Genomic DNA, 144179 nt, shown 5'->3' with positions numbered 1-144179 from the left:
ACTATGCTTTGAAATTCCAAAACAAATTTTTTTTTGAAAAAAATGGTTGTGTATGGAATGTCATAATAATCCACAAATCTTCACACTAAAACAAAGGGAAACAGGAACAGTCACAGGAAACTTCATATGATCGTGTTTTTCTGAGTAAAGCTTTTGCAGGTGCTTATGTGTCTATTTCAAAGACTGTTGAATATAGTCAAATACACAAATAGTCAAATACATAATTAAGTCCTCTGTGGTCTCCTGCAGTTTTATGTATCTGACCTCTGTGCCGTTTGACCTCAACATGAATCACTTCGACAGGACAGTTTGTTTTCCATTCATCATTTTTGCTTTTGTTTTTGTCACATTGGTGGGTGATTCATGTTAATAATTTTGTATAAACAGGAAACAAGCGCTCCCATATTAATTATAGCCTACTGTGGTGACATATGCTTAAAGTTGTGACAGAATTCACATATAGTGCTTAGGTTTCCCCTTTACTGTAATAATTTTAGTTCCCTTTCAAGGCGGTCACTTCGACATTTACGTCGATGACTAGTATGGGAACTCCTCCCCTTCTTCACTTCTGCTGAAATCTTATGGGCTAACGCCAGCTGGAGACAGCTGGCCAATTGATGCAAAATATGCAAAATATGCAAATACTGACACGCCTGCTGGCAGTATAAATTGCATATGCTCGTCAATTGCATCAGAATCCTTTTCTTCACGCTCAAATTGACGTGTGCTATTCGAATTGGAAAAATACTCTACTAAAAACTCGCCATCGTCGAAGGTGCATCTAAAGATACCTCACTGTCTTTAGCATCCGATGGCATCCATCTGCAACTTGTGCTCGGGGCCTATTATGGCGCCCGACACCCACTTGTTCTGCGTCGCCTGCATGGGCCTGCATGGGGATCCGAGCAGGCCGCACCTCCCGAGCAAGGGAGTCCTGACCTCCAGGAGGAGCTCTTTAGGGTCCTTACTAAGGCCGTCGCCAAGTTGGACCTTTCGTGGGACGCACCGGATGAGCCAGCTAAGAGCAAGTTGGACACGTGGTTCCTTCAGTCGAGCCGCCGTCACGCCGCGTCGAAGAGGGGAACCCCGTTTTTCCCGGACGTCCACGAACACGTGGTTAAGTCGTGGGCTGCGCCCCATTCGGCGCGCACCGCACCCACTCTGCCAGTCAGTCCTTGTTCGCACATGTCGACGAGGCTGTAGCCCACGGTTATGTGCGCATGCCCCCCGTCGAGGAGAATGTCGCCACTCACCTGTGCCCATCGACGTCTGCACTGGGCGCGGACCGCAGCCTGCCGTCCAAGCCCTGCAGGTTCACGGCCCACCAAGCGGATAAAGCGTATGGAGCGGCAGGAGAGGCAGTATCAGCTCTCCATGCCATGGCTATACTACAGGTGTTCCAGGCGAAGCTGCTTAAGTCCCTGGATGGCGTCGCCTCTGTTGACGCTGACGTCATCCGGGATCTCCGTTCGGCTACGGACCATGCGCTGATGACCACCAAACGCTCAGCGCAAGCCATCGGTCGCTCCATGGGTTTTCTGGTCGTCCTCCACAGACACCTGTGGCTGACACTGTCAGATGTCAAGGATTCCGACCGGAAAACCTTGCTTAATGCTCCCATCACCCCAGCCGGTCTCTTTGGGAACGCGGTGGAGGCTGTCACGGAGCGTTTCTCTGAGACCCAGAAACGCGCTAAAGCCATAAGCCACGTGATCCCGCGTCGAGCGCCCTCGGCTCGTCAGCGTTCGTGCTCGTCATCGGCTACTCGGAACCAGCCCCAGAGCTCGGTGAGACAATCAGCGGCGCCTCGCACCGAGCCGGATGCTCGCGCTTCCCGGGGCAGACAGTGGCCGGGACCCGGGAGAAAGAGCCAGGGCCAGAGAAGGAGCCCGCGCCCCCCTCCGCGTCAAAGCCTTCTTCCTGACGGAGCGGCCAAGAGGAAGAAAGAGCGCGAAGGAGGACCGGCCTCCAAGCGCCGTGTTCTTATGCATCGTGTCCCTCATGTTCAGTTGAGCGACGATCGCATATGTGTGAATGTTGTTTGTTCTTTAATAAAAGCATGTATCCCTTCACAAAAAGAGCTTTTTTTTCCTCTTACACCTCACATTGTGTCACCCGCCCTTTCACGAGACAGCGCAGGGTCACACTCGATGACTATAATGGCATCTCATGGGCACGAGATCGCCAGCACGACTCTCAGCCCACTGCGAGTCGCACTCCCGCCAGAGTTATCAGCCTCGCGGGAGTGCGGCTCCAGTCTAAACACTACACTGGTGGCGGCTATGACCGCAGTTCGAGCACGCACTCTGAGTCATTTTCTGGGTGCGTGGGAATCAATTCCGGGCATTTCACCATGGGTGTTGGGCTTAATTCGACACGGGTATTCGCTTCAGTTCAGACGCAGACAACCCCGCTTCAACGGCGTGATCCTGTCATTAACTTTGCCCCAAAACGTTCCCGTTCTGAGACAGGAAGTTCTCAGTCTGCTCGAGAAAGGAGCGATAGAACCGGTTCCTGCGAACGAGAGGGAGAGCGGTTTCTACAGCCAGTACTTTGTGGTACCCAAGAGAGGGAGGGGGGGGGGGGGGGTCTCCGTCCGATCCTGGACCTGAGACCCGAGACCCATAAACCGAGCACTTCACAAGCGTGCGTTCAAAATGACAACTCTAAAGCCGATTCTGGCACAAGTTCGTCCCGGGGATTGGTTCGCTTAAGTGGATTTAAAGGACGCGTACTTTCATATCCAGATAGCACCGCGCCACAGGCGCTTTCTGAGGTTTGCGTTCGAGGGCACAGCTTATCAGTACTCAGTACTCCCGTTCGGATTGGCTCTTGCCCCCCGCACCTTTTCGAAGTGTGTGGACGCGGCGCTTTCTCCCCTCAGGTCGAGCGGAATGCGCATCCTAAATTATCTGGACGATTGGCTGATTCTAGCCCACTCGCGAGAGGTGCTAATCGGTCATGTGGAAATACTACTTCGTCACCTGGACTCGCTGGGGATGCGTGTAAACGAACAGAAAAGCGTGTTCACACCGAGTCAGACCACAACATTTCTGGGAGTGTGCTTGAACTCAATAACGATTTTTATTTATTGTTTTATTTTTTTATTTTACCTTTATTTTACCAGGTAGGCCGATTGAGAACAAATTCTCATTTACAACGGCGACCTGGCCAAGATAAGGCGAATAAATGTGCAAGACAACATAGAATTACATAATAAGTACACATAACACAGAAGTGCAGTTACAAATTAACACAATCATGTGAACACAATACAGCAGTACAGGGTCAAGAAAACAGAATAAGGTGTATATGAATCCTGTTGAGCAGCATAGTTAAGGCACTAGAAATATATTTAAAAAATATTTTTAAAATACAAAGTACAAAAAAATATATAACATTTTACTGGATATACAAGAATTACAGTGGGTCTAGCAGGTAGGTCATTTGAGTGCATGATTTATGTGACCACGATTATGGGAAAGAGCATTTGAAAAAAGTAGTACAAGAAAGTCAGCAGGTATGACAGTAGTGCAGGTGAAAGAGGTCCACTGTGCAATACGGGCACAGGATAAAGTAGAAAAGTTGAAGATAATTAGCAGGTACATAAATCGGACAATTGTTCAGAGAGGAGTAATTTAAAAGCAGCTGGTGATATGAGTATTTCAAGTTTTAGGGTTTTTTGTAATGCATTCCAATCATTGGCGGCTGCAAACTGGAAGGATTGGCGGCCGAATGTTGTGCAGGCTTTCGTAGTGACTATGGCGATATACCTACTAGATCGTAAACTGCGAGTGGGTAGAGCAATGGTAACTAGACAGCTTAAGTACAGGGGAACTTTGCCAAGCAAAGACTTATATATAAGTTGTTATAAGTTGAGTTAAACGCCGAGTAGTTAAAGACGGCCAACCGACTAATTCATAGAGCTTGCAATGGTGGGTGTTGTATGGGGCATTTGTGACAAAACGTATGACGCTATGATAAATCACGTCCAGTTTTTTCAGCAGAAAATTTGAGGCAGTTCTATAAATGACATCACCAAAGTCAAACATTGGAATGATAGTCATTTTCGCCAATGCAAGTTTGGCAGCATAAGTGAAGGAGGCCCTATTGCGGAAGAGAAAGTAGATTCTAGATTTAATTTTAGATCTAGCCCATCTCTCTCAAGAGCGATGCGAGCCCATCTCTCTCAAGAGCGGATAAAGTCTCTGGCATTGTCTCTGGACCGTTTCAGACCAGGCAGGTCTGTGCCACTAAAGGAATTTCAGAGGCTGTTAGGTCTGTTGGCGGCAGCCTCCCCAGTGTGTCATCTGGGGCTGCTGCATATGCGCCCGCTTCAAATCTGGTTGAAGCTCCAAGTCCCTCAGGGGGCGTGGTCGTCCGGACTCAGGCGCATCACGGTCACCCACAGCTGCATTCGCACTTTGGTACCGTGGAAAAACCCGGCGTTATTCAGTTCAGGGGTTCCGATAGGCACCGTGGCGCATCGCACCGCAGTCTTGACGGATGCATCAACCTCAGGCTGGGGAGCGGTGTGCATGGGCGCGACTGCCTCAGGCTTGTGGACGGAGTCGCAGAGGAAGTGGCATTTAAACCGCTTGGAATTGAAGGCGGTATCCTTAGCCCTCAAAGCCTTCCGGTCACAGTTAGAGCGTCAGCATGTACTGATTCGGGCCGACAAAATGTCGGTGGTCTCATACATAAATCGCAAGGGAGGCGTGCGCTCCAGACTCCTATTCGAGCAGACGGCGAGTCTCCTGCTGTGGGCAGACCGGCACTTTCTATCCGTGAGAGCAGCGCATATTCGCGGTGTTTTGAATCGCGGAGCGGATATGCTCTCGAGGAATGGGATTCCTCAGGGAGAGTGGAGGCTTCACCCGGGATCGGTGCAGATGATCTGGGATCGATTCGGGAGGGCGGAAGTCGATCTGTTCGCCTCGAGCGAGAACACGCACTGCCAGGCGTTCTTCTCGCTGTCTCGTTCCCCCTTGGGACGGACGACCGACGCCTTGACATCGCGCTGGCCGAGAGCCAGGCTTTACAACTTTCCTCCGGTGAAGATTCTGCCTACAGTGTTATGCAAAATCAGGGAGGAGAAAGCGTCTGTGATTCTCGTAGCCCCGAACTGGCCAAATCAGCCCTGGTTCGCGGACATGATGGAATTACTATCGGTATGGCACCCCAACCCCGGGCTGTGGAACCTTCATGTATGGCCGCTGCGGCGACTCTGAATAAGCGGGACGCTCTGCACTCTCAAGCGATGAGCACTATCTCTGAGGCGCACGCCCCATCCACTAGGCGTTTATACAAATTGAAATGGGAAGTTTTCTCTAAATGGTGCCAGGATATCAGTATTGACCCGGGTAACTGCACCGTGTCGGATATTCTACACTTCCTTCAGCACAGGATGGATAATGGGAGTTTACCGTCCACTCTGAAGGTGTATGTGGCTGCTATTTCTGCGTTTCACCCCCCGATCGAAGGACAGTCGATCGGTAAACATGCGTTGGTGATCAGTTTTCTCAGGGGAGCTAGGAGATTATGTCCGTCACGGCCGCCTTCTGTGCCGCCGTGGGATTTAGCCCTAGTGTTGAGGGCTCTGTCTCTTCCACCGTTTGAGCCACTGGCTTCGATTGCGATCAAGGAGCTTTCCCTGAAAACTGCTTTGCTTCTCACTCTCGCTTCAGCGAAACGTGTGGGGGACCTACAAGCGTTCTCGGTTCACGAGGACTGCATTCGTTTTGGACCGGGAGATTGTAATGTCACTCTTCGGCCAAGACAGGGTTACGTTCCGAAGTCACTCAATACTCCGTTCAAAGCGCAGGTTGTTTTACTGCCTGCTTTGTCTTCTGAGTCGTCAGTCTCGCGTGATACTGATGCTCAGAGCGCTGTTTGCCCAGTCAGGGCTTTACGGATGTATATGACTCGCTCAGCTGCTTTTCGTCAATCGGATCAGCTATTTGTGTGCTTTGGCGGTTGTAACAAGGGACGTGGAGTTTCGAAACAGAGGCTTGCTCACTGGATTGTGGATGCTATTGCTTTGGCTTATGATTGCCAGGGGGTGGTCTGTCCCCTCAACATTAAGGCTCATTTGACGAGGGCGATCGCCTCTTCGTGGGCCTGGTCCAGAGGTATGTCTATAAGGGACTTGTGTCTTGCTGCTGGCTGGTCTTCTCAGAATACATTCGCCAGATTTTATAAGTTGGATGTACCTTCTGTTGCGTCTCAAGTGCTTTCGGTGAGCTGAGCCTTCAGGTTGTGCATGAATTCTTGATTTATGTATTGTGCTTATGCAATTGTCGCCGCCTCGCTGCTGACTTGTATTACACTTGCTATTAAATTGTGTTGTTCTGCCCTGAATGATTCAGTGCAAGACTTCCCTCTATTTCATTTGCTTGGGATATGAAAATTTTGATGAGGTTTAGAAAGCGCGCTATTTGCTCGGTTCGCCCTATCAGGAGCTCGTATTTCTAGTAGCACAGCTATTGGGTGAGGGTTCTGTCATTCTCGAGTGGGTAGCTTCACTGCTCCACGGCAGGATTTGACACAGTTCCCATACTACGTCATCGACGTAAATGTCGAAGTGACCGCCTTGAAAGGGAACGTCTCTGGTTACTTTCGTAACCTCGTTCCCTGAAAGGCAGGGAACGAGACATTTACGTCGAACGCAGAGATGCTCACAAGTCTCTGAGCTAGAGTCCAAGTCAAGTCTCAAGTCTCTGAGCTAGAGTCCAAGTCAAGTCTCAAGTCTCTGAGCTAGAGTCCAAGTCAAGTCTCAAGTCTCTGAGCTAGAGTCCAAGTCAAGTCTCAAGTCTTTGAGCTAGAGTCCAAGTCAAGTCTCAAGTCTCTTGTGGTTATAAGCGTTGCATCACGTACAGCGACCCATCCAGGTTGCTTAGAACACTGCATAACTTTATATAAGGAATTCAAAGCATGTAATATGTTAGGTTACACTTTATTTCGATAGTCCACTTTAGACATTCTACTAACCATGTACATTTTCAACTACATGTCAACTAACTCTCATTAGAGTATTCGTAGACTGTAGTAGACTGTCAGGTTATGATGTGGGTTTGGAGAACAAGTTGACTTGTAGTTGCCAAGTTACTTATAGTCAGTAGAATATCTGTTGGGGAACCAACAAAATAAGATATTATAATACATAATTAGCAGATATTAAGCCTACTAATACTCTAATGAGAGTTAGTTGACATGCAGCTGCAAAGTTACTTATAGTTAGTCGAATGTATAAAGTGGACTATCAAAATAAAGTGGTACCATATGTTATTATGACTCCTTTATCTATTAGTATACAGTATCAGCTTTGATTTTGGTATATAATCAGTGTAAACAGGCTATTGCAACATGACAAAAACACCAAGAATGCTTTACTTTTAGTTAATTTCTTTATTTTGCCTTGTAGCTTGAACATACCAAGACATAAGACCAAATATATAAAATGATATAACTCACAACACTAAAATTGACACTCCTATTTAGTGCAAAACATCAGTGTAGCTAAATGCAAATAAACTATTGCGTCCAAATGAAATTAACACTACAGTGCACTTCCAAAACATTCAAATGCTCAAAATCTTTAGTGTAAATGTGAAGCAACTGACCAACTTATGGCATGTAACTTGTTAAGAACAAAATGTTTAGAAATAAAAAAAATCCAAAGGGTGAGATCAGACTGGTTAACCTTCTCTTCTCTTAACACACTAGGTATGGGCCACAAAACATTTCTGGCTTCTTCTGGCTGCACTGCCTATGCAACTAATCATAGCTTATATACTGTAAGTCAACACATCCCAGACTCTCAAACCAGTGTAACGTTATAACTAAATGAAACTAACGTTACATAAACAACAATAATCCTGTAACCTGTTTGTAGACAACGGGCAGCCAGCGGCACGTAAATGATTAACATTACGTTAACTTAATCGACCACCACAAGTTTGGCAATTAAACAAACGCTCATTGATATTTCATAAGGAAGACAATCGGAGTTAACCTCCCGTAACGTTAGGTAGCTAAAGCAATAAGCAAGCTAACGGTAGATGGTCAATGCTGAGCTAAACATGTTTACTCACCTATCAGGGTGCGTTTTCAGACGCCTGATAAAATTAGATGTGGTTGAGCCAGAATCTTTTATCGTGATCCTGCATATTTTGCATTGAGCGCTTCTTTTTAGCGCGTCTTGTTTGAAGTTTTTGAACCCAAAGCTAACGATGAATGGCACAGCAGCGGCCGGTGCAGTCGAACTTTTTTGTTTGTTATCCTCTCATGTGTGGTCGCGCGCGCGCTGCCAGCAATAGGCCACGTAGTACGTGGTTACGTAGGCAGGTTATAGGTAACGGAGGGAGGGGGGTAACAGCGAGCTAATCAGACGTTTCCTAAAAATGAACATTGTTCACGAGTCCCGCAGCTCGAGTCCGAGTCGAGTCTGAAGTCTTTCGAGGACGAGTCTCAAGTCGAGTCTGAAGTCACTGTGTGTGGGACTTAAGTCGCACTCGAGTCCGAGTCTCAAACTCGAGTCCCCATCTCTGGTCGAACGCCTTGTCGCTTGTTCATTCGAGCGTTCAGTCGTATTCTGATGCAATTGACGAGCGTATGCAATTTATACTGCCAGCAGGCGTGTCAGTATTTGCATATTTTGCGTCAATTGGCCAGCTGTCTCCAGCTGGCGTTAGCCCATAAGATTTCAGCAGAAGTGAAGAAGGGGAGGAGTTCCCATACTACGTCATCGACGTAAATGTCTCGTTCCCTGCCTTTCAGGGAACCGAGGTTACGAAAGTAACCGGAGACGTTTTTTGTGGTGTGTTTCCCCTTTAAGGGAGTGACGTTTTTCTGAGGTGTTTTGGTATGATTAAAAGCATAGGATTTTTGGGAGCAGCAAGCCGTGGCATGGTTTGCCCGGGCGGAGGCACAGTTTGCGCTGTGAGACATCACTGTGGATGGCACAAAGTACTACTACATCGTAGCTTCACTCAGCGGCTCTACTGCATCGCGAGGGGTAAGCCTGTTTGTTAATAACCCTTTCACACATACGATCACGCCGGTGTGATTAGAACGGTCAGTGCATTGGCTGGCGCTGAGCCAGAGACAGACACAACTATTCAGTGTTTTCAACCACATAATAATTATTTTAGGTTTCAGACATTTAAATACACATAAATAGCAAAAAAAAAGATTTTGAGTTTGTAAAATACACACTGATGTCTATGGAAGCGGCAATAATAATCCTTTCCATTTTAATAAGACGACACGTTTTATTCATATCAGATACACATTGTGTAATACCCTATTCTTCTCCCAGTTCACCGGCCACTTACTTTCATGTATTTCGTGAGAAGTTGAGGAATTGACGTGTTGTAAACTAACATGGCGCCGCTCATCGCACATAGGCCTACAGCTCAACTAACGCGATCGTTATAAAGGTGTTTAAACAACAAAACACATCCACTTGCACATTTTTGACAATCGAAATATCAGTTTTTCATGTTATAGCTAATACATTTGTGAATATTTTTAATAAAAAAGGAAAAATGACAAAAGCAGATCATCATTCATTCAGCGTTGTGTTGTGGTTGCGCTGTGCAAGGCACCTTCTTTCGTTACCAGGACTGGGTGATGCAAAGCCCTCTGAGCTTATGGACCACATGCTGACAGGTGAAAATAACCCCTGCTTTATATTCAAGGAACTGCTCCTTCAGAAAATGACAGAGCTTATGGAATTACTAAAACATTTAATTTTATTACAGGTTTATCAGACCACAATGCATTCTTTTTTTCAAGAAAGCTTACAAAAAGACGTTTTAAAGTTTCACACAGCCATACTGTGTATAATGCTATTCCAAAAAACCAAATGTCAAATTTTGCGGCGGCTTTGCAAGAAACCGATTGGAGTGAATTAAATCAAAGTGAGGACATAGAGAATTGTAGTAATCTTTTTCAGTTTAAAATCAATTAAGTAGTGTTAAATTTTAACAAAAGAGGGAGCCATAATAAGAGAAAAGGAAAGTTGTTACCTTGGTTAAATGATGAGTGTAGGAAATGAATGAGGGAGAGGGATGTGCAACTTAAATAGTCTCACAATAGATAGGCAAAAATTCACATCCTTACGAAATGAAATCACTAATTATATGCGAAAGGCAAAAGCTAAATTATTTATGGATATTATCATTGATGCCAAAGGAAATGGTAAATCTGGCAAAATCTTAGTAAATTACTTGGTAGACAAAAAAAAGAATCAATTGAAGCCTTTGAACTCAAAAGTAATAACACTGTAGTAAAAAACCCAAATTCTCTATCAAATGAATTTAACCAATACTTTTCTAAATCTGTTAGGGAGATAACCGAACTGTTTGAGCCACCTGAGAAAATGACTAGACCCATTGATTCTTCCAAGCCTGTGTTCAAATTATGTGAAATAACAGCTGGAGGTAGATAACATCATTAGATCACTTAAGAGTTCCAAAGCAAAGGATGCCTATGGGCTAGATTCATATTCTCTAAAATTATGTAAAGACTCCTTAATTGCTCCAATAACATACCGGTATATGATCAATTTATCATTCAAGCAGAGAATTGTTCCATCCTTCTGGAAAATGGCCTTAGTCACCCCAATTTTTAAATCTGGTGATAAATTAAATGCAGCCAACTATCGACCAATCAGTATCCTTCCAGTGGTCTCTAAGGTTGCTGAGAGATGGGTTGCAAAAATTTTAAAAGAACATCTAAATCAGGGGTCTCAAACTCGCGGCCCGCGGGCCATTTGCGGCCCGCGGGGTGATATTTTGTGGCCCCCTACTTGACATTAAAGTGTAATGTTAGTGTGGCCCGTCGTTGCGTGTGCCGCGTTTTAAATGGGCTACGGTGGGTTTGTTGTCAATAGTTGCCATAGACAACCGCTAAGTACAAACATACTGCGCGCCTGGAAAAAATGAGCGCGTCGCTTCAATTATGAGCGCGCTTGCCGCGCACGCGCACCTACATTTGAAATAACGAACTTGAGCGCGCAAAATATGTGAGCGCGATATGTGAACGGCCCCTTGTCGAGCTACCACCAACCAGGCCGCGAGCTACTGGTAGCTCGCGAGCGACGTGTTGGAGAGAGACCCTGCTTTAAAACAATGTGAGAATAATCATTTTGAGCTTGTAATATGTGTCTAACAGGTTGATAAGAAGGTTTGCTTTGATTTGTGCACTCAGTAATTTGCCTGAGACACTATACATGTGTAGAAAGAATTCAATAAGACGGGCAGACATGACTGCAAATATTTGTATTTCAAAAGCAATAATTGTTTTTCTAAGTATATAATAAAAGGAAATGTGCCTTCCAAAAAAAACATTCAATATCATTAATGTTGTATAAAGAAAATAAAAAGGACATTAGCAAATATAAATATTACAAATATGTGTTATAGACAAAGAAAGTTTGTAAAATGAACTTCAACTGTCAGAAGGACAGCTCATGAAGAACCAATCATGTACAGAAAGGAATGTTCAAATTCAGAGGAACAGTTCAGAAGAAACGTTAATAATAAAGATTGAGAAGATTGGATCAGTTGTGCTCCTTTTTTGGAATACTTGAATACTCTTTTTTGTGGAATACTTGATGCGGCCCCGCCTGACCCCGACTCTACCTCCAGCGGCCCCCAGTTAAGTTGAGTTTGAGACCCCTGATCTAAATAAAGACCATTTACCATTGCACTCTATGCAATTTGGGTTCCGTACTAATCACTCGACTGAATTTGCCAACAGTTTGTTTGTAGAAAAAGTAAAAAGTAAATTGGACAATAATGCCTGTGTCGGTGCTGTGTTTTTAGATCTAAAAAAAGCATTTGACACTGTGAATCATGACATTTTATTATCTAAACTGACATATTTTAACTTCTCTTTAAATGCCATTTAATGGATTAAATCTTACTTGGACTCAAGAAAACAGTGTGTTAATATTAACAGTGTTAAATCGTCGTTTTTAGATGTCCCCGTTGGTGTGCCTCAAGGGTCAATACTTGGTCCCCTATTATTTTCTCTATATATAAATGACCTTCCAAACACTTGTGTTGATGTTGAATTTCAAATGTATGCTGATGACGCAGTCATCTACACAAGTGCAAAAAGTGTTAAAGAGGCTTCTGACATGCTGACCTCCGCTCTGGTCCCTGTAAATGAATGGCTTTTTAAATCCTGTCTGTTACTCAATACTAAAAAAAGTTTGTATGATGTTCACCAAACAGTCACGCGATATAAAACAATCGGGTGTATTTTTGAGAGGAGAAGAATTAGAAATCGTCCCGGAATTTAAGTACCTTGGTGTGACCCTTGATTCCACATTAAGTTTTAAAAAACATGTAAAGAGAATATCCAGTACAGTAAAATTTAATTTACGAAATTTTAAACAAATTCGACAATTTATAGCATTTGGGGCTGCCAAAGTGTATTTACATTCCATGATTTTATCACATATTGAATATTGTTGTACAAGTTGGACATTGACCAGTATGAAAACATTCAAATCAATAGAACTACTCTATAAAAATGCCTTAAAAGTTTTTGATATAAAGCCAATGTCCTTCCATATTTGTAATATTTTACAAAAGCATAATCTATTAAGTATAGAGAATTTTAAACATTTTAAATATGCCTGTTTTGTATACAAAGTGCTAAATGGATTAGCCCCACTTCCTATGTCGGACTTTTTTAAACCGATGACTCACAGTGGTGCCAGGACAAGGGCCTCAGTTAGAGGTGACTGTAAGGTTCCTCTTAGAAGACCAGCCTTTGGACAGAATTCTCTGTCCGTGAAGGCCAGCAAGTTATGGAACAGTATCCACATCACTGTCAGGGAATGTCCCACATTTTCTATATTTAAAACTAAACTTAAAGGTGGACTTAAAGCAAACCAGTTTTGTGGCTATTAAGTGATTCATCTTTTATTTGTATAAACTTTTTGTATGTTATTTCTCTGTATGTCTGTAATTTGTCTGGGGACTACGGATGTAAATTAGCCCTGTGGCTATATTCCGGCATGTTTACATCTGTTCTTGTTCTTCAATGCAGATGTTCATTAATGTGCATTGTCCCTATCAAATAAATAAATAAATAAAATAAATAGCAAGTTCCACACGGCTTTGGCCAGCACGACAATTACGGACTTACGAGAGCTGGCTAAAATGGTGGACAGTCTACACATACTGCTGCACAGAGTTGTGCTATACCTACATCTTTCACCGCCTCCCATCGACCGGCTGGTGGGAGCGGCTAATCGTACTGCACAAGCACCACCACAGCAAACCGACTCCAGATTATGTTTTAATCATGCTCGTTTTGGGGACAGGGCCAAGAAGTGTCTCTTGGCATGTAATTTCCATGGTAGGAGTACCACACAGTCTGTGAATGCTGTGGACAATGGCCATACTGGTTGCCTTCACTTCATTACGGATGATATATCAGGGCGAAATTTTCTCTGTGACACTGGGGCTCAGGTGAGCGTACTGCCAGTGACTCCACTCGATGTGCGGTCTGAGCTTAAGAACCCCTTACTGGAAAGCGGTAAGCGCCAGGTTAAGTTGTGTTTTAATGGACACCGTTTCACTTAGGATTTTGCTGTGGCTAAGGTAGCTCTTGTTTTGCTGGGTGCTTATTTCCTTTGCGCAAACGGTTTGTTTGTGGATGTGCAGAACCGTGTCCGATTTCCAGAAGAGTGTATGATGATGACGGGAGACCAAGACACGACGAGAATCCAGCATGAACGGAGATCACGGGAGAACACCTAACAGGACAGGAACCAACACAGGAAACACCACAACGATCTGACAAAGACGAAAACTGTGAACATAAATAGGCGCCGCTGATCAGCGGTAGTGATCAATGACCACGAGACAAGAAAGAGACAGCGAATTCAGGAACCGTGACAGAAACATGGCGTGGAACATCACATTTCTACTACAGGTTCGCCTGTGTATGCTCGTGCTCGCCGTCTCGACTTGTTGAAAGTAGCTGCTGCTAAAGCTGAGTTTGCATTCCTGGAAGAGTTAGGCATTGGACAACGTTCAAATAGTCCTTGTGCTTCTCCCTAGCACATGGTGCCTAAGTCAGATGGCATTTACCGACCGTGTGGAGATTATTGCAGACTCAATGATGTCACAATTCCCGATCGCTACCCTGTTCCGAATATTCAAGATTTTTCGAAACGGCTAGCTGGCAAAACAATTTTCTCAGAAAACTGCCATTGTCACCCCTTTTGGGTTATTTGAGTTCATGTGAATGCCGTTCGGCTTGAAAAATGTCGCTCAGGCTGTTCAGAGGCTCATTGACTCTGTAAAGGGTCTGGACATCCTTTTTGCCTACCTGAATGACATTTTGGTCTCAAGCACATCCAAGGAAGAACATTTGTCGCATCTCCATTCTCTGTTCGAACGATGATATCTGATGATTTAGTAATGAGTTAGCCAATGTCCTAATTGTTCACACAGCTGTCTTAATTGCAACAACTAAAAAAGGGGAAGAGAAAAACAACAAAGACGACGAATGAAGAGAAAAGACAATAAAAAGAAGAAGAATGAGCAGTGGAAAAGAAAGAGGTGTAAGAGTGAGAGGTGGTGGACAGGGTAAGAGCAAAAAGAGCTGAAGATGTAGGAGAAAGAGAAAGAAGAGCTGAAGATGTAGGAGAAAGAGAAAGAAGAGCTGAAGATGTAGGACAAAGAGAAAGAAGAGCTGAAGATGTAGGACAAAGAGAAAGAAGAGCTGAAGATGTAGGAGAAAGAGAAAGAAGAGCTGAAGATGTAGGAGAAAGAGAAAGAAGAGCTGAGGATGTAGATGAAAGAGAAAGAAGAGCTGAGGATGTAGGAGAAAGAGAAAGAAGAGCTGAGGATGTAGGAGAAAGAGAAAGAAGAGCTGAGGATGTAGGAGAAAGAGAAAGGAGAAAGAAGAGCTGAGGATGTAGGAGAAAGAGAAAGAAGAACTGAGGATGTAGGAAGAGGAGAAGATAGAGGAGTAGAGGGAGAAGAGATGGATAGATTGGATGGCAATGGTATAGTGGAAAGAGAAAGCGTAGAAAATATAAGAAGAGATGGATTGAGAGGAAGAGGAGGGCAAGGTGAAGAGGAGGGCTATGGAGTTTGGAGCAGTTGGATTAAGATGAGGTTCGGCATGACGGGAAGCCACTGTCTCTGGTTCGGACGGAGGTTGTACGACAGGAGCCGCGGGAGGAATAATCTGAAATCGATCAAACCGTTCTGTGAGCTGGGTCAGTTGAAGTGACAGCTTTGAAAAAGCGTGATAAGAAGCAGTGATCTCCTGCTGTCGACCAAGCAGCGTGCCTTGTTGCCTGAGGATTCGGTGAACGTCGCCCTCCTCTGCTGAGTCCATTGTGGTCAGTAGATTCTGTCAGCTACATGAAGAGAGAACTCAAACGCAGAGGATTCGTGCAACAGTTTCTTAGGCACAACAGAAATTCCAATAAACATCCAACGTGTGAAGTGACATACACACGAACAGAAAGCTGGTGTAACAACTCCAGAGCCGTCCGTACAGGACCCTGCGGACACAGGCTGTGGAGACCACCTCAGGTGCAATGCCCAAACGGGACTTGGAACGAGACCGAGGATAACACACACACGGCCAGTGAAAGACTCCTCGTGACAGAAGTGGACTGTCTTTATAAAATATCTTCTTATTAAACTGTCTGGACACTGACAAAGTTCTCAATGCTTCGGTTTGCATGCAGGGACCCTCATTATGCTACCATGCTAGTGTGGGGCTATTTTGAGCCTTGTTAGTGGTATTAACTAGCGATTTTTATTTTTCATTACTCTATGCCCTATATACTAGTGTTATACGCTAAACAGTTTTTAGAGATAAAACTCTTTACATTCGATTATCATGAAAACAAATCTCAGAGAACGGTTGACTATAGGAACCGATGTGTTATTAGACCAAAGGTTCATTTTGCGCCAGAGTTGTCCTTTAAGGGATGGAAGTAGGGTGACCAGACGTCCCAAAAAATTGGGGACAGTCCCGAAATCTAAGCTGTTGTCCCGAATCCCGAATCCGGCCCTAATTGTCCCGAAAATTATACTCAAGCAAAATCTTGAGTATACTGTCCTTGGAGGTTGAGTCGTCCTGCAGCCAGCCCCCGCAAGTTGCAGCAGCCGCGCGAGGACAGTGAATGTGCCGGCAGCCAGTCGTAAAGGAGTAATTGATTGGTCGCGGCACTGTGTGCTAAAAAATACTTAGGCCGGGCCTAATGTCTGATGCCGTGTTACACAAAGCAAGTCATCTACACAATGATTTAGTTTTTCTATTTAATGGCCGACAATTTAGTTGTAATAATACTTTTGGCATAAGGCTTATTAGCGTTAGGCTATAGCCTGAAAGGTCTGATTTACCAACACGATCTCATGAAAGTGCATATCAGCACGAATTTTATTTCTCGTTCCATTTATACGCCAAAAATAGTTTTTGCGTGTGAAAATGATACGCACTGTAAACCCCTTGGGTAGGATTAGGGGTGTGGAGTGCGTGCGTATTACACGCCATAAAATGCGTATCATGCACGCGTAAACTGCGTATCATATGCACGCAAAAGCTACCGGTATTTTTGGCGTATAAATGGTAGAAATTAAATTTGTGCTATAGATACGCACTTTCATGAGATCGGTTAGAACAGTATTATTTTTTCTTTTTCACAATGACATTTGAGTTCATGATTTTCATGATTGTCATGTTGGCCTACATCCCCCAAACCAAAACCACACCCCCCGAATTTCAGCCAATCTCATCTCACCCTAGAATGGAAGAGGGCTGTGGAGATATTGGGGCACAAGCATGTCAAGGATGGATACAGTATTCAAGGCGTTTTTTCCCACGATGCATGACTCGTGAAAATACTTTCTGTGATGTTGATGAAATTCTCTGGCCAGATGTAATTGAGAGGCATGATCAATAAATTAATTGATTCAATGAATGCAGTACATTTTTTTTTATTTTTTTTATTTACCTATAGGCTATGTACTTATTAGCATAATATATTTTTTTTGTTGGGTGACAACTCATTGTTATACACCTGAACTCCTCATTAAAGAACTTAATGAAAAACATGTATTTTCATTTATTTATTTGTGTATCTTCAGCTGAATTTGTTATCAAATCAACAGAGAACACACTTTTAGTTTTGATGTTAAAATGGAATTTTAATAAATGCATTACTAGAATAAAATGCTGTGTTTCATTGTGCAGTGAATATGCTTAACTGTTTTAAAATCACAAGGGGGCGCTAATGTCTCTATATATGCATAGCTGGCCTTGTCATCAATAGTATATTTAGTTTAAAATGTATCATCAAATTATATCAGTATATATCAGCATAACCTTGTCCACAAATGGGTGTGCAGATGTGTAGCACTATACATGGCAGCATTTCTCGTTTATTCTTTCACAATCTCAGGCTGTTTAAAAAGGCTGAAATCTGTAAGGTTTTTGAGCAGATTACATTTTAAATGTTGCAGCTGAGAGTTTTTCCCAATCTATCAAGGAGGAAGATAAACATGTACTGAACTGTGTTTGTGTAGTAGTGGAGAGTAGCCTAGAGTACCTTGTTGCAATACGCACAAGTACAGTGAAATTCTTAATCCTTAGTAGCACACACACATCACCAGACCCCACAACCATAGGCTACTGCATACCAGCATATGGCAGACAACACGAAGCAGGTAAAAAGTATTAAGTGGTGATGTAACAGAAGTAGTGACAGATCCTTCACTTCATTTTGTGACGTACATCCAAGTGAAACTTAAAAAGAAAAAAATGTAGGGCAAGGACTTGGTTCTATCCATCAGTTGTTGATTGGATGGAGGCAGATCTGAATGCGAGTTTATAGTCAATTGGGCTGGTGTTTATGCAGACTAGATGACTGGAGAAGTCTGGCATATGTCACCAGAGAGAAGTCCATTGTTTCATCAGAAGATCAGTTATGTTATTTTGATTAAGAATTACGAGGTCAAAACTAATTTTTAAAACAAATTTTTTTTTTTTTTGGATGGATCACTTACAATAAGACCAATAACATGAATTTATAAAAGTTTTCATTTCATGTTGACTTTGCCGAATAAATGAAATGGGATTCAATTTGGGAAACAAACATTGTCCCAGTACCTATAATATTAGTATAATATTATAATAAGTGTGAAAAATTTTGAATCGTTGTGTGTAAACAATGACAACTTGTTGTGTTTAACTGTTGCCTCTTGTGTTTAGTGTTCCCTTTCGAACGGTCACTTCGTATTGCTTAGCTATACGCAGTGGGGAAACTCATTTTCCTCGATTTACTGAAGCCTATATGTAAAACGCATTTGCAGCTGCACAGCTAGCACACTGAGCGTCTGACACGCTCATAGGCTGTGCTGCAGCAACTGCACATCCAATGGCATGGGCGACTCTGACGCGCGACCAATGAGCTAGCCCAACGTCAGAGCCCGCCGAGGGGGCGTGGCCCAGCCTATATAGACCCCCGAATTCGCCATTATAGCAGATTTTACTCCTTCAGCGACAGTACACATGTCCCTGAGCTTTTTACTGTGTATTCGCCGTCGAACAAGCCTTTCAGCCTGAGCGAGCTTCTCTTCAGCAGACTTCGCCTGCACGTCGATTGTCTCCTGACGCCGTCTCACCTGTGGCTATCCGGCGACATCCTATATCCTTTGCATTATATTGTGTTCTTTTCAGAATGCCTCGTTCATCCTGCGCCACGTGCGGAGGCCGTCTGCACGAGGCAGACCAGCACACGAGCTGCATTTCCTGCCTGGGTGTCGACCACGCAGAGAATGCTCTCTCTGCCGGCGGATGTGAGGCCTGCGACTGCATGCCTATCTCCGTGCTGCGCAATCGGCTAGCTCTCTCTCGGGACGGCGATGCCGCTTCAACCACGCTTTCCATTCCGAGGAAGAAGAAGCGTCGCAGCCAACGGCAACCGGAGGGTATGGAGATTTGTGAACGCACGCCGGCCGCGTCCCCGCGTGCTTCACTTTCTCCGACTCAAACGCCATCACCGGTCCTGTTCGCAGGAGACCAGCGCCCCCCCCCCCCCCCCACACACACACACGTGGCGGGCCTCGTCTCCTTCGGCGGATCTCTCGAGCGCGACGACAGCCTATCCATCGCCGCTTCTGAGGACAAGTGGCCGGGCTCTCTCGACCCCGTCACCGCTTCTCAATCGGTGGCCAGTGGATTAGCGACCAGGACGAACTCCGACGCCGAAATGCTTCGGATCCTGACGAAGGCCATCGCGGACCTCGAGCTCGAGTGGGCCTCGCCCGAGGAGCCGCCTCGTAGTCGGCTGGATGGATGGTTTCTGGAGGGGCGCCAGCAGGCCCCGCGTCACAAACCGGCGCCATTTTTCCCCGAGGTCCACGAGGAGCTAACCAAGGCCTGGCGCGCTCCATACTCAGCACGTGTGGGATCTGCAGTTTCCGCGACGCTCTCCTCCGTGGATAGACAGCGGAAAAGGGTAATGAGTCTTTGCCGCCCCTTGAAGAGGCCGTGGCAGCTCATCTTTGCCCAAACACTGCAGCTACCTGGCGAGCTAGAGCCGCTCATCCCAACAAACCCTGCTGTAACACCTCAGCCCTCGCTGGACGCGCGTACTCCGCCTCCGGTCAGGCTGCATCGGCCCTGCACACGATGGCCGTGTTGCAGGTCTACCAGGCCAAACTCCTCCGGTCCATGGACGAGGCTGGTCCGGACCCGGAGACCTTTCGGGACCTGAGGAGTGCTACAGACTTAGCGCTGCGTGCTACTAAGGCTACAGCACAGGCCATCGGAAGAAACATGGCGAGCTTGGTCGTGCTCGAGCGCCATCTTTGGCTTAACCTCACCGAGATCAAGGATGCCGACAGAACGAGGTTTCTCGACGCCCCGGTGTCCAGCTCCGGTCTCTTCGGCCCGGCGGTGAAGGGATTCTCGGAAAGGTACACAGAGGCACAGAAAGCGTCCCAGGCCATGCGACACTTCTTGCCGAAACGTTCGAGCTCCGCGGCCAGCAAGCCCAAGCCGCCGCCTTCGCCTCATCCAGCCAAGCCGGTGAAACAGGACTCTCAGCCCCGCCCTGCGGCTGATAGCCAACACCAGTCAAGGCCCGCGAAGCGCTACCCGCTTTCCAGGCGTCAAGGCCCTCGACCCAGCGCCGTGGGCGACCAGGTGCCTCCGAAGTCGTCCTAGCACGGAAGGGAAAGAGAGAGAAAAAAACAGCAAAACTTCCCACAGCTCCCTGTTCAGTTCAGGCGGCTGGGGATTTTATTATTGTAAACAGGCCCGCAGCAGTGGGCGCGTCTTTGCAAACAAACGCCGTTTTCACGGTGACCCAAATAAAGCACAAAAAGAGCATGTTTCACAATCACAACACACGGGTTCACGGTCCCCCTTCACTAGGCGGCCCCCGCCCTGTTGTAACACTGACTCCCCCCCGGGCAAAAGCCTATATAGTCAGTCAAACACTCAGTATGTGCACAAATCACATTATAAGGGTATCAGGTCCCCCTATGTTAGGCGGTCCCCCCCATTCAGTGTGTCACGCCCTAGCCACACGGGTGATGGCCTGGCAAGCCATCCCTGGTGTGTCGAGTTGGGTCATAAACACTATAAAGCGAGCTACTCGCTCCAATTCGCTCGCAGACCCCCGAAATTCCAGGCAGTTATCGAGACATCGGTGAGAAGCGGCGTGGGTCACGTGCTTCGCACCGAAGTTCAGGAATTATTAGCAAAAGGAGCGATAGAGTCAGTCCCTCCTGCGCTAATGTATTCGGGGTTTTACAGCCGCTATTTTCTAATTCCAAAGAAAGACGGCGGGCTCAGACCCATTCTAGATCTGAGGCGTTTGAACAGGGCTCTCATGAGACGGCCTTTCAGAATGTTGACACTCAAACAAATTCTCGCGCAAGTTCGCCCGGGGGATTGGTTTGTTTCAATGGATCTGAAAGATGCATACTTTCATATTTAGATCGACCCTCGTCACAGGCCATTCTTGAGATTCGCCTTCGAGGGGAGGGCATATCAATACACCGTTCTGCCGTTCGGCCTGTCTCTGGCACCCCGTACATTCACGAAATGTATGGATGCAGCGCTCTCCCCGCTGAAAAGCCAGGGAGTGCGTGTGCTGAATTATCTCGACGACTGGCTGGTGCTAGCGCAGTCGAGAGACGAACTAATAGTTCACAGGGATTTGATTCTCGGCCATTTAAAATGCCTGGGTCTCACAATCAATGTTGCCAAAAGTGAACTGAACCCCAGCCAGACTGTGGTCTTTCTGGGCACGGTTTTAGACTCGGTGACAATGAAAGCGCGGCTCACTCAAGAGCGCGCGCTCTCTGTGCAGACACTGGCAGCCGCATTCAGGGCACGCGACCGCGCGCCTCTGAAGAGGTTTCAGAAACTACTTGGTCTAATGGCAGCCGCATCATCAGTACTCCACATGGGATTCCTGCGCATGCGCCCGCTGCAGCACTGGCTGAAACGCCGTGTGCCAACCCATGCATGGCAGTCAGGCAGCCTGCGCATTATGGTGAATCACGGGTGTTTAAGAACACTGATTCCCTGGCGGGCTCAGGACTGGTACCGCAAGGGGGTGACCATGGGGAAAGTTTCCAGGAGGAAGGTGGTTTTTACAGACGCATCCAACATGGGTTGGGGAGCGCTGCACGAGGGCAAGCCTACCTCCGGCCTCTGGTCGAGCACGGAGCAGAGCTTACACATCAACTGTCTGGAAATGAAAGCAGTTGGTTTGGCCCTGGAAGCTTTTCTGTCAAACCTCAGGGGTCACCACGTCCTGGTCCGTACAGACAATGTGTCTGTGGTGGTCTACATAAATCGCCAGGGCGGCATCAGGTCAGGCAACCTGTATGCTATGGCGAGGGACCTCCTCATGTGGGCACAGGCCAATCTGAGCTCTCTGAGAGCAGCGCATGTCCCGGGCGTCCAGAATGTGGGCGCGGATATGCTCTCCAGGGGCAACACTCCCTTAGGCGTGTCCCTGAACCCTCAGACGGTCAGTCTAATATGGGAGATGTTCGGCGAGGCCGAAGTCGACCTTTTCGCCTCGAGAGCCAACACCCACTGCAGGGTGTTCTTCTCGAAAAACAGGGACGCGCTGGCTCATCTCTGGCCCAGCCGCCCCCTTTACGCTTTTCCCCCCGTCTCGATGATCCCACAAGTTATCGAGCGGGTTAGGGAGAGCGGATGCCCAGTCCTTCTGGTGGGTCCTCTCTGGAAATCCAGACCATGGTTTCCGGAACTGGTTCAGTTGTCAGACACGACCCCCTGGGCTGTTCCGATGAGGAAGGATCTCCTCACACAGGCCAACGGAACGATATGGCATCCCCGACCCGATTTATGGGCCCTCCATGTGTGGCCCCTAAACGGGTACCCGGGGACCTTCCTGACAGGGTCTTAAGCACTATCTCTGAAGCAAGGGCCCCGTCTACTCGGCGCCTTATGCTTTAAAGTGGTCGGGTTTTTCCAGCTGGTGCTCGAGAAATCGTATTGACCCAGAGTCATGTGAGGTTTCGGTAGTGCTCTCCTTCCTGCAGGAGCTACTGGACGCGGGCCGCACCCCGTCCACGCTCAAAGTGTACGTGGCAGCCATCGCAGCGCAGCATGCTCTGGTGGCTGGCCAATCACTAGGAAGGAATGACCTGGTGGTAAAGTTTCTGAAAGGTGCTAGGAGGATTAACCCCTCCAGGCCCCCTTCGGTGCTGCCTTGGGACCTCTCCACGGTCCTTAGGGCCCTGAGGGGACCACCTTTTGAGCCGCTCCAGTCGTTTGATCTAAAACCACTTTCGCTAAAGACTGCTCTCCTGTTGGCATTGGCATCAATCAAGCGAGTGGGATATCTGCAGGCCCTCTCTGTGAGTCCTGCATGTTTGGAGTTTGGATCGGATGCCATTCTCAAACCCAGGCATGGTTACGTACCCGAGGTGCTCTCAACGCCGTTTAGAGCACAAGTTATTACGCTGTTAGCCCTTCCCCCTTCTGCCGAGGATGGGGAGGTTAATCTTCTCTGCCCTGTCAGGGCGTTGAGAATCTATCTGGAGCGTTCTGCGTCTTTTAGACAATCAGAACAGCTGTTTGTCTGCTTTGGTGGCCGATCTAAGGGTGATCCAGTCACTAAGCAAAGACTGTCTAGATGGATAGTGGATGCCATTTCTTTGGCCTACACCTCAGTGGGCCAGGTTTGCCCCATAGGTGTCAAGGCCCATTCGACCAGAGGTGTAGCCTCGTCGTGGGCTTGGTCATCTGGCTTTCCCATTCAAGATATTTGTGATGCGGCCGGCTGGTCCTCGCCTTCCACATTTATGAAGTTCTATAATATGGAGGTACCTTCCCTGCAGGCGAAGGTGCTTTCGTTATGATTGAGACCTGACAGTGGCTGGTCTTGTCTACAAAAATTACTGTGCATAATCACATACATATTTATATAAACCCGCTTCGGCCGGTAATAAAGTTATACTAATAATCCCGACGGTGTCTGGTTTTGTTAGTATATTCTGTTAGTTGTTACTGACTTTATATATATTATTCAGACCCGACTGTGTCTGGTCTGTTATATATACGTATATGCATATGTTATTGGGTTCTGGCTTGTTCTGTTAACTCAGGGGTCCTGAGTGCAACCAGTTACTCAGGGTGCGGCGTTTTGCATGGCGTCCCCACTGCGTATAGCTATCCCCACTGCGCATAGCTATGAGGTTACTATCGTAACCTCAGTTCCCTGAGAGAGGGGACGAGTATTGCGTAGCAGGCCGCACTGTAGTAACTGGTGAATTGTCGCTTCAGTCGTATAAACCTGCTATAATGGCGAATTCGGGGGTCTATATAGGCTGGGCCACGCCCCCTCGGCGGGCTCTGACGTCGGGCTAGCTCATTAGTCGCGCGTCAGAGTCGCCCACGCCATTGGATGTGCAGTTGCTGCAGCACAGCCTATGAGCGTGTCAGACGCTCAGTGTGGTAGCTGTGCAGCTGCAAATGCGTTTTACATATAGGCTTCAGTAAATCGAGGAAAAGGAGTTTCCCCACTGCGTATCTACGCAATACTCGTTCCCTCTCTCAGGGAACTGAGGTTACGATAGTAACCGAGTAGTTTTGTGACACAAATGTATCACAGTGCGATATGTTTTAGTGAGTGAGATGTGCACTGTTCAACATGATGGGTTTGAATTGCTTGAAATATGATTAGAATCACTTCAAAAAAGAAAATTACTCAATGCGAATGTGTTTAGAGTATTGCAAAAAGAGTGTAGGAGATTTGCAAACAGTGTCCAAAGGCCAGAACTTGTTTAAGGTTTTGCAGAAATAGTGATTTATTCAACAAATTGGTTTAGGCGATTTGAGTTTAGTGTTTTAGCAATTCAGAAAAACTGTATGTAGCCTACAGTTGGTTTGGTCACATCATTAGAAAATAAGTGTGTAGGCTACTATTTTGAGTCGTTGTGTGTAAATGATGACACTGTGTTGTTGTAGTTGTGTGTTTAACTTTTGCCTGCCTGTGTTAATGTGTTTCGTGTTTGAAAACATAAGTGCATCAAAGTGCGAAATGTGTTTTAGTGAGTGAGAATATGTTTAGAGTTTTGCACAAAAAAAAAATGCATGAGATTGCAAACAGTTTATTTACCTAAACTTGTTTAATGTTTTACAGAAAAAGTGATTTAATCGACAAATTTGTTTAGGCTCTTGATAATTTGGTTCAGAGAATGGGGTTTAGTTGTTTTAGCAATTCAGAAAAACTGCAACATTATGTAGGCCTATATTTGTCCAAATAAATAAATTTTACAGAATTGTTGTGGGCCCATCGATCGATCCTTTTACCCAACTAGTTAGGCTAGCTAGCCAACAAATATATCACATACATTTGTAATGCGTACAAGAGAATTAAAATAAATATAAACTGCAGAATGTGTATAAAAATTTCATTTATTTAGGATATATACAAAAAGGTTTCCATTATCAATATCGCCATTCAACCTGCATTCAACACCTCGCGCGCGCTCCCGCACAGAGCCAGCGCGCAGCTCGTGCAGCTCTAAAGCTCGTGCACTGTGAATCACGTCCTGCTACGTCAGTCAGAGTCACACTTCCGACGCGCATCAGAGTAGGCTATGGTTAATGGGTGCACTCGGTTGGGTCGACGCCGACGGGTTGTTTGTAGCTGAGCGCAAGCTTTTTCAATACATCAGCTCAAGGCAGAGGAATATTGCTTTCTTTAGCGTTATAAACAAACTGTTCTTTGATATCGTTCGCGACGCGTTTATTTGGAAGCTCAATTGAATCGCTGTGAGCAAGGTGCAGATGAAGAGGATGCTGTGACGAAACATCGCAAACATCACGAGAGTCTCACTTCAGTACAGCATCACTGATATTTCGTTATTTGGCGCTTTAAAACGCGCGAAAGACTATTTATAATCCTGGATCGATCCTAAAATAGTATTTGTTTTCGGACTGATTATAACGCGTTAATTGTTTTTATAGTAGTAAACGTTTTTAACCGATAGTCTGGATAAGTGTTCTGGTTAAGGGAAAGCTTTTTCTAATTTCTTTGGATTATTTTAGTAACATATTTGCTTTGCAGGAGTATAACTTTGCTGTTTTATTGTGTAATATGATGCAATGTCAGCTGAATACCCACTGCATGAGCTGTGAAGTTAACCGGGAACTCTTGAGCATTGACATCATGGATAGACGCGGATGATTTTCATCGAACAGGTGAGTCACATCTCGAATATAAAATTTATGTGCACACATACATGATGGGAGCCGTAAGGGAATTGACTCTCATTCCTATTCGTTTACGATTCATTTTGAGTAAGAAATATATATAATAATAAAAAAATGCATTTACTACTCTCAGTAGGCTAACATCACTATAACATATTAACTATTAAAACTAAAAAAAGTATCACTCATTATAATTAATTAATTAATTAATTCATTCATTCATTCATTCATTCGTTCAAAATGTCACCGAGTCAGTGACTGCTCACAATTGTGACTAAAAAGTCACACAAAAAAACTTTATGAGGCATTTGGTTTGGAATCGGGCCATACTTGATGTGTATTTACAAAATGAAACAAACTGTAGGCTACTATCAACAAGTAACTAATTATACTACAACAACAGCAACAAACATTAAAGCACAAAAGCCAATTAAGTTAAAAATTGTGAATATCGGCAAAAAAGTATCGTCAATCTGGTTATGGTGTTCTGTTCACACATGCGAAAGAAAGCATGTTTATGGAACTGTAAGTCATAAAAGTCCGATATTGTTTAAGAATTAGAACTGGTTCTGAATAACCCTCACACAAATGTTCTTAATGATCCCTTAAGTTGATATGATTGAAAAGCCTAGCTCAGTTTGCATGGTTTTCCACGCTCACTCATCTCAGTTCAGACGTTGTTCATGCTAATGTTGAACTGGACTGCTATTTTGAGAACAGATGACCTTTGCCCCCCAGACTGTAACTGCTCTTTCCAGTCCATCCAAGCAGCAAACAGAATAAAGATCACATGCTTTACGTAACGCAGCCTTTAGGATAGTGTAACCTAACAGATTTTCACATATGTTCACTGAACCACATCAAATATGTGTATTCAGAGCAACTTATGTAATTCAAAAATGTATCGAGTTATGTAGTACATCACAAACACATGTTGCATTCATGTTAACTGAACAGTGCATTTAATAGGACTGTTTGGATCTAGGCTTAAGGGTATTTTCACTCCTTGAAAGGCAATCGTGTGTGTTTTGGTTTCATTTTCTAGAAGTGTCATTTATCGATTTCAGTGAACACGTGACCCTGTCACCTACGTATTTTTAGTTCCATGTGATTATACACAGTGCATCATGGGAAAATGTACTGTGTGGAGGCCTAGAAAGACTTTGATCTCTGACATAATGACTTCAGCTATGATCTTGTCTTTCAGTAACCAGCCCTGGAAATAACCAGAGATTATAGTAATGCTTTCAGAAGTAACATCACCCTTCTTAATACATGCCTAGATGTCGACTTGGGATAAGCCTTTATTAAAAATGCTTTACTGTATATTTCAATGCATGCCAACATACTACTGTATATCTAGAAACAATACAGTGAATTAATTTGCACATCTGAATCATGTTAGTACAAAACATTTATCTGTCATCTTGTCATTTGGCACCAGGTGGGGACACACCACCCACTACACTTGTCATTCTTTCTGTGTATAAAGATTACATAGCTGTCAGTCTGTACTGATGGTAATGGCCATGAACTGTCGGAGATGCAGACGAGACGGTGTTAACCCAAAGCATCAACACGCCCCCCTGTCAGTATTAAAACTCTTCACTTGCCACTTGTGTTGACAGGCTATGTGTGTGTCCTTGACAGGTGCAAGGATCTTTTGTTTATTGCTCTAGTTAGCATGCGTGTTGAATGTTCCAGCAGCTGTCAGCCATGTCTGTGTGTGTGTGTGTGTCTGTTTGTGTGTTTGTCTGTTCACCAGCTGAACACCTCTATCCAACTAGTACCTGATAAAATTCTTCTCATAGCTGCTTTGCCCACGTGACTGTCCTAGTGTCAGATATCTCTGAGGGGTGTTTATTAACAGCAATGGCTGTTAGGTGATCATCCTGAGGCTTGAGCTCCGTTCCATGATCTAGGTTCCCATATTGCATTACAGTCAGTGTAATGTAGTGTAATTTAAATCCAGGCAGCTAAATGTCTGTCCTCAGTGCCAGACAGCTGTTCTACATGGTAACTTTAGTTGTTGAGTTCTACTTGTATTACTGTACACTTACATCATTGATATGGAATAGTAATTTTCAGACCTGATAAGCCGATAATTATTTTCATGTTATGGCTTATAACTCATAGATGGCTGATATTAAAATTCTATTTTATTTTGTCAAAATAAACAAAAAAGAAAACGCTAAAACTAGAACCTGTTATTTGAAAAAAGACATCGATTAAAAGTGAATTTGAGTATCACAGCATTATAATGTGCAGTATGAAAAATAAATATTCATTTTGAGATTGGCTAAAGATCTAGATTTAATGCTGTTATTCAATAATTTGTGTTTTTAAAGATTAACTTTAGTGAGTGATGAGAGCAAAGGAAGTCTAAATTTAAAATAGGGAAATTATTTAACAATCGAATTATATCATATTATAAATTATATTGTTATATTACATTATAACAATTAAGTGTCAAATATTGACCAGTACAATAAATTAAGACAATCTTTAACACAACGGTGTATGCATGTATGTATGTGTATACCTGTGTGTATACTGTATACCTGTGTATATAAAAATATATTTGGATGTTTTTTTTTAAACCCTGATACAATACTTTTATTCAGCAAGGATGCATTCAATTGATAAAAAGACATTTCTAATATTACAAAAGTATCTTTTTATAATAAATGCTATTCTTTTTAACTTTTTATCCATCAAAGAACCCTAAAAAGTTCCACTAAAATATATTACATTGATAATAAGAAGAAATGTTTCTTAAACACCAAATCAGCATATTACAATGATTTCTGAAGGATCACGAAGAGAAATTGCTGTCAAAAATTCAGCTTTGCCATCACAGGAATAAAATACATTTTTCAAATTCAACATTCAATATTTTTTATCTTCTTTCAAAAAACTTTTTTTTTTTAAAAAGTTCCGACCCCAAACCTTTAACGATTGTGTAGGCTATTAGTACAGTTGTTCATTGGTGGCTGTTATGACAGCAGTTTTCACCCATAGTCTTATTGCTCGCATTACATAGACACTCTTATCAATATCAGCTTTCTTCTGTGTAGTCTGTGTATGTGTCCGGCCTTCCTATGAAGCTCATTCATATTTTTCACTTTTTGATTGTTTTGGGTGTCTGTGGAGTGTCAGCCCATCCTCATGTTTTATTTTGTGTCTTACTGCCCCCCATTCTGTACATAATTTTGTGTTTAATTTGCATACCTTTTTGTGGCGGTGTTTATAAACGCGTCTCACTGCAGTGCATCTAGCACACACCTCTCTGTATGATTAAGACTATGGGCTAGATTTACTTAACAGGGCAAATTATCAGGAAAGCGCAATTACAAAAAAGCGCAGATGGGAGTGAAAAGTTCTGCGTGTGATCTACTGACAACGCACAAATTAAAGAACACAGACGCAGCCGGATCATTTCCATAATGACCAATGCAATCTACCAAGAGCAGCGCAAATTAGCATCTAGTTTAAGACGTGCTTTTTTTTGGGCGATAAATAATGGCGCAAATACCAATAAATTGACTAGCGCAGACTTTTGTAAATCAGCTTCCATGATGAAATTCTCTCTTCCCATAAATTTTGGGTCTGAAAGGGAAACTCCTACAAATGCATATGCAATAAGGTCAGCCGCAGAACCCTCTCCACACTTTTTCAGCCCGAATTTTTCACTGCATGTCTTTAGTAAATCCTGACATTCATTCATTTTCATTTCATTTTCATTTATTTTATTTATAAAGCCCAATTAAAACAACATAATGTTGACCAATGTGCTGTACAGTCACACAATAAAATTACATAAATAAAATGTACTTTCAGACAAAATAATGACCAACCAACATCTGTTAAGAGCCACTTGCCAATTAACCTACTGTTGTTGTTGTTGTTGTTTTTTAATACCAAAAGAGAGTTTGCACTTGCTTAAGCTGTTAGTACCGTAAAACTTCAAATAATAGCCCGGGCTTTTATTTTCCCAAATCATCGAACTGCACCGGCTTGTATTTGAGGCAGGCGTCTATATGAGACCGGCCTTTATAATTTAGTGTTGAGATGTTGTTCATTGAGTGTAAGCCTAGAGTCTCGAATCTCTAAAAAATCTCCAAATGCTCCACGTGAAACTGCTGTCTTTCCGACCTTTTACTATCGTGTCAATTGATTTTGATTAATATGCGCGAGGGAGAGAGAGCAAGACAGCGCTCGTTTTGTTTGAAGACGTGAGAGTGCGCGCGCGCGGCCGGGGCGCGCTCTCTGCTCGTTATGCGCCCTGTCAAGCGCTACATCACTCACCGATCAAAAAAGGCTTTGGCTTGGCGGGACACAAATTTGCTTTTTCGGCCGCCAAAAAGCGGACGATCTGACGGGTTTTAGAAGGTTAAATACAACCCGAAACTAAAAAAAAACAGACCCGGCCTCTATTTGAGACCGGCCTTTATTTACCCAAACCTGCAGCCACACCAGGCGTGTAAAAGAGACAGGCGTCTATTTGGGACTCGGCTATTATTTGAAGTTTTACGGTAAATCTGGCCCTACTGTATATCTGTGAACAAACATCATCATTTGGTCCTGTGTCCTGGATCCTCTAAAGGTCAGATCCCTGTTTGTGAGTATAATAATCACTCACAATATAATAATCTGATAACCGAGAACTTCAGTGCCTTGCATGACTCATTATAGAGTTCCTGTTCAAAAAGAAATGAGTCTGTGATTATTCAGCTTGTTTGGATGTCCTCAGTATTTGCTATACTTGCTTGTATGACATCATGGTTGGAGAGTCATATTAAAATTTAATTTATGATGGAGCCAAAGGCAACATAGACAGGAAGTCACAGAAGCTCTGAACAGCTTTATCCCCCCCCCCCCCCCCCCCCCATTACTATCAAAAGTGGCAGAAAGCTCTCTACAGATTTTGAGAAAGATGCTTGGTGTCAAAGTGAACGTTAGCAGGATAACGGCTAATCACAGCAGCTTTACATTACTGTGTGGATGTGTGTTTGGATTTTTTTTAAGCTGTGGATGAGTAGTAATGTTTATTTGGGCTCTCTGTTATGCAATAACTACATCAGCGCAGCATCTGTTCTTCTGTTTAGTCAACGGTGATGTCATGTTCACCCTGACTGAAATTCAAATGGACTTGTTTGCATATTAGGTTTGGCCCGTCGGGTGTTTTCACACAAAACAAACTGAAAGACCTTCACAGAACTTCACAGAGGAGAAATTACTATCGTTTGAAACAATACTGCCCTACAAAGGCTAAGAGCAGTATCAGCAAAAACTCCAAACTGAGAAAAACAGCTTTTTGTGTTTTTCTTACACCAAATATAAGCATCCAATTAAATTTAACAACAAAGGGTACAATTAGATAGATCAAAGGGAGGTGAATATTAAACGTTTCGTTTTTTGACAGTCAGGCAAAATTTGGTAGTTTTATAGGCTATACTGCGCTTTGCCTTTGCATTACTGCGTATACTTACATGGCCATACAATAACATATAGCAGTAAGTGTAGCAAGTGATCATAATCACTTGCTTATATCATAAATCATAAATCACCAAAACCTTTGCACACAGCTGCAGCAGCTGCTTATAGTCGTCAAAAGTACAGTATATGTTAATTATAACCAAACTATTAAAATTATGTGGCATATTATGTAAACCCCCGTTTTCTTTTTTTTTTTTTTATTGACCGTTTTCTCCATCTTCATTCTTTCTGCTAAGCTGTGACTTTCCATCCCCTTTGGCATTATAATCATATTTTTCAAAAAACAAACAAACAAAAAACACGCGTTATTAGATTAATATATTTTAATTGTATCACAAAAGTGCTGTTTTTTTATGGCAATCATTAACGTATTGGTTTTATTTCAGTTTGGGATAGGTCTTCACATGTAATTACAAACAGTTTAAGTTTAATCATTCAGGGAATCAATATATCAATAAATGAAATATGAGCTATATACATATACAGTATGCTATAAAACCTGACTCATGCCACACAAAGGCAAACTGCAGTATCACCAAGGCAGACTGCAAGGCAGACTGCAGTACGGGCCTTGGTTTCACTCTACTTTTCTATACAATACCGCAACTAAAAATGTAAATTTATATAAGAAATTTATTAGGTAGCCATATGAAATTTTAACAGATTGTAGAGCAGATCCTGCACTTTTTATTTGTGCAAAAAAACATTTTGTGAAAAATTGAAGATACTGCTCTCAGCCTTTGTAGGGCAGAATATTGTTTACTTACTGAACCTAGACACCATCTGACATGATTTAGTTATCATAATCTTAAAATCTTAAATTATTATTTGGTGAATATTGTCCTCTGTCACATTAAGTTTGATCGCACAGCCATAAGTTGTCACTAAAACTCATTAATTTATAGAAAATTACAACCATTATTATCCCAGTCATTATGGTATCATATTTTGTATGAATTATAGTATAGTTGTTTTTGTGCAGAGCTGAGTCATTGAACATGGCCGCCATAAATAATGCATCTCTCCCTGTCATTATGTCTTTTTAAGCAACTCCGTGTCCTTATGGACCAGGTCATGGGGAATAAAACGCAGAACATCCTGTGAATGGCTTGGAAAGAAAAAGACCTGCCAAGTTATATGACTGAAAACTCTCTTGCAATAACGGAAAGGACATTTTGCATTATCGTAAGTGGATTAGGTTTGTTAGGCTGAAAGATGAGATTGAGAAACAAGAAAAGGAGATTCAAGGTTTTAGATCAGTTTTCACAAAGCCTTTTATTTAGTCTCTTTTGTCTCTTATGCTCCTCCTAATATTTTCTGTGTGCATTAAAGTGCAGTATAAATGTTGTAGGTTCATGCTGATCAAATGACTTTACTAAGCAGGATAAGGTTTTTCTGCTGAAAGGTTTTTTCCCTCTAGTAATCACTGTTAATTACAATGTGCTCATTGTAATGGCTCACGTTACTGTGATTGCTTTTAAGGATCAACAGCTCTGATCCTCTTCTTTGTTGTGTTTGTTTAATAAGAAGGTTAAACTATAGTATAGTTTTGTCTGCTTATTTCTGAACTAATACTATGACGTGACGTCAGATTTAGAGTGTAAATCTTGTAGGATGAAGGTTATTTGAGTTTGGATGATTTGAGGAGCCATATGTTTTGGAAAACTCAGACTTGCATATTTTCCAATATACCTTCAAAATCCATCTTCATTAAAGCAATTTCTCAAGTTTAATAAGAATTTGCCAGTATTCTTATAATTCTGGCCAGTATATTGGTGAGAATGAGCTCTGTGTACTTTTATGTACAATCAGGCTTCTGATCACTGTCAATCAATGTTCTATATGTGGAGTGTTAGCGCTGCTAACCCCAGGGTTCGTGCAGCTGTAGTCTGTTGGATTTCTCATTAGCTGCCTGTGCAAAACAACATTGATTTTAAATGAGGAACATTGCTGAAGGCTACTGTAACTAGCATCACTACCTTCTTTAACAAGAGAGTCTGGCTAAAGAGTTGCTAGCTCACAGTAAACTAGCAGATGCGAGGCCCAAGTCCAAATCTTTGGAGTGCTTGTAAACAAATCTTTTACTGTATGGGGAAGACCATTTTTCATGTAATTCAGGGCAGTCAAAGATTAACCCCTTTTGCACTTAAGTAAACTATCCTGGTCTTATTGTGAATGATTTATCAGTCACACAGTTACTAAAGAAAAAATCGTTGGTCTTCCTGATCTTTAATCAATTGTAGCTCTTCTTTAGAAACAACTTTCTTTTTCTGTTAATGTCACTTAGGAATAATGTTAACCAAAAGCCATATGCATCTATAAGTTGCTTTAGCAAACTCTAATTTGGTCTGGATAAATTCCTGAATCTATTGCCTACATTTCACAATGAATAGAATCAATTAATGAACTACATTTTTTTTTTTGTCAATTAAAATACAGCTTAAATATAAAATATATAAATATTAAAGAATATATGATAATTTATTTTGCCAACTTTTAGGAGTACATTAACTTTACCCTCATAGCTAACAGACATGGACTTGAAATTACAAAACTCCAATTCTGTTTTCATGTTGTCTAATGTCGGCAGATCCTGTTTGATGTGGTAGAAATGCATTTCGTATTTACATTTGTTTTGTGAGTGTATGGCAGATGGTGGTTTTCTTAATTAGTTTCTTAGTGCCATATAAATGAGAAACAAGCTTCTGTTTTACTAGTGCCAACTGAAATAAAACAGTCTTTTTTTGTAGATCACTGTGGCTTGAACAATAAACACATTCCTGCCAAAATTTGAGAAATCCTCTTTTCAACATGCAAGACGTGGTTATATGAAGATATGACTGCAATTCTGTTTTGGATTTCCACCTTCATTTTGCATCAATCAAATATTAACAGACTCTGAGTGCCCACTGCTCTCCTCCAGACATATAACTGTGCATTTTTCTAGGTGTCTGACCTGAATATGTCTTGGTCTGGAATAAATGCTTGGTGCGTAGGAGAAAATTGTCCTTAGTCTGTTCTGATGTTACAATAGAAAGAAATGATGTTGAGAAATAATGTCAAATGGAGAATGCACTTGGAAACACCGGAAATACTGTTATCTGTGTTAAGGTGGACTGTAATGCATTTAATTCAGCTCTCAAGCAGATCTGCCTTATTTCAATAAGCTGCTCTCTGTGACAAATCCCAACCTGTGTACACCTGAGGCCAGCTCAGCTGAAGATAGAAACAAACCAGTGTCAGACTCAAACACCAGCTTACCTCATACAATGTGCTCTGGAGGACTTTGTGCATTACCGCCCCATCAGTAAGGGCAAGCGGATTCAGTACAGAGGTGCAGTCAGACAGAAAGATTAATCTGTCTAATTGATTTTAATATCGGTCCGTCACATGTTGTGCACACATTATGTTAGCTCTCTAGCCGATTGGGATATATCAGAAAAGTGGTCAGCTTGGTAAAAGGTATCATTCTGTTCTTCACCCTGCTCTCAACATTTTACTTTTGCCGAAGTGTAGAAATAAGCTATACTCCGAAATTGCAAATAAGTTTCACAATTAATTAAAAAGAAACTGCAAATTACACATTGAATTAAACATGTTTTTTTTTTTAAGTATAAGGATGGAATTAGTTTTTTTTAAACATACTCCAGTAATCTTTATTTACGACTTTGAAAGATATTTTTTAGTGTGTAGGTTGGACTGTTAGAGAGACAAACAATACCCTCTTGTTTTTGCTGGCATTGGTGGTGGAAATGTGATTACAGGCAATAGTTTATCTGAAGACATTGGTAGAGGTTTCTGCTGTGGCCTGAGGTCCATTTAAAATCACATTTAGACATCTCATCAAATTCTACTTTGTTTGATCTGAAGTGACTCGCCTTGTTTCCTTGGTTCTAGTTACCCATAATAATTCTCATCTTTTGGAGTCAGAAAGATGTTTGCTGGTGTGTGTGTATATATGCGTGGGTGGGTTTGCGTGTGTCTTGAGATGCAGGTATCCTCACTTTCATTTACAAGGATTGTTTTAGTGTCTTATTTGCTCTAGTTGAGTGAGTTTTGTGTGGGAAGGAGCCAGTTGACAGATGGTCTGAAGTGTTCCCATAGTAACCCCATCTATGACATCATCTGACCCCAGGCTTCAGTTATTACCCTCCTTTGCCCTCTAAATGGGTGCTGTATGTTTATGTAGATTTATGCAGTAGTTTATTCAGTACAGTAACTGATCTTTTTAAAAAGATCTTTCAGTAAAGAGTTCAGAGCTTAAAAACAAAACAATCTCTGAAATGCTTCACAACGTTGCAATATTCATTTTAAAACAAGAAAATGTTTAAAAATCAGATACAAAGTACTAGACTGTACTGACATGAAGCATTGCAAATTATATTATTTAGAAAAAACAACAACATAACACTATACACATTGAAGTTAATTCATTGATTTTAAGTAAAAAATATCAATATTTTTACATTCTATAATATTCAGATAGACTGCCATTCAAAAGTCTGGGTCAATACGAGTTTTTTGATGTTTTTGAAAGTTGTTGAAAGTCTCTTTCAATTAAATACAGTAAATTACTGTAAATAAATGATTACAATTTATATACAATTTATTACAATGTTTTAATATATTTTAAAATGTAAAATATTCCTGTTATGATGACAGCAACATTTTCAGCATTATTATTTCAGTCTTCACTGTGTCACATGATCCTTCAGAAATCATTCATTTTCTGATCTGGTGCTCAAGAAACACTTCTTATGATCAATGTTGAAAACAGTTCTGCTTAATATTTTCGGGGAAACCATACTTCATGATGAATGGTATTTCACTTCTGAACAAGGAAGATCTGGTGATAGAATCTGCTTGTGTTTTGACTGTTGAAAACATGAAATATAATGGCGTCACTAGTGGTGTTATTATTGGGTAAAGAGGCTTTGGCAGGGTGTGTTTTGGCTGACCTGATTTGGCAGAATGAAGAGGATTATAAAGCATGGCAGTCTCTCTCTCTGTCCATTCATTTGTGTCGTGTGACTGCTAGTATAATCTCTCGTCACAGAATGTGGGTCAGTGTGTGAATAAAGGTTGCTCTATTCACCCCCTTTTCATCCCTTGTTTTAAAACACACTTCCCATTATGTCATAAACTCGTAAACCAAAAACTTGATCCACAGATACTCAAAACTGGTGCTCTAATATGGACCAAAATATGTTGTTGTTGTGTATGGATTACTGTTTATCTATATACTTAATACCTTATCTTTTATCTTTGTACTTTTGTGAAAGAATGAACGAGGCTGATTTTTGTGAATAAAACTGGATTAGAACAAAATTAAGTTAGACATTATAGACTAGAGGCACTATTCATTTGGCTATAGGATTTGGCTTTTAGCCCGCAACCTCTCTCTCTCACACTCTTGAATTTAGCCAAAGTCCTATATAAATAGTCTCTGATTTAGCCTACTTGTTTTGGTTTCCTTTGAGCCTTTGACATAATTCACTGAAAAAGAAATCAGTATGGAAGAGAGCGAAATGAAAACTCTGCTCCTTTTTTCCTCTGAAACTCTCAGCTGCCTCTCCTGGACTTGCAACCTTAAAGTACACTTTTACAGTTCAATTTTTAATAAATAAGTTTTTTAACTAGTCATTAAAGTGTATTTCACAGCATATTTATTTAAAAAAAAAAAGACAACATTTAGATGATGCACAATTTTCTTGAGTAGATAATTTTTTTAGGTTGTCTTTGATTTGAATTTATTTAAACTATACATTATTGTTGCAGTTCTTAAAGTCAGCAGCCAACTGCGAGTAACAATATGACACTTAATAAGGGTTTATTTTGTTCCCTGCAGAGCAGACTTATTCATTTGTTAATTATGAACTTCAATCTCCAAACATGCTTTAATACATCCTTTATGTGAGTTTTAGTTCTGCTCATCCCTTTAAACAGATCCTGTATCCTCACCCTGATTTAGCTTGCTGTCACGTGCTGTGAAACTTTCCAACCAGATCACCACAAAAACTGTAGACGAGGGTTATTCCATTCAAAAATAAAAAAAACCTGCCACCTTTTTTTATACTAAGTAAGTGTTGTAAAACAGGAAGTGTTTTTTTAAAGTACATTTGAAAGCTGTTTTATGCGTGTTTGCCTATTATACAGGAAATACCGGTATGTGACCCTAGACCACAAAACCAGTCACATGGGTCAATTTTTTTAAATTAAGATTTATAAAGCTGAATAAATAAGCTTTCCATTGATGTATGGTTTGTTAGGATAGGACGTTATTTGGCTGAGATACAACTATTTGAAAATCTGGAATCTGAGGGGGCAAAAAAAATCGAAACTTTGAGAAAATCGCCTTTAAAGTTGTCCATTTATGTTCGCGATTGTGTTGCATTCACTCACAGAAATAAATGTTTTATACATTTACGGTAGGAAATGTACAAAATATCTTCATGTAACATGATCTTTACTTAATATCCTAATAATATCCCCGATAATTTTGACCCATACAATGTATTGTTGGCTATTGCCACAAATATACCCGTGCGACTTGTGACTGGTTTTGTGATCCAGGGCCACATACAGTATAACACTGTAAGACAATAATTCGGAAGAAAAACAGAAAACTTACTGGTATTTCTTTTGCCAGGACATTATCCGTTAAGTTTACAGACATTTCCTTTAACCCTAAAACAGAAGCCCAAATGCAATATGTAATTCAAAATTAGGGTAAGGAAGGGAAGGAAAATTCCTTTATTTAAACATTGGGCCCTATTTTGACAGACTTTTCTTTGAGTGAATTACTAAGCTACTATGATGCTCGACTAGAAAAAAAATCATGGACAAAGCTGGACGTCAACATAAATACCGGTATGATAATTTACGAGATATGAGCAACTGATTTCTTCTGTTGGTATACTACATTATTTTTGTCTGTTCTGTTCTCTACAAATAAAATGCTTTCAATCCAGTTCTATGTATTGTCACATTTACTCATTATCATTCATGTTTGTGATTTTTATCAAAAAAATTGTTTTGTCTCTCAAGCAGAAAAACTTTGATTGTTATAATGGAAGTTGATGCATAATGTGTTTCTGTATCTTTCTAAATCTTAGGTATAATTCTTCTTATAGATTTGTTAAACACATTTTCCCCTTTGACCAGTTCATTTTAAATTATCCTGTGGTGTCACAAATGTTACAAAAATCTTGATGCATAATACTTATTGAAATAAATATCAAATGCTGCTTGAAATAAGATTTAAGTATTGTATAGCATGTCACACCACAGGACAAACGGATTTATTAATTTGTGTTAATGGATTTTTTCTTTTCTTTGTCCCTCTCTTTTCTCTTTAGGTGTTCCTTTCATGTTTATCCATGACTCTGCTGTTTGCTGATGGAACAGAAGGTCCTCAGTAAGTCCTCAATGGTTTCCAGACTGCCAAAATTTGGTGCGCGTCCTGTCAATGGTACCCCCTCACCCCTTCCCAATGGTACAACCCAGACTGCGCTCACCCAAGAGAGCAAAAATCCCCCGGCTAGGCCAAAAGGAGTGGTCAGAGCCTCCTCCTTTTCCATGAAATGGAGGAAGTACAGTGATGGGTCAGTGGACCCTTCAAGCCCAGTCACGGGCAGTATACCAGAAGAAAAAAAAGAAGTTCGCTCCCTGCATTCACCAGGAAGTAGGGAGTTAAAAAGCCCTTCTACTCCTGCAACCAAAGTGCGCAGGTCTGCCTCCTCATTGTCCACCGGAAGCCCCAAACCTGTAGCCAAATCCCCTAAATCCATCCCGAGCCCTAAACCAACGCCCAAAAACACTCAGATCACCTCCAAAAGTCAGGAAATATCCCAAAAAAACTCAAGCTCCAAGCTGACTCAAAATGGGACATCATCTCTGGGGTCTTCACCAGGCCAAGCAGCCTCTTCGGGGCTCCAGCGACCAAGGGCGAACTCTAGCTCTACTCGAAGCACCTCTAGAGACAGCTTGTCCCAGTCCAACGACAGCCTCTCACGCCAGCCTGCCGTGCCTGACTACATGGTGCGTTCTCAGAGCTTCACCCACTTCAAGCAACTGCCCTCACCAACATCCGCACCCATGACTCGATCCTTTTCTTTCAACAGGGCTGTGGAGCTAGCCAAACCGCTAGCTAATACCCAGCTGCGTCCTCCGCGAACACTTGGACTTAAATCTTCCCTGAGCCTCAGCAAGGGCCGGCTAGTGCTCGGTTTAGGGGGCCTGGGTTTTGGAAAGGGGTTAACAGATAGACTATCTACTGGGACTCCTTCTTTAGAGAGCTTAACGCCTTCTAATTCCATAAAAAGGCCACTTCTGCCTAACTCTGCACTGACAAAGCACTCGTTACAGGCCTACAGGCTAAATCGACCAATTGCTGCCAAACCGCAGTGCCCTCTAGTGGTTGGGAGGTACCCTGTGGAGAGTGACGTTATAACCCTGCCTCTCACTCCAGAGCTGCTCCATTGTGCCAAAAAGAGTGTGAGTGTCTGACTCTATCATTTTTATTAACATGCATAATTTCTTGCATCTTGATATATTATTTTGGATGGTTCAAGAAATAGTTCCCTTATGACTTTTTCTACTGTGGAACGTCAGAGTTCATGAGAGAATTACCAATGTCAGATTGAAATTGTGAACAAATCAATCTTTTCTAATCTTTTAGTCTTTCTTTAACCCGTATTTTTTTATAGAGATTCACATTTTTTTTTTATGTGTTATCAGTTCTTTAATTTTGGGACCAACTGTGCATAAAAATAATAGCAATATTAGCTATATAATAAAATATATAATTAGCAATATAGTACAACAATATTAACAAATTAATAATAATAATTATTATAATCTTTATTATGTGCATGGTTTTTATTATCTAATGATTTATTAGTTATTATTGTGTCTCAAATGATTATGCCAAATATGAAACGTATAGTTTTGTATTCAGTTAATGTTTCTTTTCCAATTTTAAAAATATTTACATAGCTATTAGTAGCTCTACTGGAGCTAACACAGAGAAATCAAACATTGAAACAAGACTGAATTTTCCCATTTTGTGGCTGTGAAAAGGCATCAGCTTCTACAGTTTCCTCAGAGGAGCATGTGACAGAGCCGGGGTTGGATGGGAACCTCCGCTACTCTGGGGATGGAACGGAGGACATGTCTCTCTCCTCTGCATCTTCTCTTGAGAGGAATGACACCAGTGAGGAGTTCCTAGATGACTTTGACAACACAGGGGACCAATCGCAGAATGGAATCCTGCATAACAAAATTCCTTTAGCCACACCCACCCAGACACGCCTGCAGAGCTTCTTAAATGAGACCATGGACTGGACTGGGATTGGGCTGGAAGGTACAGTATAGCTACGTGTTGTGCCTGCCTTTCTTGCATTTATGTGTCAAACAGTACGGAGCTGATAATATTGTCCTATTTGTGGCAAGCATGCACTGTTTATGCTGTTATATCATGTCTGCTCTCAGGTGGAAAGGCAGATTTAAGGGCTGGTGTGCTCCGTGGGCGGCCGCCGCCGCTCATGTCCCCTGATGTGGATCGTCATGCGGCCTCCTCTCTGGAGCTCTCCCCCTCTAACAGCTCTGGAGGAACATACATGTGGGATGAGGAGGGCATGGAGCCACTGGGACACAACACGCATATACACCGTTGCAGCAGTTATGAGTCAGACCTCAACAGCATAGTGAGTACACAGTTATCCTCCAAAAATTAGTTGGCGGTCCCCTTAGAGTGTATTTTAAAATCTCAAAGATTTATTTGTCAAATATACAACAACATGTGTATTACTGATATAAAAATAAACAATATAAAGTATTAGTATATAAAGACTAAGTAGCGAATTAAGAATAAGTACTCCTAACAAGTAGTAACAGTTGTTAAAGGGATACTCCACCAGTTTTTCTTATTAAACTATGTTATTCCCTTAACTAAGACGAGTTGATACATACCTCTCTCGTCTCAGTGCGTGCACTATATCGCTCTGTTTTGCCGCAAAACTATGTTAGCACTTAGCTTAGCCCATGCATTAAATATGGGCCAAGCAGAGAAGCGACCAAACACTTCCACGTTTTCCCTATGTAAACACAGTTACTCGAGTAGTGTAACTTGACCTGGGCTGGTGACACAAAATAAACCGTTGCGCTTTTCTAAGCGTTTAAAATTGATGACTATATTGGATGGCGGAATACCATAACAAGTGCTTTTGAGCAGTTCGACTTGGCGCAATAATATCTTCACTAGTGAAAAGTCCTCTTACCGGCTCCTGCTTCCTCTCCCCCTCCCTCTGACATTTCCGTCAATACAACCAACGTGGCTTTTACTACCTGTGCTATTAGCAAACTGCAGATCATTTGCAATGGCGGACTTTGTAGATGATTATGACTTCTTTGTAGAAGACCCAGAGCCATATCTGTTTGAACCCGAGTACACGGAGGAGGAATTAGCTCTTATGGACCGTGAGAGGAAAGAAAGATATGATCCAGAACAGACCGGAGCTGGCGAAAGACCACGGGCAAACAGCAATTGGTGGTGCAAGTGTGACTGTTGCGAACAGATGCCGACCGAAATTGAGAGCCTGTGCTGTTTAGAATGCTAACTAGCTTCCAACAACCTGTTACTTCGTCAACTCCGCTCGAACTACTACTACCGGCGCATGTCACGTTGGTTGTATTGACGGAAATGTCAGAGGGAGGGGGAGAGGAAGCGGGAGCCGGTAAGAGGACTTTTCACTAGTGAAGATATTATTGCGCCAAGTCGAACTGCTCAAAAGCACTTGTTATGGTATTCCGCCATACAATATAGTCATCAATTTTAAACGCTTAGAAAAGCGCAACGGTTTATTTTGTGTCACCAGCCCAGGTCAAGTTACACTACTCGAGTAACTGTGTTTACATAGGGAAAACGTGGAAGTGTTTGGTCGCTTCTCTGCTTGGCCCATATTTAATGCATGGGCTAAGCTAAGTGCTAACATAGTTTTGCGGCAATACAGAGCGATATAGTGCACGCACTGAGACGAGAGAGGTATGTATCAACTCGTCTTAGTTAAGGGAATAACATAGTTTAATAAGAAAAACTGGTGGAGTATCCCTTTAATAATAAAATAAAAAATTGTGTTGTTGCTGATAACATCAATAATAATGCTGCTGATAATAATAATAATAATTTGTAATAAACTTTTTTGATGTTTCTGATAATACATTTATTTTTTGTTGCTTATAATAAAATAATAATAAATAATTAATTGTTGCTGATCATTTTTGTTGTTTCTTATAATTGTATTATTATTATTATTATATTAAAAATAATATTTGTAGTACCGTGTTGTTGGGCTTTTATTTGTTAGTTTTTTACATAGATCGCCCTTTTTTGGGATTTGGACCTACAACTTTTGCTTTACCAGCCCATATATTTAACCACACCCATTCTCACGACTGTATAAAAACCTTTTTCTGAGATTGTGGCTTCTGCAAGTCCCACAGAATGCTGTTCAATTCTTTGTGGGTGTTCGTAATCTTTCCTCTGCTGTGTGTGTATCGTTCCTGTACTGCTTATTGCTGGTTTCTATATGTGTGCTTGTGCGTGTGACAGGATCTCTCCATCCCTTTCCTGCTAATTATTTCCTTGCTAATAAGGGATTAGCCCCTGTGGCTCTTACTCGTGACTCTGCAGGAGTGTGACTCCGAGTCCCGCCGTTCTGAACAGAGGTCCTGTTCTGTCTCGGCTGTTTTTCAAAGCCCCTGATCGAGTGGGAATGCGGAACGGTGCCGCTTAACATTCCAGCTTTTGAACCCAGTGAAGCAGGCTGTGACATTGTCCTTTAATTTTATTTTTTGTTTGTTTGTTCTGATTCACAATGTCAGATTGGCTCTGCTGAATACAAAACGAGTTAGGCTGGATTTGAAACAGTAATTAATCAGATGTAAAATACCAGCGTTCTCTTGTAGTATATACACAAATGCACCCCCACACACAGACATGCTGACTTGACTGTGACTTCAGATATTTTGTAATAGCAGCAAGTATACATTAGAGTACGGCTAAGTCATTGTTCTTCATACTTGCGTTGGTTGTTCCTCTGATGCCGTTGTATAGAGAGGAGCAGGCGTTCAGTTTACGTAATTGACTGCGCTTTAGGTTGAGCTGGGCTTTGAGTGACATCTAGTGGTCTACTGTAGGTACTAAATAAATTCCAACATTTCGCCTGTGGGGTGGTTCCTAAATCATAGTTATCGCTCATACTTTGGGTTAGGGATTTTATCAAACCCCTTCTGAAGTATTCAAGTTCAATGCTTTTCCTGGATCTTTATGGAAGTGTCTTTGCTAAAGCCAGTTTTATCCTGTTACATGTAATCAGTGGCTTGCCTCACATGCACAGTAATCGAATGATTAACTCTCCCTCCTGACGGCAGTTGATCTCCTCTAGATCCCTGCGTTGTCTATCTTTAGTTTAAGACTCCTGTGCTCTCACGGATAATGAAATAGAGGTTTGGCTTTATTTAGATATCATCTGATCTTGCACTTAGCGAGTGATGTAACAAGTTATCTTTAGTTTATTAAATACTACTACCGGTACTTCAAAGTTGTGCTGTCCGCTTTATTACAGCCACACAGAACTGTTACATTTACTGATATAAAAATAAATTATATAAAGAACAAGTAGTATATAAAGAATAAAGAAGTACTAATAACAAGTAGTAGTAACAGTTGTTAATAATAATAATAATAATAATAATAATAATAATATTTTTGTTGTTGCTGATAACTATAATGATGATGATAATAATAATTTATAATAAACATTTTTGTTGTTTCTTTTAATACATTTTTGCTTATAATAATAATAATAATAATAATACAATTTTAATTGTTGCTGATTATTATTTTTTTGTTTCTGATATTATTATTATTGTTGTTGTATTAAAATAATATTTGTAGTACTGTGTTTTTGGGCCTTTTTTATTAGTCTCTTACATGGAACTTTTCATAATTATTGCACAAATATTATTTAGTACCAAAAAAACAACAACATATTAATAAGTAAGTATTATTGATCTAAAATATAGTACATTTATTTAATTAATAAAAATGTACACTTAAGATGTTCGGCCATCATTACCTATACACGCTGTCTGTTAACGGGTGAAGATCCTCCATTATGCCCCTGATGCCAGAATCCATTATCACTGAAGCATATTTTGGACCGTGATAGATTAAACTCTTAGAATTCTTTATTTTCTGTTGACTACTATGTAAAGATTTTTAATGAAGTAAGCCCAGATCTAGTTACTGTAATAGACTACTGTAATAGTCGTCAGCATAGTAATCAATGCTCATCATTATGCGTTAATATTTACCAGAAAGTGCTGCAAATATAGTAAAAAAAAAAACGATTGAAACCGATTGACAGCGCGAGTTGTTTGGAACTAATGAGAGCTCCATGAACCACGTGTCTGCATGGTTCATGGACCGCGTGAAGTATATTGCAACTGTTTTTCAACGGCTCTGGCTCAAACGTGCTGGGTGACACATGATAATTAACCTTATTAATTCTTGCACGTCAAGCAAGCATACTTTCGTTTCCATAACTGATGTGTGCATTTAGTTGTACGATCTCTTAATTAACTTTTTGAAGCATCAAAGTGGTAGTTGCATAGCTGTCAATGGAGGGAAAGAAATCTCTCAAATTTCATTATAAATATCTTCATTTGTGTTCAGAGGATGAATGGGAAGTCTTAGGACTTTCTGGGACGGGTTTGGAATGACTTGAAGGTTATAATGACAGAGTAAATGAAACATTTTGGGGGGAACTACACTTTTTAAGTGAACTAACCCTTTAAAACATGTACTTTACTTAAGACCACAAGGGGGCAGTATGGATTCAAGAGACAAAAGAAATGTTTTCAACATCTCCCTGTCTCTCTTTCCTTATATTTTGCACTTGTGTGTTTGTGTGTTTAATCCCTCAGTTGACTTCTGCAGTTCCCCGTTAGGCTCATTTAAGAGTTGTTTATTTGTTCTAAATATAGTCTGTCTTGCAGGAGGCATTTACAGGCCAATTCATTAGCTGCTAAATGATCTAGGTGCATAAGCCTTTGTTTTCAACACAGTAAGTGACTCTGAGATGTGCTTTTATCTGCGGCTGTTTCAGTATTAATTAGCTGAGAGGTATAGAGCATTGTTTACACTTTATCATTTGCTGACATTACTAAGACTGTAAACAGGATTTGTTTAATTTTTTATAAATATTTAACCTCTCTAATCGGCTCTGAATTTATTAAGCTAACTGGTTTATTGACTTTCTTATTTTGCTTAATCTCTTTGAGACCTGCAATTCCTAATGGCTTTTTGAGAGCCTTTTCACACATGTACACAACCACCAAAGGCGGCCTTTGCAACCCCCCTGACAAATATAAAAATATTGTATGCAATGCGACGGCAATTACTTTATTGTCTGTGATATTTAACAATGTTAAAGGATTAGTTCACTTCAATATTAAAATTCTGTCATAATTTACTCACCCTCAAGTTGTTTCAAACCTGTATGCATTTTTCTTGTGCTTAACACAAAAGATATTTTGAAGAATGTTGGTAATAGAGATGTAACGGTATGAAAATTTCATATCACGATTAGTGACCAAAATTATCATGATTATCAATATTATCACGTTTTTTACCCTCTGGGGTCCTTCATTTCAGAGTCACACTCAGGACCTTCGGGTCCAAATGGGCCGGAAGGGTGGGATTAATATTTATTTAAAAAAAAAAATCATCTTTTTATTTATTTATTTTTTTTATAATATTTTTTATTTTATTTTTTGGTGTTTTGAGATAATTTCAAAAATAAAAATGATTTATAATTAATATTAATGCAATAATTATGACCCATGTTTTCCCCATTGAATATAATAGAATTCTTTTTTTTTTTTTAAATAAGATGGATGCCATCTGGTGGACAAACTGAGCATTTTAAAAATTCGAAACCCATATGTATGTGTATAAAAGTGTGTTTGTGTGTGTGTGTGGATGTGTCTGTTTTGCACTCTTGATGTTTTATAGATTCACCCCTTCACTGTTGTGTGCTTTTTTTCTGGACCGTGGATGATTTGTAGATTGTACGCACAAAAAAACTCTGTATTTTCACATTTTTGCCAATTTCCCATTAATTTCCTATGCGGATCCATTTGGACCCGAAGGTCCTGAGTGTGACTATTTTTTTTTACAACCACTTAGACTATTCAAATCCTGTCCCCAATATTTTGGGGTGTTCATATACCAAGTACCAACAAAGTCACCAAATTTCGGACCATTCCGATAAAGCTATGATTTAAACAATTTTTTTTATTTAAATGCTTTGGGTCCATTTGGGCCGAAGGACCCCAGAGGGTTAAAATGAGACGAAAATGTTCAAAAAGAACTGATACGCACACTGAAGCATTTCAACAAGTTTTATATTTGGAAATCAACAAACAACAAATAAAATTAGCAGCTCTATGCACTTTTTTAAAGAATAGACATTAAATTATATGACCGTCGTCAATAGCAACGCATTATAACACAACGCACATCTCTTCTATCACCACGGACGCGCTCTTTCGTTTCATTAAAATGCTATTATAAATGAGGTTAGTGGATAATTCAGCAGCAAATGTTATTATAGTGGTATAATATTACTTGGTAACCAGACAGTTAATGTACCAGTTGACTTCCATAGTATTTTTTTCCTACTATGGAAGTCAGCATTAGGTTTAATGATCTACAGCCAAATAGAGCGAACTTTGGTGATGATAAAACGAATATTTAATTGCTACAATAGTAATTTCTCATTATAATAACATCAAAAGTGAAAAAGTTGGTCAAAAACGTACATTTACACAACTTTCAGACGCCATCGATTTTTAGCTCTGCACTTTGAATAAAATCAATATGCTGTCACGTTTCCTAGATGTTCCGGAAAACAGCACTCTATATCCTGCGTTATAACCATATAAATATAGTCTATTATAAATATTAAAACAAGAACTCATAGAGGCACTTTTTTGCCCTATATAACTTGAATTTTGGGAGCATTTTATTAATTTCGGAGGAATTTTTGCCGCAAACCCTGAGTTGGGGTTAGATACTACTAGGGACTCTATATTCTAGCTGAGCCTCCAGCGTGACCGTTATTTTAGAACATATTATTTTATTGCTGATGTATCTTGCAGCCATACAGACAGATAGCCTATGTATCGCGTTTATTTCCTTTTTCCTTTTTTATTCAAAATATTCACAAACTTGTTTACTAGATCATGACTTATATGATATTTTCCGATTGTCAAATATGTGGAATTGAATGTGTTGTCATTTAAACACCTTTATAATGATCATGTTAGTTGATATAATTCGCGATTAGTTTGCATGGCAATTCAGAGGATCTGTCGGATTTGCATAATGTAAATTCATCAATTTTGTGGCCGGTGAACTGGGACAAAAAACACTGTCAAATTATAATTGAAAGGATTATTATTGCAGCTTCCATAGACATCAATGCCTAAATCTACTTCATATTAAATGTCTATTTAAATGTTTGAAACCTCAAATAAACATTTTGTGATTGAAAAAAATTAGGGCCCTATTTTAACGATCTAATTTTGGGTTTTCATGAGCTGTATGCCAAAATCATCAGTATTAAAACAATAAAAGACCTGAAATATTTCAGTTGGTGTGCAATGAATCTAAAATATATGAAAGTTGAATTTTTATCATTACATTATGGAAAATAATGAAATTTATCACAATATGCAAATTTTTTGAGAAGGACCTGTATAATAATGCTTTATAAATTTGAATTCCGGGAAAAGTGGCTGGTAAAAAATATAAGTGGCTGGTAAAATTGGGCGTCCACCAGCCACTGTGGCTATTGGGCAAAAAAGTTAATTTCCCACCCTGGCTACAGCCCTCCCTTCACAGCCGTGAACGCGCAGGAAGCAGGGCAACCGATGACGGCGGATAAACAGTTATGGCACATTCACTAGTAGGGATGAAACATCATATATGTTACAAACGTAATATATATAATATAATTCAAGTAATTATTCTAGCGATATGTAGGCCTAATGCTAGACATTTGTAACGGGGTTCAGTTGTTATGGGAAAAAGGAGGCGGGAACCGGCGAACATTCAACAAGTTTAATAAAAAATAAACAAATACAAAATGAAAGTATAAGCCAGCAGCCCCTCATGGACGACTGCTGGCACACAAAACAGAACATAAAATCACAACGTAAAATCAGGCCTGTTCCTCTCTCCACTGTCGTCGCTCCTCCTTTATGCTTCCGCTCCTCCGTGAGAGATGTGAGACCGGTGCGTCTCACAGGTGTCGTTCATTATCACTCACGCCACCGGCCTCTCGCCGCTCTCACGTCCCTCAGCCTCGTCCTGCTCGCCACAACATTATTTCAGCAACATGACAAGCCAGTGAATTAGCAGGTTTCAATTGTTGCTTTGCACAGTGCGTGACAATTTATCTACATGTTAGGCGGCTAGAGTTTTGACAATTGAGTCAATGGGCTCTGTCTAATTTTTTCTTTTTCGCTCGTTTTTTTTCCTTTTACCCGTCTTTGTTTTATGAGCCGGTGCCACTCGAGAAATTGGCAGTTTAGGTTGTTTCTCCACCATTCGCACAGCTGCAGCACACCGGCAATCTTGATTTTGGTTTGAACGACGGTATGCGCTGTGCAAGAGAGGGGTGTGATCAGCGCATACACAAGCGTGATTGACACTGCTAAGACATTCCTCCTGGCTCTGATTGGTTGTTTCTGACCAGGAGCGTGTATTTCTGCAAATGGCAATAGGACCACTGGGAGGAGCCAGAGGAGCTTGATTTTTTTTTTCACAGATTATCTGTCTCATAATCTACTGTCAGGACATAATGACAGAAAATATTTTTGTACAAAAGTTACCTACAGCAGCTTTAAGTTGTGGAAGGTCTTAAAGGTGCCCTAGAATGTTTTTTTTAATTATTTTATAATGTTTCCTGGGTTACCCTTATAATGTTAGTATGTTTTTTAGATAAAAAATAATTATACTTTAGAAATAAATGGCATTTTTCCTAGCCTGCTTTTAGCCTCTGATTTGAACACTCTGTTTGAAGGGGCGTGTCTGCTGTGGGATTCAGTGTAACCGCGGCCACTGCTGTGATTGGCTGACATGCTTGCATATGAAAAAGCAACGCATTACATGTGAAACTCTCTCCCGAATACTTTTACTACTGCTATTATACGTTTTTACTATAACAGCTATCGAGATTAACGAATCGTGAGATGTTTTTAAAGTATTTAGATCTATTCCCATCACATAAAATGTTGCCGTGATGAGCATTGAGCAGATGATTGTGTGTTGATCGCGAGAATGAAGATCTTATCATTGCAAAGCAGTTTCTGCATTCTCTCTGCTTTCACCAATGCAAACACGATGATGTAAATACAGTAAGAGCTTCGTTGTGCAGTGTAACGTGCGTCATTGATTTCATAACGAGTTTGGCAAGTGTCCAGATAAACTCGCGCTGTGTGGAAAGATTGATCTTTGATCGCTTTCTGTATATAATTTGTTCACAATTTAAATACGATTATTTTCATCCTACTAAAAGAAACGATGTGAAGCTGATATTTTAGTCACTGGCTTGACTTACTGATGCATAAACAGTATTGAACGATTTTGAGAGAAAGATTACCTGTCTGAACTTGAACAATTACACATCAGAAAGTGTTGCTTGGTAGCTCGATCCGAGGCCAGCTCTGTATTGGCCCAAGTTGAGGAAACAGCTTCGGCTGCGCAGTTCCGCCTGGCATTGAGGGCTGGCATTATGCAAATATTTGGAGGCGTACATATTAATGATCCCGACTATTGCGTCACAGTCGGTATTGTGTGGAGAACCGACCGTTTTTCAGGGGTGTTTTTCATAAACGTGAATTAAATGAGAACGCGAAAACAGTCCAGTTTGAGATTCACTCTATGTCATGTCCATGCACTGAACTCATGTTATTTGACTATACCAAGGTAAATTCAATTTTTAATTATAGGTCACCTTTAAGGGGTGTGGAGGAATTGTGACTAATCTTTTGTACATAATATTAAGAGGCACATGAAAATGTACTGCATGGCCTGTACTGGTTCAGTTCTGTGACAGAGGTCAGAGGTCATTTGAAGATCTGAAGTATATTTGATATTTAATTAATCATGAAACATCGGTAACAGTTTATTTTATTTTTAAAATTTTACAAGAAGTCTCTTACACCATGTTCTAACCAGACATGACGCAACGCCTCGATGCGATAAAAGGAATCTATTCCATGTTAATTAGAGGCTGTGTTCAAAATCGCATACCTACTCCACGGATAAGATGCTATTCTTTTGAAAATTGTATCATAAAAGAATCCTGAAAAAAACATGTGTGTGTATATATATATATATATACACATATACATATACATATACATATACATATAAAACTTAAGACAGAAGAGAATTGAAATTTAAATATTTGAACCCCATGCATATTGACCTCTTTTCTAAATCGCCATTGAAAGTTTGGCTCTGTTCAAAGAACTTTTGTAGATGTCTGAGTAATTTTGTCCTGGATGTAACATTGTTCAGTAATTCAAACGCATTCCTTTTGATCCCCCAAATATGAGGTTTCACTCCTGAGCGCAACGCTCAGATTGTGTGAAATGTGATCAGGATTCTGGGCTTGTCTGATAGGACCTTTCTTAAATGTTATCTGAGGTTCTGTCTGTATCGGTCTGGTTCTGAAGGGATCTTTAATCCAATCTTCTCGGCTGATTCGCGCAGGCCTATGTGAAATGGGGTGCGTTATTCCGGCTCTTTCAGCGCAGGAGGAGAGTGCTGATGGGGCTTGGGCTGCGTGTCTAAGCTGCCGCCCGGCGCAGTGAAATGTCATTTCCTCTGAAGCAACCTGCCGTGACTAAGCCCATAATACATGGAGAGATTCAGAGCGAGGGGAACCTGAGAGACTATGTATGGTGAACTAAAGTGTATAAACTCTGGCTGCTTTGAATACACTTTGTAGACACTTGTAAGACGGTATGGTGTGTACAATGTGTATTAATGTCCAGGAGAGGGACCTGCCTCTGTTTAAGTGCATATTTATTTGATGGATGGGATTGGAGAACATCTTGTCAACTTCGATGACTTGAAGAGACATTTTGTTCTGTGAATGTATCACAGTTGCTTGATTGATAATGTTTTCTAAAGTATGCTGAAAGCATATTTGTACTGTGGTTCTTTCCCCAGCTGCCTGCTGATTATGAAATATGGAACATTATACAGAAACTTTCATAGTGTACTGTTTTTTTGTTTTTTTTTGTTTTTTTGCAAGGCAAGAAAGTCCCCCATTTAGAAAAGCCAATGTATTTAACATAGCTTGAAGGGAGTGTTCAGCCAAAATGAAAATTCTGTCATCGTTTACTCTAAACATCATTTATCTCTTCCATGGAAAAAAAAATGAATAATTTTTGAAGAATATCCTAGCTACATTTTTCAAAATAAGGGAAATTAATGTAGACTAGGACTCTTAAACGCCAAAATGACTATAAATAAAAAGCACTACATTCAAAGTCTTCCAGCCATTTGATAATTTTGTGTAATAAAAAGGCAGAAATTTAAGTTATACTACACTGTAAAAAATAACAAAGTATGTAAATAAAAACAAAGAATATTGGAGTATATTTCAGTTTTTCTATTTCAGAATTTTCATGTTTAATTCAATGTGTTACTTGCTCTTTTTTGTAACTTAATTGTTTGTGAAATCGTAAGCAGTAATGTACGAGAGGCTAGTGCTGTATCGTGAATAAGTCACGGCTGAAGGGCGTTGTTCGCGGAGTGCCTGCAAACCGCTTCAGCCGTGCCTTATTCACGATACAGCACTAGCCTCGAGTACCTTATTGCTTTTATAAAACGGTTACCACACAATACAAATATTAAAGCCGAATATGTATCTATGCAACTTTAATGAAGTAAAATCCTTCCTTTCGCTGGAAAAAATAGTCTCTGGCCGTAAACAACAACAGAAGTTACATACATTATTTCGCCAATAGATGGTGACAAAGACTGTCTTTTATGAGTGAGTCAGTCAGTAGAGAAGACTTTCACATTGAAAAGACTCAAACTTGTGATCACGGAGGGTAAGACGCAACTGACATATGAGAAAACAAGAACAAGAACAAGATATCGCAGCGGACATAAATAGTGCTGGGCGGTACGACCAACAATTTATATATCGTTATCTTAAAAAAATTATACCGGTTTCACGGTATATGAAGGTTGTTTTTTTTCAAGTATGACTGGGGGTTAACCAGTCGCCGCCCAAAATTCGTCAAAATTCCCCCTCACAAGCACATAAAAGAGCTGTGTTTGGGATGTTTGAGTTGGGGAGGGGCAGCATGCGAAAGTTTTAAAATATGCTTTATTTTTGTAATTATGCTTCGTGCCACTAGTGTTGCAGAAACTACATACTTCAGCTTTAAAGGTACACTATGTAACTTTTGGCCCTTTAGCAGCTAAAAAAATAAAACTGCATGCATTTTGCCGAAGAACATTGTTTTGGTGGTGCTTTGGCTCTGCATGACTGTTTGGATGAATATGGTTACTCTACTTCTCATAAAACATTCACTACTAGGCTTAAAATATATAACCAGTTTAGATGGAAAGGATCTCAAGCTGACTAGCTGAAGAAGTTACTGTAGACACTCACGGATGACGTACGCAATTTCTCTCAAAAACCATCCTAGGTCTAATATAAACGCTTATAATAGGCTTACCGTAGTCAATCAGGGTAAGACAAAAACAGTAGTGGATCAGGGTAAGACAAAAACAGTAGTGGATCAGGGTAAGACAAAAACAGTAGTGGATCAGGGTAAGACAAAAACAGTAGTGGATCAGGGTAAGACAAAAACAGCAGTGGATCAGGGTAAGACAAAAACAGCAGTGGATCAGGGTAAGACAAAAACAGCAGTGGATCAGGGTAAGACAAAAACAGTAGTGGATCAGGGTAAGACAAAAACAGTAGTGGATCAGGGCAGTGGCGTAGCACCTCAGATTTCTGATTGCTTAAAAAAAAAAAAAAAAATTTAGGAGGCAAAATATTTTTTAGTGATTATGTGAATTACACTGCGCAAACCAAAGTATTACTACCCACCGGATGAAGAAGGGTTTCCTCTCAGTCTCCACAGTACATAAAATATTCATTTTATTTTATTTTTCGTGTTCGTATTTATGAGGAAAAAACAATGTTATGGACGTGTTCTCCGTTACGGACGTGAGCACTCTGAAAGCGGCACTAAAAGATGCTTTAAAACTTTCACAGACACATCAAACAGAAAGCACAAAACCTTTCTTTAAAGTGAATTTCGTTTTGTATTAATTGTATCTTAATTTTAATCAATGTTTCATCAACCAATTGCCTGGATTTAATAAATAAGAAGTAAATATAGCAGACGATAGATAATCAAGAAACGGAGGCGCCGGCGCGTGAGCTCGTCTCATAAATGAACCGAAACTCAGCGTTCAAGGTAGCCTACTTGCCTCACAGACATGTCTACTTTTAAACAGAACAATTCAAAACGAAAGAAAACAGACTACATACTGCTCTCTGCTTATGTGATCCTTATGAAATGTGCATTTCTCTCTGGCGCGTTCACTACTGAAGACCGCGAGTCACTCAGCATCGTCAACTTCATCTTAGCCGACAAAGAAAACACTTGTTAATTAATAAAAAATTAAAATACCTCATTGCTATATTTTACAAATTCATAATCATTACTTTTGCCGGTTCTTTGTGACAGCTTTTAGGTGCTTTATTGGCAGCGCCACCCTTACATGTTAGAGTCGCCACCGCATCACCAGAATAGGCATGTATATATAAAATTCTGGCTATATATATATATATATGTTGCCCCCTCATTTAAAGACGGGACCCCCAAAAAATAAAATTCTGGATACGCCCCTGGATCAGGGTAAGACAAAAACAGTAGTCGATCAGGGTAAGACAAAAACAGTAGTCGATCAGGGTAAGACAAAAACAGTAGTCGATCAGGGTAAGACAAAAACAGTAGTGGATCAAGGTAAGACAAAAACAGTAGTGGATCAGGGTAAGACAAAAACAGTAGTGGATCAGGGTAAGACAAAAACAGTAGTGGATCAGGGTAAGACAAAAACAGTAGTGGATCAGGGTAAGACAAAAACAGTAGTGGATCAGGGTAAGACAAAAACAGTAGTGGATCAGGGTAAGACAAAAACAGTAGTGGATCAGGGTAAGACAAAAACACGTTATGGAAGAATGTTTTAACTATTGATTCATTATTTTGAGCATAAAAGTTACATAGTGTACCTTACTACCTTTATGTAGCAGTGTCTTTGTGAATGAATCATTCCTTGGAGTAAAATCTTTCTTTAATGAATCTGCTGACTGATTTGGCTCTTGAGTTCAACCCAGTGACTCAGTGATCTGCCAGATTAACAGTCCACTGGATTGGAAGATTATCAGTAATGACTTAAATTTAGTCTGTTTGTCACAAAGTCTGGCATCAGAAGACTATGAATATAGAGAATAAGTTGTATGGATAAATTATTGTAATATTATTGTCTTAATGGTGCTTTTACTTTACATCCTGTTTTGAACTCCAGTCTTTATTAAAAATTCTTGAAATATTTTACCTTTTGTTTTCCACTAAAGAAAGTCATAAGGGAACAACATGAGGATGGAATTTTCATTTCTGAAGGAACTGTTCCTTTAATAATTGGTCCAATGAAATATTCTGCACACTATCGTTCAAAATATTGGGGTGTAAGATTATTAGTAAGTCTCATATTCAAACAAACACTGAATTTATTTGACCAAAAATGCAGTAAACCGTAATATTGTGAAATATTAGTACAATTTAAAATGGTTTCCTATTTCAATATATTTTTTAAAGAAATATATTCCTGTCATGGCAGTCTTCAGTCTTTAGTGTCACGTGATCTTTCAGAATTTCTCATCACAGTTGAAAAATTGTATTTAAAGATGACACTGGGTAAATTCAAAGGTTAATCACTGGGATGGCAACACAAAGGGCACAGGTATGAACCAAAGTGGGGCATGAAGCATTTAACTGAAGAGTCACCGAGATTCATTACCAGCATTGTGCCCTTCGAGACGCTTAACCATGCATTGATATATAGTAAATGTCCCTGCAATTACTGCAACATTATGTATTTGTTAAATGTCAAGTAACTAATTAAAAAACAAAAAACAATTGTTTTCAAGACGTCCTACTTCCACAAGAGTAAGTTTAATTTATGTAAATGTATCACCAAGCAGCAATTTCGCTCTCCATGTTGTACACAAGTGATTAAATGATCATAGACAAATGACAGTAATATGCAGTATTTCAACTTGTATATTTTGGAAATGATGAATTAAATGAGTGAAATATCCCTTCAATTGGTTCCACCTCTGTAAGATGCTCTCAGATTTTACCCTCAACCTCGAAATCAATTCAAAGCGTTTCTTGAGAAAGACTCTTTTAAGATGACTTGCATCAGAATAATTTCTTTGCTGGGTACAAATCAAGGCTGAGCCGTGAGGCCTTGTTTTATGGTATTTCTTAACAATATTTTAACACATAGAAATGTGGAAAACAACTTTCTTCAAAGAGCTTATTTTCTTTTGAACTCTCTGCACCAGACTCAATGTTCAGAATCTCTTTAAAATGCATTAAAAAGCGCCCCAATAGCTGATAACTGCCCCCTTTTGCGTTTGCCACAGACAGAAAATGAAAGAGGACGTTTCAGGCTGAGGACAAATTGAGGTTTTGTTGAGACGTATAGATTTTCACCTTGGCATGCTTTTGCATTTTCAAATAATCAGGTGGCCCGAGAAGTCTACGGTTTTATATACACTTCATGTTCAGTTAATGTTTTCTATTCATGTTTCACTTCCAGTGTCTGTGTATCCCCTTTCCTGTATGTGATCATCCTAACATAAACGGTGTGAATGTATTACCACAGTTGAATTTTTTTGAAAAATGTAATGCAGTTTTCAATCTCTATTTCTCCATTTTTCTCTATTGGTCTTTTCTCATGCACAGGACATTCTGAACAACTTTGATAACACTGGATCATGTGACCTGGAAGATGATGACCTCATGCTTGATGTTGATCTGCCAGAAGACAGGGCCTTACACAATGGTTAGTACACACACACACACACACACACACACAGAGAGAGAGACAGTGTAATTGAGCACTGTAGCATAACCAGTTATCATTCACTAAGATAACTATTTGATGTCTAAAGTGATTACAGAAATGAAAATGATCAATAGAATCATGTCTGCATCACTGTTTTCTCAAAACTTGTAGATATGGCTAATAAATTACTAAATAAATGAAATTAAAGTCTCTCTCATTCTTTTCAACCCCAGCGCATGAAATGACCAACATCTATTTACCTTTATAACCACAATGGTCATTCTGAATTGAATTTGTAATATGCGCATTGGATTTATCTTGATCTATTAATTCATTTTCAATTTGCATAGATAATGATTGCTGATTAGGTTTAATCATTGTTGATTGATCACATACTTTGAATGTGAATTACATTTCTAAGGATGAGTTTCCTGCAGCTTAGTATGTGTTTTTGATTCATTCAAATTTATGAAGGGATTTTGTAGGGTTGAATACAGTATATCATTTTGTATTTTAATTCTTTGTTTTGAGGAATTTAAATTGTTTTAGTGATCTGACAACATGACCTTTGACATGATTTTCAGCAGCTTCTATATGTATGTATGTATCTTTTTTTAAGACAGTGAGAGATGGGCTTTTTAAAATTATTTATTACATGACTGCTGGCAGTTGTTTGGAGCTTTGTTTTTGTTTTGTTTTTTATATGTTTGATAGATGAATTATGAGTTAAACTTTAGTAAGTATGGTTTGTACAAAAAAAAAAAACTTTATTTTAACTTTGTTAAAATAACCTAAAATAATGATTTCAAATAAATGTGCAAGTATTTTAAGGTGTTTCTCCATTTTTATTTACCTTTTGTGCTGTTAATTTAATACTGCTGTTAAATGTATAAATATTCCATGTAGTCTCTGAATTTGAGGTCATAAAAGTATGACATTTGAGTATAATGATCAAAATGAGAAAAATGTTAAAAATGTCTAAAAAGGTTTTAGATTACAGTTTTTCTCTATTGCTTAAACACATTTCTTGAAACTATTCCTCATATTCTCAAAACAGTAAACACAAATCCATAACATCTCACCCAATTCCCCAAACATCCTATTTTCAGGTCAAAATGAAGCTCTACACTCAAAACCATTCACTCTTGCTGAAAAACCAAACTTTGCCCTCAGACATCACACACAAGCCCTCACAAACACACTCACTACAACATAGTCTTACACACTGGTGCAATAAATTCAAAACAACATTACCAAAACTGGTAAGTTACGTTGCTTGTGGTTCCTCCCCTCACAAACCTTTTCACATGATGAACACAAAAGACACAACCAATGGATACATTGGCGCACTTTTACACATTCATGTACAGTAAAAAAAAAAAAAAAAAAAAATTATTCCGCCTCAGCATCCAGTCTTTGGTCTGGGTCAGGCCAGAGAATCTCGTGGACTCTTAGTGTTTCCACTTGGGTAATTGTGTGCTAACTGAGCTGAAGCTGTGCTGACTTGAGTGAACAATATTGAATGCTAGTGCTTTCTAAATGACAACATGGTGTAGGCATTGGCAATGAGAAATGAAGGGATTGTGTGTAGAGTTTTGCAGTGACGGTTCAACAAATCTGACTCATGTGTCAAAACAGGGGAATAGTGTTTATAGTTTAGGGAAATGGGTGTGCTTTTTGATAAATGGCGTTATGATTTTGAAATTTGAAACAAAGTTGTTGTTGTTGTTTTTTTAATCAAATAAATGCAGTCATTGGTGAGCATAATAGACTTTCCAAAAATCATCTTAAATCTTAAGCATTTGACTAGTGTATATAACTTTAAATACTTTATTTAATAATAATATATACAATATATAAATATATCACATACAGTAGTGCTTATGTTATTAGCATATCGTGAATTACCGTAGTTGCCATTGGAGACAACCCCTGCCAAAAACACTGAATAAATATCCTCAATCTTCCGAGTAAGTCTCATTAACTCTCAGTTTTGAAAGAGATCGTCCTTTTGTTGAGCTCACTTCCTTTTTCCTTCAGTCTCAGAGTGTGATTTTAGAGTGTGTTAGTGAGGTCACAGGGTGGTTACGGGTTCTGCAGATTCTTGTATACGTAGACAAATTCCATACTAGAGATGGCAAACAAAAGGCTTCATACATCCACTTTATAGATGACATTCAAATGTATGATTGCATCCTCTGTGTACTGGAATGACACGCACCCGCCCTTCCTGTAACAGCACCATTCTGTCAGATGTTTGTCTAAAGTTAAAAGATACTTCTTTTGAGCATCTGTGTTTTTTTTTACTTGTTTTTGTTTGTTTATATTCCGTATTTTGACCTGCGCCATCAGCAGGAATCAGTTTTACACCGCTGTGTATATGTGTGTGTGTGCTGTATTTATAGCCTCGGGCATCATGGCCTGCAGTCATGTGAGGAGGGTTACAGAGCCAGAGGAGGGAATAGATGACTTCAGGCCCCCTCCCCCTTTATCTCCCCTCCCTGTCTTTCTGTCTCCTTCATTCCTTCCATGGTCGATCTGTCTGCTTTGCAGGCAGGAAGGCCTGCTGTTTTGACACTGCTTCCCGAGACCAGAGGGAAGACTCTGCCTGAGGGCTGTGTCTCGTCCTGGCTGAGAACGCCACCGCCAGTTCCTCTTCTCTTCAGAAGGCCCCTCGGCTCAGGGAATTACAGCTGTGTGTCTGTTTCTGGTCAAAGCTCCCAGGGAGTTCCTCACAAACTCATACACACAACCTCGTTCCAACAGGGCGGAAAAGTTATTGGATTTGCAGATGCTCGTGTGGCCAGTGAGAAATTCGTAGGTAGTTTGACACTTTTTCAAAGTTTTATACATACTTTGAGTTATACATCATACAGCTTTGGAATTTTTTAACCTTGGGGACCTTGTCCAACAATATTTCAACCTTTTTTTTTTCTTTTGGACGGGTTAGTCTAAACAGACCATCTCTGCTCTTAGTTCTAAGGTTATTTGTATTCGTGTGAGTGAGTTTTGGACTGTTTTTCGAGTCTGTTTTTGAGGCTCTGGCAGTGAACCGGACAGCAAGGACAATAGGAATGTAGCAGGTCTGTTTTGGAGCTTAGTTTTCTCTCTGGTCTGCTTGCTGTCTTACTCTGTGCTGGGTGAGAAGTGTATAGAAAGATTGAGGGAGTGCTTGTGTGAGAGACAGAGAGATTTTGTATGCGAGTGTTTTAGTGTGAGTTTGCCCTGATATCTCGCCTCAGGCAGTGTGAGTGCTGTGTATCGGAACTCTAAAGAGCTCTGCGTTTGGAAGGACCCTGCTCAACTTCCCAAAGAAAGATGACCTTCTTTTTTCAAGAAGTGTGTGTTTGTTTCGGAGTATGTCTAGGAGACTAACTGAATGTGTAAGTGTGTTTAAAAGTGAGTTGGGTTTGTTCAATGTGTTTGTTTATTTGTCATTGACTGCTATTGACCCCTCTGTGTATGCAGATGGGATGGCCCACTTTGAGCGCTCTGAAAGGGGGGGCCGGCCGGCTCAATGGAGGAGGAGACAGCAGAGATGGAGTGGAATGGATCAAGCTCATAATGACAACAGGTGAATGCAGGTGTTTCACATCAGAGGCTATTATACAAATATTTGTTATAAACGTGCATATAATCAAAGTTTATATTATTATTTATTATTTTGTAATTTATTAGAAATTATATTTGAGCAAAACTGGAATAATATATTCAGCATTCAGGAATAGAGCTGTACATTTTATAATACGAGGGTTGTATTCAGGGTTTGAAATTAAAGTCCCCATGAAATCATAATTGACCATACTTACTTTGTTTGCCTAAATTGATCGTTTTGTGGTGAACAATTCATCCATGCAAGTCAATCCACACAAAAAATTTTTTTGGCTTCGTAATCTTTAACCCTCTGGGGACCAGAGTGTTTTTGGGGCCCTTGGGATGTTTTGACATGCACTGACATTTGTGCTTTTTTCAGTTATTTATAAACATGTTAATGGCAAAGGTGTAAATTCACTCTATATAGCACAAACTTGGCTCCCATGATATCTGAGCAACATGTATGTACATGTTTGTATTTTTAATAGAATAATGTTTATGCGTGGTTATTGAAAAAAATAAAAATGAAAGTTGCTGAAATAAGACCACAAAACACATATTGATTATTTCTTCACAAGACTTTTGAAAATTGTATCACATAGCCTAGAATATTTGCTCCAAAACTATGTGAGAATCATCCTGACTACTCATTCAGATAAGTCAATAAAGTCTTTTACATTTTTAATGACGTGTTTTGTTTGAGAAAGCTTTATGCAGGAGGCGTGATCTCTCATTAATATGTGTGGCATTCCACACCTGAGAAAGACAAAGACCCTCCCCATAATGGCCCTATTAGGTGCTATCAGGCCCTATCATTACAGGAGCCTTGCACAAAGAATGAGGAGATTTAAAAAAGAATGGCTTTTAGATTGTTTGGATTTATATAAGGAAAATACAGGGTGCATACGTCTGGACACTTCTATCACACACCCTTCACCATATAGACATGGTTTTATTTCAGTTCAAAGTTAGAGTTGGAAACATCTTGAAAAGAAAATTGTCTTTCTCCATAAATGTCTTAGTTTGATCATACATATTTCAAAGTTGAGGATTCATTATTTTGATATAGCTTGAACAAACACTATAACATCTTAGTTGATTAGTTTATTGACAAAACATACAATATATTTAACATATGAGCAGAAACTCCTAAAAAAAGCTTATTTGATGTCTATTTTAGAGTAAAAACTTTATCCAAAACGAGTCAACGAAATGTTGTCTGTTATTTAGTCTGTAACAGTGCGTATCTGTGCGTTCATTCATTCATTCATTCATTCACACACACACACAAACATGATTCACATTTTTAAACAGTATGCTATTTTTCCGTTTACAGACACTACGTTATTCTATATCGCGATTAGAACGAAGCACTTGCAAAAAACACTTACTTCTCAGCTGAATCTGTTCATCCTCGAAGTGAAAATAAACCCAGTGGTAAATGTCCCAGGATTGTTCCTCATATAGCCGCGCAAGACGACAGTAGATTAATCTGACTAAAAAATAATGTGTGTTTTCAGAGTTTATGGGCGTTAACGCGTCTCAATGTGTTGCTTCACATATTTGCGTTTGAATAGCGCGTGCTCTCCGTGGGCGTGTCACATTACCAGAGATAATCAGCTGAGAGAACGATAATGAGACGGGCTGACACGTCTCTCTTTTTATATAGATGACATAAACGGAGAATATTAATTTTAGTTTTGAATCGGATCATTTAAAAGTACAAACTCAAATGATTTAAAAGATATATTGCTTATGGCTGGGTGAATAGTATTAGCTGAGTTGTGTTGAAGATTAGAGACGTGCTCCAGAAAAAAAGTTCACGGTGACGGAGAGGCAGAACGCACACCCTGTTTATTTTCTTTATTTTACAAAAGCACAATATTTTATTTCGATTGTATGTGGGCACATAAAAAAGTAGACATTTACCAGATTATTTTTTCATATTTCTTAACTCTATATGAACAGAAATGATGGTAGTACTTTAAGTCTATTTTTCTGCTATGTGAAAAAAAACGAGCAAAACGCGCCGGCGCGTTTCTGGTCCCCAGAGGGTTAATCAAATTTTGAAAATGCCCCTCCCCTCTGCATTGGAGGACCTTGCCCGATGACGTAGGCTTTACGGTTTGGGTGTCTGCTTAACATCCATAACCACGCCCCTCCAACTGACAGTAGACAGGCTGAATGAAAACACCTACTTTTCTAGATCCAATCAGGTGCTAGTTGGAGAAAAAGCCACGTCCACTATTTTGCCTCATTTAGTATTCCGTTTCTCTCGGAAATACGTCACAACACTGGAGAAAAGTCGTTTGCAACTTCCGGTTCACGGGGACTTTAACACCCGCCAACCCGCCAAATGCGGGTAAAAATTAACTTTAGCGGGTAAAGCTGTCAAATCACTAGCCAATTTGGCATGTTATTATTTTTACTCACTTTGCTGAGGAAGTTCGTGTAAGCTAAATCTGCGCGGATTTAGCGCAAATACTCAACTCGTGAGTCATCATGATCTATACAGCGTATTGCGCAGAATCTGCGCATTTCTGGCTTGAACCTGCGCATTTCTGGCTTGAACACACACACTAAGCAACTAATAACGGCGCGCTTGTTCACTTGCATTAAAGAAATAGCGAAGATTAAAAAACATTTGGTTAACATTTGGTTGCTATTTTCCAACATCCTACATGTTTCTCCACCTAAAACATGTGTTTGGTAAAAAAAAAAAAAAAGATGAGAATGAATGAGGAAAGGAGGAGATTGCTGGATGACAGGATTTTGTTTTAATAAGAAATTAATGTATGAAATCCAAATTTTTATATATATATATATATATATATATATATATAAGCTGTCACGTAGTTAATCTGGTTAATTTCCTCTTCTTTTTTTGGCTAGTAGAAGTTCTTAAAAATTTTGTAGCCAAATTGGCCAGTGGGTTAAGTTAATTTCAAACCCTGGGTATATTAAATCTCTTTTAATATTTTTTTCTGTCTCGAGGTCCATTCATAATATAGTTTTTTAGCATCAAAAAACATTATTCAGTTAATGTAATTTATTCATAATTTTTTTTCATGATAATTTTTCACCTCCTCTCTGAGCCTCATAATGAAATTATCTTTATAATATTATTATTTATTTATTATTTATTTTATTTTTTTGCTGCCATGCCTTTGAGATATCTGTGTATGCTGTGCTGCTTCTTTTCTGTCAGGTCCATTGTAGTTCGTGTTCCACCATCTTTAATTAACAGGCAGTGAATTGCACACAAATCACAAACAAGTGATGGCAAAGCTGAATTTTCAGCAGTCTTCAGTGTCACATGATCCTTCAGAAGTTCAAAACAACAGCATTTATTTAAATAGAAAACTTTTGTAGCATAAATGTTTAATAATCACTTTTGGTCAATTTAATGCTCTTGCTGAATAAAATTATCAATATCTTAAAAAAACAACAACTAAACAACCTAACATGTTTGCACTATAGTGTAGATTGTGACAAGTTAACAAAACAACCACACTGAAATATGCCACACAACCTGTTATGGTCAGACTAATGGCATGAGAGACATTGTAACAAATAAACTAAACGCTTTAATTAAGGATGCTTTAATTGCCAGATATATACAAACTGGAATAATAATGTCTTCTGGTGATTTTGAAATGGCAGTATCTGTTCAACTTCATCCTAATGCATGACTGAATGAGCCAAGTTCATGAACACTGAATAGCCGTTGTTGATTTGTAAATATTGGTGGTCAAGTTTCAGTGTATTTTGGTTAATGTCATAAAGTTTGGAAGAAGCTGTTCCCATTCAGTCAGTCACGTCGAACATGACTGACTGAATGGGAATGGCTAGGTTACAAATGTAACCCCAGGGAATATAGATGTTACGTCCCTCCTGCCACAGCCCTGAACCCACCGCTGAAGGGTCGGATCCCTGTCTCGGCTCCTCAGCAAAACATAAATGAGAAGTGAGTGCCGGCCATGTTTATATCCGTATGTCTGTGTAGGAGTGCCTGGGCATGCAAATATTGTTGGCCAATTTCCATTGCATCATTTAGTTACCACTTGAAGGTGATTGTGCTCCCAGATGAGACCCCAATACATCAGTATCGATGTAATGTCTCCGTTCCCTCCTTCAGAGAGCGGGGGTTACATTAGTTACCTAGATGTCTGTTTTCATCACTTTCGATTTCAAAGATCATGAGAATTTTTTTTTTTCTTTAATACTGATGTGTATTAAATCTGAACTCTTTCTTTTAGGCTGGCCGGGTTTCATTACGATGCCTGTCGTACAGGCCATCGGCCCCTCCATCCCACAGTTCAGCATGACAGTCACACGGTGGTGCTAGATGAGCTCACTTTCAAGCACGTGGCAGAAGACTGTTCGTCTGTCAAATCACAGCTGCTCAAACTCAAGAGTCTGCTGCAGGTACCACACACACACACACAGCTGGATGAGTCATATTTGCACTTAGCTATGCAAACACATCTGTTAGCCTCTGAGTAGCTTTTAGTATGCGTGTAGTTGTAAAACAAAAAAGAGTAAAAGAAAAGGGATGAGTTGTAAACTTGAGAGAGATGCATCTTCTGAATAAATTGCCATTTTATGTAGATGGATGATGGTGAGATTACTCCAGAGAGTTTGGATTCCAGTGAAGATGACAGCAGAGCCAAGCAGGTCCACAACATCCCATAAACACCTACCTGAATAAAGCTATTCAACTTGCAGTCCTAAAACCTGAAAAAGAAAATTAGCATTTTCAAGCCATGGGCTCCCTCAGGAATTTCTAATGTGTTTTTATAAAAGTGTTTTTCAAATGCTGGATCTGGATGCTTAATCTGGAAGAGACTTCCGCAGTTTGTTCAACTGCATAAATGGTACAGTCATATCTTAACAACAGCATCAAAGGTTATTTGTGACCCTTGACCACAAAACCAGTCACATGGGTAATTTTTGGGAAATTGGGATTTATACATCATCTGAAAGCTGAATAAATAAGCCTTCCAATAAATATGTATGGTTTAATAGAATATGACAATTTGTGGCTGAGATACAACTATTTGAAAATCTTGAATCTGAGGGTGCAAAGAAATCGAAACATTGAGAAAATCGCCTTTAAAGTTGTCCATTTATGTTCGCGATTGTGCAGCATTCTCTCACGAAAAAAAAAAGGTTTTATATATTTGTGGTAGGAAATTTACAAAATATCTTCATGGAACATGATCTTTACTTAATATCCTAATGATTTTTGGCATAAAAGAAAAATCAATAATTTTGACCCATACAATGTATTGTTGGCTATTGCCACAAATATACCCGTGCTACTTGTGACTGGTTTTGTGATCCAGGGTCACATATTTTAAGCAAGTTGCTACATAAAGACTAAAACTATAAGTACATGAGAATCCTCATATAGCAGCTTGTGTTTTTAAAGTTTCAGAAGTAGAACGAAACCTTAATATATCTCAAGTAATGATTACCACAGAACTACTTATACTCAATTGCAAAATTCTATTCTAAAAAGCCATTAGTAATTCCTGAGGGAACATGTGGTGAATTAGCATTCTGTTTTGGCCTACAAATTGACATCAACAGCTCTATGCCCCCTTTTTCAATTCCGTACACATGCATTATTTATGTGTATATAGTTTCATATTATTTGTGTATGCATTTATCATTTGTTTTGTATTTGTGTGTCAGATGGAGGAACTGATGAAGGAGGTGGCGCATCTCAGGGAAGAGCTGAAAAATAAAGATAAAATCATCACACGGCTCACTCATCAACAGCATCAAGAATCTGTGAGCCATCACCATTCCTGACACATTTAAACTGGCGCTCATTTTGACCATTTTGTATTGATTGAATATACATAATACATGAGTGGTTAATCAGAGCCTGCAGTGTCTGCTGGAAGATACTAGAGCCATGCTAACTCCATGTCTGCATGAATGAGATGAAATCAGGACGGGATGTTCTCAGAACAAACCCACATCTCATACTGTTCATTAACTTCACTGCTCCAAGCCAAAAAAATAACGCAGCAAATGGCACATCAACACATGCACTTTAACCTTTAATCCCAATTACTGTCACCTTCGGTGAGCAATTATATCATTAGCGCTAATAAACTCACCTCTTTTGCATTACGCTGATTGCAAAGCAAAGATGAAAGCAAATGAGATTTCTTTACATTAGAACAAGAGTATGTGCTTAAGGCAAGCTTCAATATTACTTCTATATAGGTTAGGGAATTGAACAAACTCTTTACTTCTTGTGCTACTGGCATAAATGATACCTCAAATTGTTACTAGCAACCTGATTTTCGCCTAGTGAACAATAAAACCGTCAAAAAGAAATCATCTTCATAATCAAAATATCGTAGAGCCTTGAGGGTGCTCTTTTTTCAGAGTTTTCTATTTAAATGGTTTTAAAATGGTTCGAAAAAATCAGTTCTACAAAAAATAGATTGCAAAAATACTTTGCATAAATTTACCAAAATAATAATTTGGTATGAATAATGTATTAAATAAAAATATTAATAAAAGTAATTTGCAATGCATTGTTTTTATTGTAGTTTAGTCATAGTGTGTATCAAAAATTTGCGATTATCAGTAATAAGTTCTATTGGTTATATAAAAACTTAAACGGAAAAATTTGGTATAGTTATTGGCCATAAAATTTTTTGATCAATTTCTCTCTACCAGCAATGCCCTAGAAAATACTTGCAGCATTCTAGCATTGGAAGTTTTCTATTTAAATTTTTTTTAAATAATGGTTATCCATTCTAATAAAATTTCGATTGCATAAATATGACATAAAAATAATAATTTATTTAGAATTTTTATGAATTGTATTATTTAATATTTATTATTAATATTTAGCTTAATTTTTTATTATTGTTAATAATACAAATGCCAAAAATAAAACAAATCAATAATCAGTTCTTAATATCGGTTCCTTAAAAAATATGAGCTGACATGAAAATTTGGTGTAGTTGTTGGTCATAAAAACTGATCAATTTCTCTCCACTAGTAATGCCCTGGAAACTATTACCAACAATCTAGCATTGTGGGAGCAAGTTTTGAATGGCCAAGACACTCAAACCAGTCGTGTTTTCTTTAGAAAGTGAAAAAATCAAATTATTATTGCTTTAATTCTCTCTCTCTCTTTCAGCCGGTGAGATGTCAGTGTCATCAGCTGAAGTCAGGGGCCAAAGGTGAGAGAAGAACGCATCATGATAAATCCACTCAGACGGTGTGGCGACCGCCCCATCATCACCCCGCTGTGAGTTATTTCTCACTCTCTGGCTAGAAACATGCATGTCAACTTGATCGCATCATGGAGGCACCCTAAACTCTCCCAAAATGTCAGTGTATTGTGACTGGTGTATCTGTGTGTGTCCTTGGTGAGCTGTCTGCCTCGTTTTTATTTCCTGTTTCCTTAACTCTCTAGGCTTTATAGGTGGCCAGTTGTTTACAAAAGGGGGAAGCAAATGTGTTGTCAGGGTGACAAATCAGACAACACATTCCTTCTGTTCTTTTCCTTTCCTCCAGCCTTACCTCCTTCTTGTTCGTTTTTCGTGGTGAAATAGCCCGACAGTCTCGCGGGACGCCCTGAGCTGAGGCTCGTTTGCCGAGGTGCCGATTTGGCCAATTTGCAGTTGCTACGAGAAAACGGGCATCTACTACAGAGTGCAGAATGATTGTCATCTCCTATTTAAGTGAAGCCCCAGAGCACCCACTCCGGTGGTTTAGCTTTCAGACACCCAGCCTGGGATGTTCACCAGGGGACGTGTTCTTATTGAAGACCGACACACAATCAGTAAAGCCAACAGCACACAGAGAAAGACTTGAGTCAGGAGAGATTACAGGGAGGAAGGAGAGATGAGGGAGGTAACAAGAGATGGATGAGAATTTGAAAGTGGAAATGAGGAAGAGAGAGAAACAGAGTTATTGGGGACCGGGAACAATAGGACTGGTGTTCAGTTTGCATGTTAGTGTTTGAAAAATAAAGGGATACTTCACAGTTTTGTTTTCCATACCTGTATGAATTACTTTATTCTGTGGGATATTAAAGATATTTAGCAGAATGTCCTGCTGCTCTTTTCCATATAATGAAAGTTAAGTGTTGTCAAATTTCTGTTCCTCACACTAAGCTGCCATATGGATTTAGAAGACTTGGTATGTAGGGACCTTTGCAGCTTAGACATTCAAATAATCTTCTTTTGTGTTTTTATGAACACAAATTATACAGGTTTGGAATGAAGTAAGGGTGAATAAATGACAGAATTTTCATTTTTTAGGTTAACCATCCCTGATGTTAAAAGTTACATTTGCATGACTTCATCATAAAATAAGTTATCAGTGATCCGTTATTAATTTCACAAAGCTGCAAACTATGTAAAAAATTGTATTGCATGTTAAGCATAACACTAAAATATTTGTTCTCCTTAACACAAGTGTGACATGTTCATGGATGGTTCACTGGGTTCATGGACTTCCTTTGTTGTTCTTGGAACAACATTCCTCTTATCCATTCATAGACCTAACTATTACCCTAATGCTAAACGGATAACTAAAATTAGCAGGCGGTGACTGGTTGATGGGATTTGTTCCTGTACCAGGAACAGCAAAGCAGGATGAATCTGATATCAGTTATACTGGAATAAATTGTAAATTCAAAATAATGCCACAGATTTTTTCTACAAATCTGACCCTGGATCACAAAACCAGTCAAGTCGCACAGCCCTGGCAATAGCCAACAATTGTATGGGTCAAAATTATCGATTTTTCTTTTATGCCAAAAATCATTAGGATATTAAGTAAAGATCATGTTCCATGAAGATATTTTGTAAATTTCCTATCGTAAATATATAAAACTTTTATTTTTGTGTGTGAATGGAGCAGAATCGCGAACATAAATGGACAACTTTAAAGGCGATTTTCTCAAAGTTTTTTTTTTTTTGCACCCTCAGATTCCAGATTTTCAAATAGTTGTATCTTGTTCAAATATTGTCCTATCCTAACAAACAATACATCAATGGAAATCTTATTTATTCAGCTTGCATGTGGTGTATAAATCTTACATTAATTAAAAAAACTTTACCCATGTGACTGGTTTTGTGGTCCAGGCTGTCAGTCCAAAAGTACAATTAGTCTCAAAGACATAAGTTCCCATTTACTTGCTGCTAAACTCTTCAAACCCATATTGTTCAATTTCAGTCGAACTAAAACATTAATTCAAGTTTTTGCGAAGTCGGTTTCACAGACCTAGACATAATGCAAATATTGCTTGATTTTTGCCAGCATGTACACTACGGCGCAAACGTTTAGGGTCGGTAAGATTTGTTAATATTTTTGAAGTCTCATGCTCGCAATGACTGCAATTATTTGATAAAAAAATATAATAAAAACAGTAACATTCTAAAATATTAAAATAACCGTTTTCTGTTTCATTATATTTTAAAATGCCGTTTATTCCTGTGATGGCAAAGCTGAATTACTAACCATGTTAATTGGATTGCAGTTGGCCTTAGTGTTGTGCACTTGCTCCAAATGATCCTTCCTATATTTTTGTGCATTTTTTGGTCATGTCTACAGTATTTGGACAGACAGATGAACACTAGCTTGACTAGGCAGAAAAAAAGAAAAGTGTTGCTCAAATATCACTGTGCATGTAAGCATACTCTTTAAATTATAAAGGTAAATAAGTCTAGTGTTCAGTCCATAATGAAAAGAGAGACTAGAGTCGTAGAGTTACTATATATGTATTATCACAGGGCAGCAAGACCATGCACACTTTCTGGGTATCAGGTTGTGTAATTTCGTTTTGTTTGCCTTTATATCTTAAAAAATTCCCAAAGGTAAATGGTATGTACCGGTAATCAGTTTTCAAGATAAGGTTTGTATGTTTACGAACATTACGGTTGAGCGTGACAAAATATTAGAGGTAAAATGTACATATACGGTAACCTAAGAACATTTGATTTCCTTATCTCAGATATTTCCCCAGTGCATGTGCCGTTCAACAGGAAAAGATAATATTATCTGTGAGATCCGCATGTGTTGGCTAGGAATATTGCATGCACGGCTTGTTCCTCGCTGGTATTTTAGTCTGATGTTCAGACATTGATGGTAGTTTGTCTTCTCAGAGGAGATGTGCGCCGTTTCTCTGTGCGATGTGCTTGCAAAAGAGTTTTTCTTTCTAAACTCTGTGTTTGTCTAGATTCACTGGAGTTTGTCTCTCCGCAGCTGTGCGGGTGCCGTGTGTGCGTCACGGTTTTTCTATGTGTGTTGCAGGCTGTACCCACTCCTCTCCTCTCTCCCTGGCAGTGCCAGTACCAGGCTACACCTCGTGCCAGCATGCCTCAACGCCGACAAAGTGAGTCATTAACCCCTTGACCTCTGACCCCGTTCCTTTGGCAATATGTTCAGCTTTCTTTCCTCCCCCTGACTCTTCATCTCTGCTCCCTTCTCTTTCATATGCTGTCTCCCTGTTGGTTTATAAATATAAATGCACAGTATAGTTACATCATGGAGTGAGTCAGGGATGTGTAAGTAGGATATCAGTCTGAGAGAGAGAGGAGGAGGAGATGTGGTGTTCGAGAGATGAAAGAGAAAGCGGTTTAAGAGGTTAGACAAAGTCAGCAGTTCCCCGCTGGGCAGTTTTGAACTGTCTCTCAGGTCTAGGTGGGTCACTGAACTGGTTGGACCACATCTGCTGTTACACTGTGTGTTTTTGTGTAGATGGCCATGCTTCGAGCCCTGTCTTCAGGTGTTTTTGTGCATGGATTTTGGAATTTTGCAATTAAATTCATTTGCTTTGGCAAAATTACATTTCCTGAATATTTTTTCTGAATATATTTGATAAATAATCAAACAGGTAGCCCTGCCTCAAACTCATCCCATTGACTGAGCTAGAAGTTGACATGTCAGACCAAACAGAGTTGCAAAAGCCTCAGGGAAATCAAACTTTTTAGGAAAGTCAACTTACAAATGACTTTTTTTTTTTTATAATTGTCTCTGCGCATTACCTGGGATGGGCATGGAAGCCTATTTTGGTCTCGGAGTAAAAAAGTTAAATGGATAATTGTTATAATTTTTTAAAATAAGATAATAAAATAATAATTCTGATGTTGTGAGGAATGAAATTCTTTTGTGAAAATCTCAAAATAATCAGAAATAAATCTAAGTTTGTATGATTTTTTTTTTTTTTTTTTTTTAAAGAAATTAATACTTTTATTGAGCAAGGATGCATTAAATTGTTTGAAAGTGACAGTAAAGACATTTACAATGTTACAAAATATTTCTATTTCAAATAAATTGAATCTTGGAAAACATGCATCTTGGTTTCCAAAAAAATATTAAGCAGCACAACTGTTTTCAACATTGATAATGATAGGAAATGTTTTCTGAACAGCAGATCAGCATATTAGAATGATTTCTGAAGGATCATGTGACACTGAAGACTGGAGTAATGATGCTGAAAATTCAGCTGTCATCACAGGAATAAATTACATTTTAAAATGATGTTAGATTTAAAACTAAATTACAAAATACATGATAAAATTTAAGTTTTAAGCCAACTGAAGAAGGCACGCGCCGAAATGCGTCTGTGCAAATAAAATAAAAGAACATATGCATAGTGTGGCCTCTTTCCTATTTTTCATATAATAATAGTAAAAATTCAATTTGCAGTTGTAACATCAGGCAGACAGGGAGCAAAGGAACAAACAGAGGTTACAATAACAAAAACTGACAAAACACAAAGGAAAACGGGTATTTATAAGGGCTACTGTTAAAACTAGAAACACCTGGGAACGATATTGGGTTAATCAACAGCAAAACTACAAGGGGACTACAAAATGGCAACAGGAAATAACCAAATACAATTGAACATAAAAGTCCAAATGGAAGACATGACAGCAGTAATTGTTTGCAGTAAATTATAGATATTGTAACTGTGTGCACAGTCATTTAATTTAGCAAGAATAGAGCTGTGATCATCTGAGAGAATGTGTTTTACATGATTGTAAACATGACTGTAGTTATAGAGCAGATGTCAGACTATGTTCAGTCTCTTCCTCAACAGACCTTCCTTCCTCTACTCTTCCTTTCTTCTCTTTCGGTTTTACTCCACTGCTTTGTCAGTTCTATCTTCTACTTTCCTTGTCCTCCTGTCTTTTCCCTTTCCCTTTCCTCTTCCTGTTTCCTGATTGGATGAACTTGTGCTCTGTGTTATTTCTCCCCCTCTGCCTATCCGATAATACCTCGGGACAGGGGTGGAGCATCTTGTGCATTACTTCCGCGACACAGCGTGGTACAGTAACATCTACTAAAAGCTTCACCCTTTGCATGGTCACGTGACGTGAATGACCAATGCATGCTTGTTTGAGTTTTATTTTTAAAGCATGGATTCCAATTTTTTCACACATACATGAGACTTGGCATGAGAGTTTTTTCCCCTTAATCTTTGGCCTCAACCACCTGTCTGAAATCCTAATGTTTCTGCTCATCTCTTCCTCCATGGTCTGTGACTGCTGTGGTTGTGTCAGATCGGTCTTTGCTAGAGCTACAGTGTATACTGGTATGTTCTGGGAGACTCACCGCTTCTCTCAGCCCGCTCCCAGAGACTTTATCCAAACAGACATCAGTCTGCACAGGTGGACCAGGGTTTAAACATCTCAAACACACACACACACACACACACACACACACACACACACACACACACACACACACACACACACACACACACACACACACACACACACACACACACACACACACACACACACACACAAGCAGGGAATTAGCCCATGGTGCAATTGTCCTTGGTCTTGTGACTGCACAGGGAGACGCTGAACAGTTTTAGAGGACAATTAAAATAAAATGATCCAATAACTCCTTCGGGATTCACATTATAACCTCCACTTCTACAAACTCAGGATATTAAAAACCTTCTCTATTATCAAAATGGCCACATTTCATCAGCCAAATCTTATAGTAAGATGAATGACTGAATTAGAGCCAGCTCTTTCTGTTGTAATATCTAGCAATCGTGTTACGAATGTTATCTTGAGAAACGTTTCAGAGTCAGTTGATTCTCCATGCGCTTCTTTGAAATCGAGGTGCTTATTAGGGCTCAATAATAAGGATTGTTTTCTTCTAGGCCAAAAGTTCAGATTTTCTTGGACCCCACCACAAAAGATTATACATTTTTCTTTAAAATCCTTTTATTTGGTTCAGAAAAATATATTTCCATGTTTCATTCAATCAGGAAAGTTTTCTTTACAAGAAAAAGCTATTACTGCAACAATAGTTGTAATATAATATACGGTAATGAAACTACATGAAAGCTATGAATTCTAATTCTTTTTTTAGAAAACAGTGGCATACAGTGCAAAACATTACTCATTTATGATAGTCTTGCAAGCACCTGCACAAACCATTTTTGTGCAGATGCTTTGCAATTTTGACTATTAAGGACTAATAAAAAGGATTTCTTTTTCTAGGCCTTTAGGGCAAAAAGTTCAGATTTTCATTTACCCCACCACAACAAAACTGCATTTTACTTTCATTCCATTTAACAATTTAAAAAAATTATAAATAGTTCACTAGGTTTAATAATTTATTAGGATTTATGATAGTCTTGCAAGCATCCTGCAAGCCATTGTTGCAATTTTAGCACATCCTCATCTGTAGCGGTGTTATAAAACCCCTATAAAAGACATTAAGATTTTGAACCAGTCCACAATGTCAGAGCAGCATAGAATCTGTTCGACGTCTTTGTTTTTCATTTTACTGTCTTGTTGCTGTTGTTTGTTCGGTGCTGCATGATTGGATTCCTTTGTTTTTATGATGTTAATATATTGTATTATAAAACAGATATTTTCAACTTTAATTTATAATTAGATGTCATGAGCCTTGTTCAAAGCCGATAAAAACACACCTGTGATGAATTCTGTTGTTTCTAAGTTTCTATGTTGCTTGGCAACCCCAGAACTGCCTAGAGTCCGTATAATGAACTATATTACTTGGCAGAAGAATTGTTTATCGTGTGCAAATTGTTTATTGAAAATTGGTGTCATTTATCATAATGCTGTTGCTGTTGTTTAATAAAAGTAATAAGGCTGTGAGGCTGTTCAATACAGTAATTTTACCACAGTTAAGGGGGCTTTAGATACTAATCCTTGCATTATGCTTAAGAACATACCTTAAAGGGTTAGTTCGCCCATTGAAGACATGAAGTTGTATGCAATCCTTACCAGCGCTATAGTGCATACACACTGACCCACTCTTTTGTCACCTCCCTGGTCAGAGTTCTGGCCGCTGGAAGTTTTTCAATGAAGTAGGCCTACTCCTGGTTATTTTCCGGGGTCACAAAACTGTGTGTTTTTACGTGAAAAAATGATTTGCGTTTCAAAGCTTGATTAATTTACCACACAAAAAACACGCCGGTCAAAATTCATACCTCAGTTTTAATTGGCACTATTTTCTATCCATTTCTATCAATCCATGCTGCTGTCAACGTCAACAGTGCGCACGTTCAGATCAGCTGTTCCATAGTGTTTACACAATCGATTGACATTGACAACGACGTAAAAAGTATTAGATTAACAATGGTGCGAACTTGTAAATTCCCAGGCTGTGACCACAACGATGTACCGGGATCAAAGTTCAGATTCCATCGTTTTCCTGTTTCGAATATAACTATGAGACAGCTTCTGGTTGCCATCGGCTACTCTGCGGGAGCTAAAATATCCAGTCCGGAATAAAGGATTTTCGTGTGTGTAGTGCTCACTTCAGCGAAGACGATTACAACCAAGGAGGAAAAGGAAAATTAAAGAGTTTTGCTGTACCAGTACCACGGGTAAGCTCTATTTACTAACTTTATGATCCCATGTCTAAACTGTACGGTAAACAAGCTGATGTTTAACGTTAGACTCCATTATAAAACACGTGAAAAGATGTCTAATATAAAAACAGTATAGCCTATAGGGATATTGGTACAATTTGCTGAGAAAACTATTTGATTGAACACACACACAATTGAGGTTTGGTGTTGCAATCAATAACATTGTCGTTGTGCTAAAATTACTTTCATCATCTGATCCGTCTGATATTGTGCTAAAATTGGTTTCATCATCAGAAGTTTCGTAGTCAGACATGTTGTCAGCGAGTCGCGCGATCAACAGCTGATCTGAACGTGCGCACTGTTGACGTTGACAGCAGCGCGGATTGATAGAAATGGATAGAAAATAGTGCCGATTAAAACTGAGGTATGAATTTTGACCGGCGTGTTTTTTGTGTGGTAAATGAATCAAGCTTTGAAACGCAAATCATTTTTTTCACGTAAAAACGCACAGTTTTGTGACCCCGGAAAATAACCGGGAGTACTTCATTGAAAAACTTCCAGCAGCCAGAACTCTGACCAGGGAGGTGACCAACAGAGTGGGTCAGTGTGTATGCACTATAGCGCTGGTAAGGATTGCATACAACTTCATGTCTTAAATGGGCGAACTAACCCTTTAACCTTGCAATGACTGTAAAAGTGGCCTTGGGTGGCTTATTGCTTTTATGACATTTGCAGGGGCACACTCATTGCATCTGCTTTTATTCTTAAGCTCCTTTCACACTGGCAGTGTTACCGGAGGTTCCGGAAGTTACCGGAAGTCATTTTCAATGAGAGCTACCAATTTCTGGTGACTGGCGCAATTTGGCTGTGTTCCGCAAATGGACAAAGTTGAGAAGTTTCGCATATATGCAAGTGAGCTGGGATGTGATGCGACAACTACAAAAAGGAGTGAAGACCGTGAAGCTCACATGAAAAGAAAAAATGCATGGAAAATAATGTCAGAAATGATTTGCATTTGGAGTGACAAACTCGTGATTAAAAACGATGTCAGTGTGAACAGAGATTTATGTCACAGGGTTTAAAAGGTTACAGTCTCTTGAGACTCGTCTGTTCTCACTAAGAGACAGAGATGGACAGAGATGAATGCATTATGGATGTTATCTGCAGGTGTCCGCTGACGTCTCTCCACCCCAGAGATTTTGTGATGTCACGCAGTGGATGTGACTGTCTGTACTGTCTCACGCCACTGACAACTCTCCTGCACACATGCACAAACCCTCGCTCACACTTTTACTCCCTTGTTCCCACACTGCACTCTTGCTCTGTATTCTTAAAGTGAGGAACGATTATGTTGTTTTTCTGCTGTTTTTTTTGCACTCTCTAGTGGCATTTTAAATTGTAATGCTTTACCTCTCTTCAATTTGACATTTTCTCAACCCTGTGTGGTTGGGCATGTGATAAAATTGTTTTGTGATAGTATCTGGAGATAATACACACCTTACAATGGTCTCTGGCTGAATAGAAATGTGGCAGGCTGCATAAAACCACTGTTAACCAGTAGGGGGTGGTGTGGTTTCAGTAGAGCTGTGCTATTCAGCAGAAACAGCCCATGAGAGACAGAGAGAGTGAATGAGAAGGAAACAAGGACTTGTGCCTCTGTCATGGTGCACAGTTCAGTTGTGTTTACGGAAACTCACCTGTATACATGCTTATCCATTCAAATCCACCCTGTCACACTCTGTTTGGAACTGAACAGTCGACAGGACGACTGACCGCTAACGTCTCATCAACCTGGCGATGTTCACAGAGCAACAGAATACAGTTTTCAGTGCTGTTTTAGATTGCTGAATACAGTTTTGTTAATACCAGGCTTGTGTAAAATTCAGAATTGAAGAATCTGCCACACCCCCCGAGAAGTTGATTTGGAATTTGAATTGCAGGAAGAGGAATTTACTTAATTGTAATAGTGCAATATTGGGGTTCCAAAAGTAAAATTCCCATTCATTTTTTCGATATGTGAATATTTTTGGGAATTGATATATGCTTTTTTTGAAGCCGCCAGCCCACTTTATTTCATCTTTTTTTTTAAACAATTGTTTAACATTTGAATTCCAGGTGAAAAACTACATTACCCATTATTCTGTAAAGAAATCTACTCTGATCAGAGAATCACTACAAGTAAACTTCCAAAATATCTCTCAGCGACAACTCACTCCTGTGAAGCACTGTGAATGATGACTCGCAACAAAGAGTGCATTTGACTTACTGTTGCTGTGTGAATGGAACTAGTGAACAGCAGTTGCTGTCAGTTAAAAATAAAACATGTGATGCTCCTGTCGGTGAATTAAGATTTGATGGATGAACCTCAATAGGAGTTTTTTTTCTCAAATATGTGAATACTTTCCGATGTTATAGAAGTCTCTATCTTTGACATTCACTTAAGTCACTTTTGTTATTCACAGCTATCACATTAGTTATCCCTTCGTACAGTGTTTCTGTAACTGCTCCTGTAAGCTGTTCTATGAATGGGACAATTTGAAAGTCACACCTGTTTTCAATCACAAACACCACAAATTTCAGTCCCAAACTATCTTATCCACTGATCGCAGATCTATGTTCTAGTTTATTGTGTTAAATACTGTTCTATTTTGTCCTCCACAGCCTCAAATACTTCAGCCCATCAGTCACATCCCCAACGAGCCCCTCATCCAGGGAAAACTAGCAAGAACAGTCCCCACCGGGGGCCACAATGATGCCTGCACCGAAGGAGAACAGCCTTCTACGTCCTGTCCTCCAGTCCCCTCCACCGACCCAATTCTTCCTCCTGCTGGAGATCCTCACGTGGAGTCTAAATCTCTTTCTGACCCAGAGGAGCTGAGTTGGTTGCTTAGCACCCACCTTCGCATACAAGACAACAATGAGAGTGTCTCACAGTGGGCTGGAGAACAGATTGTGAGACCGACCCCAGAAAGCCATCAAAACAAACTCCTGCAAACACCTCATACCCTGTCCTTCAGCCCGCGTGTCCTGCAGCCTCCACGTCTACACAAACGGGTAACTCTCCCTGTTCTGCCTATAGGGGGCAGTAGTGGGTCAAACCCAAAACCAGGACCCTCAATGAACCACAAGGCCCATCAGCTTCTTCCGCCTCCTCCGTCCAGAGGTTTGCCATGCTACAGTGCAGGGAACGTCGCCGTGACTCGCGGCCGGCTATCCCAGCCTTGGCCAGCAGTGGTCAGGAGAGAGGCTGACCCCGAACACAACGCTTCGGTACCACTCGGTATCTCCACAAGACTTGAAAAGCCAAAGATCCACTGAGCGTCAGCTGCAGCCATAAACACTGATAAGGCTACCTCCCTGAACGCATGATCACACATGCGGCTTGCACTAGATGGTGTTGTTAGTGGCTAGACAACCTTTTAAGCTAAACAAAGAAGCTAAGCTATCGCATCTAACTATGCAACAAAAAAGTAGTGTCACAATCAGCGCTTCTGTCGCACAAAACCACTCTTTTGATTCAGACTAAAAGTCATTGATCATCATTCCATAACCACTGAGAAACCTTTACCGCTCACAATTACATCATCCATACATAACCATGTTAATACAGTTGAGCTTCTCATGGATTGATAAACTGGAGAAAAGGATGACTGACAGAAATTCAGACTGCTTGTTTTCCCAAATTTTGCCCTGTCTTTCAATGGAAAGCACTAGAGAGCTCATTTTTTTTTACCGTTACTCAACAAACGTCAAAGAAAGTGCCATAGATTGCTTGCGGAGCTTTTTCAAGGCCCTCAGTGTCTGAATATTTTCCCATGCGGCATGCCCTCTGGACGCCTACTCATTTAGTGGGTGAATCTGACATTTGCATCACCAACCTCCCGTGGCTTAACTGCGAAAACACACATATTATTGTCTACGCAACCTCCCAGAGCTTGTCGTAGAGACAGAGAAGTCAGTGTCTCATGACCCACGTCTCATCTTCAGTTTCCACAGAGAAAACCTGTCAGTCTGCTGTGATTTGATCTGTATGTAGATTACTTCATGCCACATTTCATATCCTTGTCTGTGTTCACCACATAAACACGAAGTCCAAGCTACAAATTATTTTTGTTTTTGTTGAAAAAAAATGTCTTCTCAGTGCTAAAGACTTGCTTTGACGTAAAGACAGTGTTTTGGCAGGAGGGCGCACATGCCGCTGTCAGTGCTTCCTTTATTTCCACCTTGGCTTCAGTCGTGATCAGCAGTTTTTCATTTTAATTAGGCTCATGCCTCCTGTATTAATAAGGTTATTTTTCTTGATTATGGATTATGGCATGCTCAAAGCATTAACTTGCCTTTTCACCCCGCATTAGTTGCATACAAAATTGTTATAATTCTTTTGAATTATTTATACATTATAAAGATGTTTACAGTTAAAACGGCTTTATTAAGCTGTTCAGTCTGCTCCAATGCTGCAGGATTAACATTTTTGCCTTGTCTTTGGCACAGAAATACTCTTGCAGAGACTTGAGCGAGTTCTTAATTTTTGGAAAAGATTTTCGTCTTGATTTTGCACTAACTTATTTTTGACTTTGCAAGCAATGATAAATAAAAAACAAAACAAAAACAAAGTTCCATTTATGGCAAAATGTTGAAAACTGAGATAAATTGGACCGTTTGTCTAGTGCCGTAAGTTGCTTTGATGTTCCTTTTGACCACCGAAGGGTTTTTTAAGGACATTCAGGATAGTTTTTTTTTTTTTTTTTTCTTAAAGAAAGGTTTACTGTTCTTGAGATGGGTTTTTTTGTTCTTAAGATTACATAAGTATGTCTCAGAAGGTTGAGGTTGTCAGTAATTTGCTTTTGGCATGCTTTGATACATAATGCACACTGTAATACATAAATATACAGCAATATCCACTGCATGGAAGCACATGGACTTATCCGTACTATGATTTTATCCCATGTTTATGTACAATATATCAGAGTGTATACATATTAGTATGTACAGATACTTTACCCTAACTTTTACGGTGGATGTTTAATCCAAAGCGAAAGTGATTTTACTGCCATTTTCTCAGAATACGAGGGGCTTTGGGTATTACAACACTCTTATTTGGGCCGCACACCTCTAGACACACCCTAAGCAGTGATGGGCAGCCATGTCTAAAACCAACTAAAGAAAATCAATAGAAGGATATTTGTGTGTGTGTTTCTCTCTCACCCAACTCTGTTGTTATACTAAGCAGAAAATCAATGGAGGGCTTGTTTTGTAATGCTCTGGAGACACTTTGTTTGTATTTCTTTCTCTACATCTGTCTCTCGTTGTGTCGTATACGTGTGCAGAAGGACTGTAGTCTTGCTATTGCAAAGTTATAGAAGAACATTAATTCCATTTGCTTGTGTCAGTTTGGTGCCCAGAACATATTTTCTTTCATTTGACTGTTAACCAGGCAAAATTGTTATGACCCATAATCAAAAGGACAGTTCAATCAAAAATGTTGTCATCAATTGTTCACCCTCATTTCGTTCCAAAGAATGAATTGCTTTCTTCTGTGGAACATAAAAGAAGATATTTTGCTAGTAAGTCCATACAATGAAAATCAATGGTATCCAAGATTGAAATGACAAAGTTCTCAAAAAGTTGGAGCATTGACTTTCACCGAATTGACAAAAACAGTTAACATTTTAAAACATCTTTGTGTTCCACAAAAGAAAGTCAGGTTTGGAGTGACAAAGGGTGACGACATTTTTTTATGAACTATGCCTTTAAACTGAGATAAATTAGAGTAAAGCAGCATTAAGTTTTATTAAAAAATTATTGTAAAGCATGCATCCAGCCATTTCTTGCTTTAATGCTTTAAATGTGAGGCTTTCTACATCTCTTTTCATGCTGTAAAAACACTGTTTCATGAGTATCTGCAACTCTAAGATGCTGTTTCCTTTAACAAATCATCATTGAGGTTCTGCAGCGAGAAAAGAAAACAATCAAAAAAGTCAACTAAGTCTAGTTTTTAGATTTAGAATTGCTAAAATAAATGCACTCATACAAAGACCTTTTACTGTTGTGTAAAATACATTTATGACTTGCTGCCCATGTGTGTATGGCATCCTCCTCTTCTCACCTGGATGATTATTTGATAGCATGAAAATGTCTGAAACAATAAACACTTGCCATGAATTCCTTATAAAAAAAACTTCCATTTTTCCTTCCATATATAGTTCATGTCTTGTCGTGTTTTTCACCTATTGTGACACGAGATTATGCAGCATTGTCAGAACACTACCATTGCTCCATTATAGCTTCATGAAAACAACATCTGCCAACCTGTTGGTCTGGACAGAAAAGATGTTTACTAACAGAGGAATGAATTCAAGCACTTTAAATGACCCGTTTCAACCTCCACGATGGAGAGACTGTGGTCTTTTTGACCTGATCTGTTTGATTTGCTGTCATTTTATTCTGTGCAACTTCTTTTATTTAGCTGTTTGTGTGTTGATGTTCTGTCCCTGGTCCAGTGGAACGTGTGAGACTTCAATAAAGTGAAGAAATAAGATTCACGTTCTCTGCTTTTTCTCTGTGTCAGAGCCATTCTTTTATGCGGCTTCCTGCAGCTGTTCCTATATTTTACACACTGCAGTGTTTCACTGCAGATCCTAATACATTATGTTTAGGGCTGCTTTATGCCACCATGTTCATTACTGTAAATCCACACATTCTGGAAGAATTGTCTAATATTCTCAATCTGCTCCAAACAACACTGTGTATAAACGGCATTGACAATATGAAGATAAATAAGAACTGAACTTTAGCACTTTCTAAAGAAAAGTTCCAGCTTTGTTTTTCAAACATTAGATGTATACATAGAAATGAAATGATATGCGTCCAGTTTCATGGTGCAATTATATTCAAGATTAATATTTTGACCTCAATAATTTCATTTCTAACAAGTCAAGAAAAGTTTGTCATTGTTGGCATATGGATAAATGGGTAGATAGAGAGAGAGAGATAGAAGACATCTGATTTTGTCTTTCCCAAATGTCTTGTTGCTGTCAGCCTATATCCACTTTCAGGGTGTTGATGATTGTGTGAAGACTGTTTGAAAGGCAGAGATCCAGGCAGGCCACGCTGCTGCCAATGAGTCATTCTCGTTTCTCAGTGCACTGAACTGGAGATGCTGTGTCCTCCAATTCCCTGCAGCGGTTCAGGGCTCAATGCAAGTGGTTTTGACGTACAGCCTGAATGAGTGTTCTGCAGAGAAATGACTCTCTGCATTCCCTGCTTAGAGAGTTAGAGGCTTTTATTTATTTAATTTTTTGGGGACTTTTTTCGGTAACTTTTTCAAAAAGTCAAGTTTTTTACTTTTGATCTACTGGGAAGTGTTTGAGGGGCCTGCTCAGGTGAGATTGGGCTGCTCGGTCAGCCAGTGGGAGCTTGTATATGTGTGTTTGAAGTGTATTTGGCTTTAAAGTTCAGTGTAGGAGTGTTAACTCCAACCAGGACAGTGATCGCTATTGTAGCACAGAGAGGGAATTGAATGTATGCCTTATCTGGACTCTTGCTAACCAAAGTGTTGACCTTCTGACCACATCTGCCCCACCAATCATGTTTTCTAGCTGTAATCTGGAGGTCAAGAAAGTAGATGGGTACCTTTGCAGTCAGTGCTGAGTGTGTCTAATGGTCTCTTGACTGGGTAAATTGTGTGTGCGTGAGAGAGAGAGAGAGAGAGAGAGAGAGAGACAAAGGAGAGAAGAGATATTGGAGAATGCAGTGTGAAAGAAATTAATTACATAATTGTTGTCTGTAATTATCCAGACCTCCAGAGCGTGTTTGTTTTTCTGCTGTTCATTTGTTTATTTCAGTCCAAAACAAAGGCACTGACAGTCTTTTAATTTCTGTATAATAAACCTCGAAAGAAAGGACGGTTTGGAAGAGCAGATTAAAGAAAGGAAAACAACTCTGTCCACTTTTTCTCTTTCCATCCCTCCTATTCTCTCTATAAGATTTTTTTTCCTGGGAGAGTCGAATCAAAGGACCACGGAGGTCCATAACTGCATGTCAAGGTTAGTATCTTAATACGAATTATACTTATATAAAAACTATTACTTTAAAAAATATTTTTTTTTATCTCACACACACACACACACACACACATTTATACAGTAGAGATCAAAATTAAAGAACAACATACAATTTCCTAAATTTCAAGGTCACTGCTTAGTCCTAGTTAGAGTTAACCTAACACAAAAAGTATTCTCGTTGCTTGATAAACTTATGGTTGAGTCACTGTAGTCACTTGGACTATTTTAAACATTGTCTTTACTAACTTTCTGGGCCGGCAAGTTTCAATTACATAGAAGCCTGGAGGAGTGAGACAGCTCTCAGATTTAATCAAAAATATCTTAATTTGTGTTCCGAAGATGAACGAAAGTCTTACGGGGTCGGAACAACATGAGGGTGAGTAATTACTGACAGAATTTTTATTTTTGGGTGAACTAACCCTTTAAAAGTACTCTGTCGTTTTTGGTCATGCATTTACCGGCAACCTGCATTTACAGTACAAGCAGTATTTAAAAAAAGAACTGAAGTAAAATTATAATCAACAAAAAATATATATTTTAGTAGTCATTGAGATACAAAATCACATGGAATAATCTGACCTGTGGGGGAAGACATCTCCAGATGGTGTGTGTTGTGGCAAAAAATCATTAACCAACCAATATCACTGCGTAAGAGACATTCTGAGACAAAAGGTCTTTTAAAATGATTTATTCTTGCAAGAATAGGTTTAGTCTGACACACAGAAGTTACGCTGTGCATGAGAGTGACACCCAACAGGAAGATATGAGACAGCCTTTATACTCTTTTCAAGGTTCCTCTTCACCCGCTGTACCTTTCACCCACCCAGATAAGGTCCTTACTGCTGTTCAGTCTACTTAAAGACACAAACTGGTACTGAAATAAACTGGCCAAAACTGGCCGTCCCTAAGGTCAGTTGTCCTGTCCCATATGTTCCTGAATGATGATATGATATCTGTTAGGGATCAATGACTATTACAATTTCCACAACATGTGTGATAATAACACAAATGAAATTACAATGACTATTCAGTAACATTAAGCTGACTGCTTCGGGCCCCTGGGAGACTGCGGCCCTGGGATATGTACCCTGTCTTGCCCTGCTTGAATTCAGTCACTTATTGTCCACAGAAGGTGCAGAGCTGTTCACAGATGCAAAAATTAAAAATGAGTTAGAAAATATAAGTTAGTTGTGTCCGGCTAATGTAATTGACTCTCTCTGGGTTTTTAAGATGAGGCAAGTTATCTTAAGTTAATTGGAGAATTTTTTCCCAGCAGTGATAAATGTACAAAAATATAACATGTGTCAGCTTGCTTAAATAGGCTATCCTTTTAGTCTTTGAGAAGAGGAACACAAGAACGGTATCAAGTACTCCGACATGCCCCACTTGAACCTCTGCTCTTCATCACCATGCAATCAGTGAGCACTTAAACCCATGTAAACTGCAAAGTTTGTAATAATTCTCAATGGCTGTTATTAAATAAATTGCTCAGAGTAGTAACCCAGATATCACTTTACTTGCTTAGAGCCGCAGCTCTAATGCTGTCTGCATGAAAGCACAAGACTGCTGCCGCAGTTACAACGCAGTGCTGCAGATGCAGGATGTGTGAAACAGCAAACTGGACAATATGGTACGTATAAAGCAATATCCATTATTCTTCAGGATCTTTGCTATTTTCTAGAGATCATCTCTGAGATCATGAACAATCCTATTTATAACATTTTTGTTTGTTTTACTACAGTTTACAGTTCATCTAACAATATTCTGTTTACCAGCCCTTGGCTTTAACAACTAGTTTGTTCCAAATCGGTCTCTTTGATCCCATCTTTAAACCTGTTGCATGTATTCAGCGAAGTGCACTGCCATCCTTTAAAAAGCACACACAGTGTCTGTATTTTTACAGGATGGCAGTTTGCCAGATGCCTTTGTTTTGTGGATTAGTAACCTGTGAAATTCTAGACGGATCAGCATACTTGATGTTTGTCACACGCAGTACACTGAGTGCTTTTGTTCATTATGAATTCAGTGGTTTTAGGAATTCATGACTGATCAATTTTAGAACGGTAGTTCTCAACGCGTGTGTCGCAACCCAAAAATGGGACATAAGAAAAAACACAAATATGCAAATAATAATAATATTCAAAGAATCATGCATAGGAAGGAAAAGTAAATGGGTTTAATAAAGGGAAAAATTAAGATTAATTTAAAAATGTATACAAATGTTTTGTGAATTTTTGGTACACAAGAGCATGAAACCATCAAAATTCAAGAGACATTTAGAAATTAAATTTGGCGATTTTGCTTTTTTAGCTATGTCATGTTAAAAGTTTGGTATATTGTAAGCAGTTCATTGTTATATTGATGCATTTAGGTGTTTGAGAATTTAGGGACATTTTTGTTCACAGTTGTATGATAAACAGTTTTGGCTCTTGTTGAGACACTTAATGTTCAATCAATGTAAACCTGTCTTGAAGCAAAACCAGTTGAGAAATACTAATCTAGAACACCGACCAGTCAGAAATCTGTTAGGATCAGCCATTGACCTCCACAGTACACAATCCAACGTTAAATATGCTTGAAAAATACATATTTTAATGAGTTAAACATAGCAAATTAATGTTTGGAATAGACACAAACAACCTCCTCTGCCTGCCATGCCTCATACTTTATTGATAATTCGTTATTAATGATTATCTCTGTTGCATGATCTATTTTTAATGGCTGTTTTGTCAGATTAATCCTTGATGAATCAACCGTCATTGTTAAAGCCTATGTTCGCATCAGTGTTTGATGAAACATTATTACAAGCTTTTGTCCATCAGTAACCATTTAAATAATATTTTAGTGGTTGTAAGCTCAAATCAAAATTTTGGATGAATAACAATGATTGATGATTGTCTGCTTCACACTTTTTTCTACACAAAGACTTGTTTGGGATATATCAACGCAATATCCTCTAGGAATACATAAATTAATATTTAAGTCTGATGAGGATGTTTTTTTTCTTCAAACAAAGATAGACACTATGAATACCTTTAAGACAAACAATTTTGCACAATACAATATCAGACATGCACAGCTTGTCCAATCTGACAAGCTTTCAATCTCTCTACATGAGAAACAGGTTTTCCCTTCAAAAAGAATATGGTGTAATATTTATACTGCTCTAGGCATCAGTTGGATTTAAAATGTCCTGCAGAAATCTAGTGAGAGTTGAAATGGTACAAGCACAACTGCAAAGCCACAAGAAAATAAATTTAAGAATAGATAAATCTGATTTAGTGACACTATAATAACATACACAAAGGTTATGTGAGACATAATTTACCATTCATCACTTAAACTCATAGTTATTGAGAAGAAAAAGAGGATAATCTTATTATTCTTGCTGGAATGAGATTATTGGCTGCACAGATAATGTTTATCCGTGCCTCCTGCGTTTGAGGGCTCTGTCACTTTAAGAGACAGACAGTCTCCCTGCGGCAGTTTGCTTAGGGACGGATTCTGCTGTAGGCAAAATGAATTAAAGAAAAAATACAATCAGAAAAGCCACCAAGCACAGGTATAATCCACTACCTCGACAGAACTGAATTGGTTTCATTCAGTAACCGAGCAAGTGGAGAAAATGGTATAGCGTGAAAGAGTCGTTTAAATAAAATGTGACACCTATGTTTCTTAACAATCCCCTGAAAACAATTTCTGATATTCATTCATGGTAAATACAACAACAAAAATATGAAGGGGAGCTGAACAGGATGATGAAACCAATGATGAAAAAACCACCAAACAAACCATAACATCAACCAAACTGCTCAGTTTATGTGAAGCTTTGAAATGTATTTGAAATTAAACCGTTTGTCTTCTACTTGACAGTCAGTAAGTCACCGATTATTTGTGGTGCAAACGGGGTATCAACATCTGAAATGAAACACAGAGAGGGACATGAGTCAAATCAACAGTATTTAATCAACATCTGTTACTTTTTACAGTGTTTAACTATAACTTATTTTTCTGTGAATGAAAAATGGGCTGTTTTCCTCTGCAGAAAACCTCATGAAATTAGTTTCAACTGAAGAGATTTTATTAAATTTGTAGCTGCATGGTGTATAAATATTTGTGGGAGTGGGTTATTTATTTAAAATCCCAGTTGCCGGAAGCCTGTGCGGATTTGCAATGGTGTAAATATTTGAAAAGGTCTTGTTTATACACTGTCCAAAACGTTTCTTTGGCAGTTCAAAACACAAAACTTTTTCGTTTTCCACTACATATTTATTGGAAGAAATGGAAATCTCCCTGTAAACATTAAACCCTGTACATGCAGCATTTATTTTTCACAGAAATGGTGTGTTCGATGATGGTAGGAACTCCAGGAGCGCTGTAGAGCAAGGGAACTGCAGATGTGTTCACCTAAAAAAAAAAATCACAATTCTGTAATTTTCTTATCCTCACTTTTTTCCACAAAACAAAAAATGGTGAAGACAATCAATGGGGACTGGGACTTTCAAGCTTAAAATATCATAAAAGTGATCATTTTGTTGTATTTCAACTGAAGTCATGTGATAGCTTTGTGTGAGAAACAGACCAACAATTTAGTGATTACTGATTGAAAGTCATGACATAAACCTTCAATGTTCCTTCATGAGAGAGGTAGCAGTGTCTGATTAATGAAGGATTTTTTTTATTACAATTTTTTTTTTTTTTTTTTTTTTTGTGAGTCAGATCTTTACAATGAATTGGTAGATTTGGTTCACATAGAAGGTCCGATTGATTAAAAAATCTGAAAGGTGAGCTTTTTGGGGGATTTCAAGTATTCCGTTTTAGGATTACATAATATTTTGTAGATCTGTGAAGATATGAATAATACGATCCACTTTCATCAAAGGCCCTTGTTGGAAGATTAGGATATTTGAGTCTCTATCCTCTTAAATGTTTGTTCTGTCCTCAGGAGCTCTTTCTTTCCCATAGTTTACCAAAGCTATTCTTTACTTATAATTGGTTTCCACTCTCTTTAGTTCCCTTTCTTTCTGCTTCAGACGTGCACAGTGAGCTTCTGTTTAATCACAGCTTCCCTGCACTTGCCAAAGGCAGATTACAAAGCCCCTACAGACAAAACTTTTGCCTATATTTAAATTTTCCCTTAGCCACTTAGTTCTTTTTCTTCCAAAGCACCTAAAAACACATAATCATTCACTGTTTTTATATGAACAATGTTTTTTTAAACAAGAGCTACAGGCTTTGCTTTGATGGCTTCATCCAGGGAGGTCTGCAATACCTGGAGAGCCATCCATTAGCATTCAAAGCTAAAATAAGTGGCTTAAAGTGGAGAAACAAACTTTTTAAAATCCATCAATAATGTTTTTATATCAGGTCGGTCATGTATGGATTGTAGATTTGCTTGCTAGTTTAATCCGATCATAGGTTTTTGGATAATCAATGGCAGTAACCAGGTTCCTCTTGAGCACACTTGGCTCTCATGCTTCAGAACTGGTCAATATACGCTCTGCTGCATCTGAGTCTATAGTCCAATAATTGCAAGTTATCCTTTTCATTGTGGGTCATAAGAGAGGCTGATTCAGTGCTGCTGATTATAGTTTGTTTGCTTCAAAGGTGCTGTCCTCTTTCTTTATGGATATATCATGTACATTTAGGAAGTTTTACCCCATCCATTCAGAGATGCTGCAGTGAACAACACAAACACAGGCTCTTTGTGCAGGCTGTGCAAAGAGTTCTCTGTCTTCTAATGTAGGTTATAAGTTCATCAATAAGTTCAGAATTGAAGCATAAATTATGTAACTTATGAATCTGCCCCCTAGGTAATAAATACTCACAGATAGAGAGTACAAATGAAACTACTGGTTCTAAAAACTGTGGAGAACCTAGCGCAAGATATGATCTTATTTTTATTTATTTTTTATTTTATTTTCCCTTCCACAGCCAGTGCAGTGCTATAGTGCATACGATTGACAGCTTTTATGACACTTTCTTATTAATTTAGGATTAGTCTTTTTTTTTCTTGTTCAGTGGTTAGGGGTAGGCTTAGGGTTTGGGGTATGAAAAATATCCCCATGAAATTATGATCTAATTATACTACTTTATTTATAATAAAATAAATATATTAAAACCTATTGCAGTTCAATCCACTTCAGTGTTTCGTGTCATTTAATAATGATATCCAAATGTCAGCAAGGCTTTGGCAGACTTACAGAGAAGGTTTTCTCTCGTCAACCCGAAAATTCCCTTGTTTTGCCTTTCTTTAATTTTCCCATCCCCTAAACACATAAACCACGGTGGATTGTTTGTTAGGTGTGGAATAATTTGCATCAAATACAAGAAACGATCATAGAATGATCATTTTAATACTATTCAAACTATGTAACTTTTATTTATTTATTTAAATAATGGCTCAAAACATCATTAATATGGTAAGCCTATTATACTGTAAGTGTTTATATTTTGACCTGACAGGATGGTTTTCGCGGGAAATTGTGTACATATACGTCACTCTCCCGTGCGTGTCTCTTCATGTCCGTAAACAGAGAAAACTTGCTCCGACTACTTTGATGAGTGAATGGTGTGGGAGTGGCGTAGGTTAGTTGTCATAAGGAGCAAGAAAGGTTGACATGGAGCACGCTACATCTGGAACCACCGGAGAATCACCCATTTTAAAGGTGACAGCCACAGAGCTCGTAATACAACGAGAATCAACATTGACTTGTTTTTTTTGGAGATGTAGAAAACTGAAGGATTTGAAATGTTGTGAATGCGACGCGGAGATGGCATTTTTATTACTCAACAGGGTAATAATACATAAAGATAAATTGCTGTATGTACTGTAGCTGTCTAACAGACTTCATTGTAAAGCATCATGTATTGTTAAGAGTAATTTCATAATGGGTTGTTGTAGCGCTGTGGTGGAAGTACCGTGTTGTATAGTTACAGTAACGTCTTCAGCTAGTCAGCTTGAGGTCCTTTCCATCCGAATTGGTTATATCTCTTAAGCCTATAGTGAATGTTTTATGAGCAGTAATCTCGCTCTCTTTTTTTAGTTATGAGAAAGAACCATATTCATCCGCACAGTCAAGCAGATCAAAAGCATAACCAAAACAATGTTCTTTCGCCAAATGTATGCAGTTTTGTTTTTTAAAGGGGTCCTATTATGCTTTTTCACTTTTAGTTATGTGTGTAATGTTGCTGTTTGAGCATAAAAAAGATCTGCAAGGTTACAAAGCTCAAAGGGAGATATTTTATCAAACATAATTCACTTTCCAAGAAATACACCAAACGACTCGTTTGGAATACAACGCTTTCTGGGCTTTTTGAAGTCACAATGTTACTCATTTTAATAATCCCGCTCCCGGAATATGCAAAAAAGGGGACGAGGTCTGGTTGAGCTGCTGCTATGTCAAAGAGACGCTGTTTTTTCCACCCCTTTTCCAAAATTCATTTGTTTGACCTTTCTAAGGCTGACAAACTGAGTGGTTAAAATTTATTTTAAACACTATTCCTGGACATTATAACCCCAGCGTTTATCTGTGTGCAACACATTTTACGGAAAACAGCTTCCAGACACTAAGATGAGAACAATGCAGGCTACGCACAAAAGCTTCTCCTTAAATGGAGCAGTTCCCCCTTTGATGGGACAATCTGGTGTTTGTGGATCACAACTTTTCTATTAACAGTTCCAATTTTAAGTTTTATGTTTTTGCTACGATGTAAACAAAGGGTAAAGCTGTTTGCCACCGCTCACCTGCTACCCGACATTATACAGTGTTTCTGTAGATTATAAGCTCTCGCTTTTGTAAGACTGTTCACCGCCCCTTAGGAAAATTAACCATGGTTTTGTGATTGATTACTATTTGCATAGTTCTTTGACAAATATCATGATTAAATGGTGTATAACATCTTATTTAAAATGCATAAGAAAATTACAAAAAATAAAACCCCTCCCACTCTGAAATGTCCTGTGAAATCTGTGCTTGCAAAGTCTGTGCATTAAATCTGTTTGTTATATATTTATGTCAGAATCAGGCTTGAGTTGGTTTGAAATTGACGCCATCCTTAATATTTACACCTGAGCAGATGAAATTCGCGGTTATGGTAAGGGGCGTGACATTTTCTGAACACGTGCTTCTCCTCTAAGTGGTGCCAATCACAATACACTGGGCCAGCTAACCAATCACAGCACATTTCATATTCCAGAAGGAGGGGCTTCTAAAGCCACTGGAAGGCAAGCTTGCAACCTTTAGCCAAAAAAGCGTAACTAAGGCTAACTGCTGTCTGCCTAATGTTGTTGATATATCGCTGTTTAATGAATGAAGGTAAAAAAACAACAACATTTTAATGGATTAAATATGTATTAAATCACAATTAAGTTTTTAGTGTAGGCCTAATCTTAAATGTATTTTTTTACTCAGCGACTACATTGCAGCTCAGCAAATAGAGAAATTCACACTCTTTTTTTACGCATTAAGCACATTCCACAAACAATCAGTCCTACTGTATGTTTACCAGCATTATAACAACAAATATAGAACATATATTCACAAGACCAACGCGCTAATCCACAAGAAACTGATTAACGTAAACTCTAATTGACTGTCATACTTCTTTGAACGGCGGGCACTGATGTCACTGCCATTACACGATAGGCTGAGGTGCCTCATATGATCCAACTTAGCCGTTAAGCTTTCTCCAATGTTAAAATCCCAGACCCTCTCATCTCCCCAATATAAGACAATCTCTGGGGCTTCATCGAGCCAGACTGAGGAGAGATGTGCTGTAATAATGTAAAATATGTTAAAATAATATGTGTTTTTTGAACGATCAAACATGAAGGCATATTCTATACACTCCAAAAACAAAATCAAGACTTCGCAAAAGGGCATAAAAGGACCCCTTTAACCTTTTAAATGCTGTTTATTTATTTTTATTTGTTTATTATTATTATTAATTCATTCACTCGTTATTTGTTACGTTTCTAAAAAATAATATTTTGGTGTGTTTTTTCCATGATGGTCACAAACCTCTGTATGGCTTTGATGAATTGCCAATGTTTGGCTGAGTGAGTTTGGCTCTATAAAGATACAGTAGATTTCCTCCTACTCCTCACGGAGGCTGTGATAAATGCATATTTTTACCATTTCAAAGGCTTCTATACTATAGATTTTATAGCTACTATTGACCTAAAGCAGTGGATGCAGCTTAAGGGTGTCTTCAGAGGAAATCTTCAAACAGTCTTAGTGCCTTCAGTGAACTGAAAGCCAGACAAACACACTTGGTTCTCCATAAAAATAAGACCTCAGTCATTTTTATAAACAGCTGAACAATCACAACCCATTCTCTTTCCCAAGGCGTCAAAAACCGACGCATGGTCAAGCACCCTCTGCGTCACAGTGAAGATGCCAAAGGCACCCCTTGGCATTCGTCCATAAACGAACTGGGAACTCCATTGCTTTCAATGGGAAACCTGTGGGGTCAACAACACACGCAAATTTTATCAGTACGAAATCGCGCTGAAGAAGTCTCATTGAACACATCGCGATATTTGGCATCAGTTCACGTGTGCCAGATGTTGGTAAGTAGTCGTAAATACGCTGTCCACCTAATAATGTTTCGATATAATGTCTTTTCTGTTTGTCGATATTAATCAGATTAGCTCCCTCATGTTCAGTCACTGCATTATATCTGTTACAACGAGGCTTTACGTTTCATTGCTTTCTAATTCAAAACACCGGGTGATTAAACAGTCGTGCGTGACGTGCCGTGCGATTGACCTTCAATCAGTAAATCATATTCATATTAGGTTCAAAGTAGTACAATTAGTTCCAAAGTGGTATTCGTAGAAGCACAGTAAAAACAACACTGACAATGCTTTTACCACAGTAACCTTAGTTTTACTGTGATAGGTGTAGTAAAGGATAGTTACCACAACACTTACCATGCTTTTAATGCTTATAATTTAAAATCCGAAAATTTGTAAGGCAAATCTGTTCTTTTTCCTTTAAATAATCCTATATATTATACATAATGATATTTTATTTTCTCTTTTTTCAACTGAAAAGACCAAAAGGGCCTTTCGGACTCAGTCAGCTCATTATTGTTTGAGAAGTAAACGGAGGAGACGGAAAGCTGCAAAGGCAAATATTTGCAATGGTATGTATGTGTTGGTTTTAACCCTTAATCAAACATTTTATCAAGCATTTGTTGTTTCTTAAAACCTTTCTTACAAAACCCATAGCCCAATCAGTACGAACATAGTCTCAAAGTCTTAATAATTCACAAGATTTAACAAGTTGTCAAATTCGTACGATACTCGTACATATTTGTATACTCGTACATAGGCTAATCCTGCAGAATATCCTGCGATATTTGTAAATCAGTTGCGCCCCTTCTTGGAAAGTCGGATGTCCCACACACACACACACACACACACACTGTCAGAAAGTTTATATTAATTGCATTGTATTCTTTAAAATTATTACAAATTGGGCACTGTCTGTTCATGTTCCAATGATACATGATGTCTCTCCACACCTGTTTGCAAGAGTGGAAAAGCTAATTTGACTTGTCACATGACATCAGATATTCGATTATTTGGTCATAATCAGGGCTGCGTTTCCCAAAAGCATCGTAAGCCTAAGTTGATCGTAAAAACGATCGTACGACTGATCTTAATATTATGGTCTGTTTCCCAAAAGCATCGTAACTTAAGTAGCACTTGAAAATCTTCGTAGAACTACGAGTGCTCTGGAGTAAAAGTAAATCCCCAAGTGCATCGTAAGAAGACAGAGTTATGAGGTCACCTGCAGGACAACCGGCAGATTACACTTTTATCTAGATTTAACAGACTACACTACGTGAGTATAATATAAGGTTTTGATTGTACTTTATTGTACACTGTTGTACTCGTGTTTTGTTTAAATGAATAAAGGAAATAATTAAAAAGGGAAGAAAAATAGAAATACACATCTAAATTAAACGAATGAACAAAAAAAATAATCATAAAATAAGAAATCTGGGAAATATGCTTTAAAGACTGGGCAAAATAGGGATGAATTCAAAAAATTATGTCAACGACTTGCTGACGTGCATGAAAACCAGCCATGTATTGGGCATTTCTTGCGGACCTCCTTCCCTGATCTTTGAACACGGTTGCAATTAGTTTGCAATGTCCTCCCAGATGTTTTGTTTTTCCTTATTTGTATGGTGTCCTTTAAATCTGTTAAAAATAAAATCTTTGTTTCCCTCTATATATCTTCTCTAAAAGGACATTAATTTTATCTTTTTGAAAGGTATCTTCTCTTGTTTTTTTGTTTTTGTTCAGCCATTTTGTCAGCCTGTATAGGTGCTTTATATATAGACTTGTCTTGATTTAATTCACAACAAATGACGATTATTAGGTTAAACGTTCAGAATACGATTCCATATAAGGTTATATTTCAGCACTTTGCGAATGGACAGCGACGCTTAAGTAGCACGTAGAACGCGTTCTCGCGCGTTCATGTTAAGTGCATTTTTGGGAAACGCGCGTGGAATTGCGGCGAGCGTTCGTAACCTTGCACGTAGAGAGCGCTCTTACGTGCTAAGATACATCGTTATCGGGAAACCCGGCCCAGATCAGTTACACTGCTGATAACTGTCCCGTTTGCATGTAAATCATGTTTTTTTTTTTTTTTACGAATTCATATGAATGTTTCATGCTATTAAAGACATACTTTTATTCATGGAAATGCCCGCATATCAGTGAACTTATTAAATAAAAATGCATTTAACATTTAATTATTCAACACTCTTTACAGAAATAAATCCAACAATTATATAAACTGACTACTTGCATGTAATGTAATAAAATTACCTTACTTTCTGTCTTGCATGACTTGGATTACTTGCAGATAACTTAGTCCTTTTTTCAAGATCTCTACAATATCAAACTCAACAGCTCTTTTAAGAGCCAACTCTCACAAGAGCTACTAGTGAGTCACAGCGAATCTTGCCGTGATCAGCCCTTCCCTGGTAAAGTTGGCAACTCTGGATCTTTTGTGTTCTCCTTTTTGAGGTGGAGAGTTTACCTCCAACCCTAATTGAGCACATGAAATTTTTAACCAAAGTCTTCAGGTTTACTTAAGTTATAGACAATAGGCAGGTGGGTCTGAGGTCGGAGCTTAATCTGCAGGACAGTGGACGCTGAGGGCCGGAGTTGCCCATCACTGCTTTAAATAACGCAGAACATGACCTGACTGTCCATTAAACAACTTAATTTGAATTGTTTGTGTTTTTTGTTTTACTTTCAGACCAGAACTGGAGAACTTCTGACAATAAGATGTTGAGAAAAAGCTACACCAGTGATCACATCTTCTGTTCATCAGTTGTACTGTATGGGTACAACTGAACAAACTGTTTAGACAAGGAAGAAGAACATGAACATGATAGAGACATGTAGAGGGAAGAGCAAGAAACCAGTTTAGCTGTGATAATGAATAATAATTTTCCAACACAACATCAAATCTGTTTTCTGTGTCATAGGTGACTGTATAGGATTCTGTGGCACTATTTTACACAGCTGTGAATGGATTAATATGATGTTAATGTATTTTTGAAGACCCATTTTTATCTTGAATCTCATTTGTCTTTATGCTACTTTATCAACTTTATGCTGTGTCCTGCAATAAAGTGTTGTGTAATAAAGTATGGTGAATATTGTGTATTGAAAGTGGTGTTTGGTACAGTAAATAGAACATTTTATTTGAGAAATTGAAGAGGAAATTTTGGCACTGTTTCTTTGTTGTTTTATTGAATGGTGCATTATCCTTGTGTAATAGTGTAAATATATAAATTGATTTTTGTTTAGTGCCAAGGTTCATCCATTATATTTATTGGTGTTCATACAAAAAATCAAAGAAATAATAATAATTATTATATATTACAGTGTATTTCTTTAAAATATTTCCATATCAGATGGTCTCACAATGCCCATCAAAACCTATAATACAATCATGATGTTAGAATAGAAAAGGGGGGAAAAGATAAAATACTCCGATATATAAATGTGACTCAACCATAGAATATGGACAAAGCGTCTGTGACGTCACCCATAGACTTTCTGAAGAACGGTTTTGAGGCCGTTTATGGGGGGTATGGGCGGCGCCATCTTGGAAAATCTTGGGAAATTCTAGCCCCGCCCACCTTCTGGCCAATCCATATATGGGTAAAAGGGCGGGCTTTGTGTGAAACTGAGCCGGCCGGTGGACGTGCCTCTTCAGCCAAGCAGCCTCAGCTATCTGTACCGTTACAAGATCGACTGGCAGACTAGGCTACTTTTTACAGTCAGTATCATTCTTATGTTGAAACTCCTTTTCCTCGATTTACTGAAGCCTATATGTAAAACGCATTTGCAGCTGCATAGCTCGCTCATAGGCTGTGCTGCGGCAACTGCTCATCCAATGGCGCGGGCGCCTCTGACGTGCGACCAACTAGCTCGCAGATCAGTCTATTCTTATGTTACATTTATTCATTTGGCAGACACATTTACAGTGTTTCAAACGTCAGTTATAACCATAGGTAAAGTACCTCGGACGCTAACTTATCTGAGGCGATTTAATGCTAACTGTTGCAGTGCCAATGCCCACAAACATTGATGCTAAATAGTGCTAACTACCTGAAATAGTAGTGGAATGTCACTTACCGGAAAAAAAAAAGCGAAGTACTCCTAGTCCTATAGTGTCGGTTAGTGCAGTTTATAGCAGAGCAACCCATTTTATGTACGATATTTCAATACAAATGTTCAGAAAGGAAACAGAGGTGTATGATGTGTTGTGTCAGATCATGGCCGAGACGTCAAATTTCAGGAATTCCACTCGGCGCAGCCCGTTATCAGCTGTCAATCAAGCTGTCAATCAAAGTTAACCACGCCCTTATTTGTCATACATTTTATATCTAAATATGATCTAAACTAACGAGTTAGAAAAAAATTCACCCCCCTCACAGTTGTCAGGCACTCGGAACTTATCGAAAAATACAATAAAAGTCCATGGGACCAACCTGTTAAAGCATGAATTTATGCTGTGAAAACGGACATTTTAACATGGGGTCTATGGATATTTGCTCCCTTTTAGGACCTCCCTCTAGCGGATTTTCGATGTTTTGCAATTTTTCGCACTTCCGGGTAGGCTGCATTTTTCAGATTAGAATGTTGCCGCTTGGACTCAACAAAGTTTGTTGTCCATGATGAGGAGAATAGACCTGTGTAGATTGTACTGCCCTTCCACCCCCAGGGGCCCAGCAAACGGCCCCCGGAAGAGCAAAAAAAATGTACATTTCAAATGGGTGTATGGCGCTTTTCCATTACCAGTACCAGCTCGCTTCGACCCGGCTCGCTTTTCGCTCTGTTTTCCATTGCAGACAGTACCGCCACAAATAGTACCCGGTCGTCATAGCGACGCCTTTCGTTCCTCGTTGCCCCATCAAGCTCTCGCTGGATCCTCTCTTCGGCAACCAAACAAAGGAAAGTCTGCACCTCCTCGTTTGACCACGGCGTATTCTCCCGAGTTGCCATAATAATAGTAGTAGTAAGTTTAGTAACTATCTTTGGCCAAACTATTTAAAAATGGCGGGGTTATTCTGGATACTCCATCTGACGCGTGCAATGATGACGCAGTGAATAGTGACGATTCTCTCTGACCAATCAGCAGTCGGCATTGTTTTCACGTCACATTTTAGTATCGCTCACCTCGATCAGAACACTATAGACGTTTACTATAGTGACCACTGTAATAAAAGGTTTAATGAAGCTAAATGCAAGACATTAAGTCCATCTAAATACTCTTTCAGCACCAAACAGAATTCCATAAATATTGATTGTTTTCAAAAGGTTTTCCTGAACACTCTCACTATCTTCAATTGTTCGGACAAAAACACCTGCTATATACACTTGCAGAAATCGATGGGTTACTTAACGTAATCCCGGGTTCTTTGATAACAGAGTGAGGTGTTTCACTATGGGAATCGCTTTGGGCGTGACCAACTACGGAAGCTCCTATGCCACCACGTCTGTCTTTGACAGACAGGTCGACCTGAGATCAGGCTCCGCCCCCATCTATATCACTCAGGTCGACCCATAACGAAGTCATTATAAAGAGATTTTTTCCCGTTCCTGTGCAAGGAGGGAAGTGTTGGTGAAACACCTCACTCTGTTATCAAAGAACCCGGGATTACGTTAAGTAACCCATCGTTCTTTTTCTAACTCATTCCCTTTGGCGGGGGTAATGAGTCGAAGAGCAGGGAGCCTGCACCCCGCACGTGTCCATCGTCATGTGGACCAACCGTCTCGGGCAGGGACCCTCATCCCATGTGCATTGTGTGTATGGGCGCCAATCATGCTCAAACGTCGCTTGCGAACCCGCAAACATGCACTCACTGTGCGTCAATGCCAGCAAAAAATTTGGAGAGAAGGCTGACGAGGACGAGGACGCGGAGGGCGACGCTAACTCTGACCTCCTCGACTTGGACATGGATGACGAGGAGGAGGAAGACAACTCTTCCCTTTGGCGGGGGTAATGACTGTCGACATAACGGCTGGAGAGAGAACTGGTGATTCAATGACTCGTCACAACACGTTAGTCTGATGGTCCACTTAGGGTAGTTAGCCCTTTTCACGGCTCGCCTTAACGCGTAGAGCCTAAAGATGCCTTGATGCCACTGGAAAATACAAGCGTCGTGATAACGCGCGATAGTCCAAACAGAATAGCTCGCCTTGACACGGACACTATTCGGTTGTGACACTCAACACAGTCCTATCCACTGATGTTGCGTTCGGTGGCGTAATCCAATGACGGTCCGCCTGTTGAACAGTTTAGCGAAATCAGCAATGAAGTCGGAGGTGCTGAGAGAGCTTGATGTAATACCTCATGGGAAGAAAGCGAGAATGACTTCGTTATGGGTCGACCTGAGTGAAATAGGTGGGGGCGGAGCCTGATCTCAGGTCGACCTGTCTGTCAAAGACAGACGTGGTGGCATAGGAGCTTCTGTAGTTGGCCACGCCCAAAGCGATTCCCATAGTGAAACACCGAGCGAAGTTAGAAAAAGAAATACATTTGACTATTGCATCATGAAGTCGCTGCATGACTAGAACTAATGGATGGCAATGAATATGTCCTTTACCAAAACTCCTGATGAGCACTGATGCTTTTTTGATAAAGTTATTAGGCAGACATCAAGTACAGTTTATGAAGCTGAAAAGAGAAAACAAATTGCTTTGACAACATGGAAAAAGATAAATGATTATTTTCAATATTGGTTCTGCATATATCAAAGAGTTCACGAGGAGGAGTGGGACTTCACATGAAGACTTGAAACTGAGACAGAGCATAGGGTGCTCCTCGCTGGACACATCTTACGCATGCCCAAACAACACCACCCAAAGACAGTTATGAAGTGGACACCACCAGGAGGATGCAGGAGACAGGGAAGACCAAGGGAGACATGGAGACAGATGTTTCACGAAGACCTGAAGAACGTTGGAGGACACTTGTTGCCCAATGTGCCCAGCACAGCACTTGATGATGATGTTGTGAGTTTATCCATAACTGTGGGATATTTTTCTGTAAAGAGTGTTGCATAATTAAACGTTGAATGCATTTATGTAATAAGTTCACTGATATGTGGGCATGATTAAAAGTAGCTATGCCTTTAGTAGCAAGCAATATTAACTTGTTTAAAAATAACATGATTTAAATCCAAATGGGACAGTTATCAGCAGTGTAACTGATCTGATTATGAAAAATAATCTAATATCTGATGTCATGTGACATGTCAATTAGCTTTTCCACTCTTGCAAACAGGTGTGGAGAGACATCATGTATCATTGGAACATGAACAGACAGTGCCCAATTTGTAATAATTTTAAAAAATACAATGCAATTAATATTAACTTTCTGACAGTGTGTGGGACATACTACTACTTTCCAAGAAGGGGCGCAACTGATTTACAAATATCGCAGGATATTCTGCAGGATTATGTACGAGTTTACAAATATGTACGAGTATCGAGTACGAGTTTAAATTATTAGGCAATAAAAGCATGGTAAGTGTTGTGGTTACTGTGCATTTACGATATCACATTAAAACTACCAATAGTGTGGTAAAAGCATGGTAAGTTTAGTTATTCATACTTTGCAGTCATGTGACTACCATGGATACCTGGCGGGCAACAAACGGGTATTTTCAAAGTAGAGTCCAGGTCTTATGGGTCTTTTAGTAGCTATCAAGTCTGTTAGCGAGGTAGCTGCATAACTATGGACTAGAAATAGTATTAACTCCAAGGTAGCTAAATTGTGTAAAGCAGACAAGGTTTTTTAAGATAATAGAGCAGTAATAATTTCTCCGTAAATAATCTAGCTGTACTGTTGGGTCATCTCTTCTCATTGAAAACTAAGGTTACAGTGGTAAAAGCATGGTAAGTTTTGTGGTTACTGTTAAGTTACAACAGATATCAAAGTAAAACTAAGGTTACTGTGGTAAAAGCATTGTGAGTGTTGTTTTTACTATGCTTCTACACTACAAATACCACTTTGGAACTAATTGTACTACTTTGAACCTGGTTGAAGGTCAGTTAATCATGGGGGTTGGGGGGGGGGGGGGGGGGGGACGCCTTGGGAGTGAGAATGGGTTGACAATCAAGGGAACACAAACTGAGCCAATACAGTGAATAGAAGTAACAGAGATAAAGACAACGATACCCTCCAAACACACAGTTCTCTTCTGAGCCCTTCCTAATCGGATGATTGGCCCCCAATTAGCAGCTTCAGCAGGAGGATTCAAAGTGAGAGTTTAAAAGGCAGGCAGGGCATTCTGAAGTGTGACTGAAACGGGTCCCAGCCACTGAAAAAAACGGTGTCCCTGAGCGCTTCTGAAGAGATCAATAAGAGTTTATAAAAGACTCTACACACATCCAGGGTGTGTGATAATGACAGGCTTCTGAAAGTCGACTGATTTTGCTTTATCACTGCTGTAAAGTTTTGCTCTGTACAAGTGTGCAGTCAGTGTAATCCACATCACACGAATATCTCCCCACACTTAGCGATGGATGGATCATTCCTTTGTGTGTATATATTGTGTCCATTTAACGTTATGTCAGGATATAACAGCAATATGCAATAAAACATTCACTGCGTTTGGAAGTAAAGTTTTCTGTTCATAGCCAAAAGAGTCAAAGCTCATTTCATGCTTTTCATTGTTATTTGTCTGTCTGTCTCTTTGTCTCACTCACTATATGTCCACATACATACTCAGTTGTCAATTCAACATTTAGATCTACTTAACCCCGTAGATCTATCTATCTATCTATCTATCTATCTATCTATCTATCTATCTATCTATCTATCTATCTATCTATCTATCTATCTATCTATCTATCTATCTATCTATCTATCTATCTATCTATCTATCTATCTATCTATCTATCTATCTATCTATCTATCTATCTATCTATCTATCTATCTATCTGCCTGCCTGCCTGCCTGCCTGCCTGCCTCTCCATCTGTCTATCTGCCTGTCTAAAATAGCAGTGATTTTTTTATTGACTGAAAACCCCTTTCTTTTTGTCACTCTTGTTTTTTTGCGTTTTTTTTTTTTTTTTGTGCTGATGCAGAGAACTTGGGGAATTCAACAGCTAGCCTCAGAATATGACATTTAGTGCATCCAGCTCTTTCCACATATCTGAAATATATTCTTACTCTCAGAGGGTGTTCGTGAATCGTGACAGTTATATGAGCCAGCGAGAGACAGACAGCGCAGCTGCTCTCAGGCTCCCTGTGAAGTGATTCAGCTTTCTGATAAACACCAAAAATAACCAACCGCTGAGCTCATCTCCTCTCTGATCATTTAACACACCCCAAACCTGTGACAGACTGTGAACTCGCCTGTGAGACCGAGCCCTGTCGCCCATTCATGTGTCAGAGCCCCTGAACCCTGCGCAGTGATGGAGAAACATCCACTTCCTCCAACCCTCAGGACCAGAAAGGCTCAGGTGTTGACTGAACCCCCATGACAGAATAACATTTTGGGCATCGCTGAGCGAAAGCAGACAGCTGCAAAATCATTTACGCTTCCCGAATACCCACGCTAAGACATGACTAATCGATATCTCACTCTGCATGCGGCTGTTCCTGCCTTCTGTAATGGGTGTTTATAGGTGATGAGACCCATCACTAAATCCAGATGGCCTCTGGAGCAGACTGACTGACAGTACACAGCCTGCACAGTAAATGTGGCCTTAATGGTGTGGCTGTATGCTGCTGTGATGGCCATATTTAGAGCTGCATGGAACTGCCACACAACAACATAAAAATGAAAACCTGTCATGGCTCAGTCCCATTACAATGAAATAATCACACTGTAAGTAAAATTATAGTTACAGTAGTTGCTGAATGAACACTTCTCTATCAGTTTATCAGGTCTTTGTCTGTGCTGATGTTTTTTCTTTAGTTTTCTGTCATTTAGAAACTGTACGTCTGGGTTATAGGAAGTCAACAGCCTTTTAAATTTTTTTTTTTTTTTTTTTTTACATATTTTGTTTTTGGCACAAAATAGGCTGAAATTACTGTCCATCCGCCATAATTTTAGACATTAGATAATAGACAAAGATTATTGGATAGTTTAAAATGCTTTATTAGTCTCAGAAAACTATTTTACTGTAATATTACAACAGCCACTAGAAATCCCTTACAAAAAAAACCTTCACATTCTCAATGTATTTGTTCTAATACTATGTCATTATGTTTGTTATTGTTACTAAAATCCTGCTTTTATATGATTTTTGTTTTTCTCTTGTCATTCCATTTTTAGTAATGCATTATATGAAATAAATGGAGGAATGGTAAGGAAGAAAGGAAGAATGGATGGATGGCAGGGTGAAAGAAAATAAGGAAGGAAGGATGGAGGGGAGAAAGAAAAGGAAGGAAGGAAGGACGGAAGGAAAGGTTAGGAAGAAAAGAAAATAAATTATAAGGAAAAAAAGCAAACACAGTTACAGCTCACATTTGCAATTCTCTGGCTGATTTTGTGTGTAATTTTGTGAAAGTATTTGGGCAGAACACTGGTTCTCTAACAACTGTCCCAGTAAGCATTTTAATCTTTAATGATTTTAAACGCTCCTCGAAAGTGGATAAACCCTTTAATGCAGCAAATGTTCAGCATGGCCAGCTCTGAATACTTATTTCAATAAAGAGGCACTGACCAACATATTAAGAGCTACAGGAAGGTTCACTCACCACAGTGTCTCATATAAGCCCATGAATTCATGCAAAACCCATGCACAAGCACCCCTATACTCCCCAATCCCAGCGGGGTGGATGAGAGTAAATTAATGTGGTCTGAGGTGTGTGTGTCAGATATGAATAAGCGCAGTCCTCCCAGGTGTCATCTCCTCCATCATCACAGTGGAGGGCTCCCCTATCTGGGGCAGTTCTGCTCCAGGACTTGCCCACCCCTAGGTAAGACTGAGAGGATGTGAGGAGATACCCTGCTGTGCCACGCTGGCGCTCTGACAGTATTCAGATGAAATCCTCTCGGACAAACCCAACTTACTGAGGAGGAGTATACTGAATAGGACGTTAATAATAATAATAATAATAATAATTTGTTACATTTATATAGTGTTTTTCTAGGTACTCAAAGCGCTCTACATATGGAAGGGGGGAATCTCCTCAACCACCATCAATGTGCAGCATCCACCTGAATGATGCAACGGCAGACATACTGCGCCAGAACGCCCACCGCACACCAGCTTACTGGTGGAGAGGAGACAGAGTGATGAAGCCAATCAGTATATATATATATATGGGGATGATTAGGAGGCCATGATGGACAGAGGCCAATGAGCAAGTTTGGCCAGGATGCCGGGGTTACACCCCTACTCTTTTTCCAAAGGACATCCTGGGATTTTTAATGAACACAGAGAGTCAGGACCTTGGTTTAACGTCTCATCCGAAGGACGGTGCTTTTTGACAGTATAGTGTCCCCGTCACTATACTGGGGTGTTACAGTAGGACCCACACAGACCACAGGGTGAGCACCCCCCTACTGGCCTCACTAACACCTCTTCCAGCAGCAACCTGGTTTTCCCAGGAGTCTCCCATCCAGGTACTGACCAGGCTCAACCCTGCTTAGCTTCAGTGGGCTACAGGGTGACATGGCTGCTGGCCATATAGTCAAATAGATGTGCTTTGACTCTAACATTATTTTTCACTACTTATTTTAACCCTTAAAGAGTTTCTGTATCTTGGGAGATACAGTCATTTAACAGGCTGTAGGGGGAGGGGCTATGGGGGAGGGGCATTATGTGGTTGCAGTTGATGAGAAACACTGATGGTGATGGGTCATGTAATCAGGTCATGTGACTTTATGCTAACATTCCAAACATTTGTATCAAAATCCAAAATGGCAGCATACGTGGACAAAGACACTGGCCATGAGCAAAGTGTTTTTTTTTATATTTTTCACGATTATGATATTTTAGAGTGATTTTGTTTTAGAAAATAGTTTTTTAAGGATAGTTTTACATGTTCTTGTTGATATTTTCAAAATAATCTTCTCACAACTTTGATTATCAGGCATTGAATGCCTGTATCCTGTGGGATACATTGCCCATAAGGGTATTTAACAGGGCTGATCACTCACAGATATTCTTATGTTTTGAGTTCTCTACAGATATTGAATAGGATAAAGGTTTTGGATGTGCCAGGATGGGCAGACATCCATCGTGTGTCAGAAGTGCAAAGTGAGGCTTTGCCTGGTCACTGGACAAAATGCTCGCAACTGTTTTCTCAGCGTCCATTGCCCATAGAATATATCTGGTGTGGGGCACCACAGGGAAGATGGTAGAATTAAAAAAACAAAACAGGAAAAAGGTGTTTTAAAAATCGGCACATGAACGGTTTAAAAAGTTATGAAATGTTAAATGTATATCCTACATAGGCAATGCATCTTGGGAGAAAAAGTTAAGTTTTTTCCAATTTTTCTAATGTTGTATGGATAACATGAAAAAATGTAGCTAATTATTGTTCATTAAATGTTTTAAAAGTTGTCATATGAACTATAATAAAAAAGAATACATTGCAAAATGTTACCCTAAATGGGCAATGTATCTCGGGAGATACAGAGTGTAACTTAGAAAATAAAGGTCATATTTAAAAAAAAAAAGAAGAAATGCATGAACTGTCATTTTAGTCTAGATACATTTAAAAATAGCAATGAATCATTTTTCCATCAAATTTATTTATGCTTGCCCCTTTAAGGGTTAATACATTTTACCACATACTGTATTAGTCATGTATTAGAAGCATATGTCGTTATTGAATTTTTTCACTTTATTTTAATTTATGTCTACAATGAGTGTAAGCATTCAGTGAAAAAACAAAGGGCCGCTAAAGGATACAATTTGCAATTCTTGTGTATTTTTATTTTGGAAATGGGAAAAGGGCAAAATCTTACAGCAAAACAAGTTATGGGAGGTTAGTAGGACTGTTATAAATATGCATGCAGTTGGCAAGTGATGAATATGCATATTTTATCTTATTGATGAATATGCATATTGTAGACCTCTCAGTCACTCTTTCCGAAAGCAGTGGGGTCTTCTTCAGAAGAACAGGTGCTCCTGGGGTGAGTCTGATAGGAAAGCTGAGCAAGCTTCTGCCACCTGTGGAGATCGAAGAGCTCGATAAAATAATCTCTCTAACCTTGGTTTACAGCAACAGGCACAAGGTTCTCCACTCTCAGTGCCTCTCTCTTTTTAACTTCCCTTACAAAAAGTTCATTTTGTTACATTTACATTTAATCATTTAGCAGATGCTTTTAGCAACTTACAAATGAGGAGAACAATAGAAGCAATCAAACCAACAACAGGACAACAATATGCATGTGCTGTGACTAGTCCCAGTAAGTCTAGTAAACGTAACGGTAAGTTAAAACACGTACGTTTTTTTTTTTTTATAAATAAAAAATAAATAGATATACAGAATAGAATAGTGAGTGTGTTAGTATTAATGGGTCGTGTTGACAAAAAATTTGCTTCTTTAGCCGTTTCTTGAAAATGGCTAAACACTCAGTTGCTCCGGTTAAGTTAGGCAGGTCATTCCACCAGCACGGAACAGTCAAGGTTAAGATCTGTGAAAGGGATTTTCTGCCTCTTTGGGATGGCACTTCAAGGTGCTGTTCACTTGCAGAACGAACGTCTGAAGTATAGTGAGTTTAAGTATAGGGGTTCAGAACCAGTGGGTGTTGTGTATGAGAACATCAGTGCCTTATTAAGTATACACTTAAATAAAGTTCAAGTATATTTTAAGTATACATTATTTCTAATATCAATGTATACTTTTAAGTGGACTAGTTCAATACTACTTGGGACTAAATTGGCCCACTTTTTAGTCTATAAAAGTATACTTTAGTGTTACAGTATAGTAAACTTTGAGTACACAACAAATTTACAGCTGTGTTTTTTCATTTGTAATGCAAATATACAACAAGTGAACTTATACTAGTTAAATACTTTTAGAACTTTTTTAGCACACCTTGAAGTTTTATACTGCAAGTATACTTGTGTTTTAAGTAAGTTGTAAGTGAACTTAACATCATACTTAGTTTACTATTTATATATTATATTTGCACTTAACTAGTATGTTTCTATTTAGGTATTAAAGCGATTTCAGGCCCCAAAAAGGCCCAAACATAAATGATTCATCTAATCTTTCCTAACGATCCGCTAGCTGCCCGCCCCATAAGCAGGCCATCAAAAAAGCGCGTCTCTGTAGGCAGCCTAGGCTCTGAGATCTGCACACAAAAACAATTGGTTTCACCAACCTCTCAAAACCAAAATAAATAGTGTTCCAACCAATCACCGACAGGGGGTGGGTGTTGTGAGGTTTTACGCACGTGCACGGCTGCACGCTGAAGAAGAAGCCAGCGTCTATCAACGAACAAGACAAATTGAACATGGCTGAGTCAATCCCCAAGAGGAGGAAGAGGATTAGGGCGAGGGCGAATACAATCGTGTTTATTCCAAGAAATGAATAGTTATCGGGAAGGCTTTTGAAAGGTGGAGAGAGAACTTAAAGAACTGAAATTTTTTTTAATCGGACGCAGAGGTTGCACTGTTTCTTCTGGACAGGTGAGTAGCTGCGAGTGCTGACTTTTTTGGATGTGAACTGTGTGTGAAAATATCCTTCTTGAAAACTCTTGAAGACTAAACTTGGCTAGCTCTAGCTAACGTATGCGACACTATGCTGAACAGAGTGAATATCAGATTGTAGGGATTTAGTGTCTGAGTTGCGTTTGCGTCATGATGCACGAAACGGGAGGGAGGGGTGAGCTAACTTGGTTTGTTTGGGATCTCGCTTCAAACAAAAACAGAAGTGACGTCACCCACAATCGCTGATACATTCTTTAATTTTTATACTTGAAATAATATACCTTTAACTGTACTTTAACTATTTCCACGCCAGTATTTTTTTTTACAATTTGTTGCCAGCCAGCATCAATATATATATATTTTTTTTCATAAGACTTTCATGGCCCCCAGACAATTTTGAATATCTGAACATGCAATACAGCAAAATGCAGAACAAAGCCTCTGCTAAAAAAAAAAAAAAAAATCTATCTTTATGCATTCTTTTTTTTTTATCAGCACTTGAATTTGGGTAAGTTTCATTTAAAAAAAAGCAATATTTTGAACAAAAAGCTAAGAAAATTGCCTTAAAAAAAAAATCAAAGACTATGTCCGGATGGGATTCAGAATGACGATCAAAACAGAGATGAAGTAGATCCAAGGGGGTGACCGTAATCCACCAGCCGGAAACTGAAGTCTCCCTGGGGGCCACTATTGGCTAGCAAGCCTTCACCTGCTGTTTGCATTCTATTGACTCTCATTCATTTTGGCGTCACTTTGACAGCGAATAACTTTACATCTGAGGCGTTTAAAGACTCCATTTTTCCATTGCTTATTTCTAAAGAAACACGACAATGTATAAAAGGCTCCATTACCTTGTATCTTACGTTATGGACACGTAGAAGCAGTTTTTGTAAAAATAGGCTAACGATTGCGTCATAACACGCGACTCTCTGTCGCACAGTAGAGAAATTACCGTACAGACAGGAGGAGAAACTCGCTGGCAATCGGGGGGATGTGGAGGCATAAAGTCAAGGGAGAAGCCCATAGAGTCATAAAGTTGCTCATGGACAGCTCCTACTCACGCTCTCCAGCTCTGCAAGATTCGGAAGGGAATGATTCAGATTCCTCTTGGCACAGCTACTAGAAGACGTACAACTGTCAGACAGGTTGCTCACGTCACATCTACGTCGTCAAGCTCAGTTTGAGCCTGCGCAGTACGCTCAGCCATCAGGAAGTGAGTGCTTCTAATTGACTTCACTTTTCTCCGTTGAAGTCTATGAGGTCGCTGTGTCCATTTCTTTTACTTTAGAAATAAACAATGGACAAATGGAGTCTTTAAACGCCTCAGATGTAAAGTTATTCGCTGTCAAAGTGACGCCAAAATGAATGGGAGTCAATGGAATGCTAACAGCAGGGCTGCGTTCAGCCCCGACAAAACGTTGCCTGATGACGCAAGAGTTGCAACTATGGCAGCTGAGAAGGCCATTCTTTGTGTTCTTTGTGAAGAATTTTCGGAGCCTGATGAAGTCGGTATAAATATGTGTTTAATACTACAAAATATGCCCAATGTTACAGTTACTGCACTTGCCTCCCAGAACACAAGAGAACATTCCAATCGAGTGAAGGGATTTGTGGAAACTGAAATGGAAGCACACATCTTACCTAATTCAGACTAAAACACATCTATTTAGCCTCACATACTGACTTTATTTATAGTTATTTTAATACCCTGTATTTTCTTTCTCATTTTTAGGAAAAACACTTAATTACCATTGTTTATTTGTATACCGAATGTCATACACTTGCAATGAAGCTAAAAATATAAACAACTACATCATTATGTTTATATCCCATATTTTTACAAGAAAACTTACGACAAACATGTCTTCTAATATCCTCAGTTGTTGTATTCCGAGCTGCATCGAACACATTTGTAAATGACTTTCCTTGAACCCATTGTGCGAGTTCACTTTAATACCGCGTGCTTTATATACATGTTGCTGCTGATTGGACTGCAGTTCTGACACACCCACCAAACAAGAGAAAACGTATCTCAAACCCCGTTGCTCGATAACATGAACATGACGTTCAACCCGGAAACCGTAGCAAAACGTTGCCCACCGTTTTGAACTTGAACGTGCCCCTGGTGAAGGATTGGTAGCCAATGGCGGCCCCCAGGCTGTAACGGTCACCAGCTGGAGTGCCCTTGAGAGCCACCAGAGGGCACTCCAGATAAGACTATTATCACTCACAAACTACATTTCCCATAACTCACTGCCCGGACTCACCATCACTTATCACTGATCACATTCACCTGTACCTCATTCTCTGATTGCATTCACCTGTGTCTCATCATCCTGTTAGTCTGTCTATTTATACAAAGTTCATTCATTCACTCACCGCGAAGTCTTGTTTTAGTGTCACACTGCAATTCTGAGCATTCTCCCCGTTTTCTTGTCTCTTGGTCTTTTTGGATTTCTTGCCTGTTTTGGATTACTCTTTTGCCTCTGACCCCTGCCTGCTTTGTGTGTTTGTTTGTACGGACTGCCTGCCTGTGTTTGACCTTGCCTGTTTTGGATTACCCCTTAATAAAACTGCATTTGGATTCTCCACCTTCGTGTCTCGGAGCAGTTTCGTGACACAGGCAGACTTCAGTTTCCGGCTGTTGGATTACCCCCTTGATCCCTAATCATCTCAATAGAGTTCTGCCAGGGATGACATATCTTTGAGGCCAAATTCAGCAACGAGGTAGCATTTAGCACTTGTTTTTTTATGTCAATGGGGTTTTTTGTGTTAAAATCCTGAAATAAGTTCTGTGGTTAACACAAGCTAATGATATTGTCAAGTTAATAATTTTTTTTTTTAAATCATAAACTTTTTTTGGACCCAGAGCTTATTTTCTGCAGTACTCCAAAGGCCAGTGAAGCCAATGTTTTGTCGAGGGAACCAGGGGGGTGCTAACTTCCTGGTTGAATTATAAAAATACGTCATCATCACTGCAGCATTTACTGTGCTTGCAATCTGCTGCAGTCTTTACTCATGGTCTCTCTAAAGGTGCTCAGTACTGCCATCCGGTTGTTTTTTGGTTCTTGCCAATCACCGCAATCAAAAAAGCAATGTACCTGTTACTTATAGACAAACATAGACATAGACAAATTACGTCATAACAATGCTGCTTGACCGATGTCACCACAATAACTCACAAGTAAATTTTAAAAAGAGTAAAAAGTTACAAGAAAGATAATACTGTCACAAGATGAAGATGAGGATGAAGGACTGAAGACAGGATCAAAATATCAACATAGTTTAATAAAACAAAAGGGTGAAAATGTGTGACAGTATGTAGCAAACATATACACAAACAATGACCAACACAGAAGACTGAAGACTGAAAAGCATTACAAACTAAATGATGAGCAGCTGTGGTGGAGGATTAGTGTTCATGACTGATGAGTGGCGGGAAAATAGAACCAAGGAAACATGTGACTGAAGACAAACAAACCAAAAGTCCATGAAGGTGACACTAACTGAACATATGTGACAAATACAGTAACGAAAGACTCCATGATTCTTGAAAAATAATCCATTTCTTATACAGCAAGGCATAATTGGCACAATTTAAAGGTGAAATCTTTGCTATATTGTTTGCTTTAACTTTAAATGAGGTGTGGAATATTTAAAAATGTGGTGACACATTCTATCCAGCCTTCATGTGAAAGAAATAGAAACATAGCTTCCCATCATTTTGCAGCTTCCCACACACCAGAAGTTGTGTCAAGATCTTTTGTCCTCGCATTAAATTCCTGGCACTGTGTGATAGAGTGGCTGAATGTTTGTATAGTCTATATCTGTGTGCCTCTGCAGCATAATGGCTTGTAGTATTGTCAAGTATTCAGTCATGTTTGCACTGCAGTGTCCAGCTCGTATTGATTGGCTGCTATTACCACAGGCACTAAAGGAACAAAATCCATGCACAGCCACAAAGACTTGCCAAAATCTCAAAAAGCAACACACTTTTGACCTCTTTTGAAACCTTATTATAGAATGTTTTTAATTCTTTTTTTAACCCTACCGAGTCATATGGAAGGCTCTATAATGAGGCTGGTTTCCTATATTATTAAGATATTTAAAAAGTTGTATTCAGCACATTTTTATATGAAAAATTAAACCACCGACATGACAATATACGAGGGAAAGAAAGCAGAGAATGAATGAGGCATTTATATAGCGCTTTCATATGTACTACTGTACACCCAAAGCGCTTTACAATGCAGTCAGGGGATCTCTCCACAACCACCACCAGTGTGCAACATCCACTTGGAGAAGACAATCATTGGCGATGGGTGTTATCTGAGAATATGTGACGCGCTCTTTCGTTTTAAGTAGGAAGACACAGTCAGCCATTTGTGGAGAAACACAACTTAAATTTTGTGTTTTATGTTGTTTATTGATAAAAAAGGTTTCGCTTTAAAATGATGTACGTTTTACTACCAAATTCAAACAATAAATGCCGTTTAGATTCTAGGATTGCTATAGTCCTCGGTGCGCGTGTGCTGTAAATCTCTTCCTTATTATTACTCATTATAGCACGAAAAATAAAACACAAAAGATAAGGTATGTAGAAAGATACAGTAAAACTTACAGAGACGTAGCTCATTATCTCTCATCGAATCGCCCTCTAGTGTTTCAAATCCAACATAAATAAAACCGCAATTAACAACATGCCACCTGACCTGACGATACATTTACCCCATGAAAGCCATTCAATGTATATAGCTCTTTAGTTAGAAGAGCATATCACAAAAAATTGAATTATTGTTACATATTTGCACTATAAGAAAAATGTTAATTCAAAATTAAGCCTGTTTCTGGGCACTTAAAAGCCAAGAGCCAAGAAGGCCTTGTTTGGCCTATCCTCAGTGGCCATTTTACTTTCACTTGTTTTAGAGTGAAGCTGTCCTCCCAGAAGATATGTCTTATCTGTTGAATTCAAGCAATCATGTCAAACAACGCTGACCAAAGAGTTGCCCTGTGTTTGAAAGAATAAGTATTCTAGTCCACAAGGGGAGTCAGGGCTACCTCACAGTGAAGCAATAGATCAGGAGGAGCAGCAGCGACAGATATGACGCTGGTGATCAGCTTCCACTGCGGCTCCAGCTCAGTCCAATTAGAGCACTTGGTAAAGGTGTTATCTTTCAATCCCGCTTTCATCTTGCTGAATGAGGTGACGAAGAAGGGACAGAGAGAAAGGCACAATGTGATAAAGGTTGATGGAAGTTTAATGAGACAGAAAGTTCACATTCACCAAAGAACTAAAAAGCAAAAATCTCTGAATGCGAAGACATGGCCATATTAAAGGGAAGGGGAATTGTTACATGAAAATGTGAGTATTTTCACTTTATTCAAAAGAGATTAATTGATTTTTGTGAGACCATCCTTAAACAGTCTTGGAGGAAAAACGTCTCGGTTACGGATGTAACACTCGTTCCCTGAGTAGGGAACGGAGACGTTCCGTCGGATGACGACGAATGGGGTTTCGCTTAGAAAGCCAATCGACTTCGAGTACTACAAAACGAGCCAATGGCAAAGAAATGCCATGGGTCTGCGGAATTTGCATTGCGTAACTCCGCCTCACCTCGTGGGTATTTAAGGAGAACGCTGGCAGCAAATAGGCATGTTTCTTCGCTGAGGAGCCAAGACTGAGCTCAGGCGATCCCCGCGGTACAGCGGAAGTGGCAGGAAGACGGAACGTCTCCGTTCCCTACTCAGGGAACGAGGGTTACATCCGTAACCGAGATGTTCCCTTTCATTGTCACTCCGAGTTCCGTCGGATGACGACGAATGGGGATACCAGTCTAATCACGCCACCTTCTCAGCTGTCTTCCAGTGCCTGGCGTAAATCTGAGATCCCTTTCTTGAGACTAGCACGGACGAAGGACTCCTATTTAGCACAGGAATACCAAGGTACACTGGGGAGCATATCCCAGATTTTGGGGGAATATGCAATTACTGCCAACCCAGAGGGGGGGACTTAAGAATACACATATGACCCGAGGGATGCATATGGGGAATCACTGGGGTGTCCAGCCGCAGGTGGAATGTTTCAACCCCAGGGGTGGCAAGGTGGCTTGCCAAGGTAAAGACACATGCTCAGAGAGGCTTACAGTGGAAATACACATGTGCTCAGAGAAGGTACCATGCACACGGAAGGCACCTAGCCGACGCGCAGGCAATAGACACTGGCGCCAGCGTCAGCAGTGCTGGAGGAACTCAGGGCTTTCGGGGAAGCTCACCTGAGGAGAATATCGCACGTATCCAGTCCGCGGAGTGGAATGGCGAGCAAGCGAAGACACCTGAGCGGGTCCGGCACTAGCTGGTTGAAGCGAGTACATGAGAGGACACTGGCTCCACTCGGAGATTGTAAAATCTGGCGAATGTGTTAGGGGTCGCCCTGCCTGCAGCTCTGCAGATGTCTGTTAGCGAGGCGCCATGCGCTAGAGCCCAAGAGGATGCCACACTGCGGGTGGAGTGGGCGGTCACACCAAGGGGGCACGGTCGACCTTGCTGCTGGTATGCCAAAGCAATGGCGTCCACTATCCAGTGAGACAACCTTTGCTTGGAGAGAGCCTTTCCCTTCAGCTTCCCACCATAACAGACAAAGAGCTGGTCTGAGGTCCTGAAACACTGCGTTCTGTCTACATAGATGCGAATAGCACGTACTGGACAGAGCAGTGCCAAGGCTGGGTCTGCCTCCTCCTCATCCGGCAGCACTTGCAGGTTCACCACCTGGTCCCAGAAGGGAGTGGTAGGAACCTTGGGCACATATCCAGGCCGGGGTCTCAGGATCACGTGAGAGTAAGCCGGCCCGAATTCCAAGCACGCTTCGTCAACGGAGAATGCGTGCAGGTCCCCTACCCTCTTGATGGAGGCCAATGCAGTCAGAAGCGCTGTCTTCATTGACAGGAAGTTAAGCTCGACCGACTGCAAAGGCTCAACGGGAGCGCTGCGCAGGGCAGTTAAGACCACTGCGAGGTCCCAAGAGGGTACGAGAGGAGGGCAAGGAGGATTCAGTCTCCTCGCTCCTCTCAGGAACCTGACGATCAGGTCGTGCTTCCCCACAGACTTACCTTCTATTGGGTCATGATGTGCGGCAATGGCGGCGACATAAACATTTACATTTACATTTATTCATTTAGCTGACGCTTTTATCCAAAGCGACTTACAATTGCTATATATGTCAGAGGTTGCACGCCTCTGGAGCAACTAGGGGTTAAGTGTCTTGCTCAGGGACACATTGGTGTCTCGCAGTGGATTCGAACCCGGGTCTCTCACACCAAAGAAAACTGAGGTTCGACCACGGGGTGAAGGTCTGACGGCAAGTCGGAGTAACTGGTACTCGGAGAGTGCCGTGTTGCCATGCCCACCTCGGGACTCGGTCGCGAAGCCAAAGCTGAAGTGGTCTCATATGAAGCAATCCGAGCGGCGTTGCCGCGGCTGCAGATGCCATATGCCCCAGGAGCCTCTGAAAAATGTTCAGTGGAACCGCACTCTTGCCCTCGAACTGTCTCAGGCAAGTCAGCAGTGACTGCGCGCGCTCGCTAGTTAGCTGCGCGGACATGGCGACCGAGTCGATCTCCATACCGAGAAAAGAGATCCTCTGCACGGGGAAAAGTTTGCTCTTCTCCCAGTTGACCCGAAGGCCCAGACGGGCTACATGGCGGAGCACCAAGTCCATGTGTTCGCAAAGCTGATCTCGAGAGTGAGCTAGGATTAGCCAGTCGTCGAGATAATTCAGAATGCGAACCCCGTGTTCCCGGAGGGGAACAAGGGCTGCCTCGACGACCTTCGTGAAGACGCGAGGAGACAGGGCTAGCCCGAATGGGAGAACTGCGTACTGATATGCCTGCCCCTCGAAAGCAAACCGCAGGAACGGTCTGTGTCGAGGGAGGATGGAGACATGAAAGTAGGCGTCCTTCAGGTCGATCGCTGCAAACCAATCCTGGTGCCACATTCGAAAACGCGTTTGGCGGTGAGCATCTTGAACGGGAGCCTGTGAAGGGAGCGGTTTAGAACGCGCAGGTCCAGGATTGGCCGTAACCCACCGGTTTTCTTGGGGACAATGAAGTACGGGCTGTAGAAGCCGGTCCTCATTTCGGCTGGAGGGACAGTCTCGATCGCACCCTTCGCCAGCAGGGTGGCAACCTCCGCTCTCATTATAGGGGCATTGCCACCGACCATAGTGGAGCGGACTCCCCTGAAGCGGGGAGGAGACCGCGTGAACTGAATCACGTAGCCGAGCCTGATCGTTCGCGCGACCCAGCGGGACAGGTTGGGAAGCTCTTGCCAGGCTCCCAAGGACTGTACCAGCGGGGTCATGCGAACCACAGACTTCCCGTCGGTGGAGCAGCGAGGCGGTATGGCTGACCCAGACGTGGACGGCATAGCGGCCCGGTGTGGGGGTACACTCATAGACCGCGTCCTGACAGAGGAGACAAGGGAAGGACGAACGTTCCACGGGGGTCTGCTCTGCCCGGGGTCTGGCGACAGAAGAGGATGAGAGTGGCACGGTCCGGGGACGGCGCGCACTGTCATCCGGCTCTGGGACAGAGGACGACGAGGGGTGCACGGCCCGGGGGCGGCGCATCGTGTCGTCCGAGAACTCTGTGTGCTCAGGGATGAATGTGTCACTTCTTTCTTTAACCACATAAGGGCGCTGCCCACCCGAGGGTGAGCAGCGGGGAGTGGAGAACAAAAGATTCTCGCCCGGCCCTCCACCGGGGGAAGGAGTGGTCCTGCTACCACCTCCTGAGAAGTGAACATCATCCCTGAGCAGCCCGTCTCAGGAGCGCCGCTTGGCCCGGCGTTTAGTGGGGGGCGGGGCTGGAGGGGGCTGGGGCGCCTTCTTACGGCTTCCTCCGCGACCGGGTGGAGGCTGCTGCTTGGGCCGGGCGGGAGGGGCGGGAGCCGTAGGAGGGCGCCCTCGGCGGCGAACAGACTGAGTATTCTGCCCGGTCGGCTGGGTGGAGGCAGCAGCGGGCCGTCGGGGCAGAATGTGCTTGATGGCCTCAGTTTGTTTCTGAGCAGTCAAGAACTGTTGGGCAAAATCCTCGACTGCCCCGCCGAAAAGGCCGTCTTGTGATATGGGGGGTGTCGAGCAGCCGAGACCGCTCGGCATCCCGCATATCAGCAAGGTTCAGCCAGAGGTGTCTCTCCTGGACCACGGCTGTGGACATCACCAAACCCAGGGAGCGTGCGGTCACCTTCGTCGCTCGGAGAGCAAGGTCGGTGGCGGCGCGCAACTCATCGAAGAGCCCTGGGTCTGTCCTGCCCTCGTGCATGTCCCTGAGCATCTGGGCCTGGTAGACCTGCAGAATGGCCATGGCATGCAAAGAGGTGGCCGCCTGTCCCGCCGCTCTGTAAGACTTCGCCACTAACGTAGACGAATACCTACAGGCTTTGGATGGGTGCTTAGGCTCACCACGAGAAGAAGCGCTCTGAGGACACAGTTGCATCGTAACAGAGCGTTCAACCGGGGGGAGCCCAGTGTACCCACGGGCAGCTGCCTCATCGAGGGGAGGAAAGGCGGATGAAATCAGCGAGCGGTCACGGGAAGACATGGGGGTCTTCCAGGACTTCGAGATCTCATCATGCACGTCCGGGAAGAAAGGTATTGGGGTATGACGCGGACGGGGGTCCGCGGCCTTACCCAAGTACCAATCATCCAGCCGCGAGCGCTCGGGACAGGGCGGAGGGGTCCACTCTAACCCGATGCTCGCGGCGGCCCGGGAAAGCATGGCCGTCATCTCCGGATCAGACTCTGGCACAACTGTACTCACACCCGAAGGTGGTAGCTGTGATGAGTCTTCACTTCCAGAAGATTCAGACCCACCTTGTGATGCTGCAATAGACATCGCGTCCTCCTCTGAAGCGCCAAAGGAAACCCGCGGGACACCCGAAGATGATCCCGCAGAAATCCCCTGAGCACTCACGGGTTGCAACACTGGAGAGGGTGCGGCTGGGCACGAACTGATAGTCGGCGCTTTGTTCCAAACCGTCACCCTCAGATCACCCTGGCCACCAGCCGAAGTACTAGCTCTATTTCTAGAGTCAGTAGATCGGGGTGTGGATGAGGGGACTCTCACTCTTGCGAGATCACTGAGTCTCGATCGTAGTGTTGCGATGGTCATGTTCCCGCAGAGAGAACATGAGTCATCCACGAGCGCTGCTCTAGCGTGATTAATGCCCAAACACACTATGCAACGCTCGTGCCCATCAGAGTCGGCAACGAGTCTACCGCAACCAGAAGTGCACGGGCGAGGCATCTTTAAAAAGACGTGCCGCGTGCAAGCTCTTTTGTGAGAGGAAAGAAACTCTGACTGTGTTGAAGCGCCCGGGGAGAAACACACTCGCTGTCAAACCACAGACAGATAAGCAGGAAGTGCGCGCTCGCCGGAAATCGCCGTCACACCAACACCAGAGAATCTCGCTCGTCTTGAAGAACTGACAGTACAGGAATGGCTTGTGGAACGAAGGATCAACTTGGCTCCGAAGCGAAAACATGCCTATTTGCTGCCAGCGTTCTCCTTAAATACCCACGAGGTGAGGAGGAGTTACGCAATGCAAATTCCGCAGACCCATGGCATTTCTTTGCCATTGGCTCGTTTTGCAGTACTCGAAGTCGATTGGCTTTCTAAGCGAAACCCCATTCGTCGTCATCCGACGGAACTCGGAGTGACAACGAAAGGGAACAGTTTATTAACCATTACATACTGCATCTGGTCTGGCTGAATTATGATTGACACAGCTATGAAATTATGTTTTCAGTCCACCATTTAGACTAGCAAGGTAATTAAGTAAAGGCCAAATATAGATAATTTCACTATCATCTGCTCTCGATGTAGACTTGTCTTTTCAAAGTTGCCATTAGCTGGCTCAAATTATCATGGTTCCCATGGTGGCATCTCCTGGCCAATGGCTATAGGGACATTCGGATAGGTTCTGGGTGGACCCATGCCTTCAGTGTCCTCTAAATGAGCAGGAAGATTGAGTCAATTATAAGCTTATATTTATACTGTAAGTACATAAGTAGCTATACTGTATGTATATATATTAGGGGTGGAACGGTACATGTATTCGTATCGAACCGAAACGGTACGGGCGTCGCGTGTAAATTAATTAATGTAATGCGGAACTACTGTTAGATACGCGGGTTCTTTAGGGTCACATAATCTGTACCATCGGCTTAGCTCTGAACGCGCGTTCACTTCAAACGTTGGCTTTATGAACTAGACGCGATAGACGCGAATTTGACGCTCTATTCGCGTTTGGTGTGACCGCATAATGAAGGCTGCGATGTCAAGATTGCAATGCTGGACTGTGTGTGTGTGTGTGTGTGTGTGTGTGTGTGTGCGCGCGCGCGCGCGCAGAGAGAGAGAGAGGCGAGATCGAACTGTGTGTGTGTGTGCGTGTGTGTGTGCGTGAGAGAGAGAGAGAGAGAGAGAGAGAGAGAGAGAGAGGAGAGAGAGAGAGAGAGAGAGAGAGAGAGAGAGAGAGAGAGAGAGAGAGAGAGAGAGAGAGAGAGAGAGAGAGAGAGAGAGAGAGAGAGAGAGAGAGAGACGTTTAAAATTCTTTACTCAAACAAGAAATTACATTACACACTTAACAGTAATACAAAAAAATTATTCAAAAATATTCACCACACAAAGGATAAAGAATCATCTTCACACACCACAAACAAACCACTACTTATACACCATTTGTACATAAAGTCAACCATATTCCCTGTAGTTTTAAAGAAAATATATTCTGCCCTTATTCTTGATTCAACAAGTGCTGTAAACAGACTTAAAACTTTAACAATTCGTCCTTCAAGAGCAAGTCTACAAGTCTTCCAAATAGCTAGTTTCGCTTGCCCAAGTATAAAATTAGCAACAGTACAGCGATCCTTGTTCACTTTAGAATACCTACAGCCATAAATAAAAAGTACTTTGTTAAAATCAAAACCCAACCCATCAATAATTCTTCCCAGCAATGCAAAAAGTGGCACCAACCTTGGGCATTCAATGAAAACATGAAAAACCGTTTCATGACTATACAGGCATGACATAAGGGCAGAACATTCAAGTTGAATTTGGACACAAAAACATTAGTGGCTAGCACACAATGTAATACTCTCCACTGTAGATCACCTGAGCGTTTTGGAAGGGGACTTTTATAAAAAAGCTTCCAAGAAGGATTGATATCATCTGCCACTGTGAGCTTTTCTCTCCATTTTGTATCATATCTGTCATGAAGATCCTTAAAATAAGCAGTTTTTACACAGACCTGATACATATCTTTTTTTCCCACAGTATGAAAAAGTAGCCCTTTTAATCTCTCGAACTTTAGCAACTTCCCAACCTGACTGGTTTCAGGGCAAAACTCAGGGCACACACCTAAATCAGGAAAAGCGAGATGTGTAGGCCCACCCTCTAGAGAAAGCTCTACAAAACGCAAAAGAGGAGAAGGAAGAGCAGCTTTCAAGCCTGAAATCAACCGCTCCACCACCCTCACCGACCTCACATCCACCTGACCGGCAACATCTTCTGCTGATCTCCACTCTTTTGAGTCCAAATTAATCAAATGTCCCACTTTAGTAAACCCTTTCTTCATACATAACCTAACCAAACTATTAGACACGCAAACATTTCCTAAAAAAGGATTAAAAAACAGTGGTTCATTCAAGCCGTAATGATCATTATCAGACCGATTCAACCTAAACACTTCCCAAGATTTCAAAACCGATGTATAGAAATTTGCACCAAATGTAACATTTTCAATAAAAGGTGACATCAAAAACAGTTGCTTATCTAGGGCATTACCACAAAGGGATCTTAGTAAAGTTAGTCCAAATGACACCCAAGGGATAAAATCTGTAGAAAAAAGCAGTCTCTGGGCAGATTTTAGTCTCATGGCTCTGACTTTAGCTGATAGTTCAATCAGTCCTTGTCCTCCATTTACTGGCAAGTATAAGATTCCAGAAGGAAGCCAGTGGAAACCATCCCAAAAAAAATCAACAAAATCCTTCTGTAGTTTTTGTAGTAGTTCCTTCGGGGGGTCAATAACCGTCAAACGATGCCACAGCATAGATGCTGCTAGATTATTTACAACAAGAACCCTCCCTCTATATGACACCCGGGGGAGAATCCATCTCCACTTCTGTAAGCGACCAGCCACCTTTTCGTAAAAGCCTTCCCAATTTTTCTGCATGTATTGCTCTGTTCCAAGGAAAACCCCCAGCACTTTAAACCCCTCTGAACTCCAGGGGCAGCGCTGAGGAAGTTTGGGAATAGGCCTACCTTCTTCCTCCCATTGGCCTAATAACAAAGATGTGCTTTTTTTCCAGTTGACTCGAGCTGAGGAGGCTCTTTGATAAATCTCAAGAGCCGCTTCCAGATTGCACACATCTTCATTTGATCTTATTATTACAGTGACATCGTCAGCATAAGCGCTGAGTTTAACAGTTACCATCTCCGATGTAAAATGGCCCACAGTTGAAATTCCACAAAGTTGACGCCTCAGAGCAGTTAGCAATGGTTCAATGGCCATGGCATATAAAATGCCTGACATACTACATCCTTGCCGTATGCCTCTGCCTACACAAAAAGGTCTTGTGAGTGAACCACTTATTTTTAAGAAACTATAAATATCAGTATACAACAGTTTAACATAAAAAATAAACGAAGAACCAAATCCAAATGCTTCAAAACATTTAAAAAGAAACTCATGGTCCACACGATCAAAAGCCTTTTCCTGATCCAACGATAAAAACCCCACATTAACATTATTGTCTCTGGCAAATGAAATCAAATCCCGAAGCAGAAACAAATTATCAAATATTGTACGTTTTGGAATACAGTATGACTGGTCTGCGTGAATTATTGTTGATATGTAGAGTTTTAATCTATTAGTTAACGCTTTAGACAGTATCTTATAATCCACTCCAAGCAAAGACACTGGACGCCAGTTTCTTATATCCGCAAGGTCCCCCTTCTTGGGTAGCAAAGTGATAAGTGCTCTTCGTAGACTCAGCGGTAAGGTGCCTCTTTCAAAGCACTCTAAAAAAACTGAGAACAAGTCTTCTCCAATCACTGACCAAAACTGTTTATAAAATTCTGCCGCTAAGCCATCCAAACCCGGAGCCTTGCCTGAGGATAAATCATTAATAGCAGCAGTCAACTCGTTCATGTGCAATGGCTGATCCAGCTTGGCCTTATCACTCTCCATCAGCTGAGGAAGATCCTGGAGAAGTGTTTCTGTTACCTCTCCATCACATGGTTCTGCACTATAAAGATCTTCATAAAAAAGCAGTGCTTGAGTAATTATTTCATGCTCATCAGTTGTTTCACCTCCTCCTGGAAGTTTCAGACGACTTAAAATTTTCCTGTCAACAACTTTCTTCTCCAAATTGAAAAAAAAAGATGTTGGAGCATCCATGCAATTAAAAGATGTAAACCTTGCACGAATCAGAGTCTCTTTGGCTTTCTCTTCCAAGAGATTGTGGAGAAGAATTTTCCTTGTTTCCAACGCTTCAACAGTACTTCCATCATATTGTTCGATGTTCAGCTGCAGAATATCTTGTTCAAGTTGTCTCATTTTGTTTTCAAGAGTATTCTTGTTGTGGGCAGTATACTTCTGACAAAACATCTTGACTTGAACTTTACTAATGTCCCACCACTGACTCAGGGACTTGTACTGAGATTTACTCTCTCTCCACACCTCCCAGAAAAGTGTAAAAGAGTGCACAAAGTTGTGATCCTGCAAAAGCTTATTGCTAAAGCGCCAATAGGGACATTTAAATGTGCTCTGTGCAGATGTGACATTGACAGACATATAATGGTGATCTGATAAAGGAGTAGGAATAATACAACCATCAAAAAACTTATCACAAACACTTCTTTGTACATAAATTCTGTCGAGTCTTGCTGCCGAAACCCTATTCGAACTTACTCTTATCCACGTATATTGTTTTACATCAGGGAAAGCTTCCCTCCAAACATCCACAAGGTCATGATAAACTATTAAATTTCTAAAAACATCTGCTGACGGACTATGAGGTTCTTCATGATTCCTGTCCACTGTGTGATCTAAAGTGCAATTAAAATCTCCAGCCAAAACAATAATCCTACCCAGTGGGACACTGCTTAATGCTGTATGAAGTTTTCCGAAGAAAAGTGTACGTTCAGTCCCAATATTAGGGGCATATACATTGAAGAGTGAAAAATTGAGCCCATGTAAAGCAACATCTACTCTATGCATTCTACCTGGAAGAACATCAAAAACGCTCACATTCTGTTACTTAAACTCAACTCCAAGAAGAATAGCCACTCCTGCACTGTTACTTGAACCATGACTCAAAACCACCTGTCCATCCCATTCACTCTGCCACTGGATTTGATTTATAACATCTGTGTGAGTTTCCTGTAGAAAAACAACACTACTTTTTTTCATAAAAATATAATCAAAAAGACTAGTCCTTTTCAAAGCCTCACGACACCCAATAATATTTAAAGAACTAAATCTCAAAGGTGCCATGAAAAAAAGTAAAAGATAACAAAACAATAAAAAAACTCCACAAGGGTTATTTGACAAACAAACTATACTCATTTTTTACTTTGCAAATTCAACGAACTTCTAACGTTACTCAGAAGTTTCTTGAGACGGTACCGTTTAGGTTTATCAAGCTCATCAAAGGAAGCTTTTCTCATAACCATGGTGCCGGACAATAAAAACAATTTTACATCTGGAAAATATGACTCAATTTTCGGTTTACGAAGTCCTTTAGTGGTATCCAAAAAGTGATTGATCTGCTGAAGCGAGTAGAGTTTGGTCTTACCTCCAGAGATGAGCTCCGAATCCGCTGCGTAATCTCTCATTAACTCCGTGTCATCATGTTCATTGTCAGAGTCATCCACTAAATCCACAGGGTCCTGAGATAAAATGTCATCTTTACTGTGTTTAGACGCTTCCTCAGTAGTAGTATCACTCACAATTTTATCAGGCTGCGCCTGTCCTCCATCGCAAATCAACTCAGTTTCAGGCATGGGCTGCAAACACACCTGTCCCGGGCTCGTCTCCGGCTGCGTTACAGCGGGGACATGACTCGGGCCCTCGGGCCGGCTTCCTCCTCAACAGCCCCCGCCAGGCCGTTTTCAGAGGCCCCCAGCACCGGTCTCCCCTCGGAGCAAAACACCAGGCGCAGAAAGCGCTCCGCCCGGCTGCGGTTCTGACGCCACAACGGTCGCAACAACATCCGCGCCGGCCGCCCTCTCGCTGTTCTCCGCACCTGCAGCCGGAGCTGGCCTGTCACGCCTCGGGCAAGTTTGTCTGACATGTCCAAACTCACCACACACAAAGCATTTCATTGACTCTGAACTTATAAAAACAGTGTAATCCTTTCCCTCAATACTCAACTTCACTGACAGATTTAATGGATCACTCTGAGAGTTCAGAATCATTAAAGCCTGACGCCGAAAAGACATCACGTGTCTAATCTCGGGATTTTTACATCCAAGAGGAATCATTCTAATAGGACTTACTATTTTACCATACCTCTGGAGTATTTGCTCTAATTTTTCATTTTGAACAAACGGCGGTATGTTTGATAAAATGACTTTCTTGGCTGGGCTTGACGAAGGCAAAACAGGCACAAAAATGTTTTTGATTATCAACCCGGTTTCAATTAAATCGTCCACCATTTGGCTTTCACTAAGAAAAAACACAATGGCTTTGTTCATACGGGAGGCAGATTTTATATTTCCACCACCGATCGCTGCACTCACGGCTATCAGGCAATCCTCCACTGACACCGCGGCCTCAGGCATACACTTACAACCATGCTTGATGGTTAACCGTGAGAGATCCGCCATATCCAACCCCAAAATCCTCACTCTCTGACCGAAGTCAGGGGAAAAAAACCTAAAACCTATTAACTATAAATAAGTTTAAATAAATAAATAAAGTAAAGAAATCTCACTCAAACAAGGAGACACTTTCACTCCCAACAACCGGCTCCTTCCACACTCACTCCGCACATGCGCACAGAGAGAGAGAGAGAGAGAGAGAGAGAGAGAGAGAGAGAGAGAGAGAGAGAGAGAGAGAGAGAGAGAGAGAGAGAGAGAGAGAGAGAGAGAGAGAGAGAGAGAGAGAGAGAGAGAGAGAGGCGCGCGATCGAACAGTGGAAACATAAAAAAAAACATACTCCGTAATTTTGTTCATACAGATCATTAAACCTGCAAAGTGTTTACTTGTATTTGTGTACACTCGCAATAAAACACAACATTGTGCACACTGTAAACTCTTGTCAAACTGTAACCTACAACTGTCACTCAATCAAAATCACACACACACTGTTTTAAAAGAAAAACATATTTATCCAACTCCATTTCAAAACAGTCTGTGTGTCCCATCTTTTGGACATTCATCATATTGCATTGGTTTTCATTTCTTGTCCTCGGAGCACTAATCTTACACATTCTACATTGATTAAAAAAGAAAATCCAATGTGTTTTTAATGGTAGTATTATTTTAACAGAAATCAATTATTTATAATTCAGATGAGAATAATGTTACATTGTTAATTAATAATGTTAATTAAAATGAAAGAAAACAAATATATTGATCTGAAATATAGCAAATTAATTTTAAATTAATTCAGGTACAATTACCAAACATATCGCAAGGTCTTTTTGTCTTTTCATTAATTTAATTAATAAACTAATTATATAAAACTATTGTCAGTGCACTACAAATAAACTGGTTCTATGCCTTTATATAATAAAACTTATTTAAAAAATACAATGCCTTCTGCATTTTTGTTTTGCTTTTCCCTCCATTGTACCGAAATCGTACCGAACCGTGATGTCTGAACCGAGGTATGAACCGAACCGTGACTTCTGTGTACCGTTCCACCCCTAATATATATATATATATATATATATATATATATTATATATGTGTGTGTATTTACTTATCTCATTTGACTTTCTAAAATGTGACTAAGTAGAAAATGGAGGAGAGGTTTATTTAGGGGAATGCTGTTATCTAGACTGACAGAGTGGTGCTGTGGTTTTTGGATAAATTAATTAAGATTGGTACAGCCTACATTTAAAAAGATCAAAGCTATTATAAACCACAGAACGTGAAATCAAGAAATACATGAAAGACATATCTAATTCACAGAAGGAACATTTCATGGCTGAAGTGCAATTCGTGACATGCTAAATCATGAAATGTAATGTACTTCAAAGTACATTTTGTGATCTAGACAGCCCCTTTGGTGGAAATGAAAAGTGCACAAGTGAAACAGCATTTTGTCATGAAGTGCTGCATTTTGTGTCCCATATTCATTCAGACCAAGAAATGAGTCTGGTTACACTTGGCACCCCATCATTTTAATCACAGGTTTATTATAATCAGAAGTATCCATCCCTCTTCAAACTGAGGAGAGCATGTGTATGCAGATTTTAAATGCAAAAATATTTGATTTGATCTGATCAAAATTAAGTTTCATGATTATTGTTTATAAAAATATGTTAACACTTTATTTTGATGGTCCACTTTAGACATTCTACTAACTATAAGTAACTTTGCAACCACATGTCAACTTCCAGTCACTATATTAGTAGAATGTCAGCTTAATATCAGCCAACAGACATTCTACTGACCATACTTTGCAAGTACATGTCCAAATTATTTTACTAACCCGAACCCAAACCTAAAAGTCTACAGTCTACTAATACTAATAGTTGACATGTAGTTGCAAAGTTACTTAGAATGTCTAAAGTGGATCATGGAAACAAAGTGTAACCAAAGATGTTACTAGAAATATTATTATTTACTTCTCAACTATTTACTGGTCTACATTTAAATCTTTTCATGAAACAAATACTGTATTACTAGACAATTCTGCCTTACAATTATTTAAGGAACCATTTAACCATTTAAAAGTAAAGACTTGATATCAACAGTTGTGTTGAGCCAATAATCGAGCAGCTGTCCATTAAAACCTTGAAAATGGTTTATGCTAATAATTGGTTTGGCAAAGCCAACTTAATTTTAACTCAACCCTCATGTGGTGTAACTGCAGAAATTGTGATTAGTGTGTACAGGATTTGACACAGGAAATGAGTATGAACAGCACATGCCGCAAATCCTGGAAATCTCCCCGGCTGTTTGTTGTATTCTCAATGAAACAGAATGGCAAACGTTTATGCTTCATATCCAGCAAGGCCCATCGTTCCCAGTGGAGCCAGAGTGTCACTAATGGAATATCTCACAGCCTGACGCCCTTCTGACGAGCCAGGCTCTGCTGAGAGAATAACTGATGGGGTAAGGCCAGTCCCCCCGCACATCCCGCTCACTGACAGCTAACTCACTGCGCTGTGCTCGCTCACTTTGTTTTCCTCCACCGGGAGATGAATGTTTTGTGATGGGGAGAGGAAAGAATCTGTGTGCTGAATATTACAACACTGTATGTTCCAGAAGTGTGGACAGTGCAGAAAAGATAGCAACAATATGTGAACGTGGAACAGCTGGTTTCAATGTTTAGCTTCATGATGATAATAAAAAAATGCTCTTCATCCACCAATACTAAAAGTCTGGCCAACACAGATAAGTTAATAATTATTTTCATGTTATGGCTGATAACCAGTAAATGGCTGAAAATATATTAAAGTAAATTCAAATAAAACGAGACTAAAATCGGTCATTTTACAAGCAATTTTGGGCATCATAACATTATAGTGTGCAGTATGAAAAATGCATATTTTGAGATTTGGTAACGATTTCATATAAAAGTGTTACTAAATTATTAGTGTTTTTAAAGATTAACTTATTGTGATTGATAAATGACAGCAAAGATAATCTAAATGTAAAAATATGAGAAATGAGCATGAACAATTAAATATTCTTAAAAAGAAATCTGCTGGAGTGTGACTGAAGTCTAGGGGACAAGATATCTAAGAGAGCTGCCGTCCATCGAGGACAGCAAAACATTTGGTACAGTCAGTAAATTAGCTCCAGAGGACCGTGATGTGTCTCCAGTGGAGTTTTCTGGGGTAAGGCTGGGACAAGATTTAAAAGTTATCATTAATATTTTATTCTGCATGCAGTGTATAAAGCATTTAAAGCTGATGACAATTTGAAGCAAGAGGAAATGTTTTAGGTGTGTGTGAGAATTGTAAGTACATTGAAGTAATTGAAGCACGTAGTGAATCACGTAGTGAACACGTAGCCATCTGCAACCTGGCACTTCTAATCTGATTGGATGACTTCAGTGCAATTTCCGGCAGTTCGGGTGCACCAGTCCACCTGGAAACAAAGTTGTGTTTACAAGACTGTTACAATGAGCTCTTATGAGGAAGAACTAATTAGATGTGGCAAAATTGGCCAGATCTAGTATCAAATCTTTGAAAGATATTAAGAGTTTTTCAACCTGCAACCCTGCAATCATGGTATCTGTATTAAAAATGGTACGCTGTGAATCATAGAAACTAACCATAACTGGGGCATAAGCAGATTGTATGAAAATGTACAAATGAGATTGTTCAAATGTTTTCCACCAGTTTGCCTAAACATAAAATAGTTATTGCTAAGAGATAATGTTGGAGTTTTGATTTGAAGCAACTAGCAAATAAAGTAGATGATGTTTCATGAGCATAACTGGCAACCTTGAACAGAATACATTTTCTCTCATTTTCATGTTCCTCTTCACGTCTGTCTCATCATTAGTCTTTTTTTCCCCTGACTGGTCAGGAATTCAAAGTCAAGATGGAGTGCATTAGCAACCCTGCAGCATTAGGGGCTTGGTGACATTTTCATGTAAACGTGTTTTGTTCGTGCTGTTCATACTTTAAACTTGGCATGAAAATTCATGCTAAGAATTTAAAAAATCCATTGTATTGATCTATTGTTACTGAACTATCCATCCGCGTGTATGTCTCTTTTTTTTTATTGTAATGTGTAATCAAAATGTCATAACTCATTATTCTAGTGAAATGACAGACTTCTCTCGACACATGCCAGACTTCTCCAATCATTTAGTCCACATACATCCATCCCTTTCTTACAATGGACCACAAGCTCACATTCAGATCTGCATTTATCTAATCAACAACCAATTGATAGAACCAATTCCTTTTTTCATCTGTTTTACTCAGATGAAACGAATCTGTCACTGCCTCCATTTCATTAAATTTAGGATTTTTAGAGTTGCTAATTGAAATCCAGTCTATTTAGAAGCTGACATTGTATTGCGATGAATGGCAGTTTGAAAACAGCTTTCTATTCACTTTCGACTTTTTTGTCTTTTGTATTTTTTGTTAATATATGTTGGCTTTGTATCCATTATTGATTAAAGTTAAAACATGACAACTATATTATAGAAGTCAATATATAGCTTGTTTTATTTCTATTTAAGTGAACATAAGCCACTGGCCTCTAGTCCACAACAATACCTTTTGCAACAGTGTTTGTCAATAAGGGCAATATTAAGCAGCTATACTATTGAGATTAGAAACCATTACATATTCTTATGTACCTCTATGGATGTTTTCCCCCCCTGCAATGATTAGCTGTCTACATGCTATTGCTAGCACTACGTACTAACCTTTTATCTCATCAGCCTCTTAACTAAACACACAATGACTCAGCACACCCTTTTCTTTTCTCTTCTCATACAATATTTCTCTCACACACCTCACCATTTCATAGCTAAAGACAGGCCAGGTCAGAACCTGACACTCCTAAAATGACATTATGTCCATGGTGAGAATTGAGGCATGGCTGTGGTGAGGGCAGGAAGCTCTGTCAGGTGCAGAGAGATGCACCAAAGGAGCGAACATGAAATATTCATTATTCTAAACCTGTGCCAAACCTGGTCTAATCTTCCATGCTCTCCAACAAAACAAGTTTCACAGTGAGTATTAAAAAGCGCCATCTTCTCACCCTCTTTAATATTTATAAAACTAGCCAGCTACAGTTATTCTCAGGAGGGTTGTGGTTGGTCTGGCGGGGAGAACAATTTTCAAACAGAACCCCTCCAAAATGGCAGACAGTTAATAAAATGAGTTCCTCATATATTTCTATATATCTATTGGTTAGCTGATGGACAGCAAGCCTTAATTTTCCTCCTTTTTTTGCAGTTTTTCATCTTTTAAAATATATTTCTCTTTCCCTCCCTTTGCTCTCTCTGTATCTCTCGCTTTCTTTCTCTCTCTAGTCTTCATTAATGATGTTTTTGTCTGGCTCTTTTCTGTCTTCTCTCTGAAGGTTCCTCATTGGTTCTGGAACTCGTTTTTTTTTGTGCTGGCCCCCTTTCTCCCGGTCGTTACGGTTGGAAACAGTTGACATAGATAGATAGTCAGTGTGACTATTATAGGTCCCTGTTTTCCAGAGAAAACTAGTTTTCTCACCTTTGTGTTTATTCCAAAATAATAAGAATGCATTACAAATTGTATATTTCATGTATAGGTATTGTTTTTGTTAACTAATGTTCATCTATTCTTTTTAACAGTATTTTTTTTTAGATAATCAGTCATCAAAGCTTGATAAACACTACAGGTGTCATGATGGTCACAAACATGGAGAATACCTTTAATTTCAACTGATTGCTCTCTAAAATCACAGATCACGTTTTCAAGTCATTTCAAGTTTGAATGTGACATGGCAAAGCAGTGATATCAAGTGGGTGAATTGTTTACTTTTTAATTAGTCTTCCAATTAACACCATTAATTCGAAGACTATTTATTCATTCAAAGCGATTTGCAAATGCAGAACTCACGTGGAAACAAGAGGTTGGATTTATCGAGTGAATTGCGCAATAGCCTAGCGCGATGGAGGCATAGCCTTTCATGTGACTTTTCCCCATTCATTCTCAATCTCTAAACCCAAGGCACGCTTAGGGGGTCTGTTAAAGTTGGCATAAAACAAAAGTTAAGATTGTATTTTCTTCTTGACGTATCTGAGTGAAATATCTTTTCGATCAAGAAAAATAGGAAGGATTTGAATTTGTCCATCAGGAATTGATTGGATGATCGTTGGATCATTGTGATTTGCCAAGAGGCTTGTTTGAGATGAGCAAAATCTGTGCAGAACTGATCACCGGTGATCACCGCGAGATGCATGCCGGTTAGAAATGTGTCTGAGTGCGGTCCGACTTGCTCTGATGTCATGCTGACATACAGTATGTCAAGAAAACATTCGCGATGCGAGGCGGATGTGTCGGATTCTGCAGTCGCGCGCAGTTGCTCTCCACCGACTGCGCTGATCAAAAGCACGATGGGAAACGACTTGCTGACGACAAAGCTTAATGCTCATTAGTTTAAGCAACCGTGATGTATAATTGTTCTCTTTTAAAATGTTTGATTTTAAAACTCTGATATCATGTTTTATATGTATAAATTATGTGTGAATATACTCTCTGACAGTGCGACCTATATGGGTTAGGCCTATTTGATTGCCATATTTATAAAAAAAAAAAATATATATATATATATATCAACACATTCTCATCCTTTGGCGTCATATAGGTGACGCCATATGACATTTCGTCGAAATCTTACGCACATGGCATCCTTTAGCGTCAATATAACACGCACTGTTATGGGTAGGTTTAGGTCTGGGGTCGGGTTACGGTTATGACGCCTTGGGATCTGCGTCTCATATTGACGCTAAACGATGCCATGTGCGTCGGATTTAGACGAGCGTCACCTGTATGACGCCTTGGGTTCTGCGTCTCATATTGACGCTAAAGGATGCCATATCCGTCGGATTTAGATGAGTGTCACCTGTATGACGCCTTGGGTTCTGCGTCTCATATTGACGCTAAAGGATGCCATGTGCGACGAAATGTCAAAAGCGTCACATGTATGACGCCTTGGGATGAGAACGGGCTGATATATATATATATATATATATATATATATATATATATATATATATATATATATATATATATATAAAATGTCTGTAAGTAGAGTAAAAATGATTGATAAACATCTTTTGAATGGAAAGAAATAACAGTACTTTGGGTGTCTTGTTCATGATATTTATTTTCATATGGAACTTAAATTACATCCAGTTATCATCAACACGGTGCATGAGCGTGAATCCCGCGATATCCGCCTCTGATCTCGCAGGTGTCTGATCTACTGCGAGAGAACTGTCCGTCTTGCCTGTGCTTTTTTCACTCCTCCCCTCACTGCAGCCGCCTAGTCTTTCATACATTTCAGGCGAAGCGCATCTCAAACAAGCCTATTGCTGCGATCTAATGTGAGTGTGATCTCGCACCAGTAAACACGTCATCCGAAGAGAAAAGATGTCCTTCCAGGAGGCAGGGCGAAGTGATTTTGATAAAAGATTACGAGGGCACATGAGTTAAAAAAAATAATAATAATGATGTGCTCGGATAAATCACGAATAATAAACACTGCAATATTCCATAAAAATAAGAATTGTCAATTTGGATGTTATGCTGACTTTAAAAACTCCGTTGGGTCCGGGGAGGCAAGAGAGATGTTGCTTCCCGCCGTAACTTTGACCGCTAATGTCACGCTGCGTCACTTTAGAAAAATGAGCCCCACTGTTTTGGGTTTGGTTTATTATTTTATAATATTATCTATTTCATGTAGGTGCATTGCATTAGCTATAATTCAGGGAACTAACTGTATTATTTTGCAGTTACCTCTTTGAACAGCCTTTACAGAACAGTAAGTGTGCATTGATGAATATTATTATTATTATTCTTTATTTCAGACCATGGGTCCATATCAAAAAACATACAAACATAATTTCACCAACAACAGACAGATTTAAAAAAAATGTACAAGCTTTCATTCCACTGCTTCCAAAAACAGGAAAAATACCTTGTATTACTTAATGTAATATTGTTTAAGACCATTATAATACTATTTTTTGAATCACTCAACCGACACATGAAGTTGTACATATACTTCCAGAATAGATATGATTTAGAGTGGTATACCATAGTTTGTCACAATAGCTAGGCCTACTACATTCAACATTTTTTAGAATTGTCCCTCTTTTATAATTTATAGATGTTAATGATATATTGACAGGTGAACTGAAATGATCCATGCTTTTCATTACAGAAATCTGCTTCAGCTTAGTCACAGATTATCACTTGAAAACCGTAGGCCTACTGCATTAGTACTTATACAGAGATCATCTGTTGATCAGATACAGTGTAACGAGAATTACTGTACCATTGTGGTGGGCTGCAGGGGGTCCTTGTTGGATGGTTTTTGTTTACCGCTTTACTGAGCACGTGTGTTTTTTCTTTTGTCTGAGGTTTCTTTACACGCTCTCTCTTTATTCACACTCACGCACACACACACACACAGTGATTGCTGAGGTGAATTCAAGCTTGGCCGAGAATAGGCTTTGCAGCTTACTTGAATTGGGACGGAGCGAACAGGGTTCTAGGAGTGCTGGAGGAAGCAATCAGTCGGCTTTCCCCTATGTGGGGTCACACCATTTTGACAGAATGACTTACAAAACAGCATGTTTCTGCACAACCACTTCCTGTGTCGTTTTTACACCACTGAACCCCATCAGACTGGAGCGAGGAAGAGCTGCTTCTGTTCTACACATCAGCTCTTCTGGTTCTCCTGTCATACAGCTACAAGATTTCCAGGGGTGCTTAAACAGCTTCCACTGGTTATTTGGAAGATTTTAATTTTGCTCTGTTAAACATTTACAATATGTTGACACCAAATGTATTGATGTGTCAAAAGATGAAAATAATAACTAATTTTATATTTTGTTGTTGCATTTAATAATACATTCAGTTCCTTTTTAGAGAAAAGAAAATAATATCAATAGAGTAATATACCTGTATATCTACACTCTCAGAAAATAAAGTACATAATTGTACCTTTAGGGGTACAATGGCTTGTCACTGGGGCTGTATCCTCAAGGGTACAATATTGTACCCTTGGCATAGGGTACATATTTGTACCCTTGTGATTTGTACCTTAAGAGACCAGTCATGTACCTGTGGTGACAATTTTGTACCTTTATTTAACAGTACAAAAATGGACCCTTCAAAAATGGTACAAAATTGGCTTTGACAGGGTACAATTGTTGACTATAATGAGATTTTTATATATTTATATATATATATATTACACACACACTGACTTAAAATCAGAAATTATTAAATCCTTTTAATTTTCACATTTTCCAACATTTCATTTTAAACTCAATGTCTAGCTGTGACATATAAACTATTATCATCTGAGTAAGAGTCATTTGCCTGAAAGTCCATTTCTTCTCCTTTCATCTCAACTTCGGTTACGTCTATGCCTGCTTCTGATATTTTCTGAAGGACCTCCTCGGTTGAAAGCCCTGTAAGAACCATGAGTAACCGTGCTCTGACTTCTTCTCCACCGATGGCCAAAAGAAGTAAAGACCGAAAACTGGACGTTCTTTTAAATTGAGATTCAAGCAGCCAATCAGGGCTGGCTCTACATACAGTCTCAGAAAATAAAGTACATAATTGTACCTTTAGGGGTACAATGGCTTGTCACTGGGGCTGTACCCTCAAGGGTACAATATTGTACCTTAACCTTTAAAAGAAACGGTACATATATGTACCTTTTAATGCTTTTTGATCCTCAAAAAGGTACATATATATGTACCTTGAGATCCAACCTCCAGTGTTAATTGAACTCTCCTGGGAGTTTATATGACTCCAGACTCAAGAGTGTTGAAGTGTTAAAATATGAGTGTTCAATTAACACTCAAAAGTGTTAAAGTTAATGACCTAATTAAGTGATTCATTGAGGGATGATTGACCATTATTGAAGATACCTGATGTTAACAAGCAGAATCACTGAAGGAGAAAATATCATTTTTTTAAGACACCGTTATGGTGATCAGTGTTTGCTCTAGTTGGGCTCTTGACCCTTAAATCATTAATTTTAGTTTTTGTTTGGCTGTTGTATCTGAGCTATAACTGCCAGATGAACAAAGAGAAAAGGTGATCAGGTCGTGTTGATCATGTTTTAACATAATCATAATTTGCCTGAATCACTGAACTCACTTAGAATCTAATCTCAGACTTAAATGTATATTGTTGATTACAGCAGCCTGTGATTCCACAGCAAATGATTTCCAGCATTTTCAATATAATCCAAAATGTTTCTTAAAAGTTGTTCTGATCAAAAAACTTTAAAAAAAATTTATTTTATGTAGACACACTAACATCAATAATCAGCCTGTGAATCTCAACAATGGTGACAATAATAAAGCATGTTGCAGGGCATTCTGGGTGCTACCAATCAAAACTCATTCATGGCTCTCACCATGCATTGCGGTATGAATAAATTATGATCCGAATTGTTTTACTAATTTCCTTTCCCTAATTGAATATTCTTTTTTGTCACCATTGTTGAGATTCATACACTGATTATTGATGTCTATGTGTGCCTAAAATAAAGATTTGTTTTTATCAGAAAAACGTAAGAAATCCTTACGATTAGAAAATTCTGGATCTTATTCTGTAGAATCACAGGCTGCTGTAATCAACAATGTACATTTAAGTCAGAGATTAGACTTTAAATGAGTTCAGTGATTCAGGTCAAATTATGATAGTCAAAACATAACCAATACCACCTGACCAACATTTCTCTTTGTTCATCTGGCAGTTATAACTCAGATACAACAGAGAAAAATAATATAATGTTAACAATTTAAGGGTCAAGAGCCCAACTAAAGCAAACACTGATCACCATAACGGTGATTTTTTTTCATCCTTCAGTGATTCTGCTTGTTAACATCAGGTGTCTTCAACAATGGTCAATCATCACTCAGTGAATCACTTAATGAGCTCATTAACTTTAACAATCTTGATTGTTAATTTAACATTCATATTTTAACACTTTAACACTCTTGAGTCTGGAGCCAAATAAACTCCCAGGAGAATTAATTTAACACTGGAGTTGTTGCTGTGTTATACTGATTTAATATCAGTAAATTGACTTACAAAACTTTTATTTCCTTTATTTCAAGGCTACTTAAATATAGTGATAAGTTAAAATCTAACTTAAATGATTAAGGTATCCTTAAAATTTTTATTTACAAAAAAAATTTACTTAGCAGAGGCTGTCTTTTGATATTGTACCTTAACCTTTAAAAGAAACGATATTTGTATGTACCTTTTAATGCTTGGGGACATATATGTACCTTTTTGACCCTCAAAAAGGTACATATATGCAGGGTGCGATTTGCCGGGGGGGGGGGATGCGTGGGATTTCCCCCTTTCTGGTCAAAGTATCCCTGCCTCTGCTTAATTATTTTTATCCCCGGTGGGGATACATTTATCCCCCCCTCAAAGTGATCAGTGCTACTACACTAGTGGCGAGATGGATCACAAAACTTATCACGGATCCGTGGTTTGATTAAAGTCAATTTTATTTTAAAATACGCTACTTTGGCTGGCTCGCTGTAATCACCATTCTGCAGACTTGCTCAATGTCCCGCCCACGGCGCTATCTGATTGGTTACTCCTCACAAGTAATAGCCTATCAACACTTGCGAGACTGGGCAGTGGAGCTGTGTGTCGGAGGCGTTTAGCGCGGCGCGGTAGATGCGAATGCATCTGTCTTTTCTATCATTTCACTGTAGCTCAGGATCGCGATGTAACGTTAACGTTGTTACTTTAACAGCACAGCAATACAACTGTTTCTACTGTGATGGTTTAACTTCGCAATCAATCCATGGTTCAGCAGACTGATAGAAGTAGCCTAGCTCTGGCCTAGCCTAAACTAAGTAAAGCGCTGTAATGTGAACTGTCAGTGCGATAGAACAATAAAATCCGAAATGGACCACCCACTGGAAAGCTGCGGATTTTACCACTGGAAAGCAGAAAAGACTGTTTTCCTATGATGCAAAGGCCTACACTATAGCCTATTTATGTTTAAGTTGACACTACGTTGTGCCATTTAATTTTGCCATTCATCATAAATAAGTGTTTTGACATGTCAAGCCGAGTGGCACTATCCATGGTACTGGGAGGGGGATTTAATTCTTGCGTGTTTTTTCGTTGTGCGTGATCACAGTTCATATAAGCTATTAGAGTAAAAATATTGCGTTAGGCTATACTTCATGAGTTAATAAGAAAAAAAGATTTTACAATTCCTGCAAATGCAGTTATGAAGTTCATTTTCTCATGATTTATTTTTATGAATAAAACTTTTTCAAAACCTCCCCCCCTCTGTTTTTTTCACAAATCGCACCCTGCATATATGTACCTTGGGGGACAGAAATGGACTCCTACTGTACCCCTATTTCTGGCAGTGTATTAATAATATGTCTCACATGTCATGTATTCTCATTTTCAGTTTTAAAGCAGCAATACATACAACAAAAGAAATTACAAAAATGAAAGAAAAAAATAAACCTAATATTAATAAAAAAAATAAGATGGCAGTAATAAAATTGATAAAGTACAGTAAAAAACAAAATAAACAACTGCAATAAATGCTTTCTTTTTCTATCAAAAAATTAAAATCAAATTAAATGAGAAGCTGCTCAGTATGTCTGCCCCCACCCCCACACAATTAGTTGTTTTTCGTCTTAAGTAGATAATTTTAATAAAGGCCACTTTATATTTGGCTAATGATAATGCAAATTTTATTCAGTATAATATGAGTTAGAAGGAACTGGTTTCTGGTTTTGTGTCAATGAAGGGGTACTTGAGCCTTGCTGATGGGGCCGTAGATAAGAAAGGATGCAAAACATTGCTATTTCACAAATCTGCGTAGAATTTTAAATGTTCTAGAGGAGCTATGTGAAAATGGTTAGTGAAGATAAATAAATGTTTATATAGTATATCTGACCATAAATTAAGTCTTATTAAAAACAACGGTAAAAGAGGTAAAAGTTTATTAAAACCAGTTTCAAATTTATAGGCAATTTATTGGTGCTGCAAATGATAAAAACCATTATATATTATACACATTGTACTGTGTAAAGGATGCAAAATCAGGAGTGAATTCTCCAGAGCATTCACCCCAGGAGGTTAGCGCGTATTCTGTAAGTGGATTGAACTGAAGGCTGAATTATTCTGTACGACACGATGGTAATAATTACCTCTGCTGGATTTTCTGCTCCTGATTCTGTGAATGTGGAAATGCAAGAGGTCAGTCTTGAATGTTTTTCTGAATGAATGACAGGTCAGAACTTTGTTTTTGTGCTGTTCTCTTGTCACAAATGATAATGTGTTTATTCAAATCTGTATTCTGTGATTGCTGGAGTATTTTAATAGTGTTGTTGGTGGCTTTAGACAGCATTTTCTTAAGAAATTGCTCCAAGTTTCATGAAGCATCAGAAAGGCACCGTTTCCCTGTACATAAACATTTGCATCACACTTTCTAAGCAGGAACAAAACACAATTGGTCCTTCCACAGATGAACAGCACAGTGATTCATGATGATAAATGGCTTCACGGTCAGACTGAATAACTGAAGTTGCTGCCTTTAGCCAAATCACTTGTTGCGTCCCAATTCAGAGGCTGCATCCTTCGAAGGATGTGGACTTAGAAGGCGTGGCTTAAATGGGACAGTCTAGGCTACGGTCTAGATTTCTCTCGTCGCCTGGCAACTGTGACAGCTGCCGTTGACGAGCGGCAATAACGTTTGCACTGGACTTTTGTTATATTCAACTATCTGAAAACAAAACAGGGTTCACAACCTGTCTTAATATGTTCACCTTGGTCTTTTTATGTAAATAATAAAGAGTATAAACTATATAAAATTGTGTCTTAGTAAGATATGTCAAAATTTGAACCGCTTTTATTTTTACATTTGTATCATTAGATATTCGAGTAAGATACTTACATTTAAAAGTGTAATCCGGCAATTTCTCTCAAAAAATAAGCTAGCTTGTGAAGGATACATCAGTTGTATCCTTCATTGTCCGGGAAATGAAGGATGCATTTTGGATTTGAAGGAGCTTCTGAATTGGGACAGTCTTCGTCTTACTGCTGTGACACAATCAGCCTTCGAATTCGGCTTTCGAAGGATGCAGCCTCTGAATTGGGACGCAGCTATTGTCATCAATGGAACTATCATGGCCGGCCCGTCACACTATAATAATGGAAACCTGCAAAAATCTCTCACTACTCTATTGTCTGACAACACACGGCATGTTTTAGTTACATTCTCCTTATAGCTTTTACAGTAAGAAAAGTTTGAGCTCTACCCTGAGCTGTATTGCAATAAGGCCTCGAAAATATCATTTAAAGTTTTGATGTGAAAAGTTGAAGGTGATGATTACAGCGAATGTACAAATTATAGGCTTCTGCCAGCGTTACACTCCAAAAGAATGACACAATTCATTTTATAATTTTAGTTTCAGCCGAGGTCCTTCACAGCCAGCTGAAGCAATCTTATGGGGTTTGAGATGTCTGAGGTCTGAGATTGAATGGGAAATTTGGTGAGACGTTTCCTTCCTCTCCAGCAGATGCTGACAGACCAGACCCCTGAAGTAACAGGACTTTAACTGCTAGTGACATTTTAATATAAACAAGCACTGCTAGAAATCCACAGGGAATTATATTTTTTAGGCAGTCTTTCCCTGCCCAAAGTCGATGTCTTTGGAGATTTAAGGAAGTGTGACAGATGAGCTCGATCTGCAGTGTCCTTGGAGTTTGGACAGATCTGACGAAGAGATTGTTAAATGCATCACTGACATTTAGAAATGGCTGCACACTAAAAGTGGTAGTTCTGTTTGTTTGACATCTACTGTATGGCCTGTCACTTTTTTTTAACCTAAGAACAACTTGTTTAACTGGATAAAGCATGGCTTTTGCATTCATACACAACTTACCAAATGTGTTCCTTACCCACACAGATGACAGAAGCTACATGGAGGATTTGTCTGGTCAATCTGCCAATAGCAAATCTCACAGTGTGGATTTTATTTCAGATTGTGTCAGCAATGTCTGTCAGTACATTATCTTCATCTGAGTTAATTAGTGAAAGAGTAAACACTGGAAATCTAATTTGCAGTTATTCATTTTATTAGGAGAAGCATTAGTGCAATTAATACATTTTCAACTTGTGATTACAATGATTGAGATTGTGTCATGAAGAAATTGCTTGCTTTAACAGTTATAGGGTGTTTGGGGAGCATGTGAATAAAACATCTAAAAAAGAAGGGTGTACGGTTAGTATCAACAGCCTATCCCTTAGATTAATAAAAGCTTCTCTAAGCTGGTTTATAAAGAGATTTTTGCAATGGCCATTGAAAACAACTCTAATACTATGATTGCATAATGGAAGTTCTGGTGAAGTTTGTGATGATTGGCTGAGTGTGTTTTTTTTCTCCTGGAAAGAAGTAGTTTTCATTATGAAAAGAGTAAGGGAGTATATTATGTAAGAAAAGATTGGTGTACACTCACTTTGTCAAAGTTTTTGCTTGCTTCTGTTGCTCCTCATCATGCGGGGCTCATTCAGAGGGTCTGGCTTCATTAAAATGTGTGCTCATGTACGCCACAATCGATAAGCAGCTCTCTGTGGTCTGATATACTGTATATTTATGAGACTATGGGTGTGTGTTTTTGATGGCTGAGAAAATGCTCTCTAACAAGACTAAGGCTTCTTGATACAAGTGGATACAACTTGGGAGGGAAAGAATTTGCCCCATTAGTTAAGCAGCAAGGGGACTTTTTGTATCACTTTAATATTAATGACTCACCCTCATGTCGTTCCAAGCCCGTAAGACCTCCGTTCATCTTCGGAACACAGTTTAAGATATTTTAGATTTAGTCCGAGAGCTTTTTCCCCCTCATTGAAAATGTTTGTACGATATACTGTCCTTGTCCAGAAAGGAAATAAAGACATCACCAAAGTAGTCCATGTGACACCAGTGGGTTAGTTAGAATTTTTGGAAGCATAGAAAATACATTTTGGTCCAAAAATAACAAAAACTACGACTTTATTCAGAATTTATTCAGTGACGCTGCTGACGTGTTATCAGTGCGCCCGAGCTTCGTTTACAGTCTGAGGGAGACGCACGCTGTAAACAAAACAATCTTCGCAAACATGTCTAAGGATTTCGACACAGAGGAAGACTTGCATTTTTTTGCCCAGCCATATTTATTTGAACCCGAATACACGGACCCACCAGATAACACGTCAGCAGCGTCTTACGTCATCAGTGTCACTGAACGCGGTTTGACAACAGAACCGGAAGACAATACAATGCTGAAAAAAGTTATTTTTGGACCAAAATGTATTTTCGATGCTTCAAAACATTCTAACTAACCCACTGATGTCACATGGACTACTTTGATGTTGTCTTTATTTCCTTTCTGGACAAGGACAGTATATCGTACATACATTTTAATTTTTTGGGTGAACTAACCCTTTAACGAAGAACTGATAAGCAATAAAAACTGAGGAAGATTGTGTAATGGTCTTAATTCACTTAAATCTGCCATTTGCTTTGTTTGATGTGTCAGTGCTGAAATACAGTTAAGCTTCAAATGCAAATGTTGTTCTGGCAGGAATTTTAAAGCATTGTTTCAAATATACCATATACAGTAGGATGAGTTTATTGTAGACCTCATACAAACATGCCCCTCACCTACTCTTCAGACCACCATCAGTGTCGGAGAAGCTGTTGCTACTGTAACTTGAAGCTAATGACAGAAATGGGCTGCAATAAATCTGTAATTTACAAAGTCTATATTTTGTGGGTTTCAGAAAGTCAACCGCAGATTAGCTATGGAGATGTTTACTGTTAACTGTTTCTGTTTTTAAAAGACACTTGACTGCACCGACACTATTGGATAAGAACAAAACTTGAACTAAATTGAGCTGAAAATTGACAATTGTCTTCTGTAGAGCTGCTTTATCTGAATCTAATTTGTTTAATAATTGATGAACTCCTACACTGACAGTGTTATTGAACTGAATCAGATCAACATTGAACTGACTTGAGATTAATAAAGACAAATTGCCTTCTGTAAAGATACTGTAGCTGCTTAGTGCTTATAGCTGAATTGTTTCATACTTTGAGGAACTTTGCTCTATTGAATCTAGTATCTGACATGAGCTAAATATTGACACGATTATCCTGTGCAGAGCTGCTTTGTTTAAATGAGTTAACTTCATAACTAATTCATTTTGCAACATTAACACTGATTTTGAACTAAATTGAATCAACATTGAACTTAATTGAGCTGAAATGACACTGTCTGTCTTTTTAAGAGCTGCCATACAGCTGAATGTTGTGTTTGACGATGTTAATGTTGACGAACTTTGCAACATTAAGGGCCAGATTTACTAACAGTTTGTGCCAGCGCAAACCCTCTTTTGGCATTAAAAACCGCTGTCAGGATTAATTAGGGCCGAAAAGGCATAGAAAGTTTTATTTTTGCGGCTGACCTTATTGCATATGCATTTGTAGGAGTTTCCCTTTCAGATGCTACATTTATGGGAGGAGAGTATTTGAATCATAAAAGGTGATTTACTAAGGTTTGCGCTAGTCAATTCACTGGTATTTGCGCCATTATGAGATGCTAATTTGCGCTGCTCTTGGTAGATTGTATTGGTCATTATGGAAATTATCCAGCTGCATCTGTGTTCTTTAATTTGTGCATTGTCAGTAGATCACACGCAGAACTTTGCACTCCCATCTGCGCTTTTTATTGCACTCTCATGCTAATTTGGCCTGTTTAGTAAATCTGGCTCTAATCCTGTTATTTTCTTATTTATTATTATGAATATGCTTTGATACAATCTGTATTGTACTATATAAATAAATGTGACGACTTGAAAACAATATAACAATATTTAGATTTTAGTTTTACTGAAAAATATAGTATAGTTTCCACTGCATGGTCCCTGCATGGCAGTATCCGACCACTACAGGTTCAACAGGCATGTAAATGTTGTAAGTGTGAAGAAGGTCATTGCCTCTGGGTGCATACAGGACTAAATGAGGATCTGTCATGAAAAAATCCATAAATGCAGTTCTTACCTGCCATTCTCATCCATATAACATGAGGTGGCACATCTGTTTCTGCGAGTATTAGAGCCTTGACAGATGGCATTGCAGGTAGAAATGTACACACACACACACACACACAAGCATATATCCTTTCCAATGTTCTCGTCTGTTTTTGAAAGCAACAGGAATCCAGATGGAGGTCCTTTCATCACCTTTGGGTGCAGCACGCCTACTCTACTGTATAGAATGGCACATTAGGTTAGGGGCAGATTAAATTAAAGGCTTTGACACTATTCGCTGCTGTTAGAGGCTTCACGCTGCTTTCAAAGGCTTATTTTTTGTGACAATTTTATGTGATGGAACCAGGTCATTTGAAAGTTTGATGCATGTAATCAACTGTTTTCTTTATTCAGGTCATCCATTATGATCTCCTGTTACAATAGAGGACAGTTCAGATGCATGCAGTGTTGAAACAAGCCGGCGGCTATAGATTTCTCAGAAAGGTTTTTTTTCTGGACGGAGAGAGGCAGAGAGAAATGGTTCTTTTATTATAGGAATGTTCAGTGTAACATGCCTTGTCTGAGAAGCTTCGAAATCCATTTCAGTGACCATAACTGCAGTTATTATGAAAGGGCTGTTTGGATAATCCTTTTCTTATTATGGTTTAATTAAAAAAAACATGGGATGTAATAAATAAATAAATTAAATACTTTAAAGGTACAATATGTAGAAATTTTGGAATACAATATCCAAAAATCACTTTCACAGTGTGATATATTTCCTGCAGTTGTGTTCTTACAATATCCCAAAAGTCTCCAAAGATTTTTTATTTCAGAGAAATTCCAATTTTAAATAAGTGACCACCCCGAAAAAAAAATGTCGCCTGTCAATGACGCAATATCCGCGCTTTCCTCAGTTTCCACTGGTACTGCCATAGCCATGACGTAACCATGGCGACAGACGTGGACAACTGCGTTGTGCGTAACGTTTAGCTGCACACTGTTGTTGTTTCAATCATTATGGACCATGGCAAGCAGACTTTGGGGAAAAAAGGAGAACTAAAATGAGGATCAATATCGGCGTGGCGTTTTCGAGATGCCGAGAGCGCCACGTCCGCGACTAACTTGGAGCAACACCGCTCTTGCATATACTTTATTAGACAGGTGAGCAAATGTACATAAAACAAAAGGATGAATCTGTGTTTCCTTGCAACACATGCAACTGTCAATAATATCACTTATAAACAATGCGAGATCGATAGGCCTATATGACGTGACAGATAAATCATTATGCATGTTGATTCACCTCAAAAACTATCAAGTGATCATTATGCTGATGAAAATTCACAGTTATATTGCTCTTTGTACTTTGGTAATGATTTGTATCACTTGTGTTTTGACCGAGATTATGGCAGTGCAATTAAATACAATCGGATATGTGTTGTTAAACAATATTTAGTCATTACTTGTAAATGTTCGTTCAAATTTACTTTGCGTTTGGTTTGAACACGTAAAACACGGCATTAACCATAAACACGTAAAACTGCGCAGCATTAACAAAACAAGTCATTTGACAAATAGCTGTAACAGGATAATATACCATAACATTTCGCGTTCCTTGCAGTTAATTCATTATGATGACATAAACTATTGCGATCAGACGTACAGGTAATACAAAAACAAATAAATTACCTCATCCGTGATCATGATTCATTAATTCCATGACATCTCTGGATGGTGAAAACACATCTCCCATCTTTCAACTCTCCCTCATAGCGTCATTAAGCTTCGCTTTTGTTATTGTTGGTAACTGCGCCCTCTTGTGGCGAAAAATTCCTACATATTGTACCTTTAAATATGTGCTCTAAGTTCCTGTTTACTTTCAGCCTGCGTATATTTGACTAATTGACTTGAAGTTTGTTAACTACAGCTGCTTTACTTCTTTTCTCTCACTGTTTTTCTCTATCATTC

The 144179-nt window shown here is 39.8% G+C and overlaps 1 protein-coding gene across 5 annotated transcripts; it reads left to right on the top strand.

Annotated features, from left to right (window-relative positions):
• The first annotated feature begins 25533 nt into the window (after positions 1-25533).
• On the top strand, positions 25534-79578 carry ccser2a (coiled-coil serine-rich protein 2a). Of its 5 annotated transcripts, XM_056238854.1 has the most exons (13): positions 25534-25755; positions 38625-39762; positions 40348-40630; positions 40759-40973; positions 56416-56515; positions 59987-60092; positions 64372-64540; positions 64724-64789; positions 65813-65911; positions 67287-67397; positions 70412-70493; positions 72392-72431; positions 77631-77790. In XM_056238854.1, the coding sequence occupies exons 2-13, from the start codon at positions 38665-38667 to the stop codon at positions 77689-77691; spliced, it is 2430 nt and encodes an 809-aa protein (XP_056094829.1). In that variant the 5' UTR covers positions 25534-25755; positions 38625-38664; the 3' UTR covers positions 77692-77790. The 5 variants fall into 5 exon arrangements, with proteins under 5 accessions (XP_056094829.1, XP_056094831.1, XP_056094832.1 ...); XM_056238855.1 differs by lacking the exon at positions 72392-72431 and having other exon boundaries at positions 25535-25755; positions 77631-77807; XM_056238856.1 differs by lacking the exons at positions 70412-70493; positions 72392-72431; positions 77631-77790 and adding an exon at positions 69713-69888.
• The last annotated feature ends 64601 nt before the right edge of the window (positions 79579-144179 follow it).

The sequence above is a fragment of the Rhinichthys klamathensis genome, unplaced genomic scaffold (genome assembly GCF_029890125.1).
Source record: "Rhinichthys klamathensis goyatoka isolate OS25496 unplaced genomic scaffold, OSU_Roscu_1.1 h1tg000547l_1, whole genome shotgun sequence".
In the NCBI taxonomy this organism is placed as follows: Eukaryota; Metazoa; Chordata; class Actinopteri; order Cypriniformes; family Leuciscidae; genus Rhinichthys; species Rhinichthys klamathensis.
The sequence above is the reverse complement of the archived record's forward strand: the minus strand, read 5'-3'. Positions and strand labels throughout refer to the sequence as shown.

Excerpts from the sequence above, each read along its gene's own strand:
- ccser2a (XM_056238853.1), top strand. The coding sequence starts at position 38,665 with ATGGAACAGAAGGTCCTCAGTAAGTCCTCAATGGTTTCCAGACTGCCA. Across the intron at positions 39,763-40,347 it reads TCCATTGTGCCAAAAAGAGT|GCATCAGCTTCTACAGTTTC; the intron begins GTGAGTGTCTGA and ends GGCTGTGAAAAG. Across the intron at positions 64,790-65,812 it reads ATGACAGCAGAGCCAAGCAG|ATGGAGGAACTGATGAAGGA; the intron begins GTCCACAACATC and ends TTTGTGTGTCAG.